Source organism: Cibotium barometz, chromosome 28, assembly GCF_041138505.1.
Source record: "Cibotium barometz isolate CiBa-2024 chromosome 28, ASM4113850v1, whole genome shotgun sequence".
Classification (NCBI taxonomy): Eukaryota; Viridiplantae; Streptophyta; class Polypodiopsida; order Cyatheales; family Cibotiaceae; genus Cibotium; species Cibotium barometz.
This window is the reverse complement of record NC_141073.1, coordinates 4,913,872-5,058,050: the sequence shown is the minus strand read 5'-3', so window position 1 is coordinate 5,058,050 and position 144,179 is coordinate 4,913,872. Positions and strand designations below refer to the sequence as shown.

General features: G+C 42.8%; 3 protein-coding genes and 1 pseudogene across 6 annotated transcripts; 2 read left to right on the top strand and 2 right to left on the bottom strand.

Moving 5' to 3' along the window:
* Nucleotides 1-32,200: 32,200 nt before the first annotated feature.
* LOC147622410 (ubiquinol oxidase 2, mitochondrial-like) lies at nucleotides 32,201-35,164 on the top strand. 2 transcript variants are annotated; one of them, XM_086821966.1, is made up of 4 exons: nucleotides 32,201-32,865; nucleotides 33,404-33,532; nucleotides 33,943-34,496; nucleotides 34,920-35,164. In XM_086821966.1, the coding sequence occupies exons 1-3, from the start codon at nucleotides 32,419-32,421 to the stop codon at nucleotides 34,456-34,458; spliced, it is 1,092 nt and encodes a 363-aa protein (XP_086678092.1). In that variant the 5' UTR covers nucleotides 32,201-32,418; the 3' UTR covers nucleotides 34,459-34,496; nucleotides 34,920-35,164. The 2 variants fall into 2 exon arrangements, with proteins under 2 accessions (XP_086678092.1, XP_086678091.1); XM_086821965.1 differs by having other exon boundaries at nucleotides 32,204-32,865; nucleotides 33,943-34,431.
* A 20,647-nt stretch (nucleotides 35,165-55,811) lies between these two features.
* On the bottom strand, nucleotides 55,812-57,114 carry LOC147622409 (polyubiquitin 11-like; annotated as a pseudogene).
* Nucleotides 57,115-58,841: 1,727 nt separating this feature from the next.
* Nucleotides 58,842-128,957, bottom strand: LOC147622407 (uncharacterized). 3 transcript variants are annotated; one of them, XR_015269439.1, is made up of 4 exons: nucleotides 128,202-128,955; nucleotides 108,057-108,147; nucleotides 63,157-63,339; nucleotides 61,749-62,125 (listed from the first exon to the last, which is right to left on the bottom strand). XR_015269439.1 is itself a non-coding variant. In XM_086821963.1 (3 exons), exons 1-3 carry the CDS (start codon nucleotides 128,710-128,712, stop codon nucleotides 59,675-59,677), a joined length of 822 nt encoding a protein of 273 aa, XP_086678089.1. In that variant the 5' UTR covers nucleotides 128,713-128,957; the 3' UTR covers nucleotides 58,842-59,674. The 3 variants fall into 3 exon arrangements, 2 of the variants coding, with proteins under 2 accessions (XP_086678089.1, XP_086678090.1); XM_086821963.1 differs by lacking the exons at nucleotides 61,749-62,125; nucleotides 63,157-63,339 and adding an exon at nucleotides 58,842-59,894 and having other exon boundaries at nucleotides 128,202-128,957; XM_086821964.1 differs by lacking the exon at nucleotides 63,157-63,339 and having other exon boundaries at nucleotides 128,202-128,952.
* LOC147622408 (uncharacterized) lies at nucleotides 82,334-84,967 on the top strand. The gene is made up of 3 exons (XM_086821895.1): nucleotides 82,334-83,748; nucleotides 83,844-84,159; nucleotides 84,290-84,967. Exons 1-3 carry the CDS (start codon nucleotides 82,334-82,336, stop codon nucleotides 84,713-84,715), a joined length of 2,157 nt encoding a protein of 718 aa, XP_086678021.1. The 3' UTR covers nucleotides 84,716-84,967.
* Nucleotides 128,958-144,179: the final 15,222 nt, after the last annotated feature.

The following is a 144,179-nucleotide window of genomic DNA, read 5'->3' as shown; positions in this document are numbered from 1 at the left end:
ATCCAGTTCCACTTCTCGTACTGTTTGATGTTCCAGTGCCCATCCTCATCTTGACCACTGCTACAAGAGAGAGATTGAATACTGATCGGAGGCCTTCGAGCTCTAGAAGAAGACATCAGATGTATATATTAGAGAGATTATAAACCTTGATGGCAAAGAAAAATAGAATGGTGAGAAAAAAACTTAGACTAGGGAGATGTAAAAAAGAGAAGGAGTTGTAGAGCAAGTTCCAAGGGCTTGGCTGTGCTATTACTGCACTTTGAAAGAGGATATTGGAGGGGATGAGAGGAGACAATGAGTAAGATTATGAGAGCCAAAGCATTTGCAACTCAAGCTTCCATAGCTTGGCTCCACTGTTACACTCTGTAAAAGGAGGTTGGACAAGGTAGAAGGATGTAAGTGAGGATCAAACTTCCCTAGCTTCTGAGAGGAGGTTGCAGATCAAGCTTCCATAGCTAAGCTCTGCTGTTACACTCTGTAAAAGGAGGTTGGACAAGGAAGATGGATGAAGTAAGGAAATGTAAGTGAGGATCAAACTTCTATAGCCTCTGAGAGGAGGTTGCAGATCAAGCTTCCATAGCTAAGCTCTGCTGTTACACTGTGTAAAAGGAGGTTGGACAAGGAAGAAGGATGAAGGAAGGAAATGTAAGTGAGGATCAAGCTTCCATAGCTTCTAAGAGGAGGTTGCAAATCAGAGGATCAAGCTTCCATAGCTTCTAAGAGGAGGTTGCAGATCAAGCTTCCATAGCTATAGATCTGGGTTTCTGAGTGAAGAGAGAGGTAGATCAAGAGGTAGATAGCTAAAAGAAGTAGTCTAGAGAGTGAAAAACGCCTTGCTATGAGAAAGGGGGAAGAGAGAGAGTTTTGGAGGGAACGTGGGAGAGAGGGATAGTGGAAAGTGAAGGGGAATGTGCATTGAATGCATGGGAACTCGTTTTTGGGCCTCTATCACTTTGGAGGCCTTAGTTAATGATGGCTGCAGGCTGCTGGCAGGCTGCAGCTATCCTTTTCTATATAAAATAGGGGAAAAATGCATATACGTTTTGAATTTTTGAGTTTTAGTTGATTTTGAAAATTTAAAAAGAGCCTATTTAGCCTATTATTCTAAGTTTGACCACTACCTTCTAGGCTCTTACAAACCATTGGTGTCAGTCCACATGTAATCTCCCTATTTGTCTATTTCTTAATCACCTCCATTAGGCAATGGCAAATTAAAGGGCCCAAAAAGACTCCATTGAGTTCCTAATGTTGCGGCACATGCTATGTAATGGATGGGAATTGATAAGAGGATTATGGATTTTTGCATTGTTACTTGAGAAAAATTGAGATTTAGCTCCTAAAACAAGGGAGACTGTCAAAATTTTCTCAAAATTTATGGTCATACATGGATAATTGAAGCTTCTGGAGTTAAATTTGCAGACCTTGGGGATGCCATTGAGGTGTGGAAGGTGTTGACATTGGAATGGGAGCAAACAAGGATCAATTGGGCACAAAAAGGGTCACTTTGGCAAGAATCTGCAGATTCACAAAAACCCTAATTCAGTCCCAACCCTTTTGGACTGAATTAAAAGGGACCATATGAGCTCTTAGTGCTTCCTTAGAGCTACCCAACGAGCCCTTAACCTCCGCATTTTGATATCTCTTTAGGGTAGAATTTAGGATTTTTGCAGAAACAGTAAACCCTAATTCAGTCACACAGGGGTTTGAAGGTCTTCTAGATCCAATTACATAGCTTGTAGTACTCATCGACGAGGGCTTCAATTTGAGCTAAAAATTTTTGCATTTGGATATTTCTAGCTCAAGTTATACCCAAAATACCGTTTCAGCCTCCTATAACCCTGTAAACCCTAAAACAGAGAATAGTAGCACACCTCATCTCTTATGGGTCTTTGCATAGTGGTCTAGTACACTTCATTAGCTCTCCAACAAGCTTTAGATCACTTCAATCAGACATCCCTACCTCAATTTAGAGCCAAATTTCTGAAACCAAAGGTTTCCATGGGGCCGAAGCCAAAAGGGCGAAAGAGGCGCAACACTTTGGCTTCCGACGAGGTAGAGGCAATGATGGAACAAGGAAGAGGCAATGATGGAACAAGGAATTTTGGATGCTCCGGAGGATACTCTTGGGCACACTTCAAGAGAAGGAGATACTCTTGGGCACACTTCAAGAGAAGGAGATACTTTTGGGCATACTTCAAGAGAAGGGAACGAGGAGTTGAATGTCGGAAGTGCCCATAAGCACACCCCACAATCTTCGCATACCATCCCCATCGATTCGATCATGCAAATGCTGATGAAAATGAATGCTAAGATGGACACGATGGCTACAAGGGTGGAAGTCAATGGTAGGCTTGACACTATGGCTACAAGGATGGAAGTTTTGAAAGAGAGGGTTGCTCGGCCAATGAGCCAACCTTCCTATGATAGTGGTCATGGTGCTTTACATGAAGGCAAGCAATTTGGGACAGCTTTTGAAGGCCGTAGGGAAGGCAAGCTACCCATGGTACAAGAGGTTTCTCCCAAGGTAACACATGAGCATTCCACCAAGAATGTCACTTTTGGATTCATGGCGGATGCTAGGAGATGAAGCCTACTACATTCCAAGCGGGTTCTTCTCAATTGGATGGAAAGCAACATGCACCTACATTCAGACATGAGGAGTCAAATTTTGGGGATCCGAGGAGAGTACCTTTGAAACCCAAAGCAAATCAGTTCTCCATGCTTGAAGAGGAGGTGTATGATATGGATGATGTGGTTGAGCTTGATTGGGAACATATGTCATTCATTGAGAGACAAAGAGAAGCTCATGATAGGTGGATGGAAATGCCAAATTTCCTCAAGAGGGAGTACAAGGATTTTGCACAATTCCTTGGATCTTTTGTGCAAATGCAAAAGCACAAGCCCTCGCACCATCATGAGAATGCATCGTCAACCGTGTCAAAGGATGTAAAGGACAAGATTTCACTCTCTAAGTTCAAGGGTGATGGTTCAGCCCCACATGAGTTGGAAGAATGAATGAATAAGTTGGATACATACTTTCAGCTCTATCCGATGAAGCTCAATGTCAGTCTAGGTGTTAGTCCCAATGGTTAACATTCCCCCATCTCTAGTGCACATCCGCCGGTCCCATTGGATATGGGAAAGGATGTCTAAGGTGGAAGTACAAAAAAGAGATAAAATGATGAAGCAAAATAGGCCGAAGAAGATCAAAAGATGTGTCTATAAAGCCCATGTTGAAGAAGGAGGTATAGGAAGTTTATCACCTCTAATGTGAAGCACATGTTGATGAAGAGAGGCGAGAGGTGCTCCCTCACCTCTGATGTCACCAAGAAGGAGGTATAGGAAGTTTATCACCTCTAATGTGAAGCACATGTTGATGAAGAGAGGCGAGAGGTGCTCCCTCACCTCTGATGTCACCAAGATCCCAAATGAAGATAGGGAACTCAATGAGTGTATGCCTAGATCACAAACATATGATGCTAAGGTGGCTGCCCTAGAAAATTGTAATTTAAAAGGGGTAGTTTTGATGAAGCATATGTCGTTTGGCGAGGGTGCGACCAATAAAGTGGAGGTGGGACGACCTTATCCTAGATCCCATATGCTCAAAGCTGGTTCTCGACCAAAGACCAATGAAGAATGATATCCCAATGGAACCAGGATTATGGTAGAAGAGGCACAATATGGAGCTAACATCTCTAGAGGTGCCAAAAAATCACACATAAATAAATGAGGAGACTCACTCTCAATAGATTGATCTCAATAGTGGGGCCAATGCTCTCTCCATCAAGAGAAGGAGATGGTAAAGATATAATGCTTGATGGTAAGGATAAGGAGTGGCCACAGGAGGCTTCATTAAATGTGACTTGCCTTGAATAAAATAATCAAGTGGAGGGTTATGTGATGTAAAAGAGGCCTACATGCAAAAAATCTAATGATGAGGCTATATATGGCTCAAGAGGCTTGGTCGTCTACGTCACTCAATGTTGGCCACCACTTTGTCTTCCTTTACTATTCAGAGTAGTGGAACTGATGGCAGATGATGTCGAGCAGTGGGTAGCAACTATGTATGGCCAACAAATAACACAGCAAAGCAACCTTGCTACTCTTTGTTCTGCTCCTTGTTTTGCAACCAACACCCGAAGAGTTAGCCACCTTAGCATCCATACTACAACACGTTTGCCATGGCATGCTTGTGGACATGATCTTGTTGATGCAAATTGTGCTCTACATGTAGAGCATTTCTGCCACATAGCACCCATTTATTGCACATAGAGCGCTCAAGTCTTTTATCATGTGCGATTGCACTTGAGTGCCATCCCACCCCCTCCTCATATATCACATAATGTTGCTGAGTGGTGCTTAACATTGTGCTGAGTGTAGTTTAGTGCCTGATTGTTGCCCAAACTTGCTTACTCTTTGCTCATTGCCACTCTGCATTACACCTGCAATCTTATAAGAGAAAAACCTTCTTCGGTCTCTTGTCTATGCTTATAGCCCTGTAAGAAAAACCCGCTTCTATCTCTTTCCCATGCCCCAGGACAAATGGTTGTTATTCTTATTTTAATGATTGATTTAAGATTATTGCAAGCTAAGAATGATGCCAAATCTGTGAGCAATTAGACACTGCCATTGAGACTTAAAAAAAACCTCAATTGGTAAGACCTTTGCAAAATGGCAAACATACACATGGAGAAACTACATGGGGAAAATACACACTCAGTAAAGAACCTCACAAAGCAGAGCATGGATACGCAAAGCACTATTCAAAGCATGCCTAAAGCACTATTCAAAGCACTATTCAAAGCATGCCTAAAGCACAAGTGCCTGAGAAGACCATAGTCCAAAGCATGGCATCCACACAGAATGCATCAAAGACACATAAGGAGCATCAACAAAGGAGCTATCAAAGAGTCAAGAGTCAAGCCAAAGACCAAGTGCTCAGAAGTAACTAACAAGAGAAATGACGAGATACAAAGCTAGGATGACATCAATAAAGCAGGAAGAGCATAAAGTCAGCATTGAGGTGCCTTCATCAAGCAAAGAGAAGACCCATGACGAGCATCTCTTCTAAAACCAAAGCTACATCGACAAGCCTCACCACCTTAGTCCATGATTGTAAAAGGTCACCTAATGTGAGTAGACTTAGTCTTCTGCTACCTACTAACCACCTAAGAATAGCAACTTATGCAGCCAAGGGAGGTGATGATACATTGTAATACCACACTTGACCACCTTCAGTAGCATGTTTCACTAAAGGGAAGTGATGGATATTTTATGACTCATATCCAGCCACCTTGTAGTAGCCTATACATCATGGCACCAAGGGGGGGTGTTGAGATTTACGGTGCCTTGAGCAAAAGATAGAGGCAAGGTATGAGTAGAGGAAGAAATCATGAGGCATTATCTAGGCCGCTTGATCCCACATAACCTAGAAAAGCATATTGTACCTCCCTCATATAAAAGGGGGACATTTCAAGCAATGCAACATGGAGAACATTCCTCAAGTTTCTTTATGGCCTTATATTAGAACATGAAGTACATCTGCCAAGTACTTCATTTTTCCATCCTGCATAGACAATGGGACTTTACCAACATGCGTAATGGGATGCGTAATATCATCACCTATTTCCACATAGCTTGGTTATCCTCTTGCTCTTTTGGTAGTGAGTGATTGTGTGCTAGTGAGAGTGAGTGAGTGACTGAGTGAGTGAGTGAGTGAGAGAGAGAGATATATTGTCTTGTGCAATGGAGCATGGTCTTGTAACACTTGCCAATGGGAGTTCCAAGCTCTTCGTGGCAGATAAGTCTTGGGTGGTGACAATCCTCCGCAAGTCTTCTCAAGTACTAGCTCTAGCTGTCTACCCCATCCTCTTGCTCTTTTGGTAGTGAGTGATTGTGTGCTAGTGAGAGTGAGTGAGTGAGTGAGTGAGAGAGAGAGAGATATTGTCTTGTGCAATGGAGCATGGTCTTGCAACACTTGCCAATGGGAGTTCCAAGCTCTTCGTTGACGGATAAGTCTTGGGTGGTGACAATCCTCTGCAAGTCTTCTCAAGTACTAGCTAGCATCTTTGTTGATGCCTCTTCTATGAGATGGCAGGTAAGCAATTGGGGTCCCAATGGCATGTGAAAGGTAAGCTCTTTTCACTCACTTGGTTAGCCTTGAGCTAGTGAGTGTGGTGGTATGGGCTTGCCAAGAAATCTTCATACTAAATGAGAGTGTGTGGGGCTAACTAAATTTCACTCAAGTTAATTAGATTCCAAGATAGATTATCTTGGACACATAGAGAAACTTGAGATAAGTTCGTTGCTTTATTGCTTGAAATGAGATCCTTATATAGGAGTTAGGTATATCCTTGGGGCTTGACTTTCACATGGTTTATGGGACGATGTAGAAGATGCCATATGGCTTGATGCTAAGCTATCTCATCTCATACTCACTCCCTACTATCTAGTGTGTGCACAAGGCACCACATTCTTAACATTCGTGTGGGGATTATTCTTTGTGGGTGGGACTAGACTCTTGGGGCCCTATTTAGCTTAGCTAAGAAAGCTTGAAGAGTTTGGATTCCATGTAAATTTAGAGGGTGGATGAGAGTTATTTTTTAAGAGGAAATGGTTTTTTTTAAAAGCTTTTTTATATAAGCCTAGTGGCTTCTTTGTACATAGAGAAGAGAAGATAATAATGGAAAAGACGAAGAGATTATCAAGGAGAAAAAGCATGGACTGAGTGGAATTTTTTAAAAATCTATTAAATATTTTTGAATTCTTGCCTTATTTGCCTATAAGAGAGGATCTTGAGTGTTCTTGCATTACCCAAAACCTTAACAAGGTCGTGGTGACGTTTCTTCATCATCACCTAGTATAGGCAACACATGACTGTGAACATAGGAGAATAGGCAAGAATCATTGTCTTTTAGTCTTGGCAAAAGACTTAAGTCCCTTAAAGATGTCACACATTGGCATGAGTTCGATTCTCCAATGTTACACCCTTTGGTCTTTGGTGTGTGTGTCCCATTTTGGTTTGGTTTTTCCTGGCTAATTGGTGAGCTACTTGGCTAGGGGTCTCTTCGATAGAATGTTGTAGAACTTCATCATTGGTGCTTGTAGCTTACATACATCCAATATAAAGTTATTATCTACATGTAATTTGAAGGACACTTCCTTTGATCTAGACTTAAGCATATGTGTTTGTTCCAAATGTATTGGCTCACCAATTGTGTCTAAGACTTCTGCATTAAGATCTTTCCATGCCTGCTTCACATGGAATGGTTTAGGGATGGACACCACCCATCTCTTATTAAGAACAATCTTAAACCCTATATCTAATTGCTTATAAATAATAGCATAGGATTTGGAGCTAATCCTTACCTTGTCACATATGCCTTGAGCATCTATAGCTATGAAGGTATTTCTTACTTCCTTCAAGCATACTCTTGCAGCAGCATCATCACCAATGGTTTTGAATTTGGGGTTTTCCAATGTAAACTTCACCATACCTTTGCAATTGCATCATTAATCTCTTCACTTGGGTTGGAAAACATATTCTTCATGTTTGCACATTGTGCATAGACCCGCCAATTATATTGCCCACTCCCTTTGGTTAACTCATGAAATGGTTTGACCAACCTCACATGCTCACGTGGTTCTTTGGTTTTCGTTTAGGGTCGAGAAACAACAGTCTTTGCAAGCATTGCTACCATCGTTTTGATCTCCTTCTCTAAACCCTCCATTTTGCAATGCAGTTCTTCATTGTTTACCTCGACACCATGCACCATATTTTCCATAACATGTCGTATCTTGTAGACTTTGATACTCTCTCTTCTTTTCATTTAGTGATTTTGTGAGCTCCTTGATTCTTGCATCCATGCCCATTATGATGCGCTGAACAGATGTGTAAACACTATGAGTTTGTATTGCTAGCCTCCTAGTGTATCCCAATAACGTTACATTACCTTCACAGACATACTTAATGAAAGATGTAAGTCCACTAAATTGTGGAGGTCTTTGGGTAATTGGATCGGGTGGATAAATACACCCCTCAACCCAAAGATCGACATATTTTTCCCTGCATTTCTCTCTTGTTATATTATCTCTAGTTGCTTTTCACTTGTTATCATTGTCTTGTATAGCGGGGTGCATATTGGCCCTCCAATTGGAAGTGAATGTCTCTCTTCCTGTTCTTGCCTACATCCTAAAATTAGCATTTGGATAAAACACAGTTATTAACCAAAAATTAGCTTTGGAAAAAACATAGCTATTAACAAAAAATTAGCTTTTATACATTTATACAACTCAAAATTTTAACAAAATAACTCATAGAAAGGAAATTCTGACAAACTCTCACCCTCACACTCTTAACACTTCACCAAATAAACTTGTAGACTCCACACTGGCATCCACTAATGAAGCAATTCCCACCTCAGGTACCTATGATATCTTCAGCATACTAGGGATCATCTGCCCCTCCATAGTAGACTCACCAATCTCTGAGCAAACCTTCATCCCTTCACCGGCATCTACTACCTCCAATTCTGGATCTGCACCTATACAACCTATATTTTTTGTAACTTCACAAATGCACTGATCCAATGCCTTTGCATCCACACTGACATATCACTCATAGTGATCCATATCATGCATTAGGAGAAATATGGACTCTCCATTTTTGCCCTTAAGGGCTTTATCTCTCTTCCATGAATCAAGGAAAAGTGGTGAAAATTTGTTATAATATTGCCATTCTCTCTCCTCTTTTAGAATCAAAGAGACCTCTTTATATTGTTTTTATAAGAGATTCACCTATTATTTTATTGTATTAATGCCCCATGTCCAAAGTTAGGACCACCTGTCCTCAAAATTCTCAAATCTGAAATAATAATATTCTATTTGATCTAAAAACGTGAAGCATCTAAGATGTAACACTCTTAAATACCCATATGACTTTTCAACTTCTAAATCCCTCAAAATAAAATGCATTTACGTATTTCAAAATGGGAGAAGTTAAAAAGCAAAATAACTTGATGTAGACATCGCATTTTTGAATTTCTTTTTACCCACGCCTTCCTTTGTGCTCTAAGAGTGTGGCTATTATTTTTTGTCATTTTTCATTAGGGGTTTATACATTTTTTCTTCATTTAGAGACTTCTCTAGTTTTCTGGAATAAGAAAAATAGGGTTTTCAGTGTAGGAAAATTTAGTATACTTTGATAAAATATTGCTTTAGGTTTTTCACTTTCCCTCCTTTGTACATAGAAAATTTAAATATGTGTTTGTTTTCTTTAGTAGCTATGCTCAAAATCTTTCTCTCCTAAACCACATTAATGACTTTAGATCTTCTCAATCACGAGGTTTCTTCTCTTCTATAAATAGAGAAATTGAAGGATATGTTGATTATTTGGTGCCATTTAGTTGGAATCGCATATTCATATTCCCCTTCAATCATCTTTATGTTCATTAATCTCTACAAAAGAATCAAATAATAGGAGAGCAATGGAGGTATGTCCATCTTGTTATCTATTATGTTGTTTTGTTATGGTTTAATTTTGTCTGAGTTATTATGTTTTCTTTTCTATTTTGACCATCTTATTGTTCTGAATGTGATTTAGTCATATGTGAAATTGAAGATAATACTTAAGTTTAATAATGTTATTTCTGTGTTATTTGGATTGTTCATTAGTGATTTTTTGAGTGAAACAAGTGGGTGAAATATAATTGTTGATTAATCATTATAAGTTAGTTCTGGGATATATTAAAGTCTATATGTTATCTTCAATAATATTATTTCTCATTTAAGCTATGTTATTTGTTAATTTTTAAGTTATGCAAATGTATAAAAGCTAATTTGGGGTTAATAATTGTGTTTAATGATGTTTGCTTTCCTATTCTAACCATCTTATTATTCTAAATGTCATTTAGTCATGCGTGAAATTGAAGTCAATAGTTGAGTTTCATGTAATTATTTCTATGTTATTTGGATGAAACAAGTGTGCTATTTTGATTGAACACTATTATGTTCACTCTTCACAGCATTCAATTCATCATCCAAGTCTTGGGTCTTTTCCAAACTCTCCGCGCATCATACAAGTCACAGCTTTTTATTACATCATCATAGTCATTTGATTGGATCTCTTCATCTCCCATCTCCAAAGGCTTAGCATCCACTGTTGCATTATTCTCACCATCACAAAAAAAACATCCTAGCAACATCTTGAAAACTATCTTCCAAACAACCCAAATCAGCAACATGATGCATCTCCTGGTCAGCATCCTCAGCTTCTTCACTCTACAGTAGTATACTCACAACATCCAAAAGTTCATCATCACTGACACACTCTCGAGTACCCACATAGGCATCAACCTGATCTCCATCACCTAGATTCATAGATCCCTCAAACAAAGTAAAGACACCCTCCAAGGTGTCATCCAATAGAGCGCCCATATCATTATCCACACCATTATCCATATTCTCATGCACATGTAACTGTTGATTCATGCTAGCAACATTATCACCTGTGTCATGCAGATTCTGTTTTACAAAAATGGTTTGAGAGGGCTTATATACTGCAAGAGAATCATCATGCTTACGTAGATGTTTTTAGTACTATGTCTATGTGCCCAAGGTTCCTAGAGGAGGTCTGGATGAACATATCTCAAACGATAGCAAGATTGTGCTTGATAAAGGAGATGTATTTGATGATGGTACAAGTGTTTTATAGGGACAAATGATAGGTGAGTATGTTAAACATGTGCTTGAGGCTTGTGATACTACAGGAGGTTTATGGGCTTATGAAAGGGAGTGCATAGAGTTGAGAAGAGTTCTGAGTTGGATGAGGAACTTAGAGCTAATAGGGATGGAGAGGTGAGGAGGGGCTGGACAATTAGTGTGCTTGGATTGAGAAGCCATTTGATAGGGGCAAGACTCTAAGGGTGTTTGCAGATTATCTATAGGATTTTGATCCAAGTGGGTGGATCAGTTCAATCAGATGGCTTTGGAGAAGGGTACTGTACCCTTTTGATCCAGGAGGATGTTGAAATGCTGGATGATGCCTTTTGTTATTTGCTAATTCAAGAAGTTTTTGGGGATTCTCAATGAGCAGTAGCTAGGGTGACCACACAAGAGGGTCGAGGAGGAGAAGAAAAATGTGGCTAGAGAGACCACCATAGGGGAGAGAGGTTGCGGTGGAGTGAACTCCTATAGGTCTTTTCTTGATTAAGGTTGCAAGCTGGAGATCCTATAGATTTTGAAGATGGCAAAAGAGAAGAGCAGGGAATTGTGAGAAGATTCGATGAGTCAAAGCAGCAGAGGGTGTGCTGAGTTCAGATAGTTGGCTAGGAGGTGTGTCCCCTAAATTCTCTATGCAGCATCTTTGTTAGAGACTTGGCTCAACTCAATACCTCCCCAACTGTAGCTATTGAAGATGAATCTTTGAAGTGCTATCGTGTCACGGAATACCTGTGGGGGATCCTTGAGCTTTTTGGTATTTTTTTCTTATGTTTGTGCCCATATCTCAAGGATGTTGAGACGATGACGTTTTTGTCTATATGATGAAGTCTGAGAGTTTTGATTGTGTTAGTTGTGAATGGATATATAGTCTTTTGATTTGATGTTATAGTTGTGGTAAATGATTTTATTTGATAGATTTCATGGGAGTGGAACCCCTATGTGTGTCTGTTTAGTGTTTGGTGAGCTGATTCTAAGTCAGTGCTAACTTAGTCAGCATCAAATGAGCACATACAGAGTTAGATAAGGTCACCTAAGCATCAAGTATAATCAGTTGAAGTGGTAGAGGGATTGGTTTGACTTGTTTGGGTTTGAGGGAAGATATTGTGAGTTTGATGATCTGACAGTCAAAGGATAATTAGTAGTCACTATCAGCACAGTCAGCAAACTGAATAGTGGTGTGATGAGTGATCCAGAGTTAGCTATAAGTCAACTAAGTGCTTATAGGGTTGGATCCTTGTGAGGTTTCAATGTTTTGAGCATATAAAGGTGTCAGAGGACATAAAGGTCAGCAAACTGAATAGTGGTCTGATGAGTGATCCAGAGTTAGCTATAAGTCAACTAAGTGCTTATAGGGTTGGATCCTTGTGAGGTTTCAATGTTTTGAGCATATAAAGGTGTCAGAGGACATAAAGGAGAGGGAATCTGTTTTAACTGAGTCAGTTTGTTCAAGAACAATAAGAATGGATTCAACAGGGTGTCAACAAAAGGTTAGAGGGTCAGCAAGGTGTTCGAGAAGATAGTGGGGTCTTGGATTTCAGGTTAGTTGATGCTGGAGGATAATAGAGGATCCGGGATGATTCATATTGGACTGGGGTAGGTGTCAACATTTTGATTCAGCTTACAGTTAGCTGGGGAGGATTCAAGTCAGCAGACTATCAGAGGAGGTCAGCTAGGGTATCTTATCACATGCATCCTCATAGAATATGGGTTCATCATGCTGCATCAGTGATGTTAAGAGAGCATAATTTGTTTGTTCAAAGTTTGAATTGTTACCTTTATGATATGTTAACCTTTGGGGCTGCCTTCTATCTCCTGTAGACCTCCTAAGAGGCTACTTGGTGGGCATCATCTTCTTCCTCCAGTTCTTTAATAGAGTCCTCCAAAGGTGCTATCTCCCCTTTGAGGGTAGCTGAAGAAGAAGGGGTGTTTGCATCTGATGGATGAGTTGATGTCCAACTAGTAGTCTTATAAAATCACATCCCTTGACATAAATGTTTCCTTTTTTATTGGATCATAGAGTTTGTAAGCCTTATGGTCACTACTATATCCAACAAACACACACTTTATTGACTTGTCATCAAGCTTCTTCCTTATTTTCATCTGGAATATGAGAAAAAGATAAACAGCCAAATATTCAGAGATGATGTACCGAAGGCTTGGCCCATGAAAAGCTTCATATGGGGTAATGCCCTAGAGTGCTTGAGGTGGGGATCTATTCATCAAGTGTAGCATGCTATGATAATAGATTCAGCCCAATAGGTGTTGGATAGGCTCTTGTCCCTTAGCATACACGTGTTAACTTAAATACGACTCTGTTCTTCCTCTCAACAACTCCATGTTGCTAAGGTGTATAGCTGCAAGTCAGTTGCCTTCTTATCCCATGATCAAGAAGGTATTTGCTGAAGTCTTTTGAGAGGTATTCTCCTCCATTGTGTGACCTGAGGACCTTGATTCTTCTACGTGTCATGTTCTGAACCATAACATGAAACTCTTTGAAAATGCCAAATACTTTAGCTTCAGATTTCATGAAGAAAACCCAAGTGTATATGGAGTAATCATCTATGAAGGAAAAATAGTCTATATTTCCGCCAAGTGAAGGAGTGTGGGCTGATTCATAGAAATCTATGTGAATGAGGTCTCAAGGACTCCTCTTGCTCTACTTGTGCTTCTAGAAAATGGTGCTCTGGACTCCTTCAATGCAAGAGGCTTCACATACTTTATCAATTTTTTGCAGAGATGGTATGCCCAAAACCATGCCTTTTGATTTCAACGGACACATACTATTGAAATTCAAGTGACCATACCTTTTTATGCTATAATTCTAATGAAGGTAAGGAGACTGACCTATCAGCTTGTATTGCTGACAATTTTGCTATTGATCCACTCAACTTGAAGAGTTTGTCATGCTTCTGATCTCTTCTACTGACCTTGTAGCTATGTTGAGGATCTGTGATCAGGCATTTTTGGCCTTCAAATTCCACTTTGAAGACTTTATCAACCATGGCTCCAACTAAGAGTAAGTTCTTGGTGAGTAAAGAAACCAAGAGGACATTTCCAAGCTGCTTCTTTTCCTCTATGTTCAACTCAAGGGAAACTTCTTCTTTACCAGTGAGATAGAATTTGGAGTGTGGTTTGCAATGTAAAAATTAAACCATCATGAGTAGAATCTAATTTACGACGAGGAGATATTTGTGGTGTGAGGAGGTCGACCGTACGCAATTGTGATAAGGAAAAGTGGTGGTGTCAGTTACTGTTAACCCTCATAGTATGAAGATAGTGAGAGTGAAGTTGCCTTGCATGCTACCATGGTAAGTAGCGGGATGGGAATTGAGAAATTCCTAACCTTAAATATCCTTATAAACCCTTGCTTTGACCTTGATAATTTATCATTAGCAAAAGTGATGATTCAATAGAACCACCAATGGCTAACGAATCGGCCCATCAATGAATTCTGCTTAACTAGTAGTGGTCTAGACCTACCCCCCATTTTAAAAGCAACAACTTCACTCTTAAGTGGGAAAACATTGACCTTTAACATTGATATTCTCCCTCCTACTGGATCAAAGGAATCCTGTAGAGGCTCAATGTGCATTGATGGGTGGGGTATTGGACTCCTTAAACAGATGATCAATCCAATCACAAATGAAGTGGAATATGTTGATGGCCACCATCAGATCTACAAGATCATGTAACCCAAAGGGAAAAACCCAAAGAATGTAGTTGAGCCTTTGAACCCCAAGGTTCAAAGATTCACGATAGAGAAGAGTGTAGAGTGTACATGGACACTTACAGAAACATCTAGTTCCCTAAGATTCTCATAGGGGAAACCCCTTTTGACCACTTAAACACACTTAGAAAGAGGGCCCCCAACTGGTGGGTTGCCAGTTATAAACCCTTTTGAAAAAACTCAATTAGAAAAGCTAGTGCATCTTGCCTTAAGCCACCCACCTTTGGTCGAATATTATTCCTATGTGGAAGTGCCAACTATTTACACCACATTCCGAAATCATACGACCATTCCATGAAGCTTGGGAGTGCCTCATATATCTCAACTTTGCAATGAGCCTTTGGAATTTTTGAGAAACCTAGCAAAGGCTCCAACACATCAAGATCCCATTCAGAGGGACCAAAACTTTGCGAGTATTGGTGGGTACTCACCCCTAGGTTGGAGAGACCTCAAATACCGCAATTTATGCCAAGAAGTAATATGGATGTCCCTTCACAAAGGACAATTGTCATGCCTCAACCAAGACCACCACTTGCCATGCCATTCATACTGCCCATAGTATCAACCCCTCTAGTTCCACAAGGACCTTTAATGGCTCCTCTTGGACCAGTGGAGATATCTCCAAAAAGCTGGCCTTTGCCAAGGCTATGGAAAGATGTTTAAGGATGGGAATGACACTTGTTGTTCTTAGAGAACCTCATGAACAATTTCAATCCAATGCCCAATAAGTTTAAAGATTGATGAACAAGTATAATGGCAAGTACGATGATACACATGAGGCTTTGGATCATTTAGAGGTCTTTGAGCGAATGTGCAAAGGAGTAGGTGTCAATGACGAACCCAATCAAATATTAGCTTTTGGACTAACTTTGGATGCAACAGCTAGAAGATTGTTCTTAATCCTAGAGCCTCCTTATAAGACCACTACACTGCCTTAAATAATGATTTTAGGATAGAGTTCTCAAAGACTCGACCCAAATGGAGTCATGTACACACCATCAGCGAAATGAGCTGTTCACCTACCTAAACCATTATAAAATCATGTCTTGTATGCAACTGCTATTGATAGTGAACAAGAGTGAATAAGATAGTGAACAAGAAGCCACTTGTATGAATTTTTCAGATTTGAGTTGATTGAGCTCCTTAGCATTAGGATAGGGTTTTAGAGATTAGCCCATCCACATTAGAGTTAGAATTTATCATTCTTGTACTTCATCTGATTCAGTTAATACAGTGCTAATTCATTTTAACTTGTTCATTTTTATCTTATTGCTAGTCTCATTGTGTTGCATTTCCTTGTCCCCACCATTTTAACACATCCTCCTCTAAAATATTAGCAACAAGAAACTCATATATAATTTTAATGTTTACCAATAATTCCCAAATAATTTCCTCATCCCTAGCAATTGTGGAACACATTACAAAACATGCCTTGAACTACCAAAGTGTACCTCATCTGCTAATATACCAATCATAGATGCAAACCTCTCACAAATATAGGTCAAAACAGCTCGATGATTCTTCAATTGAACACTTCTATAGAATCATAACTTTGTACATCCGCAAGAACCACCATAAATCATCATCAGGTGGGGAATAAGATTCTGGCCAAATAGTGTTACACTCACACTTCTATAGAATCATAACTTTGTACATCTGCAAGAAGCACCATAAATCATCATCACATGTGGGGAACAAGATTCCAACCATATTCATACACCAAAGCGTGTTATTCTCACACACAATCCACGTATGTGAGAGGCTTCATGTGTTGGGTTCACAAAAAAATGTGAGGAAACAAAGATCATCGCTAATTCCACCCTCTTATGTACATAAAAGCATCATTTGGATAGTGTTCTATGAGTGCAAACATATGTAGACCTTTGAGTAAGCTCAATTTGATGAAGTCCAAGATATGCCTTTAAGAAACCTCATATTCTTGTACAAATAAGCTGATAACTTACACTGTATTTTTTGCTTTCCAATAAGCCAATGGACTACTTGTTTTTTTCATTTAAAAAGACATTTATTTGTGGAAAAAATATACACATATTGACGTAGAAAAAAAATGGTCGTGTGGATGCCCACTAGGGCTTGATCAAGCCCTCAGCACTAAGCGGCTTGCCAACCAACTAGGTGACTGAATGAGAATGGGCGTTGGCCACACCACAAGGTGTGGTTACCACACACACCAAATACCAAAGGGCATAGCATTGGTGGAGAGTCAAACTTGTTCCCACGTGTGGCAGGTCTAAGGCACTTCAACTAGCCAATACGGCCACGTGAACTCGCATGTTTGGTAAGTTTTTTGCCAAGGCTAAAAGGTAGTGCTTCTTGCATACTCTCCTTTGTTCATAGTCGTGTACGGCCTACTAGGTGAAAATGAAGACAATGTTGCCATGACCTTGTTAAGGTTGTATTGATTAATTATAGGAACTCAAGATCCTCTCTCTTATATAGGCACATAATACAAGCATTCAAAAATCTTCAAAAGCTTTTAAGAAAGCCATTTAGTCCATGCTTTTTCTCCTTGATAATCTCTTTGCATCTTTCATTATTTCCTTCTCTTCTCTATGTACAAAGAAGCCACTAAGGCTTATATAAAAAAGCTATTAAAAAGCCATTCAGTCCATGCTTTTTCTCCTCTCTTATATAGGCACATAATAATACAAGCATTCAAAAATCTTCAAAAGCTTTAAAAAGAGCCATTTAGTCCATGCTTTTTCTCCTTGATAATCTCTTTGCATCTTTCATTATTGCTTTCTCTTGTGTATGTACAAAGAAGCCACTAAGGCTTATATAAAAAAGCTATTAAAAAACACTATTCATGCTTTCTCCTTAAAAATAAGTCTCCTCTACACATTAAATTTACATGGAATCCAAAATCTTTAAGCTTTCCTAGTAGCTAAGCTTAATCCCCCAAGAGTCTAGACCCACAAAGAATAATTCCCACATGAACCCTACAAAAACAATGCTGATAATAAACCTACAAAACAATGCTTACAATGTGAAGACCTGAAAAAAGATCGCTACATGGAAGCCCATAGAGATCCAAAAAAACCTAGTATCCACATCAAGGTAAACATAAATAATGCATACAAATAAATGGAAACATGACCAACATCGATACCTCATGGCACACACATGTGTATTCGGCCAAACATGTGTGAAAAACCTTAGAAAAAATTCCTCATCACAACACGTGCGGTAAAGAGTGTGTAGGGGTGTTTTATGTGTGTGCATGCGCAGTTATTTTATTTGCATATGGACAGAGGGGGTCGTGGTTACGTGTGAGGGTTATGTGCACATGGAAGCATGTTTGCACATGGGAGCATGCATGCACAAAAGTGTGTATTTTGTAATGTGTGTGCACGTGCAATTGTTTCAATTTTTGTTTGTTTTGGTTTTTAGGTTTTTAATCATTCTCAGTAGTAGATGTGTGTATACAATTGGTGGTAGATGTAGGTGTATAATTGGTAGGGGTGTTGCATTACATATGTACAATTAGAATTTACGATTTGCAGCTTACTATGCAGGTACACTGAGCAAAGGCAAAAACTCCACCATGAAAGCTTATATGCCACGTTGGATTTGTTGGTGTGGATTGAACTTTGGCCTTCTAGCTAGTGAGTTGGTAGTACGGCATGGTGCATGGGGGTGTTGTGGGACCATGGTGATCCATGTGAGCCTTGACATGGCTTAACAAAGGTCTGTTGGGGTTTTGGTACCAAGGGGTGTCTCTTCTTTGATTCAAATTGATGGGGTACACAACCACTACACCCAATGGACTTGGTGATACATCCATGGAATCTTTCGAGTTACCTTTAAAGGTGGTGTCAACACATGAGTGCGACATGAGTCAGGGTAGAGGCCACCACTACTCTGCACTCATAGTTAATTTTTAGGATGTTGTCAAAGGCATGGTTATAGGTCTCCACTCCATCTTAGATTTGACATTTGATAGTGTGTTTGTAGAGGAATGGGTCTAGGTTTCCTTTACCTTGGAACCCAAATGTAAGGGTTTTCTTTGTAGATGCCATGAGCTTCTAGAAGCTTTGTTGGGAAAGCATCCAAGTGTTCCCTGTAGGGATAGCATTGGGTATTAGGGTTTCCACTTAACCTTGTTTTTCTTGGGGGTTTATGATGTGGATGGTGTAATTTTTGGGACTAGATAGAATGGTTTCCCTCATAGAAGCCTTGATCTTTTAACACCTTCTAGTGTGGCTCAAGTTGAGGTTACAAGACCTTTGCTAGAGGCTTTTGTTTAGCCAACTTGTGCTCATAGGCCAAATGATGGTTGCCACATCTTGTTTTGGCATCATGTAGTACCTACCGTGGCTAACCAAGGTACTTTTGGGTACCAACTCCTTCTTAGTGACCTCCGCAAGAGTTCATTGAGGTTGACATTTAGGGGTGGTATCTATCTGTATTTGCTCTACAAGGTTTTGGTTCTCCATAAAGGTTTGAGGGAGTGGCTACCAATGCATCAGGATGAGACTGGGATGACAGGCTGTGTGACAACCATTCTAGAGACTAGCATAGTTATAGCGCCAGCTCATTTAGTTGGGTTCACACTATAGAGAACCCTAGTACCTTTTCATAGTTATAGTGCCAGCTCATTTAGTTGGGTTCACACTATAGAGAACCCTAGTATGTAGTTGGTTGAGTACCTTTTCATATGTGAGTACTCTTATCTTTGTATATGGTGTGTTGAGTGTTAAGGAAGAAGAAGAAGATTTTTAGCCTCTCACCTTGTGTGTTCTCTATTAGGGTTTTGTGAGTGTGTGTGTGCCAAGAGCTCAAGCATCTTTTCATTCATCACCGCTTATTGACATATTGTGCTATATCAGCCCATTAAGGTGGACCACCATAACCCGATTGTGAGGACTTTGCAGTCAGTGATATCTGGCGCGAAGTGCCCCCTAGCACATGTAGAGTGAGCCTGTTCTAAAAGGTAGACATATTTGTCTTCATGGACACAACGTCGTTTGATAATCTTGTCTTTCCCATGTCTATAGAGTTGTCCTACAACTAGTTGGTAGGGGGTTGCATGTTTAATGAGGCATCATGCACGGTCCTTGTTGAGGAAGGGGTCAACCAGTAAGCCATTGGCTAGAAAGTATGCTACCTCCTCTCCCCATTCTGGAATTAAACATAATTAGGACAGGGCGACATCTGGTAAATCATCATCAACTCCCACGGGCGGCTTGTCATTGGGGATTCTTGACATGTGGTCTACCAAGATATGTTGTGAGCCCTTTCACACAGTGAAGTCGAACTCAAGCAAGATTAGCAGTCATCTGGTGATTCTTCCTCTTGTATAGGGCTTGTTAACTAGATATAGAAGATCTTGATGGTCTACGAAGAAGACAAATTGTGTCGCCCCACAAGATAATGGCAAAACTTCTTAACAGTGTAAACAATATCCAACCCTTCCCTCTCAGTTGTGGTATAATTTCTTTCTGCCTTGTTTAGTTGGCGACGGCGGGGATGGCAAAGCTGATGGGGGCTAGCACACATCCAACAGCAAAGGTGGAGGCATCGATGTGGACATGAAAGATAATGTCCCAGTTGGGGGAACTTAGAATAGGAGAACTTGACAAAGCGCTCTTGAGGGTGATATAAGCATGTTGGCATTCCTTCGTCTACTCAAAGAGGATCAAGAGTCCGTAAAGGGGTCAAGCTATATTGACATACATGAAAATGAAATGCCAATAATAGCCAACATGTCCCATGAAACACTGGACTCCCTTAAAATTAGTGGGTGGGGGTAGCTCAAGGATGAGCTGCACCTTGCTATCGTTTGTGGAGATTCCCTGTTGAGAGACAATGTGTCCCAGGATAACTCCATGCCTAACCCAAAACTGGAATTTGAGTGGGTTCAATGAAATGCGGTATAGCCTGCACTTTTCTATCACCTTACGTAAACAGTCAAGGTGTGCCTTCCATGTGGAGTTGACACAAAGGTCATCCATAAAGACCTCAAGGAATTTTTGAAGATATTCCTTGTAGGCCGTGTCCATTAGACGCTGGAAGGTACTGGGGGAATCGGTCAGCCCAAAGGGCATGATGTGGTACGCATAATAAAGGCTATTTTGTGTTGATCCTTGGGGTCGATCAACACCTTATTGTAGCCGGAGAATCCATCAAGGAAGCTGTAGGCTTCCTTTCTTGTGACTCGTTTGAGCACGTGCTTCGTGAAGGGTATAGGATAGAGATCCCGCGTATGGTGGCAGCATTGACCTTTTTGACGTCCACACACACTCTTACCTCTTCCCATTATTTTTGGGCACTATCACTATGGGTGTGATACCCATTCTGTGTGCTCTATTTTGTAGATGAATCCGGCGTCAATGAGTCTATTGCTTTCTTCCCGGACCATCTTTGAATACTTTGGATTCATAGGGTAAGCCCTTTGTTTGACCGGTGTTTCGCTCCATCGACCATCGAAATGGTGTGGTTGACTACTTCGGGAGGTATACCCTTCATATCCGTGTACTTCAAAAGGCAAAGAAGAAATCCTAGAATTCTGTGAGCACAGCGATGAGCTCAATCTCTCTTCCTTGATAGAGAGGTCATCCCTAATGTATACTGGCCTCAGGTCTTTACCTAGGCCTGCCAGATTAATTTCCTTCACCTTGGCTAGACCATCATATGAGGTCCCTGGTGTCCATTTGTGGGACCTTTGGGCTGAGCCATATTGCACAAATCTGTCGGCCATCTGGAAGGTTTTGAAGTGTTTGGGCACTTTTTTGGTCTCTTCTGCCCTAGTGCTTTCTTCTTCTATGAGGTTTTTGGCTTCTTTTTTTGCTAGCACTCCCTATTCCCATGGCTATTCTTAACATTTTCGATGTTAGCCCTATCATGGCTGGAGCGGGTGCTGGTTGGGGAACAATAGGTGAAGGAGCTGGGCCAAGCGAAGAGTAGACCATCGAAGGTCCTTGTCTCATGGGTGGATTGGGTTGTGCCTCATGTGGCCCCATGTGGTACCCTAGGTATGCTCCCCGAGGTAGGTATTGTTGATATACAGGTGGCCTAGGCTGATATGACCGGGCCAAGTAGGCCCTTTCTCTCTGATATGATGTTTTGGGCCCTTGGGGTGCTTGATCTAGCCCTGGGTCTAGTATTGGCCTTTGGGTTTGGTGTGAATTAGCTACCCCCGACAGGCATGGCCCTCCAGATTGGTGGATGAATCTAGGTTTGATGGCTCTCACTTTGCTCTATTTTCGCTCTAGAATCTAGAGGCGGTGTGGGATCTCTTTCCTATGGGTTTTCCATACCTCTTATCCTGGGATGTGGCTCTTCTGACTGTGCATTTCCCAAGATAAAGTTGCAAAGCCTCGAAGCAAGGCTTCTCTATGAATGTGTAAGAGAGGTAGGGTCTTGCTCCTGGACAGGTGGTCTGTCCATACATTGAGCCTCAAGTTCTCCTCTCTCGAGGTCAGGAGTAACTCTTCCCATGCTGGGATGATCTTCGCTCTCACTGGTACTGTCAAAGACTAGCACCATTTGGCTCCAAGCTGTATTGACCGATGCGTCTGACCTTATGAGCAAGGGAGCTTCAGGAGAGTTTATATCATTAAAGAGAGGGTTGTTTTGCACCAATTTTCCCAATCTATGGAATTACTGTGTTGGACCCCCTATGAACAGTCTCTTTTTTTTAAATGGTACGGCCATACGCTTCAAGATGGTATGGGCTTATGCTTTGTTGGAGGACATGGGCATACGCTTCTCAGAAATAAGATGCCATGCATACGCTTCCTAAAAGACACGTAGGTGGCTTCAAGAAGGAACTTGTGAATGATGAAGGTGTACGGGCATGGCGAAAATGACACAGGCGTGGCAAGGTTTCCACAGGCGTACGCTTCATAAGGGAGATGGTACGGGCGTGGCAAATCTAGCATGGGCATACACTTGTTGTAGCCAAGGAAAAAGAGATGGAACGGACATGGCAAGGAAAAGGGTACATGCGTGGCAAGTAGCCACGAGCGTACGCTTCAGGAAAGGAATGGTCATGCGCTTCAAAGGGTATGGGCTTCCAATTTTCAAAGATTTTAATGGTGCATGTCTGACAACCACCTATAAATATTCTCTGACAGTGTAGATGTACCCCTTGTTTTATGCTTAATCAATGCAATTTATTCCCTTTTTAATACCCACTAGCAAATTAATGGTAGAGATCTCAAAAGATATGCCCAAAAGAATGGAACGGGCATGGCAAACTTGCCAGAGCCATTCACTGTGAATTTAACGGGCGTTAACTACTCAGGGATTCATCCATAATGCAATTTTCGCCTACTTCCCTCCTCTGATTTTTGCAAATTCAGGTGTCTCCCAAATATTTTTTTGAATTTTGTTTTTAACAGGGGCTAGAGCTAATCTCTAGCTACCTATTGATACCTAGAATGCATAAAGAAACCTAATAAACGGAGATTAATTTGATGATTAAACTATTGTGCAAACTTAGCAAAAGTTGAACAAAAAATCAGAAATTGTATGAATGTCAAGAGCAAAAATTAAACACCTACTTGTTCCTCCTGCATTTGGTGAAGACTTTGATAATCCAATGCTCCGTTGACCTCCATAGCTCCATTGAACACAATCAATCAAACAAGCAACAAGCTCAAACAACATGCAATCAACCGTCGGTGGATTTGCACTCCAACTGGGAAAAATGAAAACTCTAGCACATGAAATGTGTGGAGGACCCTAAGCTAAGTGCTCTCCCTACTAGCACCTCCACCACCACTTGTGTCACCCAAGTGGAGATTCACAAGTTAGGTGAAGAGCAACGAAGGAGGGAGCTATGGAAAGCTTTACCTTCACTCCATGCCAACATGCATGCAAGAGGGATCTTGGTAGTGAGACAAGAGAGGGGAGAGGAGAAGAGAAGCTAGATTAACACCATCCATCACATGCACACACAACAATCAAGCATGCAAGCATCTACAACACAAGCAAGCAACCACAAGATCAAGATAGTGAGAGAGGGAGAGAGCAAAACTCAATTGAGACAAATGGGATTGTCCCTTTTCATATTCCACAAAATGTCTTATATACATGAGCTCACTTTTTACAATGTCCGATCACCCATTTTCAATTGGGGGCCCAAAACTAGCTTTCTAGATCTATGTACATCTCATTCCTACAACCGGTATTACACAAGCCGTAAGCTTGGTCATCCCATATCTCTTTTATCAATCAACACTTTGCGTGGTTATTACAAAAAGATGAGTTACAAGAAGCGTGACCACGCTTGAAAAATGATGCTAACCGGAGTAGTTAACATTTGCCATAGTAATAGCACTCTATGCTATTTGTATTTTGTGCCTTATACAAATAGCAATCTATGCTATTTTATTTTGATTTCTTTGCCAAACCACCTTGGCCTCTTTCTGGCTCCCCCTTGCCTCTAGAGTGGTCCCTTCCACTTGAATGAGACTGATTTTCTTGTTGCTATTATTTTTGCTTTCTATTTTCAAATCGACCACCATCGCATCCTCCTATAGATGATGATTTGCCTCTATCTTTATGTGTATCTGAGTAAAAGGCTTTGCTTATGTTTCTAAAAATCAAGAAAGCTCTTTTAAACTCTAATAGAGGTCCGAAACTCATCAATGTATTCCTTGCCAAGACCATACAAAGTCACCAAATACCATATCATCTTCATCTATTAGTGATCCAATAGAAGCAAGGGCATCTACAAGACCTTTAACCTCTTCACAAAGTAATCATTTATACTCAGCTTCCCTCAAAGCTTTTGCCCATTTCCATTAATTTCAGGGTCACATTATGTAGCTTTTGCCTTAGTTATATCTTCTTCTGAGCTTGAGTGTTTGTAATGTACATCTTCACCAAGGCTTCCTAAGACTCCTTAGGCATTTGTGCTTCTTCTATATGCACAATCAAAGAGTATTTCACATTAATAGACAACACTTTTCTAGCTCCTTCATGCCATGCTTTATATGTATGCACCTGCTACTATGAGGTGGGATTTTCTCCAGTAATCTTTGTCTCCTTTTTATCACCTACTGTGATGAACTCCCAATATCTTTTTCCCATATGGAAATTGGTCATCTTGAATTTCCAAGCTTTGAAATTATTCTTGTCTAGCTTCTCGCTTATAATTTCTAACAAGCTATTAGATATGTTTACCTGTGTGGCAACTTATCAAATAGTGCTTGCAAAGCTTACAATAGACCTTTAATCTCCAACACAACAATAATGTAAACCTATTACTCTTGTCCAACTTCTCACTCACAATTTGTGACAAGCTGTCATATATCTTTACTTGTGTCGCAACTTATCAAATAGTGCTTACAAAAGCTTCTGTAATTACAACAGACATGCAATGTCTAACACAATTGTAATGTAAACATGTTACTCTTGTCCATCTCTTTGCACACAATTTGTGACAAGCTGTCACAAATTGTGAGAAAAAATTATCCAAATTTTCTCTCACAATTTGTAACAAGCTGTCATACAGAAATCTTTACTTATAGCAACTTACAAAATAGTACTTGCAAAAGTTTCTACACTTACAACAAACTTGCAATCTCCAACGTAGCGATATTATAAACTCTGCAACTTGCAAATATATGTGAACCACTCACATAAATGTATAGCCACTAACAACTTGCAAACCTTAGATTCTCTGCATAGATGCATAGACTATCTTGCAATCAAATTTCTGTCACAACTTTACACCGAACCAGAAATTGGGCATACATAGTCAAAATTGACACTTTCATAGAGTATATGGGAAAACTTATGAAGCCAAAATGGGGCCCAAAATAGCTTCAAATCCAAATTCAAAAATCATAATGTAACACCCCTTTGCTTTATCACAAAGGGTGCCTATGACAGTGCACCTTACTACTACTACTCTTGCCTAGCAACTACCTAAGATGTGATAATGCACCTTAGTATTGTGCATGCCTGTGATGTCTTGCCTAGCAACTAAATGTAGTCTAGATTTTCTTCCAAATGAAGTTATCCTTACCCATGTACTATTTCCTTTGCTTGCCTCTTACTTTCCTCTTAAGCTCTTCACATGAACCGACACTCTAATGCCATGAGAAGAATGTGGTTTAAAATGCCAATAAAGTTATTATCAAAGTCTATATTATCCAAGCAACACTTCACTAATGCTCGATGCCTTTTGGAATATATAACGCATCATGCCTGCTCCTTAACCCTTCTAAGAACAAAAAAATTGGCCTAGTTTGACTTGGTTTTTCCTCAGTGGGCACATGTTGTTTAAGTACTTAAGATGATTAATATAGTCTCTCACTGTTTCGTGTTCAAGCTATTTGAATTGGTAAAGCTAAGTTACTAATCTATGCTTGACACTTATCTTATAGAATCCTGACATAAACCTCACCTCCAAATCTTCCATGGTTTCTCTTTTTGGGAATCTTCTTGCAAGTGAAACCAGAGCAAGGAATTATTCTCTACGGTTAAGTCAAAAGCACCTATCTTAGTTTGAGGATGCAATATAGAATTGTTTGAAAGTATCTACCTAGCTGTAGGGATATCCCATTCCATCGAACTTTGAAATTAGCTTGGCTACTACAGAGGGTCTTATCCTAGGATGACCATACTCTGTTTCCTCCCTCAATCCCCTGGTTGTTCTAATTAATTCTAAAATGACATCGATGTTTCTTCTTGTTTCTTGGGTTATGTGAGTTCTAAACTTGGTCTCTATAAAATAACTGGCTAGGTTCCATTTAGGGAGGTACTTAAGTATAGGATGGTCCCACATATCCATAGGCTTGCACCCCAAAAGACACTTCTCTTGGTTATTCAAGGGATACAAAGTCTAAATGCATCATCGGGTATCTGAAGTAAGGGAAGTTGTAGATGAAGTGGGAATCACAAGCTCGCCTTTATTGGAACTCTCTGGAAATGAACCTTCATTCCTTTATGGCAAGAAAAGGCAATCTCCAAGCCAACTAGATATGAAAGTTGTCCATTGCAACCTGGCCATAAGCACCTATTGAATGTCTTTATAGCCTCCTCTCGTGACTCTACTGAATGCTCCCTCTTCCATTGCTTATAAGCATGGTTGATTATGAATGTGATGATGCCTATCTCGAGCAAATTAGCAAGCTACCCACGGATTGGCGAGCCATGATCCTTTCACCACATTTAACCACCGTGTCTCGAGGTGAGACAACTACCCCAACTCTCGTGCTTCTAGCCTGTATCCTACTATAGGGTATGGTAAATTAGTTGGTTTAGCCCCTTTTCATAAGCCTATGCTTGTATGGAGTGGTGGGGTTGAAATGAGTAATATGCAATGACACATAAGATGAGGCTTAAGTAAAGGATTCCCGCTATAAGTTGCTCATACTCTTAAGCCGAGAGATCTAGGACTGGATTGAGGGGTGGAACCCTCCGCATCAAGACCTTGCTATATTGAGTAGGAGCATTGGCCTCTGGGCTCTGGCTGCCGAGGTTGAGAGTGTTAGTTAGGAAATCAAAGGAAGTAGATGGAAAGTCTCTCTTTATTAGTGGGTGCATTATTATCATCCTTAGTTTTATAATCATAGATATTAGATAAATAAGATGTTATTGGACTAAACACCAGGTAGGTGCTGTCCTCTTCTTCTTCTCTTCTATCCCTATCTGTATCATCAGAAGGTGGCATTGGTTTTTTAGTGATAAAGAAATAATGAAGAGCATGCAAGTCCTCTTCCTCGGGGAATGAGGGGTATTCAAGGTGCACTTGGTCAAAATCATAGACTAATGATGCTAATAAGTTTTGGAGACATGAACAAATACCATAAGGATGATATGTTTTGATATTATGGAGTAGTATGAGTATCCCAAGCCTCTATCCAACCATCATGTAGCATCAATTAAGGTTGTTTTGAATTTTAGGAAGGGGAGCTATAAATGAAGTTATGTTAGTGGGTTTCATTAGTTCTAAGAGCTCTTCCCCCTCATTAAAGTTAGTGGAATTAATTATCACTCTACACCAAGATTTGAAGTTAAGTACTATTGGGTGTAGTGGATAAATGAAGTTATGTTAGTGGGTTTCATTAGTTCTAAGAGCTCTTCCCCCTCATTAAAGTTAGTGGAATTAATTAGCACTCTACACCAAGATCTAAAGTTAAGTACTATTGGGTGTAGTGGATAAATATACATACAATGACCCTTGTTTAGTTCAAGGGCCACTATGAATAAACCATGATTATGGTAGGATTCACATAGCATGTAGTGTTTTGTTAGTGCCGGATTCCCTTGAGTTACTTCCTTAGTAACATTAATGTTATGTTAACAAAGAGAGAGGGTTAGTGAGGTAAAAAATAGGGAAAAGGGCCCGAGGAACCATTGGAAGGTCAACCAAAGGAACCATTAGAAGGTCAACCAGAGGGGCTGTCGTGTCCTCATTTTAGTATAGGGATCATCATCTTCTATTGGTGGGTTCCCTGTTTGGGCGGAGTTGTTAGAAGGGCTATGATTTTCTCCTCATCATGCTAACCAGAATGCATGTATGGAATGTGATCCCCGATCTAGAGATCGTTAGCAACTGTGTGATTCCTCAATCTTATCATACTTCTTATTTACATTTACTACAACTGTGAGGGGATGCCTTCTAAGACAGTGGCATCATGTACTATTATTATCAGCTATGCTATCTACCCTCATACATGCATACCGCATTTGAAGATATGATTGACACAAACTTCTGAAGGTCGAACTATTTTCTTTGTCAAACCCTTTGTGTCCTCCAAACAAGAAAGAGTTGCTACAAAGGGTATCTAGGGAAACAGGCCTTGCAATAATAGATTTCGAGGATGGAATCTCCATTAGGTAGGGGGGGATGTTAACCCAATTTTGAGGTTAACCTAGAAGCTATTAACCCCATTTTGAGGTTAACATAGCATCCCTCAAAATGGGGATGTTAACCCCATTTAAGGTTAACCTAGCATCTCACATAAGAGTACCTGTTAACCCTATTCTGAGGTTAATCTAGCATCTTCCTTTACATAAGAGAGATAGACCACTAAGTGTCGTGAAAGGGCACTATAAACATTGTAATTGTAAGAATGACTAGCAATGCCACAAATCTATGTATCTTGTAATCATTTAGTTCATCCTTCATTAAGTTTTGGGTGCCCAAGTGTGAACAAGGGCCAATTGTATAAATAACAACATTCTCATAATGCAAGACACAATCCCCCTTTGTGCCAATTGAGTCTAGTCATATCTCTTTGCTCTCTTGTGTCTAAGGTGAGAGAGAGAGAGTTGAGAGGAGAGAGAGCTTCATTCTTGGTGCATGTTCCTCTTATGCTTGTGTTTATGAATGTGAGAGTAGAAAGGAGTGAGTGTCCTTGTATAAAGAAAGGAGTGTATCCTTGTTTAATATGAGTGTGAGAGTAGAAAGGAGTGTGTGTCCTTATATGAGGAGGAGGTAAAGGAGTGGAGCTAGCTACCACTAGCATAGCTTGGAGTCTTTAGAGGTACGAGCTTGGACACCAGCAAGTTTCCACAATGTGTTAAGGTAAGCATTGTCCATTGCATTGGGAGAGGAATAGTGTAGCCTATATTCATGTCTTAAAAAATGATAATATTACTTATTCATAATTGAAATTTTGTGTCCTCAAGATAAGGAAGAGCTGCCACAAAGAGTATCTAGGGAAATAGGCCCTGTCGGCGGTAATACATTCCAAGGATGGAATCTCCATTAGGTGGGGGCACATTTTGAAGTTAACCTAACATCTCTTTGTTACATAAGAGCAGCTGTTAACCCCATTTTGAGCTTAACCCATAACAGAGATAGCCCAATAAGTGTCATGAAACGGCATTATAAACATTGTAATCATGAGAATGGTTGGCAATGCCACAAATCTATGTATCTTGTAATCATTTACTTCATCTTTCATTAAGTTTTACGTGCCCAAGTGTGAATAAGGGCCAGTTGTATAAATAACAACATTCTCATAATGTAAGACACAATCCCCCTTTGCTCTCTTGTGTCTATGGTGTGTGTGTGAGAAGAGTTGAGAGGAGAGAGAGCTTCGTTCTTGGTGCATGTTCCTCTTATGCTTATGTTTATGACCGTGAAAGTAGAAAGGAGTGAGTGTCCTTGTATGAAGAAAGGCAACCTCACAACAATGAGATCTTGAGGAGGAGGCAAAGGAGTGGAGCTAGCTACCACTAGCATAGCTTGGAGTCTTCAGAGATACGAGCTTGGATGCTGGCAAGTTCCTCACAACGTGTTAAGGTAAGCATTGTCCATTGCATTGGGAGAGGGATAGTCCCAGGGGATTCACTCACAATAAAGAGGGACATTATCTGTGTGCATGCACCTCAAGAAAACCCCCTATATATGATGCTCATAAGATGATAACACCCCCCTATTTAAGCTTATAATAAGGATACCTTAAAAAATGACTATGTCACCCCCCTTCCTTATATCTATGTTTTTTCTCTATCATTTACACACCCCCTCTCCTTATATCTATGTTTTTCTCTATCATTTACATACCCCCTCTCCTTATATCTATGTTTTTCTCTATCATTTACACACCCCCTCTCCTTAGATTAAAGTATGCTACTTTGAACCTTATTGAGCAAACATAAGTACTTTGTGCATGCTACCAATAAATAGATGTTAAGTATTGCTAGAATGCTACCAAAACATTATAAGAATTTTGTACAACTATGTTCATCAAAATCACTTATGACATATCCTTAATGTTGCTATACCCCTCCCCATCCCTCCCCTTGGGGCCCCCTCCCCCTAACTTAAATTACTTATGACATATTCTTAATGTTGCTATACCCCTCCCCATCTCCCCCTCCCTCTTGAGGCCCCCTCCCCCTAAGTTAAATTTAAGATTTAGTATTCACCTGAATACATGACCTCACCCCTACCTTATAGGCTTATGCCTCATTTCAAAACCCCCCTCTTGTACACTCACGTGATATCATTAGAGTGAATCCCCGAGGGAATAGTGTAGCATGTATTCATGTCTTAACAAATGAAAATATTACTTATTTTAAAATTTCATAATTGAAATTTAAAATAAGTAATATTGTTATATATTGAGAATGAATATTGATCAAGAGATTCTATATCAGTTTTTGTAAGTCCACCCCCCCCCCCTCTCTCTCTCTCTCTCTCTCTCTCTCTCTCTCTCTCTCTCTCTCTCTCTCTCTCTCTCTCGTGGTCTTGAGCTATAGCTGCACATGCTCATTAAAATAGAGAGAATGTGTGGTGTGTGTCTGTGTGCGTTGGTGCATGTGCATACATGTAGATGTTAGCATGGTGCTTTACACATTCGACTTTTAATCGAGACATCATGAGTTGCATCGTGAGTTCAACTCTGATTCCTTACATTTTGGTCTCATCATATGAATCATATATTGTTTGATAGCTTGGCTATGATGTTACACACACACACACACAACACATACAAAACAATAAATTTCACCAAAGGGCTTGGCTATGATGTTACGTAAACACATACACACACACACACACACACACACAAAATAATAATAAAATTCACCAAAGAGACTTTATAAAAATTTGAAAGTTCTCTCTCTCTCTCTCTCTCTCTCTCTCTCTCACACACACACACACACACACACACACACACACACACACACACAAATGCACCCTTACTAATGGAGAAGCAACATAATATAGTTATTCAAAACATTATTATTGATTGTTCAATCCTAGAAAATATGGCACCAAAATTATTTTTTTGCATTAATTAATTAAAGCATTTTCTTTTTTAGAAAATACTTGGCCACCATGAGAACTCAACTTTAGTAGAAGCAATAGAACATAGTCATTCAAAACATTATTATTGATCATTCAACCCTAGAAAATACTTGGCCATGAGAACTTCAACTTTAGTCGTCGCTAACAACGTACACATATCCGCAATTCCAAATAAAGCCTTTTCTTGTTAAAGTGTAACCCAAGAAAATACTTGGCCCATGAGATTTAGTTGCAAACTGAGTACACATATCCCATAGTTCCAAATGATGCCTTTTCTTCTTCTTAAATCATTTGTGGCATTCAAGTGTGCACAAGCAGCACAACAAGCACCTGAGAGTGGAAGCCGGCATTTAGGAAACAATGTTGTGGGAATCTGGAAACATATATACATTGTTCTCACCTACTACGGATCGAATTACACTAATACATTGTTCTCACCTGCTACTACGAGCCATACTATTCTCACTCGACAGACCAAATTACACTAGTACACACACTTCTTACTTGAGAAGATATCAACTTTCAAACCTCTTTTTTTGAGATTTGTTTTTTATGGCTAGGAACTTACTCCTACTCACACACACACATTGGACAAGCCTCCCCCTGGCCATACTTATGATGTTGTGTCATCCTTGCTCGTACCCAATAGTACTCAAACCTAGCCCCTCTGGCTAGGGTTAGAATCTCCCCTACTAATAGTAGCTGGACTACATAGCTAAGGACTTCAAATCTCAAATTTGAATTGTCCCAAAGATGAGCTAAGGCATTGCTTTCTAGAAATGTAAGGGTTTAGCAGCTGGACACGATGAGCTTTCCAGAAATGTGAGGGTTATGAGAGCATGTGCGCTGAGTGGTGGGGAGGGTCTACCATCGAAAAAAGAAAGAAAGAAAAACTAGCTTACGCTTTTCCCAAACCCGAGCACTGTAGCATTTTGAGAGCGTTGTGTGGTGTCCGTCCCTTTGGAAAAGGGCAAAATCATGCCCTGAATGGAGCTCACGAGTCACTTCAGCGCAAATAAAATGAGGGGCGGTTTGTGACATTTTGTCAACCGTCTCACTTCACGCCGTCAGCTTTAGTGACAGGTCGAAAACCCTAACAAGGGCTCCTGTAACGAAGAAAAACCCTAGTTGGGGTTCCGAAGACCTAATTTGAATTCTTCGTGCAGAACAGAAACTCTAATTCGGACTCTTTACGTTCCATTCGCCCTGATTTTGAAGTTCTGGAATGCCTGTGCTCAGGGTAGCTCGCGATCTTTTGCGCAGATATGCGCTCTTGTATGGCGATGCTTCTGTGTTAGGCGCAATGAGGCCTAGCCATGGTGCATCGCCCTCCTGCCGGCGCTGCTTTTCAAGTTTAAGTCACCCTGCAGGGATGCCTTTTGCTGCATCAAAGGAGATCAATACGGTTTACACGAAAAATATTAACCCTAACCCTAAACTTTCCTGCGGAGGGACCTATTGGCTGGCCAGGCTGCAGAGCTCTGCTGTTGACCCATTGTCTGAGAAGGCGCAGAAAGCATCATCTGAGGGGGGATCTCCTGGAGACAGGTTCAAGCAGGCCTTCCAAGATGCAGAGAAGTCTGACAAAATGAGTGTTTCCAATTACTGGGGTGTTGCTCCTAAAGAGGCCCGCCGGGAGGATGGCACGAGTTGGCCTTGGCATTGTTTCAAGGTAAAATCTCTCCTCAGAGCTCTGATACCCCAACAATTAGATGATTATTGCGTAATCAATTCAATTGTGATAGTGTTTATGTGCCTTAATCTTATGAGATGTGACTTCAATGCTGGAACATTCAGTTTTGATCAGCGTTGAACAAATTAGATGCTTATGAGGCTTTGGTCCCCAGGGGTGTCATCGAGAAATATGTATTTTATCACAAGTGATAAAGGATGAGATGGTTTTCCCCCTTTTGAAGGAGATTTTATTGTGTATTTAGTGAATTTGACATCAATCAGATCTGGTGGGTGCTGCTAGCAAGGCTTGAATCCGGGTCTGTGTAGATGAACGTCTTCATCAGTAGGCTACACACCAGAAGACACATGAGTTTGTATTAGGTCTACTTACAGTATTTACATTTACTGTGTATTCAGGGTGTTAAATGCATATCCACGCAGAGTAGCTAACATACATACATACATATCTAGTTGCATATGGGGGTTTTCTTATAAATCAGTATGACCTTAAGAAATGTGTTCTGTGTTGTTTGCAGCCTGGTGATACTTATTTTTCTGATACCAAGATTGATCTTAAGAAGCATCATATTCCGGATACATTCATCGACAAGTTTGCTCTTTGGACTGTGAAAGCACTTCGCTGGCCGACTGATTTGTTCTTCCAGGTACGCTATCATCTCGCATTTTGTGCCAATTTCTTGGTATAGAGTATTGTCTTGTATCCTGCAATGTCTGCCCTATTTTTAATTGAATGTTTGGCTGGGTACTGGGTTAAAAATGGGGGCAGCTGCTCATGGATGGGCAATCAAGCTCGTCCATAGCCTTCCCCTCCAGGTTTCATGGGCTGTTGTGAAAGGGCGTCAAGACTAATCCACCCATTTGTTTTAAATTTGTTTAGGGCTGCTTGTGGGGGCGGGCAATCTAGCTTGTGCATTGCCCGCCGCTCGTCCGGGTTTCATGGGTGTTGTGTCAAAGGGCCTTAGACTAATGCACCCTCTACTTGTCTTACATTGTTTAGGGCTTGAGATATATGGCTTAGGGAGGTTGGTTTCATTGTGGCTTTGAATGGATGCAGAAACGCTATGGTTGCAGAGCAATGATGTTGGAGACGGTGGCTGCCGTCCCTGGCATGGTTGGGGGTATGCTTCTTCACCTGAGGTCACTGAGGAGGTTTGAACACAGTGGAGGATGGATTAAAGCTCTCTTAGAGGAAGCTGAAAATGAGAGAATGCATCTAATGACCTTTATGGAAGTAGCAAAGCCACACTGGTATGAGCGCGCACTGGTGGTTATGGTACAGGGAATTTTCTTCAATGCCTACTTTGTGCTCTATCTTCTCTCGCCACGCCTTGCGCATAGGATCACAGGATATCTAGAGGAGGAGGCCATCTATTCCTATACAGAATTTCTTAAAGAGATTGACAATGGACACTTGCCTAATGGGCCTGCACCTGCCATAGCCATAGATTATTGGCGGCTACCCAAAACCGCAACAATCAGAGATGTTGTAGTAGTGGTGAGAGCAGATGAAGCGCATCATCGAGACGTGAATCACTTTGCAGCGGTAAGAGTGCCACCATCTTTCTCTTGATTTGAATGTCCAGCAGGATGAGGGCTTATGGCCAATTGGTAAGCTCTTTTCCACTTACATTAAAACAACCCTTACTATGTTTAACTATCTATCTATCTATCCATCCATCCGCTTTCTATCCATTTAACTATCTATCTATCTATTATTCGCATCAATCAATCCATCTATGTATGTATGTATGTATGTCTTTTCCTAGAGTGTGTGAGAGAGGGGGGTGTTTTTTTGCACACAAAAAAATGTGTGTGTGTGTGTGTGTGGTGGGGGGGGGGGAGGTTGGGGTTACACATAGGGCTCCTAGAGAGTGAGCGTGTTTGTGTGTGCAGTGCTAGTACTGTTGTTTACGCATTGGGCTCCTAGTCGAAACATCACAGGTTCAAATTCCAATCCCTGCACTGCAATTCTGACACATGGATCTTGTGTGATATTCTCACATTTTTCTTCTAATTTTGGTTTATATGCAGGATATACACGAGGAAGGGAAAAAGCTGAAGGATTCCCCCGCCCCTGTTGGATATCATTGAAAGAGGTGGACTTCGCACAAGGACCTGTTTTGTTGAATTATGGTTTGCTTGCTTTCCTAGAAGGTTTTTCAGTGTTGCCAATTTTTTCATTTTTAATGGGAAATTTGTATCAACGTTTTAGCTTTTTTTTAAACAAAAAACTTCTGAATGTAAAACATTTGGAATTAATGGGACCTTTCAGACCTGAAGAAGTGATCATGTTATGGTTTGCCATAGGGTCCTTCCTATTACACTTCAATTCAAGGTAAAATAAATCCCACTATCAATAGGAATTTCTGTAATATCGCTGGAAATTCCTAAGCACTCATATGAATGGGACCCTTAAGAAGAAGCTATGTGTGGAGCAACCAACAAGTTGCATGTTTCTTGGTTCCAACAAGAGTAAGGTATATTAGTTATGAAAGGCAAGGGTGTATTTTTTTAGCGAGCATTTTTTGGCGAGTGTTTTGGTGAGCGGTTTATCTCTTTATTCTCTCTCTCTCTCTCTCTCTCTCTCTCTCTTCCTCTTTACTTAATTCACTCTAATTTCATAGGCCTTTGATGCCTTAGAGACTTCTTTGCTCATGCATGATCCTCTTTAATAACAACGATTGTGGATCGGCAAGCCCCACACGTCGCATCATCATGAATATGTCATGTGCCATTATGTTTAGTACATGAATACTAATCACCCTAGCAATTTGCATGCATAATAAATCAGTACAATGATCACATATAAAATGTTTATTCAATTTTCATTGATCATAAAAAAACAAGATACAAGTCCACTTGTTTGTCATGTGTAACACCATCAGGAAATCAGCCTCCTCCTGTTACATGAATCGAACCACCCTACAATTTACCTTTGGAACCTTCTCTCTATCAGCTCGAGTGGCTCTTTCCCATTCCTATTAAGCTTTGAGATGATGGTTGCCATCCTAGGCAACAAACATCATCTGGACTATGAGTTTCCATCCTTCCATCTTCTCTAGTATCATGTCAAACTCTTTGGACAATGATAGTTCAGGGCCAACCTCACTTTGGCGATCAAATAGAATGGGCTCTTTGCTAGGTAATCTCTCCAAGACAATGAGTGACTCCATTGTCGTTTGGTACGTGCTCTCTTCCATGTGTTTAATTAACCCTTCGATGCAATCCTCATTCATGCGGATTGTAGGGTTTGCAAGGAGGTGACATAGAGGCACTCTAGGAAGGTGGTGTTGATCATCAACCAAGTAATCCTCCACCCAATTTGTGGAGATGTGCCAATCAACCACTTGGTCGTTCGACACGCTCCTTTATGGACTCCTTTTCTTTGGCAATTGTGGCACCGTTGCTAGTGACATGATTATTGTCAAGCATTGTAAGAGCAGGCCTCACTAGAAATTGTAATCCATATGTATTGGTCATGTTGTTAATGTGGCACCTTGCAACATGCCCACATCCTAAGATAGTGCAATCTCATCTAGATTTTCGGTGAAGCCCTTGGATTGTAAACAATTTTGGGGAGGCATTATGCTACTTTCCTTCTATGCCGAGAGAGGTTAGAGTGAAATGGAACCTGTACGGGAGAGGGATTGAGAGTATGTGCTAGAAGGGGGGAGGTGAGGGTCTGAGATGATGAGATTGAGGGGGTGAGAGGGTGAGGGTCTGAGAGTGAAAAGAGTTTGAGGATTTGTTGTTGCTTGCTTACTTTCTATATGACCACATCCTCATCATATGCACCCTCAACACCCTGTTTTCCTCCTTCAGGTTTTGACTCCACAACCACCACCTTTTAAGGATTTCTTTCTGGATGCGATGATGTTTGCTCATTTACACTATCCATTGATTGTTTTTTCCCTAGCGTAGCCTTTGCTTTTTGCGAGGTAGAGTGTGGAGTCCCTACACTTGTAGAGTATAAACAAAAAACATGAAGCTAAAATAATCAACTTTGAACATAGAGAGAAAACAAAAGCAAGCATGTTCTCAGTGTAGTACTTTCAAAGTACTAATTAGTGTTGATGTAATCTAGTTGATACAATGTTAGCTATATAGTACACTTTAAGTATTTTGATAGTTTTATATAATACTATAAAAGTACTAAATAGTATTCATGTAATCTAGTACATACAATGCTGGCTATATCATACACTTTAAGTTCTTTTATAAGACTAAAAAATACTATCAAAGTACTAAATAGTATTCAAATAATCTACTGCATACAATGTTGATTACACTTTAAGTACTTTGATAGTAATATACAATACTATAAAAGTACTAAATAGTATTCATGTAATCTAGTACATATAATGCTGGCTATATCATACACTTTAAGTACTTTGATAAGACTAAGAAATACTATCAAAGTTCTAAATAGTATTCAAGTAATCTACTTCATACAATGCTAGCTATATATTACACTTTAAGTACTTTGATAGTATTAAAAAGTACTATGATAGTGCTAAAAGAACTATCACTAATTCTGCAGAGGTGGTTTTAGAACATATAAGAACTTTGGCATTACTAGTTAAAAACCTTTTAAATCTTAATTATGCAATGATGTCTTTTTTGGTACTCAACAATACTTTAAGAATACTATGCAAACTTGTTGAAACAAATACATTTAATGTGCTGTTTAGTACATATCAATACTTTGAAAGTATTGAATGTGTCACTATGTAAAATTCACTATGCTATTTAGTTCATGTCAGTACTTTGAAAAAGTACTGAATGTGTCAATGAAGTTCAGGGACAAGTCTAGCACAATACAAGACTTTGGTCATACTAAATGATGTTTGTCTAGTGCATTTGACGACTTTAAGAGCATGAAGAGCACTATTTTAATGCAATTCTAGCTTTGGGAGTACTAAACATCACAATTTAATCTAGCAGATGATATACTCCCTATTTAGTACCAGCAGGAAGTACATCAAAGTGATAGAAATGAAATCAAACACATACAAGGCAGCCTATCCAAGTACTATGTACCACTAATAGGTAACACTTATACTAACACTTCAAGGCATTGAACTACAATCAAAAACTAAACATGGTCAATACCTTACTACACTAGAAGTTTGAAAAAGTAGTTTGTGAACACATATGTGCACTTGAAAATCTACAGCCTGAACAATCGCCAAGGTTTCCTTTGCAACTTGCAATGTAGCGTCGAGTTCAATTAATGACTGATGATAGTCTTCTTTCAAGACTTCATTGCTAACACAGTAGAATTTTTGCAATATAAAATCACGGGTGTTGTCATAGCCATCTACTTCTCTTTGTGCCCTTCTCCTATCTAGTTTGATCTTACCCCCCCCAGACATTTTTCATCCACTCTTGCAGCTTCACATGGTTTGTGGGCTTGGCATGTCGAAAGCACTGGAAGTCAAATGCACCTGTGCCCTTGTATTGTAATAGAAATTCTTCAACGGCTTGTATTTGAGATTTCTTGCCACGACAATTCTTTGGAGATGCCATATAAAGAGAGTGCAACACCTACATTGGAAAATACAACATTTGTAGTTAGCTTCTGTGAACAAAATGTGGCCTTTCTCTTTCTAAAATCACATGTGATTGCATCGAAATGGCATGTGCCATCACAGAAGATGCTGACAGGGGAAAAAAACATTCTAATGAGATTTCTAGTTCATGTTTTAGTTCACATCAAATGTTGAGTGTGAGCTCTTGGAAAAAAAATGTGGCCTCTTTCTCTTTCTCTAAAATCACCTATGTAGGTGCTAACATGGGAAAACAGATTTTCTTCTTCTTCTTCTTCTTCTTCTTCTTCTTCTTCTTCTCTCTCTCTCTCTCTCTCTCTCTCTCTCTCTCTCTCTCTCTCTCCAATTAGTGTTTCAATTCAATGGACTATTTTCCATGCTTGAGTGTAGAGACATTTAACCATCTACTACATTTTCTCTCTACCCTCATGCATGGAATGTAGATTTTGTTGATGGGCCAAACATGTAGTTGAGAGAGCTCAAAGTTACCTCTAGGTGGGAGAAAGTTGACTATAGGGGAGGCTGTGAGAATTTTGAATGGGGGAAACACTTTGAGAAGGAGTGGCCATGGCAGATCACACACACACAAAACACTCATGCAAATCTCGAAGTACAGCTCATTCACCTACTTTGCAGTACCGTGCCATCTCCTAAAGTCATTAAAATTAATTAGAATCCTGGAATTAGTAATTTGGTTTACCCACCTTAAGTGGTGAAACTTTCACTCTACTTATCCATTACCCTACATCATCAAAAGTATAGTGTAATGCATGCCAATAGTATGTACACCCTTTCATGCATCTATGAAATTATTATCTTAATTTTTGTAGATAGTACAAGATGATGAATACATACCCATTTGTTTTTTTGGTGGTGATTTATTTCCAAAGGCACCCTCAATGAGATATTTCATGTAATCCATGATGTAAGCCACAATCTAACCCATTGGGATGTTGAGGCATCTGCACCACCTTTACCTCCATTTGGGTGGTGGGGTTCACCAACTCTTCTATCAAGTTAACATCACTTGTGTGCTTAGCAACGTAGTCCATCACACTATCCATTTAAATTGGGAGTTACTTTTAAAGCAAATCACCCCATAGTTCCTAATGAAGATGAGGAGTTCAATACCTTTGAACATGAGGGGGGCATTCTTTACAATCTTAGATGGACAGGGAGTCAAAATACAATATGGAGAATTTATTGGGCGATGCAAGTAATTTATTAAATTGTTTCATTGAGTACAAAGAGGGTCCAATGGCCACTACATATAGTAGGAAATCCTTTATTAAAATACCATATGCAAAATGACAAAGATTATCTTAACAGACATAGATGCTAGGATGTACTTATGCATGCACAATGGGTGTAAAAATATGAACATAAGGGTAGAAAGATCCATGCCTTTAAAGATACCCTCCTCAATACATCAACATGTGAAGTATTGACCATCCACCTAGAAGCAATGACAGCTAGATACCCAAAACATTAATTTACATGTAAACAAATGCAAGCAAATAAGGAGAGAAGCCTATAATAGAAACAAGTTCATAGTTTGAGTCTTTGCAATGCCATCCCCAGGACCCTATGGATAAGCTTTGTGTCACACATCTAATATACCATGCTCACTTGACTTGAAATGGACCAAGGCACCCTCTTTAACTCTCTACAAGTTAATAATGTGCATTCTACATTAAGCCATTTACCAGTGAACTAAAATTATGGGTGACACTATTTAAGGCTAGTAAACACAACCACAACATAAGTTACAAGCCTGGACTTCACAAGTAGGCCTAAACTACACAAGTATACCTGCACTTTAGAAGTAAACCTTGATCTTACTAGTAAACCTGGACTGGAGAGCAAACCTGGACTATTGAGGCTACAAATTTGAAGCCACATTCAGAAGTGAACGTGGACTATACTACTAAATCTGGACTATAAGGCTACTAAATTAAAGCCAAGTTCAAAAGTAAACCAACATTTTACTAGAAGTAAGCCTAGAAACATGGACTATGAGGCTACAAATTCAAAGCTAAAGGGCCCTCCCATTAGAGTAAACATAGACTCTAAAAATGCACAATGCAAATTTCCAAAAGATGATTTGACATGTTATAAAGCATCATCTGCGTTTGTGGGTTCTGGTGCCTTGTCTTGAGAGGGCTACCTCCCATTTGTGATGCATCTATTTGTGCATATTTGATTTCAAAGACATAGAGAGGGGTCTCCTTAGGACTCGAGATGTCTGAAAGGGAGATCGGTGACACTAAAAAATTGGCTCTCAATGATATACAATATGCATTGTTAATCACACGATCAAGGTGAGTTTGTGATCCATGAGATGATCCGCCTCATCACTTCAAGCATCCTACTCATCATGTCTCTCATCCTCATTGTGGCCACCTTGATCCTCATTCTAAACATCATCCATCGTCGTCATTATTCCCCTCATCTTGGTCAACATCCCCATTGCATTTACCTAACAAGGACTTTGTCCTTCTCTAGTAAAAAACAAACCATAGAAAAGAAAGAAATTGAGAATCAAAGGGCCAAAAAGATTTTTTCAATGATAATGTTATGCTTTATATACTTATATTATTTGTATAGCCCTTAGTAATTTTGTCTTCAATCATCTTGAATTTTAGGGGCTTATCTGACGTGTATTTGATCCTTGGTTTCTTCACAAACTGCTCTACAAATTCGATCCCTGCCTCCTACTGCTCACATGAATGTGGAATAAAGTCCCAACAAGATTCTGGCTTTGCATACTACCCTCTTTCAAACTTCTTATAGTTATTGGAAAATTTCCTCTCAACATCCAAGAAACACTCCTTTGAGCATTTCAAGGATCGCTCGGGATTGAGATCAAATCTCTCCTCCTTACATAGCCGCCCCGTCTTTTGTCATGGAACATCTATGGTAATGCCATGCTTGGCTTTCAAATATTTCTCCATGAAAGCTCTTTTTAAAAAGTGCACGTCACACAACGAGCAATGCTCATCTACTCGGCAAAGGAGGGCAATCCTCCCATCCTCGAATCAAACTTTAATTTGCGCCTAAACATTCAAAATTTTCATTCACTATGACAAACAAAACTAATGGGATTTATGTAAAGTACCGTAGATTAAAGCATACCTCTTGCACTCCATGATTCAATAGGTCCTTCATTTTTTGTCTTACCTCCACTTCTTGTTTGACTAGCACCTCTATCTATTGCTACAGCATGTCGATCTCCCTTGTGCACCAGGCTTTCTCTTCCAACTCTTTAGTCTTCTTAGACTCTTTTGCTTTCTCCTATGACTCTTTGTCCATATCCTCTTGCTTCCTATCCACATTGTGCCTCTTTTGCTGTTTGATGTGCAATTTCCTCTTATGTAATGCTTTTGGTGATGTAGGGAAAAAAGGGGTTTTGTCACCTCGCTTTTAAGGCCACTTTGTAGAGGACTTACATGCTTGAGTTCTTTTTGATGTTTCCCCTTTTGTATATGAATCTCGTACTTTGACCTCCTCTGGATTCTTTATAGGCTCCATATGTCCCTCGTCTTCTTTTCCCTCCTCTTTCTCCTCTGACTCTGTGTCCACAATGCGCCTCTTTTGTTGTCCATTTCCTCTTGCTCTGTGTCCACAATGCGCCTCTTTTGTTGTTTGATCAAAAATTACCTCTGTAATGTTAATTTTGGTGCTATAGGGGAAATCCACAACATTTTCTCACCCCGCTTTTCGAGGCTAGTTTATAGGGGACTGACATGCTTGAGTTATTTTTTATGTTTCCCATTTTGTAGAAGAATCCCTTACTTTGAGGGCTTTGACCTCCCTTGGATTCTTTGATCCCTCGTCTACTTTTCCCTCCTCTTTTGCACATAAAGGTTTTCTTAGTCATGCCATATCTAACAATAAAGCAAGCATTTATTTTGGCAAGCACCAATTTATGTGCTGCATATTCAATATAGGATTGAGATTTGGGGCTTACATCACTTGAATAATGTTGGGCAGAAGGTGTAAAGAAGTTAATGCAAATCAATACAAATGCTAGGTGAAAAGCCTAGAAGGTGCAGAGAGGCCCAACGCACATCCCACAACCCATCCAAACCATGGTTTATGCACGAACCATGGTATGCCTTGTATGATTTGCATGTGCAATGATGCGATAGATCACATGCCCAACACGTGTAGAAAAGAGACCTCCATTAAACTTGGCCCCATTTTTAACCATCCATTTAAATTTCAATAACCTGAATACATTCCAAGACTATGGTGATTCTCTTGCTCTACAATAGCCTGGATATATTCCATAACCATGGTGATTCCCTGTCTAAGCCTCTCTTGCAACACAATAACCTGAATACATTCCAAGACTATGGTGATTCTCTTGCTCTACAATAGCCTGAATATGTTCCATAACCATCCGAAGTTTCTCTTCCTTGTTTGTGGAAGTAGAGACAGCTTACAGCTTTCTTAATTTCCTCCCAACACCATAAATAAGGCAGGTTTGTAGCCAGCTAACACTATAAATAGGGCCCATAGCTAGGTCCATCAAGGTTTCTTGGCTGCATCAAATTCTCTAGCTCTTGGTTTACACTAATGTGTATGAGAATCTTACACCCATATCCACCTTGGATATGAATTTATGTGGTCTGGCACTCTCTAGGCTGTCAATCACATGGGCAATTGGTGCAATTTGGGTGGCTTGCACAGTTGGTGTATTTTGGGATGCTAAACAATTGTTGGGCTCTCTCTTTCTCTTTTGCCCTAGTAGCTTGGATTAGGGCTTATACTTCTGACACTTCCTCTTCGGTCTTGCCACGTGGTAGTAAGGTTTGGCTAAGGTTTGTGTCTATAGGCATTGGGTTGCTCGTCAAGATTGGTCCCATGTGGACATGGATTTCCACATGCATAATAGGACTCATGTGTAAGGCCCTAGAGCTAACCTCAACTCCCTCATCCCTAAATTGATATGCTATTTAGTTAGGTGTAGAGGGTGCCAAGGCCGAACCCCTGAAGTAATTGGTTATGCAGCCTATCAAGTTATTGGCGGGTCTAGCATTTATTGCTTGAGTGGGGTTTTCTCTCCCTTGGTTGAGTATCCCTTCCATTGATTCAAGATCGGAGAAAGTGTTGCTACACTTGTTGAGAGTCTCAGCCCTATACCACATTGCATCTCGTCCCCAAAGAAGGTCGCGAGACAAAGGGTTGATAAGAGCCTAATTGGGTCAACACAGTTTCCTCTAAACTTGTCTCTAAAAACATGCCCAAATCGACTACATATCATTAAAGGCTATTAGAGGGTTAGGGGAATGTTTCAGAATATTTTATTTTTTTGGATTTTTAATGAATTTATTTATTTATTTATTATCATTATTTTTTTGGTAATGCGCTTTTTTCTGGCCAGTGGGTCCCTTTACTATAGAAATTTGTAAATTTTTTTGCATATAGGTTATGCCAAAATGGTTGCGAATGGCCTAAAAACTATAATAGGCAAGTTTGTGCGTGCATTATTTCAAAAAATACACTCTTTTTTTCCCCACCAGGAGCAACTTTCTTTTCTTTTTTTTTTAATTTTTTGATTTTTTTATGATTTTGATTTCACAGATTACCTGAAAAGGGGTGATGTCAAGAATTTCGAATTTTTCCTAGAATCCCTCTTTGACTTGGGACCTAAATGCAGCTAGCCAAAAAGGCTAACAAAATGTGGCCCAAATTATAGGAGGATTAAGCCAAGAAAATCTGTGTTATAAGCACTAATATAAATACATAAAAAACTTGCAAAACATAAAAATTAATTTGGTTTGTAAATTCTACCTTAATCATTGTTTTTATCCTAAATTCTCCATGTAAGGAGTCAAACTTGGGATAAGCCCCATGCCCAAAACCCAATTTTCAGGTCTATTTAACCAAATTCATTAACTTTCATGCCCAAATTCTATGCAAAAATAAAAAATGAATAGAAAACAGAAAATCCAGAAGACTGAAACATGAATTGCAAAAATTAAAAGACAGTTTTAGGACAAGAAAAATGAAACATAGATTTCTTAAAATAACAAGAATATGCAACATAAAATAAGAATAATGTAGCAAAGTATATAGTCCTTAATTCTTTTCTACTCCATTCTTGAAAAAACTAGAAATATGATACATTCAAACCATTCACAAGCTTTCAAAGTACAATGTGGCTATTCCTCGGTAGCAGTGCCACTTATGGAAGACCCTGGTGCCATCGAAGGACGTACTCAACACTATATGGCATGGAGACTTTATAGAACTACAGGCATAGGATTGATGGGTTGGAAGTCCTAGCATGAAGCCTGATCAAACGAGGGCCGTAGGGTGTGCGGGTGTGAGGGTTTTAAAAATGAGGCCAAGTTTACTGTTTTGGTAAACCAGGCCTAATGGAGGCTTCTTTTTTACATGTGATCTATCGCATCCTTTATCATGGTATTAGAGCCTGGTGCTCTCTATTAGGGTTTTGTGAGTGAGTAAAGAAGAGGGAAATTTTCTGTTTTGGAGCTATCCATTGGACCTTGGAGCAAAGAGAAGCTGGGAGTACACCCCTACTCAACAGATCTGAAAGCTAAGGACCACGGGTAAGCAAAGCTAAACAACCTTGAGTGGATTGCAAGTGATTCGACACAAGCAAAGCAAGATTTGAGTTGCCCAAAGCAAGTGAAAATTTTATTTTTTGCAAGCTTTAATGGAAAGCTTGAGAGCTTGATTGGAAGAGACAAATGCATGTATTAGTTGAAGGGAACATGTATCTAGCATATTGATGAATGGAATAACAATGCATATGAAATCCCTTGCTTGATTTTGGAGCAAATCTTTGTGATATTAAAGAGGTCAAATTTTGGTTTTTGAGCTACACAAGAACAGAGGATGTATGCAAGAAATTGGAGCCATTGGAGGGGGTCAACCTATGCACATTGGTGTGATTAGGGTATAGCCAAGGTCCCATATCTCATACCACATGCTTTCCACACTCAACCATGCCATTGTAGAGTAATTAAACCATCAACAAAGGGGCCAAAAGTCAGCGTAGAAATCCGCTCTGGAGGAGAAAAATTGAAGCAAGCCCAAATGAATGCACATCATGCATAATGAGCTTAGCAATTGGACCACTCTACATATGTATGTATCTTGTGATAGAACCCACAAGCACTATGGGTGCAATGATGCAAAAAAAGCTGGATTAAATAGGTTTAGCAGAGCTGTTAACTGAGATTAGTGAACAGAGCTTCACTAAATTAGCAATCACTCTCTCCTCTTTCAAAATTGGGCTAATTCCTTGCATACGGAGATAGAGCACAGTGATACAAAGCTAATGAATGCTTGGGCCTAAGATTTGGATGCATATCAAGTGAATGGAAAGTGGATTAGTGCCGATAATTAATAGTTTACAGGTTCCCAACCAAAACAGAGAGATATTTTTGGCATGTACTTGGCACTTTGTGAGCTCGGATGATGTTTATATGCTACATGGAGGATGTGTGGATGTTAATGTATATCGTCCACACTTGATTTGATCATTTCCCAATGTTTTGGAAGATTGGAAAGCTCGAAAAAACCCGTCACAACAAGGCAAAGTGGATTGTTTGTACATAGTTAAAAGCTCAAATGCTATGTGGATGATCTTATATGCATAATAGGAGAAAATTAAATGTTTTTGCAAAGTATTTTGGACGCATTTCTTAGAATTTTTGAGCGGCGCTAGGTTGTTTTCAGCATTTGCAAATAGTTTTTTTTGAGCGGCGCTAGGTTGTTTTCAGCATTTTGGGCTGTGTGGACAGCATTGGTGTCGAGGTTTATGTGTGCATGTACATGTCTAAGTTGATTATTGAAAATTCTCAATGAACATTGTGGTAAACAAAATGAGTGAGAGTCTTAATAAAATTGTTGGTGAGAAGCTTGATAGGCACAACTTCCGCATTTGGAAGTATCATATGATAAATTTTCTCAAAGGCAAAGGCCTATGGAACTTGGTGAGAGGCGATGAGGCAGAGCCAAGGGTTCCCCAAATGAATGCAACACTTCCCAGCTTACAGCACATCGAAATTGGATAGAGAGAGCTTTCAAAGTGTTGCATTACTTCTGGATATGTGTTACAAACACCATGTTATGCCATATATAGGACACACAAAATCCCAAGGATGCATGGGATACTTTGGTGAAGTTGTATGATACGACTATAGCACCAAAGAAGATGTAAATTGAAGTAGAAGATTCATGGTGTGACTCGAAGCAATAGATGTGTAAATGATTATGTGCAAGAGATCAAAGAATATGCTGATGCACTTGATGAGATGATTTCATTGCATATTGTGGAAGAGATGAAACTTGGAATAGGTGCCTCATCTAGCACAAATGAAAATTCAAGGAATCAAGCATTTTTCACTCATCATGGTGCTAGAGGCAGGAGGAGATTCAGTTCCACGAGGACGTGCAGGTGGCCGTTGTGTGGCTAGCAGGATCGATCACCACAATCTCAAAAGAATTTTCAGCCATCATTCGTGTGCTAGAGGTGGTGGTGGTTTTCACCCTCATGCTAGAGGAAGATCTGTATCTAGAGGCAGGGGGAGATGGAAAACATCGCACAACAGAATGCTAGTAGCATTGAGTGTCACTATTGTGGTAAAATGGGACATATGGCTAAAGACTGTTATAAAAAGCAGAATGACTTCCGTGCAGCATGGCAATTATGCATCATCTAGTAATGCAGAACATAAGGAGCACTTGTTTGCCCCCATGAAACATGTAATAGGTACTATGACATCACAAAGGAGAGTGATGATATTTGGTATATGGATTCTGGAGCGTCAAACCACATGACATGCCATGGTGAGTGGTTTGGCAGGATGACGCCTACACATCAGGGCTATGTTGCCTGGGGATGATACTCAACATCCTATTACACATGCTGGTAGTGTGCCATTGCGTATGCATGATGGCAGAGTAAAACCCATGTTAGATGTGTTGTATGTGCCGACAATTACAAAGAGTCTTGCATTAGTTGGTCAAATGGTGGATCAAGGAATGCAAGTCAGATTCAATGAACATGGTTGTTTTGTTGAGGACTTCAAAAATGGTTGCAAGTTAATTGCAAAGGGGGAGAAAGAAGGTAGATCGTTCAAATTGAGTGCAGGCATTCCAGAGTTGAAGTCTGCCATGCTTTCAAAAAGTCAAGGGGTTGTACCAGACATTGATATTTGGCATAAGAGAGTTGGGCATGTGAATATTCAAAAGCTGACATCTATGCAAGCAAAAGGTATATTTGGTGGTTGATGGTAGTAATCATAAATGTGAAGCATGTAGATTGGGAAGCAAGCAAGGTTGCCATTTCCAAAAGATGGTCAAATCAGAAAAAGATCATTGGAAATCATTCACAGTGACATATGGGGTTCAGCACACAGACTCCAACTATCAATGGTTTGCAGGTATTATGTCACATTTATTGAGATGAAATTACAGCAAGATGACTTGGATTTACTTCTTGAAAGAGAAGAGTGAAGCACTTGGGAAGTTCATTGACTTCAAAGCATTAGTGGAAAAACAGTATGGTCAATGGATCGTGTTTGAGGAAAGATGGTGGTAATGAGTACACATCACATGCATGTGATGCCTTGAGAGAAAAGCATACAAATGCTATAATCCAGTGACAAAACAGATTGTAGAAGACATCTCGAGGTCTTTGATCAAGTTTGTGAGGACTTAGGTGAGACAAATGAGCTTACAAAGACTAAGGACTTTAGCCTTACACTAGATGGCAAGGCTGATGAGAATGGTATCGGACCTTGAGAGTTGAAGAACTTCTAAATTTACCAGTCTTTGACGGTTATTCCTAAACCAGTTTGTGTGTGAGAGGGAGATCTTTATGGAGCACGGCTTCACAGTTGCACAAAGCTAAAACAAAAGAAGATAAATGAGTGAGAGATTTTATTAATCATCTCAAGCATTTGGACTCTTGTTGTAATCTACATGAGTGCTTCTCCAATCAACTGCTTGATCAATTCATCCACCACAGGCTTAAACATGAAGATATTTATAATTGTTTGGGTCATTAGAGGTATCACCACTTGGGAGGAATATCATAGCTATAATACCATCATCCAACTTGAGGATAACTTGATGTGATAAGGAGAGCCAAAGCTTTAGATTCTAAGTCTATTTGCAGTAGTAGCAGCAAAAGTAGTCGTATAGTTGTAGCACCACCACTATGAAACCTATAGCTAATGGGAACACCTTAGTGGAAATTACTTGGAATGACTTCTCTTTAGTGGAAATTACTTGGAATGACTTCTCAAAATCTCTTTAAGAGGAAATGAACAACAAAGCTCCAAATAATTAACACATATACCTAAGGAGAGAACATTCGTGTTTCATTTGTTGTCAAGAACATAGCACTAACAAATGTCCAATATTAAGGGTTCATTACAATGGTAGCTGTGGCTTTTATGGGTGCTATGGTCATGAAGCCTGAGATTACCAAACACGCTTTATAGCTAGCCTTGTTGGCATCACCACAAACACTAGCCCTCTATCTTGTGAGACAAATCAAGCAATGGTTGAGCATCCCACATAATAGTTCCTATCAAAGGGAAATGTGCATAATGCACCCAATGTACCATTACCTTCACTAGTCTTAGGACCGCAACCACCTCCACCATTGGTGATACTTCTAATCAAGTAAGCTTCAAGAAGCGTGTTGATTACTTTGATAATATAAGGTGGATTTTGAACCCATTCCACTCTTCTTTGAGGACCCCATGGATCTTCATCCCCTTAATCAAGTAAGCTTCAAGGAGCCTACTGATTACCAAGAATATAAGGTGGATGTCGAGTCCATCCACTCTTCTTTGAGGACCCCACAAAGCTTCATTTGGAATATTATGTAGTGGATGGGAGAGGGGGATTCAAGCTAGTTTACCAACTTGCCACTATGGGAAGGGGCCAGGACATCAATGCAATGGGGAGGAAAATGCCTCTTCAATGTTACCACTATCAAGGTCCCCATCGAGTTTTGGAATACCTTGTAATTTTTCCTCAACTCAACCAAGCTATGCCCTCAAACATGCCACCAGCTACTTGTAACTATTGTGGCATAGATCATTGCATTAAAGACTACCCTAATAAGTTTGTGGGGTGACAAGTACATTGACAAGACCCATAATCACACTAGTAAACATGATTGTGTAAGATTAAAAACAAAGGCAAATCTCAAAAAATCTAGATATCCCACACCTTTGAATGCTATCACTTGGCTACAACCTCAGAACCAACATGTTCTCAAGAAAAAATCTACGGCCTTGATAGAAGATTCTAAAAAAAAGAAGGGCCATAGGAGAAAAAATTCAATTAAAAATGGGAAAACAAAAGAGACCAAAAAGATAAATCCGAGAACACCTCAAGAGAGCCAGTCTTCACTAGGGACCTGGATGAGGACTCATACTCCTTGGACACAAGGGCCGATTCTGAACTTGGCAATGAGATATCACCCAAAACCTCAAATACAAGAAAGGAGACCCCAAGGGAACTTGTAATTCTTAAAATTAAATCACACATAATGAAACTTGGCTCTTATCCTGACCCTTAGAAGGAAATTGAGCAAGTCCAAGAACTCCATGATTTAGTTTACTAAAAAACAAGAGGAGCTAGAATCAAAGTCCAAGAAAGTGAGTCTTAGTTATTGTACACCATAGTACCTTAATGAAAGTCCAAGAAAGTGAGTCTTAGTTATTGTACACCATAGTACCTTAATGACTACTATTGTAAACCCAATCAAGTGAGAGTCTCAGTTAGTGTACACCCTAGTACCTTAATGACTACTATTGGGACTCACAAACCCTTGGATGTGCCCAATGTCATCATGGAAGAGACTGAGTCCTCCACCACTCACATAGTTTGACCCTGACTGGTTCAAAGGACAATTACCATATGGAAACCCTAAGATCATCTTGAGAGATGGATTTTCCTATCCTAATAACACCTTTCTATGAAAGGAGGTGACGAGTTCCCAACTAAACATCCCCAAATTGTTGGATTTTATGGCCTCATAGACAAGTACAATGATAACCACCCAATTGAGTGGAGATCTTGAATTGTTTAAAGTAATGAGAGCTCTCCTTAATGGAGAACTTAATGTAAGATTACCACAATTTCAAAGGTACGTGCCCACTATCTAATGGAGGCACCTCGAGTCATGCCTGAATCAACAATCCTAATGGAAGAACAAAATGCCAAATCTAAGGTTATTATTCCACTTAATAAACTGAGACAATACTTTGAAGGTGATGATTTCAATGCATTACTACCAGTCTGACTGCCAAGGGCATCACAAAAATGAGAGTCCTAGATGGTGGTGTGGGAGTGAGCATAATGCTAGGAGAAATGCTAGGAGAAGATGGTCAAGCCGCATTTGGAAGTCCTAGATATCATTCTGAAAAAGATGGTTGATGGGACTGTTGTCGGATGTTACGAGATTTAAAGATCAAGGTTCTTAAACATTAGGTTAAACATATTCTCATTGTTATGGAATTTTCCAAACAACTTGAATCATATATGAGATGATCTTAGGATGCCCCTTCATGACAGAGTGCATGAATGGTCTAAGAACCATGTCTACCTCCAATTAAATAATTCCATCATAAAGGTTGATCTTGTGGCTAGCCATATTCATCCTATAGGTAATGGAGGACTTTTGGAAAATCATTTGGACACCACCACTCTTTAGCCTTGTTGTTGCAATATTGCTATACTTGCAGAGAAGAGACTGATGTAGGGAGGAACCATCCTATAGGGGTGCTAAAAAATAATCTATTGACCCTAAAGATGATCTAAATTGGATACATATGATGGCTACAATCGATAGTTGGGGAACCAGAGAATCTACATGGGTTACACCTAATGGTGAAGAGCTTCCAAAGGTTGTGCCATTATTACAAATGATTTGTGCTCTATGTTTTGATGTTGAAGGGATTGGTTATAGCGAACTTGAGTCCACTGGTGGGGGATTTCTCTGACACAAGCACCAATGATGGTGATGAGGAGTCTGAAATAGAGGCAAGAATTGATACCAACTCCTCAGATAATATGTGTAAAAAAGAGCCGACAATATCAAGAGAAACCAAGGGAAGTAAAACTGAAACTAGGAGTAAGTATGAATCTGATATTGAATCCCAATTTGAAGAAAGGGATGAGGTTCCTCATCTCCAAAAATAGTGGAGACATAAATGCTATGCCACCAATCATTAATAAAAGGCTACAAGAGAGGATAACTATTGCCCAATGGCTATAGTATGTTGGTGCATTCAATGCACGTTACAAGTTTATTAACAACTGGGGAGAGAAATTACAAAAAGTTATGTATTGCATGCAACCGTCCTCCTAAGTTAATAGCCAAAATCAATGTCATTGATAAACCAAAGCTTAATCATTCGGCTAGGCAGAAAAGGAACAAAGAGTTGGCCCCAAAAGAGAACGAAGTGGAAGTTGTAGAAGAAAATTAAGAGCCAACACCTAACTTGCACCTTGTCCCAAAATGAGAAGGAAGCAAAAGCTGCAACTAAGGCATTTGAAGAAAATTAGGAACCAACACTTAACTTGCACCCTGTCCTAGAGCACTATAAATCTTTTAAAATTAGGGACCGTAAGTTAGTGTTTCATAATGTCACATGAAAGTTGACAAGTGAGGCAGTAATCTGACGCTTGCTCATATCTGCTACTATGAACTCATGTAGGTGCTTGAGCATGCTGTCTTTGGTGCACGGGTTCTCTGGTGTTGGAGGAGCAAACCCCGGGAAAGACTTATGGCATTGACTATGAGAAGACATTCAATCCGTTTGCAAGAATGGTAACCATGAGAGCTATCATTACTATAGCTACAACAAAGGGTTGGTATTTACATCAAATGCATGTAAAGAATGCCTTCTTGTATGGTGATTTGCAACAAGAAGAAGTAACCATGTTATAACTTATGAGTGATACACACCCAAATTTTGTGTGTGTAGGTTATGCAAAGCCTTGTATGGCTTAAAGCAGGCACCTAAAGCATGGTCAAACAAGATCAGGGAGTATCTTGTTACCATTGGATCTTCTGTGCCGTTCTTGTAGTAAAACCCAAATTCCTTTGCAAATTATCAAAGGGATCCATTGGTACTACATATGCAATACGTTAGCAACAGAAATGGCTTGTACCTAAGTTTTTGGTTAGAAAGCATCAAGAATAAAGGAAAAAATAAACTTGATAATGAGAAAAGGAGAAGCTTATCAAATTTTTACTAGGAAAAGTTGAATACAATAAAGGGTGGGAAAGTGTCAAATTTCAGCTTTTAGAGTTTTCTTTGCACAAATGTTAGCAAGCAGCCACATCAAGCACCTCTAACATGAGGAGAGAGAAAGATTGATTTTATATTTGTCTTTTGAATAAAAAATACCATGAACTTTATCTATTTTGTTCAATTTCCCTCATTTTTGGAGTAAAATTACTGTAATGGTAGCCCCTCTCCCCTTTGTTAAGAGCTTTATTTTCCAACATGATAGAAGGCCCAAAAATGACCTCTAAATTCCCCTAATGCCCTACATCAGGGTTCTAAGGTCAAGAAACTCATGCCCCCCTATGCCTCTACAAACATACTGTCAAACATCAAAATTAAGATTGAGTGGAGACCAATAAAACATCCCTAAAGATTAAGTACAAGTGGAAAGTAGTGGTGGCCTCCACCTCGACTCATGTGCTGACACCACCTTCAAAGATAGTCAGAAGAGTCCATGGATGTATCACCAAGTCCATGTGTATGGTGGCCGTAGAAGAGTCACCCATGGTGCCAAAACCCCAAGTGGTGATGTCAAGGCTCATCACCATGGTCCCACAACATTCCTGTGTGCGCACCACACCCGTGACACCAACTTGCCATCTAGAAGGCCAAAGTTCAATCAAGTGCACCAGTAAGCCAATGGTGGTGGCATTTTTGCATTTTCTCAGTGTAACCACACAGTAGTAAGCCAAAAACCTTAAACCCTAATTATATGTCAGTAGTAAGCCAAAAACCTTAAACCCTAATTATATGTATGTAATGTAGCACCCCTACTAATTGTGCAGACATATCTAGTACCAATCGTATATGCACATCTACAACCAAGAATGATTAATAACCTAAAAACCAAAACAAAATATAAAAAATTAAAAAATTAAAACAATCGCACATGCACACACACACACACACACACACACACTTGCGTGCATACATGCTTCCATGTGCACACAACCCTCACACATAAGCACCAACATGTGCACACACGTGTTGGTGCTTGTATGTGTGTGCACACAACGCTCACACATTTGAAAATACACATAAAATCCATTGTGCACAACCCCCTCTATCCATGCACATATAAAACAATTCCATATGCACACACATAAAACACATGTGCACTCTCTACCACACATGCATACATACAAAGACTTGCGCACGCTCTCTAAATACACTCACACACTTATACACACATGTATGTGCACACAATGCTTTGCATGGTGTGGAGAGAGAGAGAGAGAGAGAGAGAGAGAGAGAGAGAGAGGTATGTGCATGAGTTGAGGTGATGGTATGCAACTTGGTTGATGTTATTGAAGGTTGTATAGTTAGAGAGGAGATTTTTAAGCTTAATTATTGAAGGTTGTATAGTTAGAGATGATACCTTCAAGCTTAATTATAAAAAAAAAGCATATAGAAAATACCCTTGTTGATCATTAACAATCTTGGAGGGGACTTCGAGAGGATTGTAATTGGGGAGAAAATAAAACATTTTAATTTGTGGGATCGTTTTACGTCCCATATGTGAAAGTGATTAGAAAATCACTTTCACATATGGGGTGGAGGGAAACTAGGGTGGAAATGCTAGTAATGCTTGTTTAGGGGTAGGGCGGGCGTAGAGGGAAACTACGAGGGAGTAGTCAATGGGATAGTGGTGTTGAATGGAGGTTGAACATTAGGGAGACTAGGAGTGAATAAGGGTGGAAAAGTTGGGACTAGGGGGTTCCATATCCCCCTTTTGAGGACTCTGATCATTGCTTTAAGATCTCTAATGATTTCCTTATGAGGCCCTTTTTGAGTCCATATCCCCCTTCATATTTGTGGGGTGGCTAGACAAGTAGGTGTTGTGGATATCATGCATCCAAGCCACATCACTCACTCTGCATGCCCACTCAACTTTGTTAACAGGATTGTAAATGTGACATCTTGCATAACTTTGACCTTTAACTTATTTAATTTATTGGTGATCATAAACCACATCTCATTCAACTTCATCACATAAATAAACTAGAGGATGTATTCTATCATGGTAGTTGTGAATGTCTTTCTCTTTGCCTTGAAGAGACTCTAAGAAACGATAACAATTTCTTTTCTTTTTAAAGAAGGTAAGCATCAAATAGCATAGGAAATACTTTTTTGTTAAAACATAACAACAATCTTTGATGAAAACTAGAATGCTTGGGTACCCTTATCTTCTTGATGGCTTGCATTTGTACGAGCATGATTTTATTCGATGTGAGGAATCGATGGACACATCGATAGAGATCTCAGAGAACATCGCAAGGTAGATAATTCCAAATTTATTACCACATTTGAATCTGAGTTACATGTCATTCATCAAGTCATAGGATTTTCGTGCTCGTTTGTGTGAGTGAAGTTTTAAAAGAAAACCATACATAAAGTATGGTGGGGAGTTGGCATAGTTCTCCCCAAAATTTAATAAACATAGGAGAATGTGCCCTTCCCTCGTTTCCCAAATAGCACTTTTGATATCGAAAGTGGACCAAAAAACCTTCAGTGTTGAAGCTCATTTTCAAATGTGGTAATGAATTTTACATTTTCTAATTTGCAAGGTACTTTTTAATGCCCATCGAACAAAAGAACAGGCTTCAAGCTCATCGATTATGGATATCAGTCTAGCATTGCTCCCAAGTATGCTCTCAAATTCATAGTCATTCGAGCATTTCAAATATGCTCTACACTACACGAAGTATACTATACAAGAACTCACACAAAACATGGTAAAAGAATTAAAAAGAAAACAATCTTGTTTTGCAAGCTTCAGAGCATGGAGTGCACTTGGTTTTGATGATGATGATGTGTATGTGTGTGTGTGTGTGTGTGTGTGTGTGTGTGTGTGTACTAGGAGAAATTCGTGTGTTTGATGGAGGAGACATTTACAATACATCTCCATAATATCGTGGTGATCAAGCACAACTCATACATGTTCCAAATGCATGACAGAAGTAGTAGTATGACAGATCATATACATAGGCCAGATACACAAAACAGGAAACCTATAAAGCGTTAACAGAAAGAAACCTTGGGTCTCTAGAAAGGCAGCAGTAGCAACCTTGTCACTAGCCTCCACGCGTACGGAGGACCAGGTGGAGGGTGGAATCCTCCTGAATGTTATAATCAACGAGGGTGTGACCATCTATGTTCTCCGTCGAAAATCAGCCGGGCGGGATCCTGGATCTTTTGTTTCACATTGCCAATGGTGTTTGAGCTCTCAATCTCCAAGGTTATAGTCTTCCAGTCATGGTTTTCATAAAGATCTACATACTTGCACGCAGGCGGAGCACCAGGCTTCTTCTGGATGTTGTAATCAGCGAGGTTGCGGTCATCCTCCAATTGCTTTCCGACAAAGATAAGCTTTTGCTAGTCGGGCGCGATACCTTCCTTGTCTTGGATCTTAACTGCATCATAGATCTTATCCTAGCTAGGATATACGATGGTATAGTTTCTCTCAAAACAAGCTTTGGACAAAGGTTTGATTTACCATTTTTCTTAACTGCACGGCCGAACTCGTACGGTGAAAGTATGCACCTCTACATAATAACATAATAAGAGGGCGCACTACTGTTATTATATTACAACATCATCATGTCCCGATGATGTTTCAAACAACGCTCAGGTATGAGTCAAGAGATTTGTAGATTCTCTGAAGTTCCTCCTTGATGAAGTCGTGGAAGGTGATAGCGTGCGCTACAGACCGGGTTGCACACGTAGATTCTTCATCGTCTCGCTCACAAGTGACTGCTTATTGCTTGGCCGTGGTATGTTCTTGCCAGTTAAGGTTTTGACGAAGATCTGCATACCTCCACGAAGACACAAGACAAGGTGGAGGATAGACTCCTTCTGGATGTAGTCGCTAGGGTTCAACCATCTTTGAGGTGCTTTCCCTTGTGAAGATTAGCCGACACTGGTTGGGCAGGATGCCCTCCTTGTGCATGAGCCATGGATGCTCATGTGCAATGCAACTGGCTGTAGGAAACCGCCATCACCACCATCACGTAGATGGGCTACAATCGGGCTACACCTTACTCACAGTCGGCTGGCTATTGTGCTGCAAAGCGTGGCCGAGCTCATCTTCTACATGGACTGATGGCATGCGCTGCAGGTTGGGCTGCACACATAGCTTCGTCATTGCCTCGCTCATAAGTGACTGCTTATAGCTTGGCCGTGACATTGTCAATGGTGTTGGAGCTCTCTACCTCCAGGGTATGGCTTCCGCCATCTTCGAGCTGCTTTCCCGACGAAGGTTAGCCGCTGTTGGTCGGACAGGATGCCCTCCATGTATTGGATTTTAGTCTTAACGTTGTCGATGGTGTCCTCCAAGGTGATGGTCTTGCTGGTGAGGGACTTGACGAAGGTCTGCATGGCGGAAAGGGGAAATTGAAGCGGATGTAAATCTATTTTTAATTTTTATAAAAATTACTTTTAGCTATATTTGGGTAGCCACACGTGGTTAAAGCAAGCATTTTAGGGTACCCAAGGTAAACATGGTGTTTATTTTCTAAAAAGATCTTAAAAAATATATACACTAATTTACTCTGTAAATTTCATTTAAAAAAAAACTTTAATCACAAATTCCATACATTTTATAAAAATATCATTATTCTTTAAAAATCCATTGACTTACTAGCTTTAAAGAATAGTTATAATGCATTCTAATAAAATTTAAAACGTAAGATTAATTGTAAAGAAGATTACTTTTATTTCACAAAATAATAACCAAACAACATATGCATTGAAAAAAATAACGTGTTCCTCACCTAACAAAGAAAAAGAGAGACATTTTAAGCAAATGGTAATTTCTATTATATATAAACAATAATAACTAAACAACACATAGTGCATGAATTTAGGAAAAGGCACCATCCCATCCCTCTCTAGTCTAGGTCACATTAATAGTGTGAAGATAGGAGACTAGCCAATAGATCTCAAAACCGTAGGGCTACCCTGCACACCCAAGAAGAGAACGCCAAGATACTGTATCACCTTGGGTAATAGTGAAAAATAAATGCAACTTCTTTCCTCTTCATATTATTGTGTTGATGGTACCATCAACATCCCTCTTTTGTTTTCCTATGAGTTTTACTTCTAAGAATCATCACGCATGTTCAATTACTTTTATAGCTACAGTATATAAATGACGTGATTACGTTATAACGTATTTTGATGCTTACTAATACGATAGGATCATTACTAATAGTATTGTATAATCGACACAATTTCAAAACATTACTGGAGTAAACCCATGCAATTAAGCCAACGCTAAGCTATAACTTTATCATGTCCAAGGCAATATGTTAATATAAATCCACACACGTGTGCACACACAAAGCATGATCATGTGATAATTAGAGTGTTGGAGTCTTTTTTCATATACAAGAAGCCATATTTAAGTAAGATCAAACTTTTTACACCAAAGAATGCTAGAACTTTGAAGTTTTGAGATCCTTGTTAATGAAAATAAGGAGGTTAAAGAGGTAAAAACTTGTATTCAAAATTTCTTCCAAGATTAGCTTATTCATGCATAATACCAAAATTGTAAGCCATGTAGAAGGTAAGATAGTATAAGTTTTTAAAGCTCAAATGTAGGGTGCCTTTAAAAATGGTGAGTGGTTTAGTGTCTCGAGCCTATCGTATACAAATAGCGGACGCAAAATTGTAGTGGAACTTAGAATGCATTATGCATGAAAATACAATACACAAACAATTATGGAGTGAGTTTGTTATTCAAAACATGAATCATTTACATGGGGATTTGGAAAATAAGAAATGAAGATTTAAAAGAACTATTGAATGATCACTTCTAGATCCACACAACATTGTTGTTTTGGGCCTCCAACATTTGGCATACTTGTCATTAAATTCACAAACCACTATTTTTACTTGGAAGCATGCTTTGCATCATGGGCAATGAGGGAGACGTGGAAGAATTCAAAATTAAGAAGACAAACAATGCATTAGTGTTTTTTATCTCTGTGAGAATGAGCACACATCATGATGTGCAAATGCTAGTGACATACATGGTGTGTAAATCACCTTAATTATAATCATTCTGAACAAGATTTTCACCACATATGCATAGGTTTTCGCATCCTTCTACCATCACATTACATAAATGTCTCACATAGGTAGCACATCCTCATTTGATCCCATGATAAGAAAACTTGATTAGAAGAACTTAATTCTTCTACAATTACCATGAAGTATTGGAGTTTTATTTAGATGAAAAACTCTCTAATCCACATAGCTTACAAGATACCATCAAGCCTCCTCCATCCCCATAAACGCAAGGATAGTACCCTCTTGTGATCTGACGTAATTTTTTTGGTGGCATGAGTGTGATTTTCCTTGAGAGTTAAAAATGCTGAAAGGTTGGATCTTTGTCACAGATGCTTGCACTGGTCCTTCTAGGTGGAATGACACACTCAGGGGCCTTGACATACGATAGCTTCAACAGACATCTTAGTCGTGTTCATCTTTGATGCAAGAGCGTACACACTTCCAAGGGTGGATACCTTTTGAAAGTTTCTAAGCTCCTTCCTAATTACTCCATGCCCATAATTCTCCCTACATGCCCAACAAATATAAAATTTGGGCTTGTCAGATGGAATGACAAAGGAAGATTCCATGGATCTAATTGGAGACTCGTAGCAGCAATCAATAATGAGTTTTTCTACTCTGAAAATAGCACCTACATTTTTTAAGGACATAGCACGGGTTTGAAAAGTAAGGTGAGCAAGAAGCTGGAAGATCTAGTCATATAAAATTGTGTGCACTATTTCCAGGGTGGATGATTTTCAATAGAGAAACAAAGCACTTCTTTTAAAAGTTTCCAAGTTGCTTCTTCCTCCGTCCCTCTTGTTATAGGACGGTCATGGGTGGCCCTTGTGTGATACATTCATGCACGGTCGTGGGTGCGGTTTGCTTATGAGCATCCGAGAAATGGCGAGGTCGAAGACGAGGGTAAGATGCTTGATGAAGGACGGGAAACCAACAAAAACCAAGGTTCTGGTGAGAACCAGTACCACCAGAGAATAAAAGCACGAAAGGTGTGGAGGGGGATTGGCTGTGAAGGTTGTCCATTTAGGAATGGACGAGTCTGGATGTGGCCGACTTGGTGAAGCTCATAGCTGGGGCAGGAGATTCTGCAGTGCAGTAAACAAAGAAACCCCAATAAGGCAATAAACCCAAATAAGGAAACAAAATAAGAGATCTCACCAATTTCTCCCTCTTTTCTGAAAGGCAGAGATCGGATGGAGTTGATTGTAGAAGCCTGGGTGTGCATAGAACATATTCGGCTGGCCGCATGTGGGTTGAAGGGCCCCGAGATACTCAAGTGGCTGGATTGGGATGTGACATGTCTGCAGCAACAGATGTTGGATGGGTTAGAACAGCCATAAAAACAAACCATGTGCATGGTGAGTCAGAGGCTTTTGTGGGCATGATCTCCTTCACATGGAGACAAGGGGGCTGCTGGAGGAATGGGACCTACTGCATGGGGTCCAGCATCTCCATGAGATGCAGATATCCCCCAAAGATATGGAGGGGAGACTGCGAATGATGAGACTGGAGCAGCTGGTCCATGGACCTCAACCACCCGTCGTTGGAGAGGGCGAGGGCCAGACGTTGCAGAGGAAGCCACATGATTGACGCCATCAGAGGCGCGCTTGTGGCAGCAGGTACGTGGAGCCCCCCATCGATTAAGGGGGCTGGTTGCTGCAGAGAGGGCCGCAGAGGGGGTATCAGTTTTGGGCATGATATAGGCCCCAGGGCAGTGGCCTGAAGCGGAAGCACAGGGTGCAGCCCCCCATCGTCTGGGAGGGCTGGAACAGCCAAGAAGGGTGGAAGCCCCCCATCGTTTGGGGAGGCTGGAACAGCTAAGAAGGGTGGAGGCGCCCATCGTTAAAGGGAGCAGGTCCACCATGTACGATCAGGGTCCCCCCCCCCCCCCCCCCCCAAATCGTTCGGGAGGGCTGGTGCAGCATGGTGATGCAGACACCCCAGGTCGGTGGCTGGGACGGAGAGAGCCCGAGGGCAGCAGCTTCAAGAATAAGCAAAAGACCCCCCATTGCACCTGGGGGTCGAGTCATTTGCTTGGCCACAGGCAATGCGCAAGGAGTCTTTCATGACACCATCAACGCCATGATAAAGGGAGCTCAGGATGGACTGCAGACAAGTCCATCGAAGTGTGGAGCTGGCGGCCAGAAGCAGCAAGAGAAGAGCAGGCACGCCATGGTGGTCGCTTTGGAAGGGCAAGATTCGGCGGTGAACGCATTGACGTTGAGTCGTGATTGTATGCACCTCTATTCTGGAGGGTCCGATAGGCGGATCCTGGCGTGGAGGAGAAGCTCGCAATGCGGCAGCTCACTTCATGGAAGTGCAGGAGACGCTGCAGTGCGACCATTCCCTGGCGGTCCTTTGCTTGGACATGCACCCCGATGAGTTCCTCCTCATAAGAGGCTCTGCTGATAACACCCTCCGCGTATCACCGCGGCTTTTAGTGGCCTGCCACACGAACCACACATGCTTGGCTGTGCTGGCATGCGGATATCGATTGTGCAGGAGCTGCAAAAGTGTACTCGACAAAATAGTTCATAGGTTTTCAAAAATTATATTATACACCCAAGTTTAAATTGCAAGAAAAAAAAATGTTTTTTTTCCTTGCTCTTAATCTAACCATAATCTAATACCCGCTTATGATTGCTATGTAGCATCTTGATTTTTGAACGAACATGGACACCTATTCAAAGAATAAAAAGCTCTACACAGAAACTGATTTAATGGAGTCATTAAAATCACCAAAAAACTGATTTAAGTTTTATCTTGCAAGTAAGGGAACAGTTGGAATAAGGTGTACCCTTAACAATCTTACTCTTTTGTAGAAACTGCATATATTTAAACTTCAAAGGTATGCATCTGACAACATACATCAATATTATATAGTTAGAAATGGGTAAACAATAATATAGAAAGCAATGGGGCTACTCAAAACAGTAATATAAGCAAAAAGACTCTTAAAACTGATTTTCGCAAAACGCAATGACTACTTTTTTGGTACAATTTGTCGATTTCTTTAAGGTTCAAGGTAATTAAAACATGAATTGCCATACAATTTCTAACCCTTCCTATGACACATTGGTCAAATTAAACCAAAATAAACTAACACTAGGTGACTACATTATATATGTCGCCTCCTTTGTTGAAAGCTTGTTTTCCCGATTTTGAATGGACTCGGCTTCAATTGAGGATCACAGAAATGCAGCATCTTTTTGAGAGACTATAATCAAAAAATGCAGACCCGTTCACTAGCTTCGGGCAGCAACATTTGACAGCTCTGACCAGGATCTTTGGAGTTAAAATAGCTTTGTTTAGTTACCTGCCAAGGCACCAGTTTCAAGAACTTTAGTTCATAGGACAAGAAAAACCCCTTACAAATAAATCATAAAGGTCTGGGACACTGGTAGTTCATCATGAACATTGGCGTGTAAGAAAAACCCGTTAAGCAACTAGAGGGTGAAAACATGGTTATAGACGCCACACGGTGTCACTAGAGACCAAGAGTGTGCACATAGTGAGGGTTACCTACTACGTATAATGACCATATGTCCTCTGGTCAAAAGCTCTAATAATAAGCTTCTTCCAATCATGGATATCCCTTGGGACAGTAGCAGGTCAATCTAAACCAGCCATCAGTCTCTGCCTCATGGTAGGCAGACGCCGACTCGACCCTAGGGACATTAAGTGACCATCATTCAAACTGCATCTCTGCATTGGATGACTTGTTTTGTAACTAAGATGATTGTGACCATCACCAAAACTGCATAATCTATCCCTAAACTGTGAATTTTACCCCTACTCACAAGTGGTAGCCTGTGCAAAAAGTGTAATGAGCACATGTGGAAGACATACCGGGAAGTCTTGGCTCTGGTGTATCACCCAAACATGAAGCCTTGTCTATCCTGATTCCTGTTTTCCATAATCTTAAAGCGGGTGATGGGTATGTGTAGCTGATGAGTGGTCTCTCCAGGTCTCAAGAGCCATCGATCTCTCTGGGAGAGGGTATCCAATGTAGTGTGAGTGTGTAAAAAGGTTTAAATCTAATTGCTTGCTTTATCGCCTTGACAAATGAACGCAATCAAGCACTCAAATTTTGCCCAGCTCAACCTGTACTCAAGGATGGGCCCAAAGACTGTTCCTAAAATATAGTGCTGGTGTCCAAACACCACTTGTCATCTATGACCCTAATCAGTCATTCCCCATTTGAGTATTGGCTTTAGGATATGCGCCACCCTCTTCCTAGCTAGACCTGTGGCTGACCAGATAGCATGACCTTCTAATACAGCCGCAATGAAGGTAGGGATGGCTCTCATCAAACAGCATGCTTCTTGAGTTTGAGGATACTCTTACCACCACATTCCCTGCCCCCCTCTCGAATTGATGGATTGCCAAATGCATGCACCAATGACTCTGGGAACTCCAGTTGAAAGAACACACTGCTCTGCTTCTTACTGATCTTCAACCGCCCCTTTCTTTTGAATGCCAAATTAAAGGTAACCTCCTGGACAGCCATGATCACCATTTGAGGATTTTCTGGAATTGAAGGAGCATGCAAATCATGCAACAGGCGCTATTGGGAAGTAATTACTGGCATTCTTATCATATCTATTAGGTACATAAACAACATTTGGAAGATCTGGTTCAAGCAAGATGGTGAGCAAACCAGAATCATTGTGGAGGTAATGGATTGTATTGCAAAAGCCATGGAGAAACTGTAGTTTTTGCAACCCTATGGGAGCTAGTTGACAGCATACGCGGCAGCTAGTATGGGCAGGTTTGGTGCCCATGGTTTGTACGACATAAGGGCCTTACATACGCTATTTTTGGGTCAAGATTTGAGGCATTAAGAGATGACAACAGATCGGTCAAATAGGGATATTCCACCACCGTATTTCACAGTTCATCCCACTTCTCCATTCTGCATTGTGGCACAGACAAACTCCTTTACTCTTCAGCATCATAGCCTGTGTCACACCAGCTCAGGAGACATTTAAGCTTCACCCACAAAGTGCATGCATGAAACTTGCTAACCATCATGGCACACTTATCCTATCACCCATATGAGGGTGTTCACACCTTAAGAGGTGGTTCACACACATTAGGCTCCGAATCCTAACAAACCCCCCTTGGGAGCGGAGGTGGAGATGCCTGAAAACCTTCAATAGTCATCGTGGTTTGGACTCTAGACTGCACCATGTGCTCATTGGAGACACAATGGCACCAAGACCTGAACTCTCATGGCATGCCTGATATAAGATCTTGACCACAAATGATAGCCTTCTTGGACCAGGAAGAGCGTTTGCGCATTTTCATTGGCGACAACTCCACCATACTGATACACAGTGAGGGCCGGATGGAGATCATTCCCGATGGCAAAGGGGGAAAGCATTCCTCTCGTGTTCTTTATGTCCCCGCACTTGGTTTTCATCTGTTGTTAGTGCATGAGGTGTGCAAGACTGGCTTCCAGGTGCAGTTTGAGGAGCATTCTGTTGCTCTACGGGACCGCGAGACTGGCGAGGTTGTCGGGGAAGGCGACGTGGAGAATGGTATATACAAACTCTCCGCACTCTCCTCTTTGACAGATTCTCAGATTGGTGATTTGTGGCACTTTCGGTTTGGCCACTTGAATGTGGATGCACTGCGGCGAGCTTTCCGGGACCAGATGGTGGTTGGCTTGCCAAATGTTGGCAGCAAGCAAGGACGCTGTAGTTCTTGCATTCGTGGTAAGCAGCACAGGGAATCTTTTCCGAAGCAGGCTTCCAGGCGGGCTTCAAAACCTTTGGAGTTGGTACACATTGACTTGTGTGGACCTATGCAGACAGCATCCTTGGGAGGTTCTTTGTACTTTATGCTACTTGTTGATGATTGTTCCAGATTCACATGGGTTTATTTCCTTTCACAGATGGACCAGGCTTTTGCTCGGTTCAAGGAGTGGCATGTGATGGTGGAGAAAGAATCTAGCTTGCAGGTGAAGACTCTTCGGGCTGAGAAAGAAGGAGAATCTTCTTCCAATGCTTTCGTGAGATTTTTTGCGGAACATGGCATCAAGCGAGAGCTGGCCAATACAGGTTCACCGTCAGAGAAAGGAGTAGTTGAATGTAAGAACAGGACTGTGGTGGAGATGGCGAGGACGATGCTGGGGCATCGTGATCTTCCTTGTCCACTATGGGTTGAGGCTGTGGCTACAGCTGTCCATATCCTCAACCGTTCTCCGACGACTTCAGTACCGAACACGACTCCCTTTGAGGCATATTTTGGCAAGAAACCTGATGTCTCCCATTTCCATGTGTTTGGGAGCGATGCATATGTTCACATTCCAAAGAAGCAGAGGGGAAAGCTCGACTCAAAGTCCCAAAAGCTTGTCTTTGTGGGATATAACTCTCTTTCCAAGGGATACAGGTTATATGATCCAGAGAGGAACAAGGTTGTTGTCAGCAGGGATGTGGTCTTTGATGAGCATGTTCTGGTTTCCACTGTTGATGAGCCACCACTTCTTGGAGACCCAGAAGATTCTGATGATGATTCCCAGTCGATTGTTCCAACTGGACAGCCTCAGTCCGTCGAGGAGGTTGAGCCCGCAGCTAGAGATGAGCCCCCGTAGCAACAGGAGGCTCCGCGTTCTGTTCGACTACCCAAGTGGTTGGACACCCTTCGAGAGTCAGGTGTCACGAAGCTTCCCTCCGAATGGACCACAGAGGACCGAAGATCGCATAGAGTTCGTGATAAAAGTCCTTTAGCGGAGCTTTTACAGGTAAACTATGCTTTGATGTCTCGTATCATGCGGGACAAAGAGTCCACTTCGTTTCAAGGAAGCCCTTGCACACGATACTTGGAGGAAAGCTATGCAGGTGGAACTGGATGCCATTGAGAAGAATAACACTTGGGAGTTGGTACCGAGGCCGTCGAAACGGTCTGTCATTGGTGTCAAGTGGGTCTTTAAGACCAAGTATACGTCGGATGGGTCGATGGACAAACACAAAGCCAGACTTGTGGCTAAGGGTTATGCTCAACGGCCTAGCATCGACTATGAGGATACCTTTGTACCGACAGCGAGGATGACCACGATTCGGACCGTTCTTGCCCTTGCTTCTTCTCAGCGGTGGCCCGAATATCAAATGGATGTTAAATCTGTGTTCCTTAATGGTGACCTGCAGGAGGAGGTGTATGTTGAGCAGCCTCCAGGCTTTGAGGTTCCAAGATCAAAGGGGATGGTTTACAGGTTGTGGAAGGCCTTGTATGGTCTTAAGCAAGCTCCCAGGGCTTGGAATCCGAAGATTGATTCCTTCTTTCTACGGACTAGATTTCAGAGATCGGTTGCAGATCCCAACCTATATCTCTTTTGGGAACGCGGCATGGTCACGTTGATCATCCTTTATGTGGATGACCTCATTCTCACCAGCAGTCATATGGAGCACATTGTAGTGACGAAGGTTGCCTTGTCAAAGGAGTTTGAGATGACCAATTTAGGCTTACTCCACTTCTTCTTGGGATTGGAGATCTGGCAGACCCAGAGGGGGTTTTTTGTCTCTCAGCAGCGGTATGTTCATGAGTTGCTTGAGGCCTTTGGGATGGAGAACTGCAAGCCTATCACGTCGCCGATGGACCCGAACACGAAGCTTACAGTGAATGATCCTTGTGAGCCAGTTGATGCCTCTTTGTACCGGAAGCTAGTTGGTTCATTGATGTGGTTGCTGAACACCAGATCGGACTTGAGCTTTCTAGTGGAGCTGTTGAGCTCATTCATGCAAACGCCGTTGAAGTCTCATTGGGACGCAAGATTGCGGATCTTGTGGTATCTACAGGGTACAAAGGATCTTGGACTCTTCTACACCGCTGGAGGTGACACAAAGGAACAAGTTCAACTCCAAGGCTGGAGTGACTCAGATTGGGGAGGAGATCCAGACACGAGGAGATCCACATCAGGCTACAGTTTTTCCCTCGGCTCAGGAGCAGTTTCATGGAGCAGCAAGAGGCAGCCAACTATTGCCTTGTCGTCAACAAAGGCAGAGTATCGGGCTGCTTGTGGTGCTACTTGCGGTGCTGCTTGCGAGGTTGTGTGGCTACGGAGGTTGCTTGGCGAGATTGGGTTTCCACAGAAGGAGCCCACAGTCATCCAGTGTGATAACCAGAGCTGTATCGCTATTGCTCGGAACCCGGTCTTCCATGCCCGGACCAAGCACATAGAGATACAATATCACTTTGTTCGTGAGAAGATCTTGGCTGGTGATATCTTGCTTCTTTATTGTTCAACAAGGGACAATGCAGCGGACCTCTTCACGAAGTCTCTACCTCAGGCTATGCTCTGGCGGCACTCCAGCTCACTGGGGTTGGTTCCACATCCAGGAGCTGAGAGGGGGTGTTAGCAGTCATCTCCTGTCTGTACACTATGTCAGGGCCTCTGTTGTGGGTGTGCCCGCCCAGTTTTGGTGTTTCCCCATTTTTCCTCACTTCCCTGTATTTTTCCCATTTTTTGCTACGTGTGGGAGGTTGTCTGCTACCTGTTGGCTGTTCCATTTGTTGGCCGACTGAATTTGCATCCCCGACCTGTTGCTCTGCCCTGGCCGACTGTTGATTTGATGGCCGGCTGCCATATGATGGCCGAGTGGGCTGGATCAGGTCGTGGGGCTGCTGTCGGCTGTTTTAGTGCTAGCCGACCAGCAGCCTAGGGCCATATAAAATGGCCCCTTGCCCCCCACACTTGTTATTTGAGCACTCTGGGATTTCTTGGTGTATATATAGCAAAGTTACACTATCTTCTCTCTCTTGCATCTGTGTATTGCTCTCTACAGCAGCTGTCTTCATTTCCGCTGTGCATTTTGACATCTTCCTCCTTTAGAGAAAGATTATCCATGATAGTAGTTGTATGTTCTACTGCCGAGGATGGGGCCATCTTCTGAAGCATTGTTCCTTTGTGTGTCCGAGCTTTTTGCAGAAGTCACATCTGATAGTTCTTTTCCTTTTCCCCTTTGTGAACATGGCCCTGTTTGACTCAAAGGAAATCTCAGATTTCTCTTTGGGTCTGTCTTCGTCTATAAGAACTGCAATCATCTCATCATATGCAAGCAAACACTTGAATGTAAGCCTACAGGACATGTTCGATGGACTATTACCCTTGGCTATTGATGAGAGATCAAATCAGCCACCTGTTGAACAGCATTTGCCTGCTTCATTTGAGGGAGCAAAAGAGCATGAGCAGTGGATGACAACCATGCAGAAAGAGTATTACTCTCTTTTGAAAAATCACACATGGGATCTGGTGGTCTTGCATGATGGTAAGAACATGATTGGCACAAATTGGCACAAAGTGGGTTTAAAAGTGAAGAGAAACTCAGCTGGATGTATTGATAGATATAAGGCTCAACTTGTTGCAAAGGGTTACCCCCATCAAAAAGGGATTGACTAGGATGGAACTGTCACGTAGGCTGTAACGCCTGTGATTGACGGCAGACCGGATGGCCAGACGGGGCTTTAGCGTCAATGCCTCGGCCAGAGCGCCGAGGACGTGGCCATCCGGGGTTCAGTGGGAGAGGACGCCCATGCGGAGTCATGGGCGGCCAGGCTAGTGTGGACGGCAGGCCACACACTATATAGCCTGGGGGATGAGGGGCAATCCTCATTCTTCCTCTATGGCTGGGTGGTGAGCCAGAGGCCGTCCCCTCTTGTGGTAACGCCCGTAGTGGTGTTACAATAATCTAACACTGGTATCAGAGCGTGAGTTTCGATTGGGTCAGGGTCCGTGCGTGGCCGGGGGACCGGAGCCCACTCAATGGTTTTCAACCATTCAAAAAACTCTTATCCTTATCTCCACAATCGACTGTGTGGAGGAAGGCGGCCATAGCTGGAAGGAAGAATTCTCTCTCTCTCTCTCTCTCTCTCTCTCTCTCTCTCTCTCTCTCTCTCTCCGTCGCACACACCAAAGCGATAATCTGCAGGTAAGCATTTTTGTTTTTTTTGCTTTGAAGCTTGTCTGCGAAAAAAAGGTTTTCGTCTGGTGTAGAGAGAGAGGTCGTCTGGTGTAGAGAGAGAATGGCTGTGAAGAGAGAGAGGCGACTGGAACTACGCGTCTGGTGAGGTCGGCTGTGAAGAAAAGAAGCGGTTGCCTAATGCTATCGGTGGCCAGCCTACAGGCGGCCAGCCAGCCACAACCAGACGGCCAGCCACGAAGAGAGAGACATCGACTACGAAGAGACAGAACTGCTGTCTTTGCTGTCCACTGTGTGGGGGGTGCAAAGACCAGCCCCGAACCGTCTGGTGTAAAAGCTGAAGTCGACTGTGAAGACCACTATGTGTGGGGGCGAAGACCAGCCCAGACGGCCAGCCACAACCAGGCGCAGCCACAGCCGGCGGCCAGCCACGACCAGGCGGCGGCCACAGCCGGCGGCCACAGCCCTGACGGGCGACCGGCCTGGCCACAGCGGGCGGCCAGCCCACATGCGGCGGCCAGCCGGTCGTTAATTTGTGATTTAATCCAACGAACGCCACCAGTGACAAAAATAAATTTTTGTTTTTTTTTGTTTTTTTTATAAATCAAACGAACACCTCTCTCCCGGCAGTGGAGGGATAATCCCAGCAAGGGATAATCCAAGGTGTTTCAGGCACGGATTCCGCGCAGAGATTAATTTTTTTTAAAAGTTACAGGCACCTCTCTCTCGGATCGGAGCATCGCGGAGTAGCGACGCTTGTAGAGGCTCGCAGCGCAACACAAATCGGCAGTCGATGACAATCGCAGGCGACCGTAAGGGGGGTGCCTATTCTCTCTCCACCACTGCTCATTTTATTAGCGTTTTTTTTTGTAATTTCCGAGTTCTCGCATTGTCTTTTGTGCAAGAATTAAAGATGTCTGCTAGGCGTAGAGTGTCTCCACCGCCTTCTACTTCTCTAGGGTTTTCAGGTCTCTTGTCCTCGGTCGAGGATTTGACCCCGACCGAATTGTCAGGCCGTATACGCCCGACCGTTGTCCGGTCCGGAGTGCGCTCGTCGATCACGCATGATCCGCCAGCGCCCTCCTCGTCTGTTGACCCCGCCTTAGGACCCAGCGAGCCCGCAGCGGCCACAATAGCAGATGACCCCTTTCTGGCCGATGAACCAGATGACATGAACACCGACGTCGCCGAGGGGACCGAGGAGGACCTCTTGGAATATGACGACGACGATTATGACCTATTGGACCTTGCTGACGTCCTGACAGAGACAGAGCTCTCTAGTGGACTTTTTAAATATCTTAATGCAAAACTGAACAATATGGGTAAAGTCCAGGCTGACTTAGTCACGATGCTACAGAGCATCTCCACACGGTTAGATGCACTGACAGCCGCCTCGGCTAGTACTCGGACTCCTCGTGGTAGCCGAGCTCCTGCGGCACTGGTGAGCGTAGCCTCGCCAGTGGTTGCAGGAGTACAGGCCGATGCGCCTGCAGGGCCGTCCGTAGAAACAGCTTCGTCATTATTAAAAGACTTAAAGCCGCCTAGTTTTGGTGGCGAGGAGAAGGAGAGAAACAAGGACTCGGTCAACATGTTTCTAGCGAAGTGGTCAGATTTGCACGCGCTGCGACAGCAGCCTAGCCGGATACAGCCCGTAGAGGCTAGCCTCTCATTAACCGGCAAAGCGTACAAGTGGTGGATGAGTTTGACAACTCGTCCTGCCACTTGGACAGAGTTTGAAACGATGTTTCGAAAAAAGTTTTTGCCTGTTAATGAGACGGAGAGAAGCTGGGAGTTATGGGACATGTGCTCGATGGAGAACAAATCCTTGACTCAATACATCTCAGACTATAGGGAGATAGTACTCAAGCTAAAGGGGATCGATGCATTCCAGACATTGCGAGGCTTTTAAAGAGGCCTCAAAGATGATTACCTTGAGTACGTAGAGCCCTTACAGCCTAAAGACTTAGCAGAGGCAATTAAGTATGCGCAGATATTTGATGACATCAAGCGCCGTAGTGCGCGTGGTGGTTCTAGCAGGGCCGAGGGTAGTGAGAAGAGGAGGTCAGGTCTTAAAAGAAAAGGATTCCGCAGTGATAAGCAAGGGGATAGGATGGACCAGGAAGGACATGGTGGTCATTGGTCTAAAAAACCGCGACCATCCAAGAAGAAAAGAGACAGCGAAATCCAAAAGAAAGAGCAGTATATTAAAGCGCGAAAGGAAAATCGTTGCTTTAATTGCAATGATGTAGGGCACACAAAGGCTGAGTGTCCAAAGCCTAAAGCCAGCACGAGTGGCAACGAGCCCAAAAGAGATGATAAATCCTCTAGGCAATTGCATACAGTGCAGAGACTCCCTCTCAGTTCCGCAGAGTTCAGAGAGGTGACAGTGTGTCATTGTGATGAGCATCACGCTTGTTCAGTGACACCAGCGATGTGGCAGCCTCCTGTAGGTCCGCATGACATGGTGCGCATGTATGACACCATAGGTGGCCGTAGAGTCACAGTTTTTATCGATGATGGAGCTAGCCACAACTTCTTGAACTACTCGTTAGTCAAGAAGTTGCGGTTGACTGAGACCCAGAGCGATCATGAGTATACTGTTGGCCTAGCCAACGGGTATGACAAAACGGTATGGAATACCGTAGTCTTGAGGGTCCCATTATCTATGCAGGATTACGAGGCTCCGCTTGACTTTCAGGTCATGCACTTAGCCAGAGCAGACGTATATCTAGGCAGGGAGTGGCTGTATGGCTTGGGCCCTAGTCTAGCTCGGAATTACCTACATAATACGTTACGTTTTGACCATGGAGGTAGAGTCATTATCCTGCAGGGCGACCGTACTGTCCCCGCCACACCACTTATTTCCTCCATGGAGCTGTGCACAGCGGTCTGCACAGCGGTCCGCAGAGACCAGATAGCAGAGGTATATGCTTGTTACCCTCTTTTAAATTCTATTTCCGTAGATGAAACTAACAAGGAAAACAAAATAGCCTTGGACGAGACCCACTGTTTGAAAATCCTGTTTGGCATGCATGCGATTCAAACAAGAAAAAATCCAAGGTGAAAGAGACATTAAAGAAGAAGTACGTAGATACTTTAACGAATTTATTAGAGAAATTTCAGGATGTTTTTTCCTGATGATTTGCCGTATGGTTTACCACCATCTAGAGAAGTAGACCATGGCATCGAAGTTATGCCAGGATCAAAACCTATAAGCAAACCCGCTTATAGATTAAGCCACTCCGAGACACAAGAGGTAAAAAAACAATTGACGGAATATTTGAACAAAGGCTTCATTCGGCCTAGTTCAAGTCCGTGGGCATCGCCTATTCTTCTCGTAAAGAAGAAAGACGGATCTATGCGGATGTGCATAGACTATAGGGCTCTTAATCAGATAACGGTTAAGAACAAGTATTCAATGCCACGCATGGATGAGTTGTTTGATCAACTCTATGGATCGAGATACTTTACAAAAGTAGACCTGAGATCAGGGTATCATCAGGTTAGAATTAAAGCAGAAGATGTTGCGAAGACAGCATTTAGGACCCGTTTTGGGCATTTTGAGTTTTTGGTTATGCCATTTGGGCTAACCAATGCTCCAGCGACATTTATGACGCTGATAGACAGTATTTTACGTCCATATCTGGGAAAATTCGTGGTAGTTTTCCTAGATGATATTCTTGTGTACAGTAAGACACAGAAAGAACACATAGAGCATTTGCGTCTAGTGTTCGAGTTGTTGCGAGAGCACAAACTATTTGCGAAGAAGAGAAAATGTGAATTTTTTGAGACAGAAATTCACTACCTTGGCCATATTATATCCGCCGATGGTACGCGGATGGAGCCAGAAAAAGTAGAGGCTATTCTTAAATGGCCAGCGCCGAAGAATCTCGAGGAACTGCAGATTTTTCTTGGCATGTCGGGGTTCTACCGACAGTATGTGAAGGACTACGCGAAGATCGGAGGGAGAAATATACTAATTACTCCATTGACGACGGGTACTTACTCTACAAGGGTAGAGTATGTGTACCAATTATTGGTGACTTTCGGGCCCAAATTCTTAAAGAAAGTCATGATAGTCCAAGTGCGGTTCATCCCGGGATTCAAAAGACCTATGCACTAGTAAAAAGACAGTTTTATTGGCCTAGTTTGTTTAAGGACGTCCAGACTTATGTGCTAAAATGCAATAAGTGCCAGGTCAATAAACACGAACGTCTTAAGGTTGGAGGACTACTCCATCCGCTAGAGATTCCTCAAGGGAAATGGGAAAGCATTTCCATGGATTTCATTACCGGTTTACCCAAGACGAGTCGAGGGAATGACTCAGTGTGGGTAGTAGTGGACAGGTTAACTAAAATGGCAAAGTTTATCGCCACGAAGAAAACTGTTAAAACGCCAGAGTGGGCAAAACTCTTTATTGAACATCTCTACAAACTATATGGCCTGCCCACAGATATAGTGTCGGATAGAGATAGAAAGTTCAACAGTCATTTTTGGAGAGAAGTCTTCAAAAAGTTGGATACTACTCTGAGTATGAGTACGGCAGATCATCCAGAGTCTGATGGTCAAACTGAAAGAGTTAACCAAATTCTAGAGGATATGTTGCGTTCTTATGTTAGTAAGAAGCAATCTAATTGGGAAGAGTACTTGCCCTTATTGGAGTTTGCCTATAACAGCTCCAAACACTCAGCGACTGGATTTACACCATTCATGTTAATGTATGGATTCCAGCCGAGATCTCCGATGGCTGTAGGCCTAGAAAAGGAGAAGATTCAATCTGTCAAGGATTTCCTTGAAGATATGAATGATATGCTCAGAGCCGCACGTGAGAGCATTCGTAGCGCTCAGGATCGCGCAAAAACTTATGCGGATAAAGGACGTAGAAAGGTGACCTTTGAAGAAGGTGACTTTGTATTCCTTAAGGTTCCTGCACAGTCAGAAACCATGAAAACGGGAAAGTGTGATAAACTTTCTCCAAGATATTGTGGTCCTTTTAAAATCCTTAAGAAGATTGGGGACGTAGCATATAAACTTGAGTTACCGGAGAGTTCTCAAGTCCATCCGGTCTTCCATGTCAGTAAACTAAAGAAATCAGTTCACGGGTTAGAGAACGCAATTTCTCCAGAGATTTTGGTGGACTTGATAGAGCCACCAAAGATACCACATGAACCTGAAAAGATTCTAGAGTATCGTGACAGACAAACCCGACATAAAGTGTACCAGGAGGTACTTGTTAAATGGACAGACATGTTGGGGTAAAGGCGTTATGCCCACCCTTATAGTGTGTACAAGCCCATAAGTTATAGTACATAGTACACTTAGTACTTTTAATGTACTAAGTGCACTATGTGTACTAGTGCAATATACATGTGTGATAGGGGAGTCACACACTCATACTTGATGAGTTGACTTATCCCCACAACTCTCTCTCTCTCTCTCTCTCCCTTGCTTCTCTGTGTATGTCTCCCATGAATGAACTCTAACCCTAATTCTGTTTTCTCCCCATCAACTGGTATCAGAGCCCTTAGTGATCCCTCCCTTCCTCTTCTCCTTGATGGTAGCAAGCAGTCAGGCGCAGCAAGGCAGCGCAACAGGCAGCAATCAGGCACGTAGTTCTTCTCTTCACAACTTTGTGGGCGTGAACGAAGGCACACGAGCGAAGTAGCGCTAGATTCGTAGCGTAAGGCGCTAAGCGAAGACGTCCATCGAATACAAGCGCGTAGCAAGTGGAGGGGGCGAAGGCGAATCAACTGGTGTTGTACGCACCAATCCTCAGCCCGTTAGTAGCCCGACTAATGTTGCCGCTTTCTACCGACTGTAGCCTGTGAGACCATCGTCAGCGTGCTTCTGTGCCCGTTAGTAGCCCGACTAATGTTGCCGCTTTCTACCGACTGTAGCCTGTGAGACCATCGTCAGCGTGCTTCTGTGCCCGTACCCAAGAGCTTTATTGCGCTTGCGCTTCACGCCCAGCGCTACACGATTTTAGTCGACTTCAGGCGTGTAGAAGGCGCACGGCGAAGCAAAGCCCGTACCTTTTGCATTCTTCGCCTTATGAAGCCTTAGTCGGTGCCCTTCGAATCTCTGTGCAGCCGTAGGGAACAGGGAAGCTTCCACATGAGCCCAGCCATCCGTACATCGTACAACTGCAGCAGCAACTGCATCTGCATTAACATCAAGATTTCTGCAGAGCAGCACCAATTTTAGCACACCCCCCTTTCCTGCAACAAAATTCAGAAATTACAAGGTATTTGCCTCAATTTTTTTTTGGGATTTGCAATTGAGCAGGTGCAATCATTAATTGAGCAGATACAGGCGCCGAATTGCTCAATTTTTGAGCAAAATTGGCAAAATTGGGTGACATTGGTCACAATCAGGATCAATTTGCAGGAAATTGGTCAAATCAGGATCAATTTGCAGGAAATTGAATGTCGAAATTTGGGGCTTTTGATGTAATTGTGCAATTAAGCACTCATACATGCTGTATGATGTGAAAAATCGCACATTTGGGCAAAATTGCAGCAAATTGTAGCAAATTGCAGTGCAAATCAAGGGGCTTTTGTGCCGATTTGGTTGATTTGCATGCAGGCAATCGCATTTGATGCTGTGGATAATGTGTTGATGCCTTACAAGCACTCAATGTGACTGTAAATCAAGAGGCTTTCATGTATTTGATGTATATGTGGCCAGGGGGAAGCATCGTGAACACTCTGGATGCCTTCATGTGCGCCAATGTACCATGTATGATCAGAAATTGATCTTAAATCAAGGGGCTTTTCAAGTTTGTATGCTTGTTGAGCTTGGCAAAGCAGCAGGCGAGACCTTTATGCCTTGAATCCTCGGAAATCAGCTTGCAGTCAAGGGGCTTTTGCCCAATTTCTGTTCGGGACTGTTGTATGCAGTGTACGGGACTGTAAAAGTCTGATTTTCACTCATTTGGACAGCCAGGAGAGCATTTATTGCTATTGTACTTGCTGGTACAGATTTGGCACAGCTTTGTGCATGTTTTTGCATGGTTGTACACTGTTTTGAGTGACCAAAAGGTTCAATTTCAGCTGCTGAACTTGTCGGTACAGGTTTGGTACATCATTGGTGAGCACTTGGTACTGTTGTACAGTACTTTGGAAGGGCAAAAGAGCACATTTAAGGTGCTGTCCAAAATTTGCAGCAACCAGATTTTGGTGATTTCATCACAAAAAGTGGGAGAAAAGTTGCATTTGTGCTTCCGCAGTGGGAGATAAACTTTGGGAGAAAAACTGTGAGCACTTTGTGTGCTTTTGGTGCAGTGTTTGCACATTTTGCAGGGAGTCAGGCATTGACAGGTTGCATTTTGCTATGGCAACCACAGGTGAGAGCTCTTCATTGCTTCACATCAAGAAGCTTGAAGGCTCGCATAACTATGATATTTGGCAAACCCAGTGCTACAATGTGTTGCTCCAGAAAAAGCAGCACAAGCCTATCAAAGAAAGGGGTGTGATGCCCGCTTCTCTTACTGCTGAAGAGTGGGAAGATATGGATGAGCTGGCAAGATCTACTATCATGTTGTCTGTGTCAGACTCATTACTTTTCAGCATTCGTGAAGAGAAGACAGCTTGGGGAATGTGGCAGAGATTGCAGGACTTGTATGCCCAACAAAGTGCCTCAAGCAAAGTGTATTGGTTGAAGAAACTCATAGGCCTTCAAATGACGGAAGGGGCGTCTATGACAGCCCATCTAAATGAGTTTAATGGTATTGTCAGCCAGGTCATTAATCAAAAGTTGGCGATGGACGATGAGTTCAAAGCCACTTTTCTCTTATGCACTTTGCCAGAGAGTTGGGACACATTCAGGACAGCCACTAGCAATTCGCATGCTATGCTGTCATATGCAGATGTTGAGGGTGCTCTTCTTCAAGAAGAGATGAACAGGAAAAACAACTCTGTTGGAAAGTCCAATGCAATGAATGCACGTGGGAGATCCCAGCAAAGGGGGAAAAGCCAAGAAAGGGGAAGGAGCAAGTCTCGCTCCAAAAAGGATTTGGAATGCCATTATTGTGGCAAGAAGGGACACATTAAAAAGCAATGCTACAAATGGAAAAATGATCAAAAAGAAAAGGGAAAAGGCAAAGACAAAGACAAGGATGAAGCCAAAGATGTAAAGCCGAAGGGCAAAAGTGGAGTCAAGATTGAAGAAATCAATGTGTCACATGCAAGTGGCAGTGAGGATGAGGTCCTCTTTATGTCTTCACTTGATGCCCATTCACTTCTTACAGGTGGTCATGGTATGCACTCATGGATCATTGATTCAGGTGCCTCCTTTCATGTCACAGGTTGCAGAGACTTGTTTGTCAGGTATACTGCTGGCAATGAAGGAGTGGTTTATTTGGGTGATAACCATGCATGCAAGATTCTTGGCAGAGGTGATGTGAGGCTTGTATTTTCAGATGGCTCACAGCTTATGCTCCATGATGTCAGGCATGTGCCTGAGATCAAGAAGAATCTGCTTTCTACTGGACAGCTTGATGATGCTGATTATGTTACCACATTTGGTAGTGGAAAGTGGAAAATTAGTAAGGGCTCACTGGTTGTTGCCAGAGGCTCTAAGGTGGACACTCTTTACTTTATGCATGCAGGTGTTTGTCACCATGCTAATGTAAATGCAACCGAGCTGCCGGAAATCTCTATGTGGCATAGCCGGTTGGGACACATGAGTGTCAAGGGAATGGAGCAATTGTCTCGTTTGGGTTACTTGCCTTCTCTAAAGTTTTCAAGTTTTCAATTTTGTGAGCATTGTATATATGGTAGGCAACTACAGTGCCCCCACAAGAAAGCTCTTGGACAGAAAGATGCTCAGTTAGAGCTTGTGCATACAGATGTATGTGAGATGCCTCAGCTTTCTTTGGGAGGGGCAAAATATTTTGTGTCTTTTATTGATGATGCCACACACAAGGTGTGGGTTTATCCTCTTCGTTTGAAGAGTGATACATTCTCAGTGTTTGAGAAGTTTGTTGCTCTTGTTGAGAATCAAACTGGCAAAACACTGAAGGCTTTGCGTTCCGACAATGGTGGAGAATATATGTCCAAACAGTTTCAGGACTTTTGTGATGCTAAAGGCATCAAGAGGGAGCTCTCTACTCCTTATGATCCTCCACAAAACGGGACAGCAGAGAGGATGAACAGGACCATACAGGAGAAGGTCCGTTCTATGTTGTCACATGCTGCATTACCTCATGGTTTTTGGGCTGAAGCTGTTATGACAGCCGTTCACCTTATAAGCAGGTCACCTAACACGAGGCTTGGTGGGAAAGTGCCAGAAGAAGTATGGACAGGGAAGCCTCCGTCATACAAGCACTTGAGAGTGTTTGGTTGCGTTGCGTACGTGCACATACGCAGGGAAATGCGCACCAAACTTGATCCTAAGTCTCACAAATGCATATTCCTAGGATATGGTGACAGAGGTGAAATGGGGTATAGACTTTGGGATCCCATGAATAGAAAGATCATACGCAGCAATGATGTCATTTTTGATGAAACATGCATGTATAAGGAGCCTGCAAGACAGCAGGAGCCTGGCAGAGTCATCTTTGATGATGATGAACATCATGGACAACAACAAAGGGCTGTAAATCAGCCATTACAGCAGGAAAACCAGCCCTTAAATGGTGTTGAAAATGGTCCAAATGGACAGCCAGAGATGGCAGAAGATATCCCTATGGATATACCACAGTTGGAGGAGATACCGGGCATGATATTTCAGCCTTATGGCATGGAACAGGAGCCACCAATGGGTGATATGCAGGCTGGACAGCAACCTGCAAATGATGGTCATTGGGTACGGAGGTCCACAAGACCCTCCAGAGCCCCTGACAGGTTTGTTCCAGGGGTTGACTATTTGATGCTTACTGACTGTGGGGAGCCCTCATGTTATAAGGAGGCTTTACAGAGGGCAGACAAAGCTCTATGGGAGCGTGCCATGAAGTCAGAGATGGATTCTCTGCATAAAAATGGAACTTGGAAGTTGGTGCATTTGCCTGCAAGCAAGAAGGTTTTGCCATGCAAGTGGGTATACAGGCTCAAAGTTGCATCTGATGCAAAGCCAAGATATAAAGCCAGGTTAGTGGCTAAGGGCTTCAAGCAAGAATATGGTGTGGACTTTGATGAGATCTTCTCTCCAGTGGTCAAAATGACCACACTTAGAGCTGTGTTGGCTTTGGTTGCGCATGATGATCTGGACTTGATTCAGATGGATGTGAAGACTGCTTTTCTTCACGGTGATCTCCATGAGGAGATATATATGCAGCAGCCAGAGGGTTATGCAGTGAGTGGAAAGGAGAAGCTTGTATGCAAGCTGAAAAAGAGTCTTTATGGGCTCAAACAGGCACCAAGGGAATGGTATCACAAATTTGATACATTCATGAAATCTCAGAAATTCAGGAGAAGTGACATAGATCACTGCTTGTACACCAAGAAAGCTTTGGATGGCAGTCTATTGATCCTCATCTTGTATGTTGATGATATGTTGATTGCCGGGAAATCTCGTAAAGAGATGGATGCCTTGAAGCAGAGGCTGCATCAAACCTTTGATATGAAGGATTTGGGTGATGCTAATCACATCTTGGATATGCGGATACTTCGGGACAGAAATCAGCATGTGTTGTATTTGTCTCAAAAAGGAATACATTGGCAAAGTCTTGCAGAGGTTCAATATGGACGGGGGGAAGAAGACTAGTACTCCTTTGCCTCCATATGTGAAACTCAGTGCTATGGACAGCCCACAGTCAGATAGAGACAGGGCTGATATGGCCAAGATTCCGTATGCTTCAGCTTGTGGCAGTCTCATGTATGCCATGGTTGCTACTAGGCCGGACATTGCATTTGCAGTGGGAGTGGTTTCTAGATACATGGCCAACCCTGGCAAGAAGCATTGGGAAGCAGTGAAAGGTGTCATGAGATACCTGAAGGGCACACAGGATATGTGCATTTGCTTTGGCAAACAGGATGCATTAGTGCATGGTTACACGGATTCGGATTATGCCGGTCATCCAGATAACCGGAAGTCTACTACCGGTTATGTATTTACATTCACAGGAGGTGCTGTGTCATGGATATCCAGGATGCAGAAGTGCACTGCCTTATCTACTACAGAGGCCGAGTATATTGCAGCCACAGAGGCTTGCAAGGAGGCATTATGGCTATCTCGGTTAGTGGTTGATTTGGGCTATACAGGGGATATTCCATTGTTGCATTGTGACAGTCAGAGTGCCATCCAGTTGGCAAAGAACCCTGTCTTTCATGCAAAGACGAAGCATGTGGATGTGAAGTATCACTTCATCAGAGAGGTGATAGAGAACAAGCAAATTCAGCTTGTTAAGATTCATACGGATGACAACCCGGCTGATCTGTTGACAAAGAGTTTGCCTCCGGAGCGGTTTGCTCATTGCAGACACTTGATGGGCATTGGATGAGGCCATTTTCAGCCTTGATATGGCCTTGTATATTATCATGTACATGCTGATTTTTTCTTTTCCTTTACTTAAGGGCACTTTGCCTTTAAGTGGGAGGTTGTTGGGGTAAAGGCGTTATGCCCACCCTTATAGTGTGTACAAGCCCATAAGTTATAGTACATAGTACACTTAGTACTTTTAATGTACTAAGTGCACTATGTGTACTAGTGCAATATACATGTGTGATAGGGGAGTCACACACTCATACTTGATGAGTTGACTTATCCCCACAACTCTCTCTCTCTCTCTCTCTCCCTTGCTTCTCTGTGTATGTCTCCCATGAATGAACTCTAACCCTAATTCAGTTTCTCCCCATTCAAGAAAGCCGACTTAACGTCCATCTGGAAAACATGCCATCTATGATGTCCTGCAAGAGTAAGAACGGTGCGAATGGTAGTCATCCGGGCCGTAGGAGCGAAGGTCTCATCGAAGTCGACTCCAGGGCACTAAGCATAACCCTTGGCAACCAACCTCGCCTTGTGCTTGTCCAAGTTGCCATTAGCTGGGAACTTCGATTTGAAGATCCAGCGCACACCAATCACCTTACGCTTCTTCTATTAGCAGATACTCATCTGCTATGCTTGAGCATTTTTCATTACCTCGACGTTTCTCGGCTGAGGCGACTTCCACTGCTGTCTACATTCAGAACAGGTCTCCTACCACTGCTCTTCCAAATAAAACTCCATATGAGGCTTTCCATGGTGAGAAGCCCTCCGTTGTTCATTTCCGGATATTTGGTTGTTCGGCGTATGTTATCATGTGCCTAAGGAGCATCGCTCCAAGTTGGACTCGAAGTCTCAGCGCATGGCTTTTCTCGGATACAACAGTGTCAAAGGCATATCGTCTATATGATCCTTAGGCCGGCAAAGTTGTTGTGAGCCGTGAAGTGGTGTTTGACAAGTCTCCTACATCTTCAGAGGGGGGTGGTGAGCTTCTTCTTCCTGCACCTCCGCCGCCTCCTCCTCCCTCTGCTTCTGTTACACCTCCAGCCGTGGATTCACAGTCAGATGATGATGACTCTGCTCCTCCTCCAGCGAGTTCGAGCAAATCAGTGCCTGGATGGTACTATCAGACAGTTCATGATTCTAGGTTACGTAAGCTTTCTTATGCTCCTCCGCCTGGTTCCCTCCGGCGTTCTTCCAAAGTTACAGGGAAACAAATTCATGAGGGCAACATGTTTGTTAACTATGCTCTTATGTCCTCTATCATTAATGGTCCTTCTGAACCCACTTCTGTGGACGAGGCTCTTTCACATGAGCCTTCGCGTCATGCTATGCAGGCAAAGCTAGATGCTATTGAACGGAATGGCACTTGGATTTTGGTGCCTAGTGGTCTGAGACACTGCTGTAGAGGAAGAGTTCTTTGCTGCTTCATCCCGCTTCTTCTTGTGACATTGGGGCGATTTATGACCCTTCTTGCCACAATAATGACATTCAGAACCCCCTTTCCCTTTCTTTTGTTGATTCTTCCCTTTATCTCGCGCTGCCAAAGCTCCATCAGGGCCACCAGAGGTGCTAGCCCGCTCCTCAAAGCGCTGTTAGATTATCGTAACACCACTACGGGCGTTACCACAAGAGGGGACGGCCTCTGGCTCACCACCATAGTTGCAAAAAAACGCGTTTCAAACTTTAGGCTACTCGTTTGAAACGTGCAAACGTTTCAAACGTTTGAAACGCGTTTTTTTGCTGGGCCAGTTTTTTTTTATCATAGAAAACGTACGATGCAGTATCTCCTGGCATTTCAGTTTTGAAAGTGACGCTTGAAAGAGACGTTTCCAGCCTTTGAAGTCTTCCAGGTTTGCTTGCACCCCTACCTACGCACCAGTCCTTCTCCCCCGGCCCCTACGCACCGTAGGTAACAGGTTTGTACTAACCCTAAATCCTGATTTTTTCTGATTTTGGACCAAATTTCAGATTTGAAATTTGGGCATTTTTTGCCAGGTTGCCTACATTGGTGCATGCACACCTTGCCTACGCACCAAGCCTACTCCTCCGGCCCCTACGCACCCTGCTTCTCAGGTTTTTAATAACCCTAAATGCTGATTTTTTCTGATTTTGGACCAAATTTCAGATTTGAAATTTGGGCATTTCTTGCCAGGTTGCCCAAATTTCTTCATTCATTCATCATGCCTCGGGCTAAGGATGCCATGTGGAACCACGTAACTCCTGTGAGCAGATATGGGGGTTCAGGCACAGAAAGGTGGAAATGCAATTTTTGTGCCAAAGTGTCAGGTGGGTCTATTATTAGGGTAAAGGCCCATTTTACAGGAGTAAGAGGGGAAGGCATTGGCCCTTGCAGTCAAGTACCAAGAGAGGTTGTAGCGTCTCTTCAGCAATGGAAGAGAGAACATGAAGCAGCAAAGGGAATTCAGCCTATTGATGATGATGTACAGGATACAGATTCTGTAGGTGATGTGTCCAAAAGAGCTAGGACAGAGGATGATTTGCAGAGTCAAGCAGGTGGGTCTAGCTCCATTCCTGTAGCCCACAGATCTTCATTGCCCACCGTGCCTTCTCTAAAGAGGGCAGGCATTAAAGCAGGCATACAAAAGCAAGCTGTCAAGGAGGCCACACGTGAATTGACAAAGTTGTTTATACAATGCGCTTTGTCATTTCACGTCGTGCGTACTCCTCGTTGGAAGAAGGCCATTAAAGCTATCAGCCGCATTGGGTATGAGTGGGAGGGTCCATCTTATGAGTCCCTTCGCAAAACCCACTTAAGGAAGGAGAAGAAGGCAGTGGAGCTTGAGATGGAGCCTTTGAAGGCAACCTGGCAGAAATATGGATGCACATTGCTTTGTGATGGCTGGACAGACATGAGAAAGAGAAATGTATATAACATTTTGGTGTCCTGTTGTAAGGGCACAATGTTTTTGCGTGCCATTGATGCCTCGGTTCCAGGTACAGTTGTTACTGGAGCATTCATATGGAGACATTTGCGTGAGGCAGTGCTAGAGATTGGCCCAGAGAACATAGTGCAGGTAGTTACAGATAATGGGTCAAATTGTGTATCTATGGGCAGGATGTTAGAGGATGAGTTTCCAAAGATAGTGTGGACTCCATGTGCATCACACAGCTTGGACCTCTTGATAGAGGATGTGGCCAAAATTGGGTGGATTGCCGACCTCTTTAGTACTTCTCGGAGCATGGTGAAGTTTGTCACCAAGAGGCCAAAGGTTTTAGCTATGTTTCGTGCACACAGTGATTTGGAGTTGTTGAAGCCCTCAAACACCAGGTTTGCTTACATGCTCATTGTGGTTGAGAGGCTTGTGCGGGTCCGTACAGGTTTACTCCGCACTGTTGTCTCTCAGGAGTGGATGGCATGGGATGATAGAGAGCATCCCAAGGCAGTAGCATTTGTGCGCGCGGTAATGCGAGACACTTGGTGGGCTGAGGCCCTTGCACTTGTCACGGCCACTCAGCCTATATATAGTGTGCTTCGCATTACGGACATGGAGGGCAGCACCCTTGGACTCTTATATGAGTTCATGGACCGCATTGGAGAGGCCCTAGATCGATGCACTATACTATCAGCTGAGAGGTATGTATCATTGTATGTCATTGTTGTTCTTTTAGTTGCCAGTGGCCACATTATACATTGATATTAATTCCATGCTTCCAAGTGTCGTTGAACAGGATCCAGGACATCAGGGAGGTGTGGAACCGTAGATGGGATTGGTTTCATAGGCCAATCCATGCGGTTGCCCATATACTACACCCACTATGGCGGAATGAGGAGCAGTTCAACAATGAGGAGCTAGAAGAGGGATGGCAGTCTTACATCCAGACCTGGACTGGAGGTGATGTTCAGCTCCTCAGGAAGTTAGAGGATGAGCTCCTAGTATTTCGGAATGGGAGTCATGCCTTTGGGAGAGCCACTGCAGTTTTGAGAGAGACTCAGCTTCAGCCAGTCTCTTGGTGGGAGAAATATGGCATCGGTACTCCAGTTCTGGTAAGTGCCCACTGACAAGTTACAACTTACATGTAATAAGTTTGCACTTTGAAGTAACAACTTAGTACTTACAACTTATATAAGTTGTTTCTTCTTATTATTTATAAAGTTTTCTGTTATCTTTTGACAGAAACGCCTTGCATTACGAGTCCTCTCACAGGATTGCAGCTCTGGTCCATGTGAGAGAAACTGGAGCACATGGGCCCTCTTCCATACAAAGAAGAGGAACAAATTGTCCACTGCTCAATTAGAACGGTTGGTGTATTGTCATTGCAACCTCCGTTTAATTGAGCAGCAAGGCAATCCCATTGAGCCGCGCCAAGTGAATGTCGACAAGATCGACATAGAGAAAGTGAAGGACGTACCAGAGATCCCTGCTGAGGAGCGCGACATCTATGCCATGCTATACGAGGAGATGATGGCACCAGCTACTATGACACGATCACGGGCACCGACATCAGCAGATCATGCATCTACGAGTGCTGAGGCTGAGGCTGAGGCTTCATCTTCTTACGACACAGACTCACATTCCTCAGAGGAGGATGATGCTGAGTAGTTACTAGTTACTACTAGTGACTCTTGACTCTTGACACTTGAGTCTAGAGTTGAGAGTCCAGACTCCAGACATTGGAGACCATTTGTTTTTTCAGAGTTTTTGTATTTGGTCTTTCGGTACAGACATCTGTATTTCAGATTTCAGATTTATCATTTGACACTATTCACTAGTGCTTAGTATGTTGCTTAGTATGTTGTAAGTTGTAACTTGTAACTTCAAACTGGTTATGCTATTAATAATTATATGGGTTTTTGCCATCTATGATCTAATTCCTGATTCCTGAAGACTGCCATGTATCATGTATGATGTATCATGATTCATGTTACATGTATGATCATTGTATGATGTAAATTGTAATCATGTATGATGTATTAAGAATCAGGATTCAGTATGAAATTTGAATCATGGATTCATCATTCATGATGTATCATGATTCATGTATATGAAAGTTGAATGTAGATTTTAGCATTAAACTGTACCAAACATAAATTTATGGACACCCCCCTAAAAAAAACCTGGAAAAAACACCTGAAAAAAAATTTGAAAAAAACTTTTAAAAAACTTTTGGAAATTTGTTTGAAACGTTTTTGAAACGTTTCAAACACGTTTCAAAAACGCGTTTCAAAAAACGTGTGGCAACTATGCTCACCACCCAGCCATAGAGGAAGAATGAGGATTGCCCCTCATCCCCCAGGCTATATAGTGTGTGGCCTGCCGTCCACACTAGCCTGGCCGCCCATGACTCCGCATGGGCGTTCTCTCCCACCGAACCCTGGATGGCCACGTCCTCGGCGCTCCGGCCGAGGCGTTGATGCTAATGCCCCGTCTGGCCATCCGGTCTGCCGTCGGTCACATGCGTTACAGCCTACGTGACATTACCTCCCCCTTAAGAAGAGTTTTTATCCTCGAAAACAAACTGGGGAAACCTCTTGGAAATTGCACTACAGCATTCCCAAGTAGCTGCCTCCTCATCTTACAGAGGAGGTTTATGTTGATCAGCCACCGGGATTTGTTGTTCCAGGCAAATAGGATCAGGTGTACTGGCTGAAGAAGGCTTTACATGGTCTGAAGCAGGCTTCGCGGGCTTGGTACCAACGGATTGATGAGTTCTTTCAGAAGCTCCGCCTGCGCCTTTCTCATGCAGATTCGAACCTTTATCCTCCTTGAGAGGGGGTTGATTATTATCATTGTGGTCTATGTTGATGACCTCATCTTTACAAGTTCTTATTCTATGAGGATCCGTTCAGTCATGGATGCTTTGGAGACAGAGTTTGAGATGACGGATCTTGGCCTTCTGCATTATTTTCTTGGCTTTGAGATTTGGCAGACCTCGAAGGGCATTTTCTTCTCTCAGCAGAAGTACACACGGGAGATTCTTGACAGATTTCAGATGACTAGATGCAGACCAGTATCTTCTCCTATGGATACTAGTGAGAAGCTCTCTCTACTTGATGCTTCTCCAGGGATTGATCAGGGCCAATATCGGGTTCTCGTCATTTGTTTAGTTTGGTTGACCAACTCCCAATTGGACATATGTTTCGCAGTCAGTTTATTGAGTTCTTTCTCATCCAAACCCCGTCATCAGCATTGGCAGTGTACTCTCAGAGTTCTTCGGTACTTGCGTAGCACTCTGGACTTTGGCATCTTCTATGGCCAAGGATGCACTCTTGTTGGATGGTCTGATTCAGATTGAGCCGGAGATCCAGATACTTGGCATTCGACCACTCGTTGTGTTTTTACACTCCGGTCTAGAGCCATTTCATGGAGCAGTAAAAAGCAACCTACTGTGGCGCTTTCCTCTACAGAGGCAGAGTATCGTGCGGTTTGTTATGCTGCATGTGAGGCGATTTGGTTGCGGAGATTATTAGAGGAGCTTGGCTGTCCTCCTGCCGGATCTACTCTTCTTTGGTGTGACAATCACAGTTGCATCGCCATCGCCAAGAACCCTGTGTTTCATGCTCGTACGAAACACATTGAGATACAGTATCACTATGTTCGTGAACGGGTTCTTGCTAGAGATTTATGTTTGGAGTATTGTCCTTCAGCGGAGAATGCTGCAGATTTGTTCGCCAAGCCGGTTTCTCAGGCTTCCTTGGCTCCTCATCTTCGACTTCTCGAAGTTTGTTCAACATTTGGTGCTGAGAGGGGGTGTTAGCACATTCATCCCCAGTTTCTGCCCATTTCTCGTGTCCTTTTGGTCCCTTTTGCATGGCCCTTGATTGTGGGCTGGCCACCCCTATTTTACATATTTATTTGGAATTTTCCCCAGCCTCTATGGTTTTTTCCCAGTCGGCCAGCTCTCCCCACCTATAAATAGGTGGGCTGGCCTCTCAATTTTTCATCTTGTCTTGTATATCTTTTGCTCCCTCACTTATGAGACTACTTGTGTCTCTTGCTTGGGACTGTATTGCTTCAGTATATTCAGCATAGTTGCTCCATATCTCTCTCTCTCTTGCACTCTCTATTCAGCACACTCTAGTGCTCTTTTGCTTCAGCTCTATGCACTCTTTCAACTTTGATACTAGACGATCAACTATTGGTAATTACTTTTTGTTGGGCAATTCTTCCATTTCATGGCTTAGCAAAAAGCAGCCTACTCTAGAAACATCATCTTATGAAGCTAAGTACAGAGTAGTCTTCGCAGCCACAATTGAGTGTGTCGTAGAAAAGGTTGCTGGCAGACTTGTATGCCAAGCAACAAGGCACTACACCTATACTCACAGACAAAGCATATTGAGGTTTACTATCTTTATGTGGGAGAGTGGCTACATGCAGGGGACGTCAGCCTTATTTGTTGTCCATCGTAGGACGTGTCACAAAGATGCTTCCCGAGGAAAGTTTGAAGCTTTCCGCAAAGCTTTAGGCTTACTTCCTTTTGGAGATTGATATACTCTCTGTACATCCACATTAGCACTACAAGCGGTATTTGTGAGAGAGATACGCATTTAGTAGTGGTAAATGTGTTAGGGAGTTAGAAATAACTGCTTGGTACACACTCTTATAGTGTTTTGTTTTTCCGAGAAAAAGATCCTTCTATTAGTTAGAACTTAGTCAAAATGGCTAAAAGTACAAATCCATCCCCAAAAGGACATGCAAGCCAAGATGAACAAAGGGGAGATTGCACTTCTCCTCTGGCAAGCCGCTCTAGGAGAAGAGAATGCTATTCTTAGGGTTAGGGTTCAACATAGGCAAAAGCACACAGACAATCAATAGCAGCAAGCACAAGTAGATGGCGATTGATGCTCACACAAAAATGGGTTGCTTGGAATGTGTGGAGCTTGGGAGTCAACTCCATGATATCAAAATACAATAAAAGTGATGTTGTCCTTTCACACCAAATATCCAAGGGGAAAAACCCAAAGGGAGAAAAGTGCACTTGGTTAGCCCATGTTCACATGTGGCACTACTCATAGCATATATGCCAATAAATCCCCCCTATAGTGACAATATGAACCTATACAAGATCAACAGCAAATCACTCTCTGAAGGAGGGTTAAGCCTAAAGCTTTGCGGAAAGCTTCAAACTTCTCTCGAGGCAACATCTTTGTGAATAGAACTGCAACATTGTCCTGTGTAGAGCAGTAAGATAATGAGATCTCCCTTGCATGAATCCTCTCTTACATGTGCTTGGTACGTGCATGAAACACTGGGTTTCGTACCACGGCTATAGCACTCTTAACTATCAGTGAGTATGGTGGTGGGTGTCTGCTAACACTCACGAAAATCAGCCATCAATCTCCTCAGCCATACACAATTTAATGTGGCTGTAAAGGCTGCCCTGTACTCAGTCTCACAAGTAGATGTGGCAATAGTGGGCTTCTTTTTGCGCAACCATGATATGCATGAATGCCCCAAAAAGAAACAATTCCCACTGGTGGATTGTTGTGTATCATAGTCACAAGCCCAGTCGGAATCACTATAAGCATGTAACTGCAAGTTATCCCCCCTAGGATATACCAAAGCCAGATCTAGGGAGCCCTGAAGATAGCGGAAGATCCGCTTCACTGCTTGCAAATGCTTTGTACCTGGTTTGTGCATAAATTTACTACACTACGAAACCCCAAACTGAATATCCGAGCGTGTCATAAGTATATGAGGCAGCCCACTGCTTGGCTGTAAACACTCATATCAAAAGGCTCTCCAACATCATACATGCTCAATTTTAGCCCTGGCTCCATAGGAGTAGAGATTGGCTTACAATCTTGAAACCCAAATTTGTGCAACAACTTTTGAATATACTTTGATTGCTGTACATAAATCCCATCATCTATCTGCACAAATTGTATGCCCAAATAATAATGCAACAATCCCAAATCTGTCATCTCAAATGACGTTTGCAATTCAGCTTTGAATGCTGAAATTTTCTCCATATCATTCCTAGTTAGCAACATGTCATTCACATAAAGAATGAGCATAATCAAAGTGCCATGATCCTCTTTCACATAGAGGGTGCTCTCTGTTGGGCTATTGCGAAAACCTTGCGTGGTCAAATAAGTATGTATCTTCTCATACCAAGCTGAGACCATAAAGTGCTTTTCGAAGCTTGCATAGTGTGTTTTCATAACCATGCATCACAAAACCAATGGGCTGATTTACATAAACTTCTTCATGCAAATCTCCATTCAGAAAAGCTCAGTTTATGTCCAAGTTCCATAGTCACAAGAAATGTTTTGAGGTTTTTGGGGTTTTGTTTCGAAAGGTTTCGTCCCTTAACTAAGAAAGGGCGAGGTTTTGAAAAATCAATAATTTCATTGTCTTCTCATACATCTCAGAGAACCATCCTTATTTTGGTGAGGCATTATGGCAATTTTGCTTGATTAGATACCACAAATGGTTTAATCAAGGACTCTTAAGCAATTTGAAGACGGAAAGGTAGAAATTGAGAAAGATTTAAGACATTGAAGGATGGTGTATGAAGAAAAAGAGGAAAGAAGAGAGGAGAAGAAGAGGAGAGAAGCAGAGAAAGGAAGATGAAGAGGATAGAAGAAGAGAATGAAGGAAGGAGTAGAGGTGAAAGAATTAGCAGAAGATGAAAAAGGGAAGGAGGGAGGCAAGAGAAGAAGAGGAAAGGAAGGTGATGAGGAGGATATAGAAGAAAAACAAAAGTAAAAAAATCCCATAAAAATCGGGGAGGGAAAAAAAACTAAACCTAAAATTTGGGCAAAACTATTGTACTGGAGAGGTTTCAAGGTTTTTAAAAACCATTTCGAGGTTTCGAAAGCTAGAAACAAGTTTTTTTGTTGATATGTTTCCAACTGATGCACTTTCCATCCATGATGTGGAGCCACTGCAACAACACATCTATCTGTGACCATACAAGAAGTATGTGCGAAAGTCTCATCATAATCAATACCCTTTTTCTAGGCATATCCTTTGGCCACTAGCCTGGCCTTGTACCTGTCAATGGTACCATCAGACTTTCTTTTCAACTTGTATACCCACTTTGTGCCAATGGGTTTCTTGCCAACAGGCAAGTCTACCAAATCCCATGTGCTGGTTTTATGGATAGAAACCATCTCATTTTGCATGGCTTTTACCCAATACTCATCTTCATGAGTCTCTTCAAATGAATCTAGCTCATTTGCATCGCAAAGTGTACTCATGCAAGCAACATCTCCATGTTCTCTTGCATTACGTGAACTAGCATGTGTCCTGCTACCAAGTGGAGCTGAAAGTTTGCTCTCCTGTAAAGTACAGAGCAGCCAACGAGGCACAACTCTAGCCTCTTCCGTTGCTGTCCGCTCTTGCTCCACTACTTCCTCAACATTTTGAGGTGTAATGAGCTCATTTATGGGCTGATTTTGAGCACCCAAATGCTGACCATTAGGCAAAGTTGATGGCTGATCTGTTGTGCCATCAATTCCCAATGAGAAAAATCCTTCAAACATGTTAAGTGGGCCTAAAGGTGGCTGTCCAAAAAATTCAGCCAAAAGCTAGTCTAAATTTTCAGCAAACACAACATCTCTGCTATCCAAAATCTTTTGTGTAGAAGGATTAAAGAGACAATAGCCTTTATTGCCACTGTTGTAACCCACAAATATGCACTTAGTTGCTTTGGCATCAAGCTTACCTCGCAATTGCTGAGGTACATGTGCATAAGCTATACATCCAAAAACTTTAAAGTGTTCAACTTTAGGTTACCTTTCATGCCAAGCTTCATATGGCATTATGGTTTTCAATGCTTTGGTAGGGCATCTATTCAACACATGTGTAGCACACATTATTGCCTCCATCCAGAATTTGTGAGGAAAGCATTTGCCTTTAACCATGCATCTAGCCATTTCCATCAAAGATCTGTTCATGCTTTATGCCTTTTTCTGCCATAAAAGCTTTGAAAGCAATGGACATGTATTTCCCCCCTCAAACTGTACGGAGGGTCTCCACTTTGCAACCTCTTTGATTTTCAGCTTGTGCCACAAAATGCTGAAAACATGCAAATACATCAAATTTTTCTTTCAATGGATACACCCAAGCAAATCTGGAGTAGTCATCAATAAAGGTTACAAAGTATAGATGCTTTCCAATAGATGGTGTCTCCATAGGACCACACACATCACTGTGCACAAGCCGTAATTTCCACACAGCCCTTGTTGATCATCATTTGGGAATGCAGTTCTGTGCACCTTACCCAATATGCACCCTTCACATACATGTTTTGGTGGCAGTTCTACAAGAGGCATGTCCTGTACCATTTTATGCCTTTGCAATAGCATCAAACTGCTATAATTTACATGCCCAAACCTGGCATGCCACAATTCTGCCTTTTGCATTGCACGTGTACGAGTGGTAACCACATGAGCATCATGCTCTTTCCTGTCAAACCTGTTCAAGTTGATATAACCCATGGTATAATGTGCCGGAAGTGACCAATGCATAGCATAGTCACAGAAAACAACAGTTTCAGTCTCTATAAACGTGTTTCTCCGTTTTAGGACCCCATCCGTTTCCATGGCCGTTTCTCATTTCCCAAGTGATATTGTCACAAGAAACGGCCGTTTCCACCCCTAAAACCTCACTTTCCTGTTTCCATTCCCGTTTCTCATTTCTAGTGACTATGATGCATAGCCACCTTCACAGTCTTTCACTGTGCATCTGTCCTCCTCAAAGTTCACTGAATATCCTCTTTTAGCAAAAAAGGAGACGGACAGCAAGTTCTTAATCCCTGGAACATACAATACATCTGGAAGACATAAGTCTACACCATCTGCTGTTGTGAGGATCATCTCACCAACACCCTGCACTGGATAAGAAGAATTGTTTACACATGTTACCCATTTGCCTTCAGGGGTAGCCATAAGCTTCTTAAACAAATTCTTGTGTGTGGTAATGTATTTAGAAGCACCATTGTCAAAGTACCATGTGTCGTGTCTTTAATTGACACTAAGAGACATATGTCCTAATGATGCATCATAACTGCAAGTAAGAAATGTCCACTCCATCCTACACAAGATTTACTAATGCATCATCTTTCACTGCAGGTGATGAAGAAGAATCTACAGCCATGCCGCTTTCCTTTTTCTTCTCTTTTGCAAGCCTTTTTTTGCACTCATTCAAATAGTGACCCGGCTTTTTGCAGTAGTGACATTTTTCCTTTTTTTGGGAAGCGCCTGCATCATTTTTAACCTTTTCTCAAGGCTGTCACGAATCAGCCTTTGGCTGAAAATTGCTTTTGGCTTTTCTCTTGCCCTTGTCTTGGGTAACAAAAGCCCCATCACTGCCACGCATGACGGAAGGTTTGTTCTTCCAATTCTGCTCCTCCTGTAGTAACAACCCAACCAACTCTTCAAACAAGATTGGTTCCAGGTTGCCCCGCATAAGATAGAGTGAGCAATGTGTGGAAGTTCAAGTTTCTAGCAGAGATGATAGTGTCCTAGAAACCAGCTCTTAAGCGCTAATTTCTGAAAAATCCCCAAATTTTCAAAAAACCCTGCCACAAAATGTTGCCTTGTACTATTGCCTGCACCTGATTTTTGCAATGAAGCAATTTATTCCTAAAAGCCCCATGAAATTAACCCAAAATCAAATACCTGATCCGATTTTGCGCAGGTGATGAGAGGGAGTGAAGGCAGGCCGCCTGAGGAGGGCACGTGCTAATAAAGGAAAATGGGGTAGTCGTCGGGGGAGAAGAGTGCAGCCGGACGGAACAGAACGTGACGACGAATATGCAGGCAGGGAGACGAACAGCCAGCCCCAATGGAACTTGACGGCGATTATGAAGGCACAGGCGAGAAGCAGTGCCGGCGACTATCTGGAAAGCTAGAAGGATATCTCCTCCACGTGGATCAAGGAGGCATCTTCTCGGGATTTGTACAAGGGCTACGCCGACCTCGAGTTATGAATAAATACGGGGGGGGGGGGGGAGGGTGGCGCCACACTTTGGGGCCAATTGGTCTTTTGTGCAAGAGCTCTCTAGCTCCACTTATTTATTTTCTTCTTCTTCCAAATTTATTATTCCAGTTCGTAAAGCGATTAAAGTGTGATTAAGTGTGTTCACCGCCCGTCAAGTTTCTGAAGGCCGGTTTCAGAGGACGGTCTTCCAGTCTCTTTATTTATGCGACATTGGGACCTTATGGAAGGTGGCCTCAAGGTTGCCTTCAATGAGATCATGGTTACAGGAGCCATGCCGGAGAGGCTGTCAGAGGGCTTGATTCACTTGATTCCCAAGGAGGGTGGTGACAGATTGGAGATCCGGCAGTGGAGAGCCATCACTCTCCTAAGGACTGCCTACAATTTTTTTTTTTGGCCAAGGCCATTAGTCGGAGATTGCAGCCCTTTCTCCCTGACTTGATTCATGGTACACAAACGGGCTTCGTTCAAGATCACAGTATTTTGGACAACATCTTCACCTTCTGGGAGGCAATTGTGTCAGCTAAGATGCGGCAACAGGATTTGATCATGGTTCTTCTCGATTTCAAGAGAGCCTATGACAGAGTAGATTGGGGGTTTCTAGAGGGGACGATGTGCAAAATGGGTTTCCTGAAGGAGTGGGTTCAAGGTGTATCAGGACTTTACTCGGCTTCTCATAGCCAGGTTCTTATTCAGGGTGCTAGAGGTGTATCGGGACTTTACTCGGCTTCTCATAGCCAGGTTCTTATTTAGGGTGCTAGAGGTGAGCATTCGTAAGAAGTCGTTATACTAGAGTTAGGCCAGGCACTCCCTAGTTGGCCGGGTAGTGGTGGCAAACGAAGTACATTACCTTCTGCTAGTCTTTCTCCCGGGCATGTATTGGTCAGGTTTAGTGTTTGATGCAGAACTTCTTTTGGGTGCCCAATGATGGGAGACCGACGAGCGCCAAGGTGGCATGGAGAGATTGATCATTCAGCCGCAACACTAAGGGGGCTTGGGCATCATTGACCCCTCCATCTTTCGACGGTGAGCCTTGGAAAGACTTCTTGCTTGCTAGGATCTCCGCCCGCACTTAAGACATTGGGAGGCCCTTGGCCCCAAAGCACAAGATTTTTCTTCGCAGAGATGCGGGCACGTAGCTTTAGCCCAGCATTTGCGGACAGATTTGCAGCCAGTCTCTTGCGTGCTTGGGATCATCTGAGATTGGCCCTATAGCACTCAGCTCCAATAGCCTCCAAGGAGCAGGTTTGTTAGCCTCTGATCTGGAACCCTTTGGTCCAGCTGCCTTGTGGTCACATGCTCGGGGCTTGCCCACATGTATCATGGGGAGCCTTGAGTATGGGCCCCGCTAGGTCACTTGGAGATTGGCTTGCATTCAGATAGTTACCCCTAGAGGCTAAGGAGAGATGCCTTCTTGGGATCCAGGGTAGAGACCGACTTAGCTTGATATCGACTCTTCCATCCCTCCAAAGTGGCTGGCCTTGATACTGGATCCTTCTCCTCCGTAGTGGCTAGGAGTTCTCACACCAGGCATGGTACACCCTTGGGAGTTCATGGCTCGCACGAGTACTCCGCTCTACTCACCTTCTCGATTGGGCTTCATGACAGACTTGAGAGATGAGAGACCCCCTCAGAGGACTTTAGAGAATGCACCTTGTAGAGGGAGGGTGAGCGTGATTGGTTTTCATGCACATGAGTGGCACATCGACCCTCCAATGGTCAGGGTGACCAAAGAGAGACTATGGTGGCTAGAAACTATCGAATAGTTCTTTTTTTTCTCTATTTTTTTAAATAAAAGGAAAAAAAAACACGACGAATAGCTTTTCGAAAAGAAAACCCTCGCTTTTTTTTCTTTTTCGCGTTTGGGCTGCCCGGCGCTTTTCTCTTGTGTTTGCTTTTGCTTGTGTGCCTATCCGTCTGCGTGGCAGCCAGCCGCCATTGCTTCAGCCAACCGCTATCACTTCTGCTGCCCGCCTTGCGCTTGCTGCACAGCTTCGCTTCTCTTCGCCTCTGCTGCCCTGCTACTGATACCTCTGACACATGGCAACGCTTGCAGCTAGCCATGTCAGCCCAGCCACATCAGCGCCTACCTGCATCAACCACGTGTCAGCACCTGACCTCAGCTATGTGTTAGTGCCTGCAGTTCAGCCAGACTGTGCCACATCAGCCGCCTGTGCCTTGTCATCACCTGCAGCCAACCACGTCAGCTCTTGCAGCCAGGTGTGCCACGTAAGTTGCCTGTACCAATGCCACGTGGTAGTGCCACCTTGAGAGAGAAAGAAGGTACACCTGCAACAAGGTAAGAGAAACACATATACATGCACATGAACAAACACATGAGCATGCACACGTGTACACAAACACACACCAAACATGTATATGCATCCACACACGTGTACAAACTTACACGTGCATATACAGGATTAAACATGATTAGTGAATGCTTAAACATGCTTAAAACATAATTGCAATGCTTAGGAAAAGAGGTAAAATACTCAAGTCCTGTAACATACCCCCCTCTTAAAACAAAGCAATCGTCCTCGATTGTTCATTCAAAGGATCTGCCAAGTGAAACAGAACCTAAGAGAGCAACGAGAAAGCTATGACCTGCCAACTGAAACAGAACATCTAAATAACATAAATCAAGAGCATCCACCTCGTGAATAGTCATGTCCCGTGGAAGCTTTACCTGCTCTGCTCATGGCCATCCCACAGGACCCACGATCAACAATACATCATGAACATGAGTAAACACTGATGCATATCAAACAAAAGTCTAGAATAGGTGTCCCCATTCTCTCAAAATATTCGTATATCCATGAATCAAACCATGTGACTAGTACACATATATCATAGAAATCCCATAGGCAGATATACTGTCAGTTTAGTATCTCGGGTGTGCTGATAAGAACACCAAGCGACTTCTAGATCTCATCCAAGTGAACTCTGTGACAAGGGAGCGGAGTCACCTCCCTCTTGAGTAACAGGTAGTACTCCAAAATCCACAGCTGAACCTGTTGAAGCACTTTCTAAGATAGGCTTCAAACCAAAAGCCTCGAGGTAAAGTTGTAGTATCCTCAGTGAATCTGCCAAGCTACCCTCCTCCATCCACTTCGAATCCATAGGTGAATAGTTCACTAACTTCACCAGATATCGACGTGAAACTTTTCCTCTGACTTTTCTTTCTTTATGTGCCAAAATCTGTTCCGGTTGAAGAATCTCATCAAGTTCTTCCACCTCTGGTTGCGGCTCATCAACCTGATCTATAGACACCGCACCTCTAAAAGGTCTAAGAAGACTCACATGGAATGCATTATGAATCCTCCAATGATCCGATAACTGAAGACGATAGGAAACATCACTCATCTTCTCAATCACCTGAAAAGGCCCATAGTACCGCATACTCAATTTAGGATATAAGCTCTGTTTACCCTTCATTTTCCAGAGTCTAGCCTTCTCAAATCCCAAAAGCACCCAATCACCCAAATCAAAAACCAATGATCGACGGTGAAGGTTTGCTGCTTTCCTCTGTTTCTCTTGAGTCCTTTGAAGAGCCACCTTGACCTTCTTGTAAGCCTCATCCATATTCTCCACAAAACGATCTGCCTCGAAGATCTTATCTTTTGTATGCAAGATCGAAGGTACTTTCTTCCCGCCTTCCACAATCTTGAAAGGTGCCTTACCTGTCGAACTGTGAATGGTGTTGTTGTAAGCAAGCTCCACCAAAGGAAGATACTTTTCCCACTGTTCCTTATGATCCGAAACATAACACTTTAGAAGATCCAGTACAACAGAGTTGGCAATTTCCGATTGTCCGTCTGTTTGTGGATGAAAAGACGATGAGAACTGCAATGAGGTCTTCATGTTCTCGAACAATGCTCTCTAAAATAAACTCGTCATTCGAGGATCTCGGTCACTAACAATAGATGTGGGCATCCCATGGTACTTGAAGATATTTGTCAAAAATATCCTCACCATTTGCTCTGCATTAATCTTCTTCCTGACTGGAATGAAGTGGGCCTTCTTGCTGAAACGATCCACAATAGTCCAGATGCCATCATTCCCACTCTTTGTCCTAGGAAGATCAAAGATAAAATCCATAGCAATACTCTCCCACGGTCTATCTGGAATAGGCAAAGGTTGAAGTATCCCAGGTGTCTTTTGACGATCATACTTCACCTTCTAACAAATGATACAATCACGAACAAAAGCATCAGCATCCCTGCGCATAGTAGGCCAATAAAAGAATGCCTCCAAAGCCTTCATTGTAGCCTCAATACCACGATGGCCTGCATAAGGTGGAGCATAGAATTCTGTCAAAACCTTCTGCCTCAACTGAGATGTGACACACAATTTGTCATGCATCATAAAAAATCCTTCCTTGAGAATAATGATCGACTCGCTCTCCTTCAGTCAAACAATCAAAAATCCGCTCAAAATCTGAGTCATGAGCGTACTATTCTCGCATATCATCAAGTTCATGAGTGATGAAAGATAATAGAGACGACAGCCATATGTGGTTTCCTAGACAAGGCATCCGCAACCACACTTTTTTGCCATCTACATGAACAATCTGAAAGTGACACATGGACAAAAAGTTTGCCCATCTCATATGCTTCTCTGAGAGCTTCGTTTGAGTAAGGAAGTATCGTAGAGTCTAATGATCACTCTGAACAATGAAATCAGCCCCAAGAAGATAATGCTTCCAAGTAGAAAGAGCATGAATAATCGCAAGAAGCTCCTTCTCATATACTTGTAGATTCCTTTCTGCTGGTGACAAAGTTCTACTCTCATAAGCAATAACATGTCCATCTTGCATAAGAACAGTCCCAATGCTATTCCCGCATGCATCACACTATACCACAAAAGGTTTTTGTAGATCTGGTAAAACCAAAACTGGACCAGTGGTTAGCTTTTCCTTAAGCTTGCTGAAAGCTTCCACTTCCTTCTTTGTCCATCAGAATTTTACATCTTTCTTGGTCAGGTGATGTAAAGGTGAAGCAATCTCTGCAAAGAATCGGATAAACCTCCTGTAATATGAACAAAGTCCTAAGAAAATTCTCACATCATGAATAGTCTGCAAATCTGGCCAATTCTTTATTGCTTCAATTTTTGTTGGATCCATCCTGATGCCATCCTTAGACACTATGTGCCCAAGAAAGTGAATATCCTGCATGAAAAATTCACTCTTCTTTCCATTGACAACCAACCTATGCTTTCTGAGTTCCTCAAAGACTTTGGTCAAATGCTCCCGATGCTCCTTCTCTGAATGAGAAAACACAATCATATCATCAAAGAAGGTGCCCACAAAAGCACGGTGGGATCGAAAAATCCGATCCATCATCCTATTAAAGGTCGCTGGAGCATTCGTAAGACCAAAAGGCATGACCAAAAACTCATAAAGTCCAAAAGTTGTCCTCAAAGCTGTCTTGTGCACATCTTCTGGCCTGATGCGAATTTGATGATATCCACTCTTCAGATCAATGCGACTGAAGTAAGCTAGTCCCTGTAACCGATCCAAAAAATCATCGATTCGAGGTATAGGGAATCTGTTCTTGACGGTAATCGTATTCAGTGTCCTGTAATCAATGCACATCCGCCAAGAACCATCTTTCTTTTGTACCAAAAGTACTGGTGAACAATAGGGCAAAGAGCTCGGCTGAATCAACCCTTTGTCCAACAGATCACGCACTTGGCTCATAATCTCTTCTTGTTGGGCTGCACTCACCCTATAGGGTGGCTTATTTGGTGGTGAACTTCCAGGAATCAAATCAATCCCATAATCTTCAGGCCTAACAAGTAGCAACTCCCCTGGCAAAGCCTCTGAAAAACAATCTTGAAAACTTTTGAGAAAGTCCAATCTTTCCTTATCCAACTCAGACAGGTTAAAATCTGTTGTATCCTGATTCTCTTTAACAAACACTAAGTAAACAAAAAGATGTTTCTTTATTAAACGAGAAATGGCCGAGGCCGATACAACAGGAATAGATTCTCCTTTAAGCTTTACATCAAGAGTGTGTTCCTTATTCTTATGAGTGACAGAGATTTTCTTGTTGAAAGTATCTACTACCGCTTTAACCTTATGGCACCAAGGCATACCCAACAAAACATCACAACCGTCCAAAGACATAATGTAGAAATCATCCTCTCTATCCGTGTAAGTCAGCACAGTGAGACGCTGTTTCCCAACGATTAGTGTAACCTCAACCGAATGTCCAAGACAAGCCAAAGTAGCCTCATGTAACACACCCATCTCCTTTGGTTTGATGCCCAACTTTGCTGCAAGCTTCGGGATGATGAAGTTTGCACAAGCCCCAGGATCGAAAAAGATCAAAACCTGCTGATCTCGAAGTCTTCCCCATGCTCTGCACAACTCTGAAGATGCATCCCCTTGCTTCATCCCTATCAAGTCAGGTACTAGTCCAGCAGACGGTTTCTGTTTCTTTGCTTTAGGCTCTTCCTATGAATCATCTGCATTTTTAAGTGCTCTCTTCGGACACCTATAGTACCGATGTTCCTCTTCTCCACAAGAGAAACATTTGTTGCCAGCAATAAGCTCTTTCTTTTCTTCATCTGTTCTTTGAGGTAAGGACTGAAATTTTCTCTTCTTGGATTGCCACTTCTCTCGTGGTTCAGTGTTTTTGGTCTCCTTTGGCTCCTTTGCCTCTGTTGATGCTTTCTTGGAAAAGAGACGTTGATCCTTGAATCCTGACATCTGACCAGTAAGCATGGCATATCCAGTCTGAGCATTTTCTATCATCTGAGTCATATTAATGACCTTTGTTTTAATGCAATAATCTCGAAGCTCCTTGGGTAACCCACAACAATATGTCTCTACCTGCTCAACTAGTGACACGGGCCTAAAGGATATGACCGGTAGTAGAGCATCCCAAAATTTCTTGTTATATTCTTCCAGATTACTACAATCTCTGGAATCTAATCGATACCAAGCTGTCATAACATCCACCTCAAAAGTCGGTGTCAACCATAAAAAAGAGAAGATTTGCTTGAACTCCACCCAAGTGCTAGGTGCTATTCCCTGATAAAGAAGTGTTGACCACCATTGAAGAGCATTTCCCTTTAGGAAAGAAGCTGCCTTTTGTACCTTAGATGCCTCTATGAAGTTACCACCAGAAAATGCCGCATCAAACTGTTGAATGAAGATGAGAGCCTTCAAATGATCCTTTGCACCACTAAAAGTATCAAACTTTACTGCAGCACCACCCTCTTTATAATCTTTTGGCTTCTCGCCCTGAACAAAATTATCATATGGATGTGGTTTGAGAAAAGAATTGCCCACAGCATTAGATCCCATGCCCATCATACCACCTCCCATACCAGGCATACCAAAAGCACTTCCACCACCACCACCAAAAGTTCCATACATACCTCCTAGCATACCTCCACACATACCTCCATGCATACCTGGTTGCATACCATAGCTCCCAGCCATGCCCATCTTGGGTACACCTGTCATGGAATGAAAGACAGAGCCTCCGCCAAACTAACCAGGATGAGAAGTATTAAATGGGTTTCCATGGATAGGTGGGAGAAAAGAAGAAGAAGAATCGGGGTATGGCTAAAAATTTGGGTGGATGGGAGCCGAATGTTGAGGCTTAGCTTTCTTCTCAGACCCCTGCTTCCGTGGTTAATCAGCTTTGAAGTTTTGTGGAAAACGTGAGTCCTTTGTAAGTTCCATTAATCCCTCCATCAAACTCTGCATCTTTACTTCATAGGTGGCATCATCATCTTCAAGATCTGGCATATCGGAAGGTATTTCTTGCTCGCTTTCCTCATCTTCATAGAAGTAGTCGTCCTCTTCCGAAGATAAATCCTTCATCTCCGCACTAGTTCGAGCCATAGAATTAAATGTGTCGACCACATGCTCGCCCTCTTGAAAAAGTTGACGATGAATCCCGGCAATGGAACCTTGAAACCGGCCTTCAGAAACTTGACCGGCGGTGAACACACTTAATCACACTTTAATCGCTTTAAGAAGAAGAAAATAAATAAGTGGAGCTAGAGTGCTCCTGCACAAAAGACCAATTGGCCCCAGAGCGTGGCGCCCCCGCAAGTATTTATAACTCGAGGTCGGCGTAGCCCTTGTACAAATCCCGAGAAGATGCCTCCTTGATCCACGTGGAGAAGATCTCCTTCTAGCTTTCACCCAAATTGTGTTGTGGGATACAAGAGCCTTGGCCCCTTATTTATACAAGTTTGGGGAAAAAAGCTATGCTTTTCCCCCAAACTATGACAAAAGCTTTTCCAAAGAAACTATCAAATAGTTCTTTTTTTTCTGTCTCTTCTTTTTTAATAAAAGAAAAAAAAAACGGCGAATAGCTTTTCGAGAAGAAATCCCTCGCTTTTTTGTTCTTTTTCGCGTTTGGGCTGCCCGGCGCTTTTCTTTGCTTTTGCTTGTGCACCTGTCCGTCTGCGTGGCAGCCAGCTGCCATCGCTATCGCTTCTGCTGCTCGCCTTGCGCTTGCTGCACAGCTTCGCTTCTCTTCACCTCTGCTGCCCTGCTACTGATACCTCTGACACATGGCAGCGCTTGCAGCTAGCCATGTCAGCCCAGCCACATCAGCACCTGCCTGCATCAGCCACGTGTCAGCTCCTGACCTCAGCCATGTGTCAGCACCTGACCTCAGCTACGTGTTAGTGCCTGCAGTTCAGCCAGACTGTGCCACATCAGCCGCATGTGCCTTGTCATCACCTGCAACCAACCACGTCAGCTCTTGCAGCCAGGTGTGCCACGTAAGCTGCCTGTACTAGTGCCACGTGTCAATGCCACCTTGAGAGAGAAAGAAGGTACACCTGCAACAAGGTAAGAGAAACACACATATACATGCACATGAGCATGCACACGTGTACACAAACACACACCAAACATGTATCTGCATCCACACGCGTGTACAAACTTACACATGCATATACAGGATTAAACATGATTAGTGAATGCTTAAACATGCTTAAAACATAATTGCAATGCTTAGGAAAAGAGGTAAAATACTCAATCTTGTAACATCCTCTCCCAAGCATTTGCCCCTCAGTAGTGCCGTCATAGCCTCTGCCAACTCCTCAGCTATAAAGGGGGTCAGGAGGAAAGTCCTAAGAGAGTGAGGGACCACCTCTTATGTGTCACCACACACGCTCACACGCATCCACCACCTATGCGGAAATGGGGGCACCGGTGAGAAGAGTGCTGAAGAAATATGTGGCAATGGCTCTCACATGCGGGGGGGTCTGTAACAATAGACCCATCCAGGCCTCGCAACCTGCAGATACCCTCTCTTTGTTTGTGTGGGCATGCAATCTCAAAGAAATCTCCAATGACCCTATCTCCCGCCTGCTTTCAAAAAGAGGCTCTGGCGTGGCATCTATACTCCACCCACCGCTCATATAGAAACAATCAAGTCTAGAAAGGTTAGAACTTAGGGCCGGCGTTCCTCCTATCAAATCTGGAGAAACACAAACTCTTGGGGCTGCGTCTGAACTCTAGAAGATGTCAAGGGTCCTGTCCCCTAAGCGCCAAGATCAACTCTGCACCAGATAGTGGCCATGCCACCTCTGAGCTTGTCATTGTTCGACTCTAACATGTTAAAGTCCCTCCCCATACGCTAGAAATTTGCGTGCAGCGGCAGGGACCGACGAATTGTACTCCAGAATATGGATCTATCGGAGCTACTGTCGTGTTCGGTGCGTAGACATTTAGGAAGCCACCACAGTCCTCCCCAATCTTGATGGTGACCCACTGAGCCCGTCCAATGACAATGGTGCTTGAGTCTACCACTCCCGGCAAAAGCTGCTCACTGACCGAAATGCATACTCCACCTTGTGTCCCAGACGGGACAAAAGAGTGGGACCAGAAGGTATGACTCCTACACTGCAAGAGGGAGGCTAGGCCCCTGCGGAGACTCCTCTCTTGATCTCTAAACATGATGAGCATGTCTTAAGCTGGTGAAGGGTGTTGATCTCTTGTAGTCCAAAGTCCAACATTGCTCCCGGTCTAAAAGTGAGGGACTCCCAAATTTCCTTGACTCTTCTAGCGATCTCTGGACCTAGTCAGGGATGCTAGTCTGCGTGTGTCCTCTAGAAGGACAACTAGCGAACGACTTTATGCCTACGGGAATACCAACCAAACCACCACAGGCCATGTACTCACTCCCTGTGAAAGTATCTACGCCTCCTCCCATCCTGTCCTCTGGGTCCTCTAGCATGTTAAAACCTCCACTTGTGCACCAAAAATCTGCCTGGGAAGTGCCTGCCTTATTTGTCAAATGAGTTCACAGCTTACATGCAGTTACATGGTATTTCTAATCAGTGTACGACCCCCCATACCCAACATTGGTATCAGAGCTTGAGCTTCAGCCTATTGCACACATCCTGCATTAGGGTTTTGCTGCATTAGGGTTAGGGTTCCCACCTACTTCGCCCTGTTTAGGGTTAGGGTTTCGCCCTCAGCTTCCCTGTCGACGCCCTGCCGCTGCCTAGGATTAGGGTTTTGCCCTCAGCTTCCCTGTCGCCGCCCTGCCACCGCCCTTGCAGTAGCCCTCAGATCCGCCTTCAGGTCGCCATTCGCCATCAGAATCGCCACCTTCAAGTCGCTATTCGCCGCCGGAAACGCTGTCACCACAGGTCGCCGCCATCAGATCTGTGACCGTACGCGTCACCTTTGCATCGTACGTCTTCAGATCTACTCTGCGCCGACCGTACCTGCACGTACGCCGCCTGTCGCCCTGCATCATACGACGTCCCAAATCTGGCGACACCCTGACCTATACTTCCTGTGCTGTACGCCGCCCTTCTCCTCGAAATATGTGCCAATAGTAACCAATAACCAATTTGCTATCTTTTTTAATTTCTTTTAAAAATTTCAGAAATTGCTAAAAATATCAGCAAATTGGCTGCATTAATTTTGGGGCTTTTCATAATTGAGCTCAAAATTGCAAAATTGACATACATTGGCACTGATTTTGCCTGATTCGATTCGTAATTGCACTAGAAATTTGGGGATTTTGCAAAAATTGACACCATTTGTAGGTCCTTTATAGACATTTGCAAGCATTTTGGGTGTTACAGGCAGATTCAGTTGACATTGGGCCATTTTCCCCAAATTTTTGGGTGTTGCAGCATTACTTGTTTGTACACACTTGTGACCGCCATGTCTAGGAACACTGGTGATTTATTTTGAATGCTTTCCGTTAGGGATAAGTTGGATGGCACCAACTATCCTATGTGCGCATACATGATGAAACATGTACTTGTTGCAAAGAATTTGTGGGTTTATGATGTATCTTCAGGTGGTGCTACATCTTCTGCACCTTTGCCACCCACTCCAGAACAGCTCAAATGGGATGCCAAGGATGCTCAGGCACATGCTTTGATTGCCCTTTCATGCAAAAGGCAGGTTATACCGCACATTCGTTCATGCACTTCTTCTAAGGGTGCATGGGATGTACTTGCTTCTTTGTATCAGGTTCGCAATGAGGCTCGTGTTGCCTATCTTCGCAAGAAGATTGAGTCTGAGCATATGGATGAGGGTGATTCAATGGACAAGTTCCTTACCCGCATCAAGGATTTGCAAGAGCAGCTCATCAACATTGATGAGGTCATTCCAGATGGTTCACTTGTATCTACAGTGCTTCAGGGTTTGCCAGAATCCTATCAGGGTTTTGCTACTACTCTTCGTCTACTCATGAAGGGTAATCCAAATTTGTATACCTTTGATTAGTTGGTGACTCTCTTATTGCAGGAGGAGCAGTCTCGTTCTAATAGGACCACTATGCTTTCTGCCGATCAGGCATTTGGTGCCTTTGATCGAAACAAAGGTAAATCTGGGGCTGCATCTAGTGGTAAACCTAAGGGCAAACCACATGCCCATTCAGATTCTACCTCATTTAAAGAGGGTGACAACAAGAAAAAGAAGAGATGCAACTATTGCAGAAAACCTGGCCATCTTATTGAGGAATGTAGGAAGCGCATTGAGAGTGAAAAGAAAAAGAAGCAGCAAGGTTTGGCCGCTGCTGTGGACACTAAAGAAGAAGCTAACTTTGCTCATGAGGGATATGCATTAGTGGTTACATGCAGTTTGCCTGCTTCTTGTATGTCTATCTCAGCTAGAGATTGGTACTTTGACAGTGGTGCTTCTAAGCACATCACTTCTTGCAGAGATCTATTTGACGGGGATGACGGAGCGGCTGCCATGGAGTCCTCGTGGAAGGTGAAGACCACAAGCACCTTACCTTGCCGATGAAACCTGCTCGGAGAATGATGGGCGACGGAAGAGATAGGACTAGACAAGATCAGAGAGCACAGCAGAGAGGCGAGGAGGCACACACAAAAAAACATAACAACACAGAGGGTGCGGGGGGGAAGCAGGGCCGGATAACCAGCAAAGGAGAAGGCGGGACTGGCAAGGGTCAGTTGGGCTAATGGGCGGGACGGAATGGGCCGCAACCCCCCCATTGGTAAATCATACATTACCCATGAGTATTTAAGTACAAGCATGAAGGTTTCCCGATCAGAATTCCAACATAACATAAAACCAATAAGTGTCCAGGAAGAGTGCTGAGGGGATGAGGCCCCAAAGTGCTCTTCCTCTGTCACAAACCCTCATTCTCCCCATGGAGTAGATGAGATTTCCATGCCAAGGTATAGGGTGTCTCTCTTTAGAGATTGACCATCCAATGCTCCACACCCTGTTTCACCACTGGTCCTACAGGAATCTACACATGTACTTAACCAACCGTCCGAGACAAGGGAGTCATCGGGGAGGTCTGCATTCTGATCAATAGAATCCAATTGTGTGACCGCAGTATGCTGAAAATTAATTCAAAATTCTCCCAAGCTGGAGCTCCTGCTTCCCCCGCTGCGCACCTGCATTCCTCCTTTGCCTAGCCCCTTCCTTGCCTCCACCCCCCCCCCTCCCCCCTCTCTCGCCTAGCCCTCTGCACGTCGCGCCCTCCTTCAGCCCCTCGCTCGCGCTAGGTGGCACCCTCATTGACCTGCGCGCAGCTCTTTCAGCGCCGCCCCTGCCCTTCCGTCACTGCTGCAGCCCAGTGTGGTGTCCTTTATCTTATTATGCTTATTCTTTTGTTGTCATGTGAGTGATGGAAAGGTTTATCAATTTGTCATCTCATCTTAGTTCATGTTTAAATACTTAAACTAATTCCTTAAACACACCAGACGGGTTTCAGTCAGCACCACATTATGAAGGCTAGAAGCAAAGAGATGGGGCCTAAGGCTTGATTGCGGAGTTGATGCAGGTGTAAAGCCATGAAGGTGAAGGGACTCACACGACAGTCATTAGGAAAGGGAGGGGAATGGCATGAGTACACTAGGGATTCTTCCCCAAGTGGACCCTGCAAATAAGCCCACAACCCTTTACATAGACTATCCCAAGGTGTCCCTAACTTAAAGGCACATAAACATTTACTCTGTTATAAAACGACCCTGGAGTTGCTTGTAGCCTTGGATGCCTTTACAAAAGTTATCCTTAAACACAAGCCTAGCCTCATCATATGTCAATACATCTCAAAGGTCATCCTTACGCATGGGCCTAGCCTCATCATGTACTAGCTCAATTATAAAGGGGAGCATCTCTCATGGGCCTCCTCATTGCAATCCAACCACCCAGCATCTCATGGCCTGCCATCACAGAGCAAGGCTGCTGCACTACACACAAACCCCACAACAAGCATCATCTCACAGCTGCATGCACTAAACCCTCCATACACAGCCTTCACCACAACAGGCTAGCCTCTCACGGTAGAGGAAAAAAAAACGCAACATAATCTCTCAAAAAGCAAGGTTCTCACAGCATCTAAGCGGCTAATCACACCCCGTTTCAGGAAATACCTTGATCATTGGGGCAGGCTCAACAGAAGCACGATTCTGTCCAGCCTCTTCTGCGGGGTTGTATAAAGAGAATAAGGAAAAAAATATGTGGCAGATGGACTGACACAGGTATAATCATTAGAAAGAAGATGAGCTAAGCAAAATATCCCTTTTTTTTTAGTGTTTGCAACCCACACACACATGAGCGCCACCCCCTTGCTACATGTCATTTCCTGGCCGCAACAGATGAGACTTGAACTCGCGATGAGCTTCAAGCACTAACATGCGATGGGAAACCAGCTCAGCAAAAGATCTATGCCATATGGCTTGATAGAAGCTCTATAAACTTCACAAGGCTACAAGCAGGCTCAAATGAGCTACATGCAAACAAATCAACAGGTTATGTGCCCAGATCATGATTTGCTGGTGTAAACAGACTCCTGCAATTTCTCTGCTGCCCAGGCATTATAAGACAGTAGAGACAAAAGGATGATCCTAAGGATTGATGTTCATAGCTAGGCTAGGGGTAAAGCAGGGACTGACAAGCGTTGTAAAACAGGACATATAAAGCTTGAGAAGGATGAACCGTTCAGCATTACTGAGTTCAAGTGAGAGGTACGTGAAGGGAGGACTGGCTCTAAAGGAAGCCTTTTAATCCTATTGGTGGACAAGCTACCTCACTTCGATGATTGCATGCTTGGGCACCATATCCCCAGCATTTTTCCCCTCTGGACTTCCCCCCCCCCCACACACACACATTGCAAGGACCGCCGTCAGTGCAGAATATATAGCAAGCCCTATACCGTGTCAGGAAAATTTACTGAATGCACAACTAAAGTAGGCAATGCTGTCAACCTAGTGCAACTGATGTCATTCATCTCCTCGATCACAATTTCCTCAACTGTGACATCATTTCCCGAGGTCAACCAGTGGAAGTCCACAGTGATACATGGTGTTAACCAATGTTAGGCTAAACTGACATACCAGCATGGCAAACATGATAGAGCAATCTAGGGAAACAAGATCTATAGCAGATTTGCATTCACTTCTCTACACAAAACCTCTGCTTTTGAAGTCATAAGCCACAGCTTTGTTACCTTTGATTTTTTTTTTAACACAAAAAGTCTGCTTTTAAGGTCATAAGCCACAGCTTGGTTACCTTTGGTTTTTTTTCTTTGCAATAGCGTCAAGCTCTTCCTCACAATCATCATCTTTATCATCATTCTCCAGCACCATTTCAGTTATCGTGCCTGCAAACACTCAAATGGTGCAAAGTGAGACAAAAACCTTCTAAAAACAGCAAGCACTACATTACTATTTAGAAATGAAAATTGTTCTTCTTCAGTAAAGCAGAAGAAATTTTTTTTTAAAATCATGATTCAATGCTGGACACAGCACACACGCCTACCTCCTCGGCCCACTCCATCTCATTTGGTTGAGTGGGGTTTGTCCCTAGTGTGGTGCTTAATGTGGTAGCGTCTATGAAAATACCTAGGACTCAGTTATCATTATTTATAAAGGAAACCACAGACAAAGAAGTCAGCCAGGAGTGCGGGACCTCAAGGCTCAGGGCCAGGAGTAGCTCACAGCAGGATACCCATATATTTCTTGGCAGTATGGGATGCCATAGCCTATCACCATAGCCAGGCTCAGAGAGTGGTTCTGAGAGGGGATCTATGGTCTAGAGATGAGCCTATGGCCAAAAACTATGGTGTCCTTTGGTTGATATTGGTTATCATGACCCTAGGATGATTCGAGGTATGTGATCCTTACATTGGTATCCGAGCTGGGTCTATTCGGCTGAGTGCTCTCAAGGCACAGTTGATACCATGTCCTTTCCATGTCATGTGCTACGATCACCTCCAGGAGCTTCTGCAGGAACTGAACCTGTGTGTGGACAGATTTAGGGGGATTGTGATGCAAGGAATAGCTGGACTGTTCTTTCCCCCCAAAAAAATTGTTTTCTTTTCAGAAAAACAGGCTTTTTCATGCTTTTCATGGGGCCCCCTAGCTGGACACAAGTTGCACAGGGACATTCAAATTGTCCATACAGGTGGTACAAACGTATGGACATCCATACGATGCCCACATGCCCATACAGATACCTCACAGAGACATTCATTGTTTACGAAATCCCACAGAGGCATCCAAGCCCTTGTTTTTTGTAAATTAAAGGGAATTCCATTTACGTCTTATGGGCTGCAAACCATAGAAATAAACTTCCCAATTAAGTGGAAACAAGGTGGTTGCATACTGTGTAGGTAAAGTCTGTTCAGTACATGTGGTAAGCATCCTGTACGAATATGCAAAGTTACCTCTTACTGGGATTGATAACCTCTTACTGGGATTGATAAGGACATGAAGCTAATGATGGCAGCAAAGATGCGAGCTGGAGCTCCCCCCATCTGCCCACCTGCCTTCCCACGCCATCGCCCCCCTCTGCCTCCTTTCTCCCTCGCGCTGTGACTGCCACCTCCCTCTTCCTGTGCGCAACCCCCCTGCTGCATCCCTCCTCGCCCTCCACCTCCCTTTCCGTGTGCACCCCCTGCCTTCACACTCCACTCCGTCTTCTTCCTTTGTGCCCCCTTGTCCCCTTTGCACTTCTTTCCGCCTCCTTGCTTCCCAGCCGTCCTCCTTTCCACCCGCCTTGTTTCTTCCCCCTTTGTAGTCTGCCATTCACCCACCTGCTCCCATCATCCTGATCCCCTTCATCTCATTCTCTTCAGCCCCCTTCGTCAGGTGTTTTCAGCTTTTGGGCAGATTTTTCTTCAGCCAATGTCGGCGTCTTCTGGTCTTCTCACCTCCGAGACTCCATGGCAGCCGCTCTGTTGTCCCCAACCGAGGCCGCCGTCCCTTGCCTTTCTTTTTCTGAAGCGGACCTTCAGCTCCTTGCTTCAACAATCGCCTCCTTGGAGACCTCCACCCTAGTTTGCAAGATTGTGGGTAGCCGCCCAGCGCGTGGACAGCTGAGGGATCTTTTGTAGGCTAGCCTCATCAGCGAGCCTAGCAAGATTACTGATATTCATCCTTTGGGGCGTGGATACTACCACGTTGAGTTTGATTTGCCTCCAGCATCGGATATACGTATCTAGTAATAACCAGTACGAAGGTCAATCTTCGTAAAATATGCAACACCTTGCAACCTATCTATCAAATCATCTGCATTCTTAATCATGACTTTATTTAACTTTTTATAATTTACACACATCCACCAAGTATCATCTTTGTGCTGAAACACTAGAGCTCCCCAAGAAGATTTACTCTTGCATGTGTCCCATCTTCAGATATTCCAGTTGAATGTATTAGAATGATAAGGTTGTGTGTACACAACCACAAGTACATGGCATAATAATAAAATTAGTCTAGGTGTCCTTTCACACCATAGTAGCAATGAAACACGTTTCTGACTTCATTGAAAGAACGACGTTTCGGTTTTTTTGAAACGAGTTTTTAATCTGTTTTTTTTTTTTAAGTTTTTGGGGATTTTGAACGTTTAGAAAACATACAGCTGAAAATTTGGGCCCTTTTTATGCTTTTGTTGGTCACGAATCCTAAACGCGCGCACACGTTTCCACATACACGTTTCCTGCACACACGCACCCTTCGGGAGGGGGATTTCTACCGCGCAGGGCATTCCCACCACATATTATGCTAAGCAAGAATGTTTTTGGGGCAGTTTTATGAAGCATCCTGAGATTGGGGGTTTTCAACAAGGAGCTTTTTTTCTGTTTCTTTGCCAGAGATGGGTCGAACTCGTGATAATGTGTGGGCACACGTCACTTCTCTTGGAATATATGGTGGGTCCGGGGCTGAAAAATGGAGATGCAATTTTTGTTTGTAAGTGACTGATAGGAGTGTAATCCGCATCAAAGCCCATTTGTCTAGCTTGAAGGGGGAAGGGATTTCTGCTTGTCCCAAGGTGCCAAAGGCTGTGCATGACGGTCTACAAGCTTGGAAGAAAATGCAAGAAGGGGTTATTGACTCTAACACAGGTACAGGTGTCGAGAAAGAAGAGAATTCTGAGGCGGTGACAAAGAAGGGAAAAACACACGTGGTCGAGAGCCAAGACTCATATGCAAGTGGTGTACATGGAGGTTCAAGCTCTATGCCAGTAGCGGCTCGTTCTAAATTGCCGATTGTGGGGTCTCTCAAGAGAGGCACTATCAAAGTTGGTATTCAAAAACAGGCTGTGAAAGAGCCAACTCAAGAGCTGACTAAGCTTTTCATACAGTGTGCCTTGTCTTTCAACATACTACACACTCATCGTTGGAAATGTGCCATGCGTGCAATCAGCCGAATTGGATACAAGCGGGAGGGGCCCAACTATAAGACTTTGCGCACAAAAGAGCTCCGTAGAGAGCGTGCAGAGGTGCATCATGAAATTCAGCCATTGAGGAAGACATGGGAGAAGTATGGTTGTTCATTGCTTTGTGATGATGTACGCAAGAGGAGTGTGTACATCTTGGTGTCCTCTTGCAAGGGCACAATGTTCTTGCGTGCCATTTACGCAACCCACGCAGGTACATTGGTGCAAGAGAGTTTATCTGGTGCCATTTGTGAAAGGCTGTGTTGGAAGGCCGGAAAACATTGTGCAGGTGGTGACTGACAATGGTTCAACTGTGTTAGTATGGGCCGCATGCTTGAGGACGAGTTACCACGCATTGTTTAGACACCATGTGCCAGTCATAGTCTCGATCTTATGATGGAGGATATGGGCAAGCTTGGTTGGGTGCAGAACATATTGAATACAGCTCGCTTCATTGTCAAATTTGTCACAAAAAGACCCAAGATACTTCTATTTATAGGGCACAGGGTGAGTTGAAGTTGTGTAAACCTCCGACCACTAGGTTTACATACATGTTCATAGTGCTTGACAGAGTAGTAAGAGTCTAAAAGGGACTCTTACGGTTAGTGGTGGCCAAGGAGTGTTATGATTGGGAGACTGACAATAAGTGTCCAAAGTCACATAAGTTTGCCAGCACTATCATGGGTGGTGAGTGGTGGGCAACAGCAACAAAGGGGTTGGTGACAATTTTGCAAACTTTCTACAGTGTATTGCGTATCACCGACGTGGAGGGCAGCACCATGGGACTCTTGCACGAGTACATGGACAAACTTGGCGAGGCCCTGAATAAGGCAACTCGTATTTCTGACATTGAGTAAGTATTGTCTTCACTCTTAACTCTTAAATTTCAGCTCTAAACTTCTAGCATCTGAAATCTAAATTTGAATGTTTAACAAACTAGAAAGGCCAGCCTTCGTGCTATTTGGAACGAACGTTGGGATTGGTTTCATAGACCAAATCCATGCGGTGGCCCACATTCTCCATCCTTTGTGGAGACACAAAGACCAAGCAATCTGCGAGGAGTTGGAGGATGGTTGGACCAAGTATGTGATAGCATGGGTGGGTGGAGATGTGGCTGAGCTGGCTATCTTGGAGCAGCAGCGACTTGCCTTCCGCAACAAGACAGGAAAACATTTTGGGTCACCTACTGCGGAATTGCATTCAGGGATGTTGCAGCCCGTATCTTGGTGGGAAAAATATGGTATAAGCGCCCCGCAGCTAGTGAGTATTCATTAAAGTTTTGTGCTCATGTCACATGTGCTGTCACTTGTGTCATGAATGATGAATCATGATTCATGACTCACCCATGAATTTTGGTATTTGAATTTTGGCAGAGGAGGCTTGCTATGAGAGTGCTCTCACAGGACTGCAGCTCAGGTCCTTGTGAGAGAAATTGGAGTACATGGGCCCTTTTCCATACAAAGAAAAGGAACAAATTTATCACTACACGATTAGAGCAATTAGTTTACTATCATTTGCAACCTCCGTCTACTTGAGCACAGAGGCAATTCCATAGAGCCCATACAGGTGAATGTCAACAAAATCGACATCGAGAAAGTGAAAGACATCCCGGAGATCCCACCTGATGAGCAAGACATTTACACCATGTTATATGAGGTGGCGATGTAGGAACTAGGGGAACTCGTAGCCGCTCTCGAGCCAAGGTCGGAGTTCAAATGGGTACACATGGTACTAGTACGAGTGTTGAAGGCATGGCATGCCAAGTTTGGGCATGTATATTTCAGAAGTTTGATGCTTTTGCAAAAGCATAATATGGTGGAATGCATGCCTCATATAGAGATTCGAGATAATCATGTTTGTGAACGTTAAATTCTTGGCAAAATGCATGGAAAGCCATTCCCAAGAGATGGTTCAATGAGAGCTAATGGCAAATTAGAGCTCATTTATAGTGATGTTTGTCGTCCTATGAGGACACCATCTTTGGGGAGACATCTATATATTTTGTCACATTCATCAATGACTACACCAGGTTCACATGGGTGTTTCCCATGAAGGAAAAATCTAAGGTTCATGCATTTTCAGTGTTATATAGCTTTGGTTGAGAATGAGACACGTTGCAAAATTCATACTCTTCGCATAGACAAAGGCGGTGAATTCATGTCAAATGTATTCAAGGACTTCTTGCATAAAAAGGGGATTAAGCATCATTGTACGGTGCCATACACACCTCAACAAGATGGTGTGGCTGAATGCAAGAATAGACCTTTGAAGGAAACAGCTAAATTGTCATGTGCACACACATGTACATGCTTATCTCAAAGGCTAACCCTAAGGAGGTAACAAGATAAAGAAGAAAAGATCAAAACAGAACCAGATTTTTGGAGCATATACTCTGGAGCATCTTGTGGAAGGACACAGGGAATATTCCTACCAGCTACAGCATTTATGAGATTTATTTGTCCAGGAGCTGGCCGACCAGCAATCGGCCAGTCCATGAGGTGTTCTCAAGCCTATAAAAGGCTTATGTGCCCATTGTTTCATTGATTCAACTCCTTTTGAGTTCGGTCTAGACATAGGACTAGGGATAGGGTTTGTCTACCTTTTCCAAAAGGCAGCCCATGGCTGCAAGGGATTATGTACCTTTTTGTACCATATGAAATACTGAATTTCCAGCTATCTCTCTCTCTCTACTCTCCCTTCTGTCTACGTTTTTGCATCAGCATGTTCTAGATGGTGTTTAGGCTGAAAGAAGACTCTCAGAGCTTCCGCATCTAACATTGGTATCAGAGCATCAGGCTCAGCAAGGCTAAACACTGATTCAATCCCATATGAAGGTGTGCGGGTCCAAGGTACAGGAAAGTGCACAGGTACGAGGCCCAAGGCAAGGAACACAAGATCGGGAAGAGCTCCCGGGAGGTTGGTTGGTGGTGTTCCACAAAGCCCAAAGGGGATGGCATCCTGTGAGCCAGGAAAGGCTTTCAGGCAACAGTTCCAAGGGAGGATGATCCTCCAAGGGGTGGAGTGAGAGTTCCAGACTCATTTCTCAGGAATGAAGACCAAGACAGTGTTCAGAGACAAGGCAAAAATGGATTAGGGACTGGATGGAATAGATGCATAGATCTTATTCAGAGTTAGAGTGGATTTGGAGACCGGGCCGGGCATTCAGTGAAAAGGTTGCCAAAGTAGGAAGGATGACAGAGGGACTCCGGGAATAGAATGGGATGATGACAGTCATCCAAGAAGCAGACTGGAATCCCGTCATCAAGTTTAGCAGAGGGGGATGTCATGTGCACACAGATGTACAGGCTTATCTCAGAGGCTAACCCTAAGGAGGTAACAAGATAAAGAAGAAAAGATCAAAACAGAACCAAACTTTTGGAGCATATACTGTGGAGCATCTTGTGGAAGGACACAGGGAATATTCCTGTCGGCTACAACATTTATGAGATTTATTTGTCCAGGAGCTGGCCAACCAGCAGTCGGCCAGTCCATGTGGTGTGCTCAAGCCTATATAAGGCTTATGTGCTCATTGTTTCATTGATTCAACTCCTTTTGAGTTGGGTCTAGACATAGGACTAGGGATAGGATTTGTCTACCTTTTCCAGAAGCTGCAAGGGATTATGTACCTTTTTGTATCATATGAAATACTGAATTTCCAGCTATCTCTCTCTCTCTACTCTCCCTTCTGTCTACGTTTTTGCATCAGCATGTTCTAGATGCCAGATGGTGTTTAGGGCTGAAAGAAGACTCTCAGAGCTTCTGCATGTAACATAAATGCATGGTCAAACGTCAAGGTTTGCCACAAATTTTGACTTGAGGCAATCTCAGGTGCAGCCATACTTGTTACGAGGCACACCTCTAACAGTTCGGGGCGTTCGAGGCGTACGATTGCCTGATCAAGGCGTCCACAAAAAAAAAATGCTGGTGTGAGTCTTTAGACGGGGGCTTTAAGGGCCCAAGGCAGCCCCTCTCACACACACTCTCTCTCCCTCATTCTCTTCCTCCCTCCCTTAAGCCTTTCTCAAGACCCAAAGTTCAAACTTCAAACTTCAAACACACTAGGATGATGATGTTTTTTATACCCACTTTTGGAGCTCTCTCTCTATACTCTACCGGTTCATTTCAATTCATTTCATTTTACTTTGTACCCTTGAATCTTGATGATGTATCCAGATGATGAGGATGGACTATTTTGGTCTCATAGGCCATTTTGGCCTTTTGCAGACGTTTAATACAGCTTTCGTTCTTTCACACACACACTCTCTCTCCCTCTCTCATACACACCCTCTCTCTCCCTCCCTCAAGGCTCATACATACACACTCTAGTCTCTCTCTCTCTCTCTCTCAACTTTCACTATATACATATATATATACATATATATATATATATATAAAAACAGACGCCTCTAACACGCCTCTAACGTCTCTTAAAAATACGAGTCTTTCGAGGCATGTACCATACCCGCCTCGTGCCAAACGCCTCTGACGCCTCTAACAACCTTGGGTGCAGTAGAAGTGCCCTACAAAAGCCTTGAACTCAATCACACCATATGAAAAGCTTGATGATAAAGCTATGAAGTGTATCTTTTTGGGCTATAGTAGTAAGAGTAAGGGATCAGGTTATATGGCCTTGCTACTCACAAGGTGCTTACTAGTAGAGATGTTATCTTTGTTGAAAATTCAGGTCAACCACTCTCTACTACACATAAACAAAGTGTCGGAAACCCAAAGGATATATATCATCATCATGTCACTTATCCACATGCTGAAAATTCTGGACAGCAGAATATAGGACAGCATATGCCTCAGAATGAGGAGCAAAATCAACCCATTGAGCAGCCGGAGATACGTCCAGGTGTTGAAGAAGCTACATCAATAGGCCTTGAGTCTTGTCTTTGTAGCTTTTAATTTTTTGACAAGTCATACACTCGGCTACAAATCTAGCTACATCCTTTTTCATAGGCCAATAGAATTCTCTAGCCACATCATGCAATATAAAGGATACCCCTCTATGATGACCCATATAAGGAGGCTAATGTATCTCCTATGTGAGACCCATACCCCTCTATCTATATAATAATCTAGCAACGAAAACCACACTAAAGGTAGAGTGACTCACTCAAGGCCTCATATCACAATGTCCTGACACTTGACTATCCCGTCAACTCTCCTCAGTCTGATTGGAACAATCCTTATGAAAGGAAAGGTGAATGATTCCTCCAAGTGTTTTCCCCTCATAAGTCTCATATGCAAGTCATAGCATCAAGCCGCTCCCCGAGGCTTAGCAAGATGTCATACCTCCTCCATTATGAAGGCAATTCCTCTATCCTTTTTCATGACTCCTAGTCTATGTTAGATATTTGGTAGTACCGGAAGGAATGCACGGCGCAAGATGGGAAAGTGGAAACACACGATACAGAGTGAGAGAGAGAGAGAGAGAGAGAGAGAGAGAGAGAGAGAGAAATGCACGTATATACCACCTCTCAATATCACCAAACAAGGAACACATGCTGGTACAAGTCCCAAGCAAGAGGGGAAGATGACCTCGTATGTTAGGGACTGGAGCAAGCCAATATGCAAAGGCACTAAGGCATGCAAGAGGCACAAAGCAATGAATGTGAGGGAGGGAAGGCCCGACTATATATATGCCCAAATAGGGACAGCCGACCAGCTCCTCACGAATAGGAAAAAAACCTACTAACTCCATGAAATAAAAAAAAAAGTGGAAATATGATGTGAGGGGTGACCAGTCCCTTTAGCTAACATGGTCAGCCCTAAAGGCTAAAAAAAAATACCACGAAGGAAGCCAACAGCAAGGGGATGATGATGTCAACACCCCCTCTCAACACCGGATACTAAGTGAACTCCAAGAAGCCAGAGACGCCGTCCTCGATCAAAGATGAAAGATTGCAGCAACAGGAACTAGGAAAGCTCCACAAGCAATCTCCTCAACAACTCAGCTACAAAAGCAACAGAACAAGCTGCCAGGTATACCGCTCCTCTGGAAGAAAACAACCATGTAGGCTACTTCGTGCTGCTCCAAATAATGGTTTCACTCCCAAGTGTAAAAACACTCCCCAAAGTCGAATGTCGTGTTTCAAGGTCTGAAAAAACTCAAAACCAACCAAGATCAAATCCTGTAGATAATCAATCCTGGGAGAAGTAGGCTGCTCCTCACTGGAACCCTATGAGTCCATTTGGTCAAACTCTGTAACAAGAGTTGCCAAATGCTGAAAAGAAGCATCCTCTAGAAAGGTCAACATCGCAAGATGTAAAGACACTGTAGAAAAGATGGGGTCTGTTTGCTCAAACTCCGTACCATGAGTTCCCAATGCTGTACACAAGCACGCTCCACTAAGGTGGGCATCGCCAAATGAAAGGACTCCACATCCCCCTCTGAAAAATGATATCGTCAAGCTGGTACAAGCCCAACCTGATTCTGATCCAAATCCAAAAAACTCCGAAAGTACCACTATGCCCCAAGCACGGCTAGCAACCCACAGATCCAAAGTATCCCACCGGGTCCAAAAGTCCATCCTCCAAAACAACCCTGCACGCCACATCATCATGATATTACTAATATCATCAAGGGGCTTGCGATGCAGTACTGGCAGGTGGAGGGGCATCCTCAAAAGCATTACAACAAGAGGCAGAGGTAGACTCCTCATAATGAGGAAGGGAAGCAAGAATATAAACTATACTGGTAACAAAGTCCTCAAAAGCATCACTGAGCGCAGAAGACTCTTCCATAGAATCAAATCCCAAGAATCAGCAACAAACAAATGATCTCTGTAGTAAAAGGATCACACCTCATAGGCAAAACACCCTCCTTTCTCTGCAAACACTGCAAAGAACATAGGCTCGGACAAAATAAACTCTACTCAGGATCTCTGAAAAGATCACTACTCTCATCAAGAACGAACTACTCTCCTCCAAAATTTGCAAACTTCATTCGCAAAAGAAAGTCTCTACACATACAAAACAGCTCCCGAAACTGATCCTCAAGTGAAGTTGCTCGAGATGGGCCCCCCTCTAAGTGTAGAAAACTCTTTTGGGAAGCTTAACGCAGTCAAAACACTGCTGTCCAACAAAAAACAGCACTCCACCGCCAACAGAAGGCAAGGAACATGAAGAAACTGGGGAACTGTGTAGGCCAGGAACAAAACGCATGTATAGATGCTCCAAAATGAGCAAAACGCTGACTGAAATTAAAAAATTTAGTGTCCTCCTCATGTACCAAACTGTCACCAAAGCCACAATCCACACAAAACCCCCTCGCAGTAGATAAGACAGAATCTAAAAACACAGATCTTGGAAGGTACCACCAAGCCTCAGATCAACCAACCAACATCAGCAAACGAGCCTGTAGCAGAAAAAATGCAGCAAATACATTGATGCTGCCCTGTACATTGCAGACCAACAGCACTACAGGAGTCCTAGTGTAAACCGGCCTTCAGAAACCAAAGGGCGGTGAAACAAACACTTGCACATAAAACACTTCAACACCATTGAGGACCTAGAAAAGGAAAACAAACAGGGGGAGCTAGAGTGCTCCTGCAAAAAGTACACGGACACCGATTGGCCCCAAATCGCAGTGGCGCCCCTTGCGGTATTTCTTTAATTGATTATAAGAGCTTTGATTACAATATAAAGCTGGTAATTCAGCCGTCCCAGTAGAACTCCTGAAGCCTGCAAAGAACCTGCATCTGGCTTCTTGTCCACACGGCATCCACAAATAAATCCAGCCATTGTTCACATCGAAAGACTCTCTCACATTGAGCCTGCATACAGAAGCTTTCTCCCATGATCAAGGCTGCCACAACCATCCATAGCCTCTCACACTATGAACAGCATCACACCCTGACACATCCAGTGCTTCTGCATCACAACACAGACTCCCAAACTGTCTCTCAAAAGAGAACTCGTATCACAGCACGGCATACCATACAGACGACACACCTGTACAAACCCTCTCTACCTTCCAAGGGTACTATCCATCTCTGTCATGGATTTCCTGTCCCCTGTCCTATCAGTAGCAAGGTTGTACCAAACATGTGTCCACTCCTGTACTTTCTGCCTGCTTGTGACCAATCTCCTGGAGAAACCCAAAAACATGTTTCTTCGAGAAACCTACGACCTGTTTCCACATGAAACCCTTAGGCCTGTTTCCCTTTGAAACTTCTGTCCTGTCTCCATACATCTAGTTACCTGTTCCCTCATGAAACATCTGGCAACATAGAGATGCCCATAATTGTAGGTCCCACTGTTCCTTTCTAGCAGGAAGAAAACAATCTGCTCCATGTGCACGCAGCCATGCGAGCTTGCATCACTCCCATGCCAATAAACATATTCAAGTGACCTGTACTTGCAGCCATAAACCCAAGCACATAGCTGAATTTGCATGTAACACGCGGAAGCTCTGGGAGTCTTCTTTCAGCCCTAAACACTCCTGAAAACCATCTGATGCAAAAACGCACCATCTGATGCAAAAACGCAGGTAGAGAGAGAGTAGAGAGAGAGAGAGAGAGAAGTGCTGGAAATTCAGTATATACTATGGTACAAAAAGGTACATATCTTTGCAGCCATGGGCTGCCTTCATAAAAAGGTTGTTAACCCCTAAATCTGTCCCCTATGGGACCCCTAGTGATCCAATCCCCTAGAGGGAGAGAATGCCTAAAACAAAGAGCAATGGTACCTTTATATAGGCCTTGGAGCATGTGGGAAACTGGCCGACTGCTGGTCGGCCAGTTATTGACTCATAAAATCAATAAAAATACAGCCGACTGGTCCTCTTGGATGCGCCTGCTGCCAGCACCCTCTGTCCTGCAGCCGACAGCCCTTTGGTCATGCTGATGTCAGCCTACATGCAGCCGACAGCCTTTTGATCCATGTTTTGCTCCAAGTCCTGCTCCATGTCCATCTTCTACTGGTTCATAGTCTTTATCTGCTTGCCGCTTCTGGATTTAGTCTTGAGAAGGTCCATGGCATTGCTGATGCACATGACATCCCCCTCTGCTAAACTTGATGACGGGAATCCAACCTGCTCTTGGATGACTGTCATCATCCCAATCCTGTTCCGAAGTCCCTCTGTCATCATCCATCCCTGGCAAACCTTTTTCTCTGAAATCCCGGTCTGTTCTCCAAACCACTCTGTCTCTGATGAAGATCTATGCATCTGGTCTTCCTCTAGTCCACAATCCATTCCTGCCCTGGCTCTGAACACCGTCTTGGTCTTCGTTCCTGGAACTGAGTCCAGCACTCTCACATCACCCTTGGAGGATCAACCTCCCTTGGGACCGTTCCCTTAGAACCCATCTGGCTCACGGAACTGCCATCCCCATCTGGCACTGTGGAACACCACCAACAAACCTCCTGGGAGTTCTTCCCGTTCTGTGTTCTTGCCGTGGGCTTCGAATCCGTGTACTTTCCTGTACCTTGGACCTGTACAACATCATCTGGGACTGATTCAGTATTTAGCTTGGCTGAGCCTGATGCTCTGATACCAATGTAACACGCGGAAGCTCTAGGAGTCTTCTTTCAGCCCTTAACACTCCTGAAAACCATCTGATGCAAAAACGCACCATCTAATGCAAAAACGCAGGTAGAGAGAGAGTAGAGAGAGAGAGAGAGAAGTGCTGGAAATTCAATATATACTATGGTACAAAAAGGTACATATCTTTGCAGCCATGGGCTGCCTTCATAAAAAGGTTGTTAACCCCTAAATCTGTCCCCTATGGGACCCCTAGTGATCCAATCCCCTAGAGGGAGAGAATGCCTAAAACAAAGAGCAATGGTACCTTTATATAGGCCTTGGAGCATGTGGGAAACTGGCCGACTGCTGGTCGGCCAGTTATTGACTCATAAAATCAATAAAAATACAGCCGACTGGTCCTCTTGGATGCGCCTGCTGCCAGCACCCTCTGTCCTGCAGCCGACAGCCCTTTGGTCATGCTGATGTCAGCCTACATGCAGCCGACAGCCTTTTGATCCATGTTTTGCTCCAAGTCCTGCTCCATGTCCATCTTCTACTGGTTCATAGTCTTTATCTGCTTGCCCCTTCTGGATTTAGTCTTGAGAAGGTCCATGGCATTGCTGATGCACATGACATTGCAGCCAAACAAAAACAGCCCATAAATTGTCCTGTTTCCACCCTCTGAACTGTCAAACCCTTCCTCTCACAAAGGGCTAGAGAGAACCACTCTATAACAGTCTTGAGCCAGTGAAAAGAGAGACTCCGAAAGACATCACCTGCAGTCCCACTTGCTCACAAAGAAAGAGAAACTTATAGTCTTGATGTCACTTTCCACAAGAGAAAAAGACACGAGGAAAAGCCCCGTAGTGTCCTGTCTTCTTGTCCTGCAGCCGCCTGCAGTGCAGCACCTGATTCGACGTGATAGAGAGAGAGAGAGAGAGAGAGAGAGAGAACACTTGTAGGTGGACCTGCTGTCCAGCCTTGCACTCCCTCCTACAGTCCACGTTTCGATGTCAGCTCTGCCTGTATGGACAGCAGTGTAGCCAGCCAGTCTCTTGCTAAAAACACAGGAAAAGGAGAGAGATCTAGAAGGCGCCTGTGTGTACTATTGCGCAGCAGGCCAGACAGCCCTCCAAAAGCCAAGAAGAAAGGGAAGGGTTCAGTCTGCGCCTGTGTTCTCTGCAGCACAGCAACCAGCCCATGTACTTTCCCCAAAAAGCAAGGCTGTCTGTGAAGTTCAGGCTGTGTGGAATTCAGCGCAGCCCAACAGCCAGTTCTGTGCATATGTTTCTCTCCCACGCCTGCAATCAGTCCAGCCTGTATGCGCCTTCTTTTCAGAAAATTCCTCACGCCTTGGAGTCCATGCTGCCGGCCAGCCTTCCTTAAATCAAAAGAGAGAGAAACTGAGTGCTGCCCGATCAGTACACAAGCCTGTGGCAAAGAGGGAAAAGCTTCAGCGTGCAGCCCAACCAGTTGCCAGCTTTCCCATGAACTAAATCTCCTGCGTGTAGCTGCAGTCCAGCCGCCCACCCTTTCCAAGAGAAAAACACATGTGCATGCTGCAGTCGACTCTTAGCAAGAGAGAGAGAGAAAAGCCAACGTGCTGTTCATCCCCATGCTTCCTTGCAGCCCACTTCTTCCAAAAAGCACACGCTTCCTCATCAGATAGGCGCCTCCTACCTGCCAGCCCCTCCTCTTTCCCCAAAAAGCACACGTGGCCCCAAAATAGCTTATGGGCCACGTTTTCTTCATAAATGGCATTAAAAATTACTTTAAAGGTTTTTAAAACCTTTTAAGTTAAAATTCCTTTGCCCCCTTTCACACATGGGGTTATCCACACATGGGCTCCCTTTTTGACTCCAACCCGATGCCATTCACACTGTCCACCATGTCCCCGTGCACACCTGCATCTTGTCCAGAGAAAAACACAGGGTCGTGACATACCCCCCTCTTGAAAAGTGGCAAGCGTCCTCGATTGCACTCAATGGCACAGTAAAGCATCTCATGAGCAAAGACACCCCATATGGCAAAAACAATGGCCTTCCAATGCATCTGGGTGATAAAATAATCATCCTGCACAATAAGCCACACTGTCCTCTTGCTTGTTCCTTCAGAACCTACAGCAAAAGTCTAAAACCAAATGGAAACACGTTAACGGTGTTAGCCAAAAACAAAACTATGCATCATTCGACATATGACACATATATGCATTCGCAAACAATATGCTCCTCAAAATGCTCTACCTACTCCAAAGTAACAGTCTAAGGGCTGCTCGCAAGCCTTACGCCCATGGGCATCCCGCAGGATCCACGACTGAAGGTAAAACAAGAGCGTATGAAAGCACTCAATGCATCCAAACACTACATCCAGTAAGTACTTTCCCACATATGTTTCATGGTCATCCCGCAGGAGTGACACCCAATGGTGCATCCATGAACATAATAAAGCACTTGATGTATCATACCAACATACATGCAGCACTCAACACAATGCAGAGTATTTCCCAATGTATTCTCAATGGTACCAAGATCCAATGGCACCAGAATACAAAAATACCTCTACCTCAAAAAGTGAATGCATACATGCACAAATAGAGTTCGATCCATATTTCCATGAACCAAACCAACTCTAGGACTGCTCGCAAGACTTACGTCCTCCATAGAGTTATCCATAGTTGCAGTTATAGTTCAAGGTGCGCGCGACTGTGAACCATACTCAACCTTACCATCTCATGTGTCTAGAACACAATATCATAGAAGTCCCATAAGCAGATGTACTGTCAGCCTCAGTACCTTCGGGTGAATACAAAGATGTCACCGAGCGACTCCTAGATAACAAATGAGCCTGTCTGTAACAAGGGAGCGGAGGTGCTACCCCCCTCTTGAGCATCAGGCAATGCTCCAGACCTATGCTCTGCTGAACCTCAATGAGCCGTAACAAGAGTCGACTCCAACTCAAAGGCATCAAGATAAAGCTGCAACTCCTGAGGTGAATCTGCTAAGTCACCCTCCTCCATCCACTTCGCATCCATCAGTGAACCTCCTCCATCCACTTCGTATCCATCAGTGAACAGCTCTTGAACTTCACAGGATAGCGACGGGAAACTTTACCCTGTACCTAATGTGCCAGTATCTGCTCGGGAATAAGAACCTCGTCGAGTTCCTCCACTTCCATCTGAGCCTCATCTGATACATCCTCAGGCACCCAAAACCTGCTTGCACTCCACCCAAGTGATAAGCACAAGTCCTCGATGAAGCATAGTAGATCACCACTGCTAGACATAGAAAGAAACTGTCTTCCGAACCCCTGAAGCCTCCGTGAAGATACCACCGGTGACAAACTGTCGAAAGCCATAGCCTTCAACGCATCTCCTGCACCATAACACTTCAACTGCTTCTTGTTCCTGGCCGACTACTTCTTGTCCTTGGTGTCTTTTCTCCTGAACTTCATCTTCAGCTTTTGCTCTTCACCTCATATAGGCAAAGACACAAAATCCTGTACTATGTCCTGCACTTCCTTTTCACTTTCCTCATGTTGAAGCTTTTGATGTGACTCTCATGAGACAACCACGAGCTCGCCCCCTTAGGAAAGTTGGCGATTGTCCCGACCAAAGCAACCACGGACTCGCCTCCTTGAGAAAGTCGACGATGTGTCCCGGCAAACGGAACCTTGAAAACCGGCCTTCAGAAACCAAAGGGCGGTGAAACAAACACTCGCACATAAAACACTTCAACACCATTGAGGACCTAGAAAAGGAAAACAAACAGGGGGAGCTAGAGTGCTCCTGCAAAAAGTACACGGACACCGATTGGCCCCAAATCGCAGTGGCGCCCCTTGCGGTATTTCTTTAATTGATTATAAGAGCTTTGATTACAATATAAAGCTGGTAATTCAGCCGTCCCAGTAGAACTCCTGAAGCCTGCAAAGAACCTGCATCTGGCTTCTTGTCCACACGGCATCCACAAATAAATCCAGCCATTGTTCACATCGAAAGACTCTCTCACATTGAGCCTGCATACAGAAGCTTTCTCCCATGATCAAGGCTGCCACAACCATCCATAGCCTCTCACACTATGAACAGCATCACACCCTGACACATCCAGTGCTTCTGCATCACAACACAGACTCCCAAACTGTCTCTCAAAAGAGAACTCGTATCACAGCACAGCATACCATACAGACGACACACCTGTACAAACCCTCTCTACCTTCCAAGGGTACTATCCATCTCTGTCATGGATTTCCTGTCCCCTGTCCTATCAGTAGCAAGGCTGTACCAAACATGTGTCCACTCCTGTACTTTCTGCCTGCTTGTGACCAATCTCCTGGAGAAACCCAAAAACATGTTTCTTCGAGAAACCTACGACCTGTTTCCCTTTGAAACTTCTGTCCTGTCTCCATACATCTAGTTACCTGTTCCCTCATGAAACATCTGGCAACATAGAGATGCCCATAATTGTAGGTCCCACTGTTCCTTTCTAGCAGGAAGAAAACAATCTGCTCCATGTGCACGCAGCCATGCGAGCTCGCATCACTCCCATGCCAAGAAACATATTCAAGTGACCTATACTTGCAGCCATAAACCCAAGCACATAGCTGAATTTGCAGCCAAACAAAAACAGCCCATAAATTGTCCTGTTTCCACCCTCTGAACTGTCAAACCCTTCCTCTCACAAAGGGCTAGAGAGAACCACTCTATAACAGTCTTGAGCCAGTGAAAAGAGAGACTCCGAAAGACATCACCTGCAGTCCCACTTGCTCACAAAGAAAGAGAAACTTACAGTCTTGATGTCACTTTCCACAAGAGAAAAAGACACGAGGAAAAGCCCCGTAGTGTCCTGTCTTCTTGTCCTGCAGCCGCCTGCAGTGCAGCACCTGATTCGACGTGATAGAGAGAGAGAGAGAGAGAGAGAGAGAGAGAGAGAGAGAGAACACTTGTAGGTGGACCTGCTGTCCAGCCTTGCACTCCCTCCTACAGTCCACGTTTCGATGTCAGCTCTGCCTGTATGGACAGCAGTGTAGCCAGCCAGTCTCTTGCTAAAAACACAGGAAAAGGAGAGAGATCTAGAAGGCGCCTGTGTGTACTGTTGCGCAGCAGGCCAGAAAGCCCTCCAAAAGCCAAGAAGAAAGGGAAGGGTTCAGTCTGCGCCTATGTTCTCTGCAGCACAGCAACCAGCCCATGTACTTTCCCCAAAAAGCAAGGCTGTCAGTGAAGTTCAGGCTGTGTGGAATTCAGCGCAGCCCAACAGCCAGTTCTGTGCATATGTTTCTCTCCCACGCCTGCAATCAGTCCAGCCTGTATGCGCCTTCTTTTCAGAAAATTCCTCACGCCTTGGAGTCCATGCTGCCGGCCAGCCTTCCTTAAATCAAAAGAGAGAGAAACTGAGTGCTGCCCGATCAGTACACAAGCCTGTGGCAAAGAGGGAAAAGCTTCAGCGTGCAGCCCAACCAGTTGCCAGCTTTCCCATGAACTAAATCTCCTGCGTGTAGCTGCAGTCCAGCCGCCCACCCTTTCCAAGAGAAAAACACATGTGCATGCTGCAGTCGACTCTTAGCGAGAGAGAGAGAGAGAAAAGCCAACGTGCTGTTCATCCCCATGCTTCCTTGCAGCCCACTTCTTCCAAAAAGCACACGCTTCCTCATCAGATAGGCGCCTCCTACCTGCCAGCCCCTCCTCTTTCCCCAAAAAGCACACGTGGCCCCAAAATAGCTTATGGGCCACGTTTTCTTCATGAATGGCATTAAAAATTACTTTAAAGGTTTTTAAAACCTTTTAAGTTAAAATTCCTTTGCCCCCTTTCACACATGGGGTTATCCACACATGGGCTCCCTTTTTGACTCCAACCCGATGCCATTCACACTGTCCACCATGTCCCCGTGCACACCTGCATCTTGTCCAGAGAAAAACACAGGGTCGTGACACCTAGGGACATGCGGATGAAGATCGACCACAAAACTGCAACAATGAAGCGCCTCGAAGAGGGCAACTTACCAACAGTAGATCTCAAAAAAAAAATGCAAGAAAGAGGAGGGAGCAGAGTGAGAGAGAGAGAGAGAGAGAGAGATGGAGAGAAACGCAGGTGTATACCTGCTCTCGAGTCTCAATATCACCAAACAAGAAATACATGCTGGTACTAAGTCCCGAGCAAAAGGGGAAGACGACCTCGTAAGTGAGGGACTGCAGCTAGCCAATATGCAGAGGCACTAAGGCATGCAAGAGGCACAAAGCAATGAATGTGAGGGACGGAAGGCCTAGCTATATATATGCCCAAATAGGGGCAGCCGACCAACTCCTCACGACTAGCAATAAAACCTAATGACTCCATAAAATAGGAAAAAGTGGGAATATGATGTGAGGGGTGACCAACCCCTCTAGCTAACATGGTCAGCCCTAAAGGCTAAAATAGGACACCACAAAGAAAGCCAGCAACAAGGGGATGATGATGTCTAACAGTACTACACTGTGAGGTCATGCACTTATGCCATGGATACTTTTATCCCACCGGGTTTTTCCTCATGGCCATCCAGGTGTAGACGGGCACCTTAGGGTTTGCTAATATATAAGCAACCTCATTCACAATTTAGGAAAGCTTGCTCACTTGTAATTTTTTTTTGAGGTTGTAAACTTTATTCTATTCAGCAATAAACTATAGTGGGTTGAGAAAATCAAGCCTTCTTTTCCTCTCCTATTCTCTGTTTTGTGCTTCAAGGTAGGTTGAATAACCACACTACCGCATTGTGCACCCTGAGATCGAAACTGTCGCAGTGCTATACAAAATAAACATGGTAGATTTGAGCAGCTGAAACAAGCAAAAATTTACAAAGAGCAATACTTGATGCCAAATCTGTATGCCACCGGCCTCTCTCTGTTCTGAATGCTCACATGTAAAGGAGGTCTTTTCAACATCTGCTGCTGACAGATGAGACCTACTCTCTCAGCAAAAATGATAACTATTCACAAAAAGAAAAAATCGTGAGCTGTGTGTTTGCTGCATAGGCTCAAGAGAGCCTATCAAGCCATGTCCTCTCTAGGTCCTTGCATTTGCTAATAAAAGCTAGAGATATGTGTAATCCCTTGAAGCTCTAGTAGGGTTCAGCTTAAACTCCAACGACAAATGTAAGCTCGCATTCCTTAGCGTTCAGTTTATCATGATGATATTCATCATAGCTATGCAAAGTAAACAAAATAACTTTGGCGAAAAATAGATGTGACCCAAAACCTCCTCAGACGATACAGTACAACAAGCAAAGTCTAATATGGAGCGATTGATAAAGATACATACCACAAAAATTTGTAAGCTAAAAAATGGCCTCACAGAAATGAAGTCATATGATGTGCATGCGCATGCGTGTGTGCACACAAATAGGTGCAGCCACAACTGCACGTGTGTGGGGTCCACATACATACATTCATAGAAATCCATAAAGTTTACAGCACATGATATGATATCAAAAAGATGCATGTAACTAAATTGAACCATGGAGTTGGCTGTTACCCACACTCTTGAAAAGTTAGCACTCGTTACCTGTTTCGGCTGACTGTTGATGAACAGTCTCTGCAGGCGTGGCTTCGATGCGGCTCAAGCCAGACAAGAGTTTATCTGTATGGTGAATGATGGACCATGCTGTGACTGTGGAAACAGCACCATTTTTATCATGATCCGACCAATGTGAGTGGTTTTTTTGGGCTTTTAGCCGCTCTTTTCGTGCGGGACGGGAGTCTTTGATGCGTTGCGCCAGAACTTGGAGGTTTTTGATGGTCTCTTCATTGGAGGGGATCCAGAAGGAGCAGTTGGGGAAGAATGGGAGCCAGGAAGGGACAGATTTCCTCACCTTGTATTCCAAGAATGCCTCCTCGAGCTTTTTTGCAGCAGAGGCTTCAATTTTGCGACCCAGAAGCTCTTCCCAGAGGCTCTGTGAGTGGATATGCCTGCGGCCACCACCTTGCTGCTGTAAACCTCCTCTATTCGTTAGGTTTAGGGTTAATGTTAGGGTTGCATCTGCCCTCCTTGCAAAATGCATGCCGTGTGCTGCCATTACTCTTTTCAAAATATAAAGTCTTTCGTTCTCTGGCTGTGCTTCTTCTTCTTGCTTAGACCAACATCAAGCAGCTACGTTTAGATTCGTCGATGGCAAGCACGCCCCATTGCGTACTATCTGCGTACAGATTATCATTGAGATTCGCTAATCACGACCTTTGACGAAAGGCCTTAAAATTTGCACGTATCAAACTAAATACCATCTTAATAACATAATCCTGTATTCTCATACCCCGGTTTTCATATCCCTCAACCATGTATGGCAACAAAGGGTTAAGAGCATACGTTGGATGAGATTAATTAACATCATATGATTAATTTTGGATTAACATGAGGACATGTGACAATTAGAAAATATGCCGCCTCATGCTTTGTAAATTATACCAAGCCCAAAGGAATTGACGAGAATGGAGATTGAGGAGAATCATTCATTAGTGTATATTCACCCTTTTGTTGTAGGTGTATATATATTCACCCTTTTGTTGTAGGCGTATTAATTAATGCCCACTATGCGCGGGCATTAATTAATACGCTATCAACCTTACCCCTCACCATCCTCTCGCCCACCTCCCTGAGTTGACGCCAACCTCCTCACCGTCCTCTCGCCTACCTCCCTGAACGCATCAAACATACGAGAGATGCCTAAGGTTCTACCTTTCGCCACCCACCCCCCCAGCTTGCGCCTCGCTTTGCAGCCTCTTCCTTGTGAGAGCCCCCCATCTGACCTGCACTGTCCTCTCCCTCCCCTCTGCTCTCAGCAACCTTCTTTCACCATCCTCATCATCACTGTCTCAACACCCCCTCACCCTCACACTCTGAATCATAGGGATGACAACCAAGAAGTGTTGCTATGCGATCTGATGCAAATGCAAAGAAAGGCAAAAGGGTCGGATTTGTCTATGCTGGCGAGAGAGAGGGAAATTTGCAGGTGCCTTTAGAAGTTGACAGAGAGCATGGTTCTCATGATTCTTCAGGCATGGAAATAATTAGATGACTCATGATTTCCATATCTTTCACATCATTGGTTTGATCTAGCCCTTAGGACTAGATATTTATGAGAAGTGCAGTTGCTTCAACAAAAAATACACCACGTCATTTCGCATCTAAAAGCCAACTAAGGATTTCCAGTATCTCTTGGAGAGGCTTTGAATACCCCTTCGAGTCCTTTGATCTCATTGCATCGGCTATGTCTTCATAACACTTTTTGACTCTTCGGCCTTCTTTAAATCATGGCTTTTAACACTAGGCTTAGTTTTGGTAATATGGCCTTAGGCTTTCAGTGGTAGATAGGATGCCTATAAAGTTATTGTTAAATTTTATGCCATCTAAGAAACACTCCACTAGTGTTTGATGCCTCTTAGCATATAATGCATCATGCTTGCTTCTCAACCCTTCCAAAGGAAGAAAGAGATCGGCTTGTTTTGGCTTGGTTCTATAATAATATAGCATAGCAGAAAGATAGATAGCAAAACAAAGTGCAATAGACAATGCAATAGATAGATAAAAGAGATAATTTAAAATTCTAAGATAGGTACAATGTGATGATGTCATCCACCCATGCGCTCTCAACAAGTAAAGCTTCGATAACGATTTAGATAGACTTTGGATGGAGGATATACTAAGTATAGTAGTGTGTGTATTCTATACTAAGTATAGAGTGTGTGTATTCTTGCAAGTAGTGGATACCTTAGCTTATGATAATTATGTCCATATATAGTGTTGTAGGTGGTGTGGGAACATATAAAACATGGGTGGTTACACAGTGAAAACACGGTCACCCTCCTCAACGTGGCCAATTGATCTACCCACTAATAATGAACCCATACCATTGGGTCAGGGGCTCCTGCCCTTGGACTAGGGGGCTATTGGCCCCCCTAGGCCTTAGCTAGCGTTTGAACCCTTGACCATCTTCTAAGCATCAATGATTACAATAAAACGACCCCATCAGCATTTTCTAACCATTAAGGATCACAACAAAATGACCCCATCAACATCTTCTAACCATCAATGATCACAATAAAACGATCCCATCAGCATCTAAGCCGGCGTTCCCACCACAAACACGTGCACCAATGGCTTCTTCTCATAATGGGGGCCTTTACAAATGTGCACCAAACATCCATGTGAGACACTTGTTGAGAGCCAGGCATCGAGTGTATACTAACACCCCCCCTTAGGGTATGCCCAAAGACAAATTATGTTCTTGGCCTAATGCCAAGTCAATGAAGATGCCAAGTGAGTTGGTCCTTCCCAAGAGCCTTGGTGAAGATTTCGGTGCAATTTTGGTCCATAGAATAGTACTCTAGCTCTACTATCTCATCCTCAATCATGCTAATTCAAGGTTTTGGAGTATCCTGGTCTAGGGGCATCTACCCTTGGAGTGTCAACTCAAGACACCGAAATGCTCGGGAATCAGGAAGTGGCAGCTATGCTCAAGAGCATGAAGCCTCCTTTGTTCCGCTAGGAAGAGAAGGAGCGTGACAAAGATATAGTGAACACTTTTTTACAAAAGTAGATGGACTTGCACCTTTTAAAGCATTATCCTGATGCTATTTGTGCTCTCGAGGCAAGTCTTATGCTTGAGGGCAAGGCCTACAAGTGGTGGATGAGCCTCGGTGAGAGCGATCAACCTACGTTATACGCTACTTTTGAGGCACTTTTTTGGAAAGAATTCTTACTTAAGAACGAGAAGGATTACAAAAATAGAATTCTTAGATGGAAGGTCTTACGTTGAACCAATATATTTCTAAGTATTGCGAGATAATTCTCAAGCTTGAGGTTTTGAAAGTATGAGTTTTTCTGCATGGTTTAGATAATGAATATAAGACTAAGGTTAAAACCCAATACCCTAAAACTTTAGAAGAGGCCATAAAGAGTGCATAGATCTTCGATGATAATATTGAGAAGAAACGCATCTAAACGCATGGCCAAGACACCTTGGGTTGGAGCATTCAACTTCTTAGCTCTAAGGGGAACAAACAGAAAGGGGCCAAATAGGGTAGTGATGCAGTTAAGAAGGCTAAGGAGCCAAGGGGTCCCTTGTCTCTGCAAGATTATGAGCTAGCTAAAAAGGAAAATTTATGTTTTATGGCTATTGATCACGATAAGCAGAATTGTCCAAAGAACTGTGGTAAGGATGTCAATAAGGGCAGTAGTAAGATAGTGTACATGGTGCAAGTCTTGCCACTTGAGGCTTCTTAAAAGTATTCTAAGGTTCAAGTATGCCATACTAATGCCACACATGAGTGTTGTGTAACCTCTACGATGTGGTACCCTCTTTCGTGTCTTATGATTTGGTTCGGATGCATGGACACAGTAACGGACGATGATGTTATTTTGGGTCATGAATGATTGTTTCATTTGACTATCTCTTTCTTGTAGTTATCTAGATAATACTTTTGATTTTGAGGTCAATGGTAAACAAGTTCGTTTGCAAGGTGAGCGCGATGTCCCCCCATCTTCACTCATTTGTTCTGCTGAAGTGGACCGCCTTGTACATGCTCATGAAATAGAAAATCTCTTTTTGTGTTACATGTCTCCTTTAGTTTTGTCTCATGATGATGCTAGTGGTGGTAATTTTAATTCCAGTTTACCAAGGGTATGGAAAGTGATACTTCTCTTCATGATTTTCAATATATTAAATCTCTCACTTCTGTCGTCGTGCGAACAACATGTTAGTGCTATGCATAATAATGAAAAAACTCAAATTTTGTCCTAAGCTCACTCAACAAGTTTCTAATTCTTTGTAAAGTCTTTTGCTTGAATTTCATGATGTGTTTCCAAGCGACTTGTCGTCTGGTTTGCCCCACCTGAGCGCAATGTCCAGTATGCCATTGAAGTGCTCAAGGATGCTAAACCAGTCTACAAGCCGCCTCGTATATCGGCTTAGCGCTAGTGAAGCCAGTGAGGTAGAGCGTCAGCTTGCTGACTACCTCGCCAGGGGCTTCATTAGGCCTAGCAATTCGCCATGGGCATTACCAATTTTATTGGTGAAGAAAAATGATGGGTCTATGCATTTACGCATGGACTATCGTGGTTTGAATGCAATCACGATAAAGAATAAGTATACTTATTGCGAGTTAATGAGCTTTTTGATCAACTGCAAGGTGCACGATACTTAAGCAAGATTGACTTAAGATCGGGCTATCATCAAGTTCCCATTCGCATGGAGGATGTGCCTAAGACAGTTTTTTGTACAAGATTTGGACATTATGAGTTTTTAGTTATTCCATTTGGTCTAACTAATGCTCTAGCTACGTTTATGACGCTTATGCATAGCGTGTTATGCCTGTATCTTGTCAATTCATTACAGTATTTCTTGATGATAATTTGATCTTTAACCGCACCGAGGAAGAGCATTTGCAACACTTACAATTAGTGTTCGATTTGCTAAGGCAAAACACACTTTACGCTAAAGAGAGTAAGTGTGAGCTATTTGCCTTGGATATCCATTATTTGGGTCACATAAACTTGGCATAGGGCATTCAGATGGATCCTGCGAAAGTAGAGGCAATCCTTAAGTGGCCTCATCCAACCAATCTGGAGGAATTACAAATATTCCTTGGGTTGGCAGAGTTATATTGTGAATTCATCCAAGATTATTGTAAGTTAGTGGTTCCAATGATGGACCAATTAAAATCTAAGGGTCACAATTTTGCTTGGGGTGATGACCAACAACAAAGTTTCGATCATCTTAAGGTTACCATAGCTATCGCACCTGTGTTGGCAATAGTAGATCCTAATCAACCGTTTGTGGTTGAAACCAATGCTAGTGACCAACCATGAAGTTGGTGTTGTGCTTCTTCAAGGAGGAAGACTGGTAGCTTTTGGGAGTAAGAAGTTGGATAGAGCCCAATGGAATTATTTTGCATATGAGCATGAGCTGTATGCCATCATTTATGCTCTCGGGAAGTGGAGACATTATCTTTACAGTGCTAAGTTTGAGATTTTCTTTGATCATGAGATCATCAAACGGTTGACAACTCAAACTAATTTGAAAGGTCGTAAATCTTGGTGGACAGAAATCCTCCAAAATTTTAACTTGCATGCTTTCAAGATGGTGTGAAGAGGTGCTTTCGTAACTTGCATGCTTTTTAAGATCACACTTATGAGGGGCATAGTCCTTTTTTTGGGTTAAGGGCTTCTTTGATCAACTCATGTGCCACATAAGGAGCCCCAATCTATGTAGAATAGATCGTGTTTTAAAACGTGGTCTATTTTATGATTGTAAGAGCTTCATGCTCCAGAATGCCATGTGCAAAATGCATGCAGGCACATTATGGTTATAGCTTTATCTTTACTCAATGATGATCATGTACCTCCTCACATCACGTAAGGAGTCCCTCACCTTGCATTTGTGTCTCTCAATAAAGAGTTATTAATTGAAATTGTATCATTTTGGATTTTCATCTTCCACGTTTTAGTAAAACATATCTATTGTTTTGTTTGTGCAGGTCATGATAGATGAGTCCCAAAGCAAGGAAAAAGGCCCCAAAGTCTACTCCTGTAAAGAGGGTGGAGACCTCATGTGTGACCCCACAGAGAGAAAGAAGATCTCTTCTTTGCTCACTAGAGAATATTGTAGAGGGTGAGACTCTCCAAAATGAGGATGTGGGTCTCCAAGGGTGGGGAGATACATCAAGACCTAATTGGTGATGTAAAAATTAATGTGGTTCATTTGGTGATGTAAAAATTAATGTCGTTCATTTGGTGCCCTCCTCTTCCACTTTAAGGGTGTCGAGATTGAGGAACCCTCCTTTTCTACTTTGAAGGGTCGTCATCTTCAAGATAAATACATTGACATGGAATCGGTTGGATGCGATGATGTGATTTGTCAATGTCGGCTATTGTCACATGAGGTTTGCCCTAGGATCCCATTATGTTACATGATGCCCCATGCTATTGTGCAAGGTCTCCAAAGTGACTTGTCTTCTTTGAAAAGTACATTCTAGTATGAGGTGTACTCACCAGAGAAGGGGTCGTTTGTTGTTTCATTGTGCAAGTATGATGGGGTGGAAGTGTAGGTTAAAATAGAATTAAGAGCATCTTGGTCACCGTTGTGGTGGGATGCAGAGAGAGAAATTTGAGAGGGAGATTGCTAGTAAGAGGGATTTCAAATTCCTATCTGGCAAGATGTTCTATGTGTGGGAGGGAAATCATAGACTTGCATCTTGGATGTAGTTGATCTCACATAGAGTGTTATCATGGGACTAGAGTATGCCATATCTGCATGGTTTGCTCCATCATAGATCCAAGAAAGATGTCGGAGATAGCTTTACTAGCTAGACTCCAAAGTGTTAATGTGTAAGTCCTTTCTTTTCAATCAATGTGCACAATACTCATGTGCTATTGTACTCATATTTTTACATTTAAATGTGTTTTTTGTAGCATGAATGAATATGCTACAGTGAAACCTACTTTGAGGGACGTGCTGTGGAATTACAACAATATTTGCAAGTGTGACACAAAAATCTTCCTCAACACTTTATGTGAGATCAAGTCAAGGTCTTTGAGTCAACCAGTGAAAGGAACACAAGTAATGAGGGAAAGATTCAATGGTATCCGTTGACTAGAGGGTATCTTTTACCGCTAGTTTTTCAATTAAGTTTGTTTTATAGCAACAATACCCATGGATGATGTGTAGTTTGGCATGTTGATTTTTTCTTTTCTTTTGCTAGGTGGAGTACAACTCAGAGCTCAACATGGCTAAGGAGTTGGTCGCTTCTAGTATAAATATAGAAGAGAAGAAGGAGGATGCTATCTACAAGGACAAAACCCAGATTCATGAGAGGCTTTCAGATAGGAACTTAGACAAAGTTGTTTGGTGAACAAATTGATGCACAACCTCATTCACATCCAAGACCTTTATGAATATGTAGTAAATATGCTTACATGGAATGTGAGACAGTCTTTTAGCATCCCTGTTGGGTGAAATCTTCACATGGAATGTAAGACAGTCTTTTAGCATCCCTGTTGGGTGAAATCTTCACATGAGCATCATGAAAACTCTGATATTGTAACCAAATAGGTCAACCCTTTTGCTTTGAGCCTTCTGTCTCCAAGATAAAATATGAGTTCCATTACAGACAATAACATTTTGCTTTGAGCCTTCTGTCTCCAAGATAAAATATGAGTTCCATTACAGACAATAACATTTTCTTTGATGACCTTTGTAACAACCATTGACTTTGCTCTTTTTATTCTCTCAAACGAACTCTTTTGTTCAATTTGTTCCTCCACTTCATGAGCTTGACATCCCTTCGTGCTGGTCTTGGTGTGGCCCTGGTCATACATCCATGCATAACGACCTCGCCAACCTCCTCAAACACAAATCTCGTATACCGGACTCTATCTCTTTTTCTTCTAAAGTAAGCAATGTGCCCTCAACAATCTTCCATATTCTAGGTGCATATCCTAGAAAACTCACTTTTGATCTATCCATTGACCATGCAATGTGTAGCAGTGTTCCTGGAAAACCATATGTACTGCTCAGTTGTACCATTTGGATGTTGCCTCTCCTACCTTTGAAACTGGTGCAGGTATGTCCCTTGTTTCTATCTTCCCCAATGTTTCTACATTTTCTAAAATAAAAATCCTATTTTTCCCAAGTTTACTATTTTTTTAAAATAAATTTTGGGTTTCCTTTGAAGAGCACTCGTTTATTTGGGTCCATCATGCCTTCCGCTTTCTAGTGGTGTATCTAATTTCTACTTTGACCAAATCCATAAGCACAACCTAGACCCTATCCAATCCCATAGGTTTAACCTGCCACCCTACCACAACCTATGGAGCCGAAGTGAACTCATATACCCATAATTGATATTCCTAATTCATTACTCCCATACCCATAATTAAAATGCGTTGGGAAGATAGTTCACACACACACTCCATAGCATATAATTCTTTGAAAATTGGTTGTATTCTTTAAAAATTGGCTTTCTATACTTTGAAAATTTTCAAAGTATAGAACATATATATACTGAGAAGCATACTAAAAACACTGAAATATTATTTAACAAATAGTAAGAATGTCATAAGTATCAAAATATCTCCTCGCACCACCATGCTTTTCTCCCTTGAGCTAGGAAGATATGCATGTATCCAAGCCCAAACACTTCAACTTATGCTACCATTCTATGAGGAGGCGAGCGACCATGCATAGGTCCATCCCACACCTACCTAGGACACTTCAAAGCTGTCTCTGCCCTTACACCAGGCATGTCAGATCACACCCACGTTTTGTGAGATGGTTCAAGGTCTCAAATAATCATCTTCATGAATAGGAATCACCACCCACATATCACCACCAGATGCCATCCACCCGACATCATATCAACTTAAGAGGTACCTTCACAAGTTTCACTAAGTATTTTAATAATTTCCACTAAGTATTATAAAAAAAATATCATACATGATTAAGAAACCATGCATCACGTATGCATCATGAAAAGGGGAAAGGCATTGCAAGTTTCAAGAAGACAATCTTGATTCTTTATTAAATCTTCAAATGTGTTCCTCGATCCAACCATATTTTGTCTAAGCTTCAAATTCTTTATTAAATCTTCAAATGTGTTTCCCTGATCCAACCATATTTTGTCTAAGCTCTATTGCCATATATATAGGCAGTGATGTGTGTGAACACACTTAGGACCGCCGGGGCACTTTTTCCCTCCTTAGGAGGTTTTTTCCCCTCCTTAGGAGGTTCCTGATGCAGCATGTTTTGGTTGTAAACGGAGTGTGGAACATTGTGCAGGGTATGGATGTACGTCCAGGTTCTGTGGATGTAGGATCTATTGAGGATGTTACAGGCTCTAGCAGCTCTACTATTGCAGCTGTTTTACCCACTGCTGAACAAGCTCGTTGGGATGGTAAAGATGTGCAGGCTCATGCCTTGGTTGCACTTTCTGTCAAACGTAACGTCACTCCATATATTCGTTCAGCTAAAATAGCAAAACAGGCTTGGGATATTCTAGCTGGTTTGTATGCAAGTCATAACGAGGCAAAAATCTCTTACCTGCGTAAAGAGATAGAATCAAAGATTATACAGGAAGATGATGACATGAATGTTTTTCTTGCTAAGATTAAAGATCTCAAGGAACAGTTGATTTCTGCAGGTGAGATTATTCCTGATCATTCTCTTGTGCAGAGTGTTCTTGATGCTTTACCTGAGTCATATCAGACTTTTGCTTCCACGTGGAGACGTCGATGACATGCTGCTCACAGGACCAAATGAGAGTCATATTGCTGATTTTAAGGTTGATTTGAATGCCTCTTTTGAGAGTCATATTGCTGATTTTAAGGCTGATTTGAATGCCTCTTTTGAGATGTCAGATTTGGGGCATTTGCATCATTATTTGGGGATACCATTTAAGCAGTGTGATAGAGGTATTGCTTTGTGTCAGATTTGGGGCATTTGCATCATTATTTGGGGATACCATTTAAGCAGTGTGATAGAGGTATTGCTTTATGTCAGACAAAGTATATTGAGACGTTGTTGCGGAGATTTGGCCTTGAAGACTGCAAGCCTATTGCTACTCCAATGGTGACAGGTTTGAAGTTGAGTCTTCATGATGTTGGAGATCACTTTGATGTCACACTCTATCAGACAGCTGTTGGTTGCCTCATTTATGTATGCATTACGAGGCCGGACATTCAGTTTGCAGTCTCATAGGTGAGCATGTTTATGCATAGCCTAGGGTCTCAGCATTGGAAGGCAGTTAAATGCATCTTTCGCTACTTGAGTGGCACCATATATCTTGGATTGTTTTATCCCAAGGGGGATCGTTGCCGCCAGATTTACATGCTTTTTAAGACTCAGATTGGGCTGGTTGCTATGACACAAGAGTGTCCACAAGTGGTTTTTGTTTCATGCTCGATAGCTCATGCATATCTTGGTTGAGCAAGAAGCAACCTACTGTGGCCACTTCTAGTTGTGAAGCTGAGTACAGGGCAGCTTTCACAGCTACGGTTGTGTGTGTGTGGCTCAGACGGCTTATGGCTGACTTGGATGTTGGACAGGAGTCTGCCACCTCTATCTACACTGACAGTCAGAGCGCATTGGCAGTTGCGAGAAACCCAGTTTTTCATGCTCACACAAAGCACATTGAGGTACATTATCACTATGTTAGGGAGAGACTCTCAGCAGAGCAGCAGAGCAATAGAGATCAGCTTGGCATATGTGCCAACACAGGACAACCTCGTCGATCTTTTCACAAAGGCGTTTCCTCGTGAGAAGTTTGAAGCTTTTCGCAAAGCTTTGGGCTTGCTCCCCTTTGTGAACAATACCCAATAGCTTTGTTAGTAAAACACAACTATTTACTCACCCACCAATGGTGGAAAGAACTGCAAAGTTCATTAGCACCATAGCCTCACCTTTGACATCCATTAAGGTACACTCTAGATTTGGGGGGCGGGGGATGGGATGGTGGGTAGAAGCTTGGTCCATGGTATGTTCCATCCGTAGATTTCCATTGAGGTACACTCTAGATTTGGGGGGGGGGATGGGATGGTGGGCAAAAGCCTGGTCCATGGTACGATCCATCACCTAGATTTCAATACAAGCCCAACAAGTTGTTCTTTAACATAATTAAGCCATACTTGTTTGACAACCTAAACACCATCAATAACAAAAAAAATAGCTTCACCATAGAACCTTGCAAGTCGATTGAATTCTTTCATTAGTCTCTCCAATGGTTTCAACTTCAAGAATCAGCTACATAAAGAGTCTGAAATGACTCACCTTCATGCATCTCATTGTGTCTTTTCTTGTAAGAGCGCCTAAATGTACTTAAAATGTAAAAAAGCACATTGTGTTTTTGCTTGTAAGAGAGCCTAAATGTACTTAAAATATAAAAAAGCACGTGGGACAAAGAATGTAGAGACATATCTTCAAGTTCATTTAACAATAGGGAAAGCATTAAATTAAAGAACCTATTCTCTTACAATGCCTCAATGTATCAAATGAGGAACTAAGATTCACACTCTTGTTCCAATATAATAACAAGCTTCTCAGTTCTCCCCATAGCAAAGTCTTCTACTCGATCATGAGGATGCTATTGGCATTAGGTAGTACATCTCTTAGTGAAGACACCTTTGTTCCTAGGTAGTACATCTCCATAACTTCACAAGGAAGTTCACCTCTCCTTTCTATCCATATCTTGTAGTATAAGTGCGCACATTGTCCTTTGTATAGTTTTTACCTTGAATTTTTAAAAAACTTTTTAATATGCCCAAATAATAAGATAATGAGCCCAAATCTATCATCTTAAATGACACACATAATTTAGTCTTGAAGGCTGAAATCTTTTGCTCATTAGGGCATGTGAGAAGCATGTCGTCAATGTATAAAATGATGACCAAAAAATAATCTGTACTCCTCTTTGCATAGAGGATACTCTCCTCTTTATATAACGGGTACTCTCATTTAGACTATTGTAAAAGTTATTTTGTAACCAAGTATATGTTTATCTTCTCATAGCATGCTCTGCGAGTTTGCGTAAGGCCATATAAAGATTTTCTTAACCTACATACTTTATAATCATGTCCCTTGTCAACAAGACCACAGGCTAAGATACATATACCTCCTCATGTAGATCACCATTCAAGAAGGCACTCTTGGTATCTAACTGATATGCATTCCAACCATGACACACTATCCCAATGTAGTAATACGCCTGATTGTAGTCATATGAGATGTGGATGCAAAGGTCTCATCATAATCTATACCCTTCTCTTGAGCATAACCCTTTGTGACAATCCTTGTAGAAGTGATCAACGCTGCCATCACCTTTATGCTTAAGCTTATATACCCAACTCGTATCAATGGTGTTTTTACCATAAGGAAAATCTGATATTTTTAAGGATAAAGTCGTACTCATCTCGTTGATGGGATCATTTCCATGTGCTTTCTTAAAGGAAACATGTTCCTCTTCATTGCATATACTGGTAATGAGAGCATGATCCACAAAAGAATAAGATGCATGATGAGAACATGCACGTGTCTTGCTAGGTAAAGGAGTAGCTGATTTTCTACAGGAGTTTGACCTTCAGATACGTTACCAGAAAGGTAAGTATAACGTGGTGGCAGATGCACTTAGTCGCATGCCACAGATTAATGAACTTAGTTTCACAGTCGTCAAGAATGATTTCTTGGAGTCACTACGTGGTTTATGTGAGCGCGATCCATCTTTTACAAAGATCTGGCGCGCTGTACGCGTACGCACTTCTTCACAGACGTGACCACCTCCCTCGTTTGGCACGGATTGCTAGTTCGGAGAGACTGGCCGAAGGTGCAACGGGAAGGGAAGTGAGAGTTAGTCCGGAGAGACTAGCTGTGTCTTCTAGGTAAAGTTTGGAGCCAGAGAGCTCTGACGTAGGCCCTTTATCACCTTTGACTGCCACAGCTTCAAAAAGGGGGGTGATAAACTTCGTCGGGGGGAGAAATATGCTAATTACTCCATTTTTTACGACGGGTACTTAGGGCAGAGTATGTGTACTAACAATTGGGTGACTTTCGGGCCCAAATTCTTAAAGAAAGTCATGATAGTCCAAGTGCGGGTCATCTCGGGATTCAGAAGACCTATGCACTAGTAAAAAGACAGTTTTATTGGCCTAGTTTGTTTAAGGATGTCTAGACTTATGTGCTGAAATGCAGTAAGTGTCAGGTCAATAAACACGAACGTCTTAAGGTTGGAGGACTACTCCATCCACTAGAGATTCCTCAAGGGAAATGGGAAAGCGTTTCCATGGATTTCATTACTGGTGTGGGTGGTAGTGGACAGGCAAAGTTTATCGCCACGAAGAAAACTGTTAAAACGCCAGAGTTGGCAAAACTCTTTATTGAACATCTCTACAAGCTATATGGCCCGCAGATATAGTGTCGGATAGAGATAGAAAGTTCAACAATCATTTTTGGAGGGAAGTCTTCAAAAAGTTGGATACTACTCTGAGTATGAGTATGGCAGATCATCCGGATCTGGTCAAACTGAAAGAGTTAACCAAATTCTCCAGGATATGTTGCGTTCTTATGTTAGTAAGAAGCAATCTAATTGGGAAGAGTACTTGCCCTTATTGGAGTTTGCCTATAACAGCTCCAAATACTCAGCGACGACTGGATTTACACCATTCATGTTAATTAGTGGATTCCACCCGAGATCTCCTATGGTTGTAGGCCTAGAAAAGGAGAAGATTCAATCTGTCAAGGATTTCCTTCAAGATATGAATGATATGCTTAGAGCCGCACGTGAGAGCATTCCTAGCGCTCAGGATCGCGCTAAAACTTATGCGGATAAAGGACGTAGAAAGGTGACCTTTGCAGAAGGTGACTTTGTATTCCTCAAGGTTTCTACGCAGTCAGAAACCATGAAAACGGGAAGGTGTGATAAACTTTCTCCGAGATATTGTGGTCCTTTTAAAATCCTTAAGAAGATTGGGGACATAGCATATAAACTTGAGTTACCGGAGAGTTCTCAAGTCCATCCTGTCTTCCATGTCAGTAAACTGAAGAAATCAGTTCACGGGTTAGAGAACGCAATTTCTCCAGAGATTTTGGTGGACTTGATAGAGCCACCAAAGATACCACATGAACCTGAAAAGATTCTAGAGTATCGTGACAGACAAACCCGACATAAAGTGTACCAGGAGGTACTTGTTAAATGGACAGACAGGGATGAGGAGGCAGCTACTTGGGAACGCCGTAGTGCAATTTCCAAGAGGTTTCCCCAGTTTGTTTTCGAGGACGAAAACTCTTCTTAAGGGGGGTAATGTCACGTAGGCTGTAACGCCTGTGTGATCGACGACAGACCGGCGGATGGCCAGACGGGGCTTTAGCGTCAACGCCTAGGCCGGAGCGTCGAGGATGTGGCCATCCGGGGTTCAGTGGGAGAGGACGCCCATGCGGAGTCATGGGCGGCTAGGCTAGTGTGGACGGCAGGCCACACATTATATAGCATGGGGGATGAGGGGCAATCCTCATTCTTCCTCTATGGCTGGGTGGTGACCGTCCCCTCCTGTGGTAAGGCCCGTAGTGGTGTTACGGTGATCTAACAAGAAGCTTGAGATAGAGTGGCCAATTCCCCCTCTCGAAACTTGAATTCCGACATAAATTTTCTTTATCTTGGAAATAATTAACAAGTTTTAATTCAAATTCTTTCTTGGAAGGTCATAAATGAATATTTATGCTGTGAAAAGGATTTAGAGAATGTGTGCTAAAGTCTACAAGACTTGTCAAATGAAAAGTAAGTAACATGTCAGTGAAATAATTTTTATAATTAGGTTATTCCTCAATGAATGATACATTTATAGTTATTGATTTTGTCAATGTTTGTAAGTCTTCTCAAAAACAAACGAGGACAATACCGATACCATAAATGCAGAAACAACAAGCGCACAGGGGGAGTCGTGGGGACAATAATGTTTTTACAATTTTGTATTAGAGCACACAACCCAGAGCACAACAGGCAAGGCAAAGCGAAAGAGGTGGCTCCGCGAAGAGAGAATACCAACTCAAAAATCATTTAAAAAAAACTCACCACCTTGTCGGTGTGTCCGGGACTTGAGTCTCCGTTGTCCACTGTAGATTGTCATAGACTCACAGTCCAGCGTTGCACACACAAGTGCTTGAGGCTCGAGCAAAGCAAGCGAAGTGCTGTGGGAGTGGGGGTGGAGTTGTGGGCCGTATTTAAAGAACAGTAGAGGGAGGGCTCAAGGGTGGGATAATAAACATGAGCAGGGGCCAGGCGAGCTACTCGAATCGTGAAAAAATCTTGGATATTTCTAACATTTGGAATCTGATTATGGAAATTAAATTTACATGACCTATATTATATGTATATATACCCATGCAACCTTGGAGTTAAAAGATAGGCTTCATTTTGAAGCTTTGGTGAATTAACAGGTTTCCCATGTTGCAACCTTTGGTAAATTAATAGGCTACTGAACCCCATTTTGGGCTTCAAATTTAAGGCCTGCGAGTCCACAGGTCTTGTGGTCCCTTATCTTCAATGAACCTGAATCACTAGGACCTGTTGTACCGTGAGCACACGCGTGTTTGTGTAGCATGGAGGCCTTGTATCGCAGCCATGGAGCTCTGTCCTTCTTCACCCGACCCTCTGTCTGCTCTCCTATTCTCTCTTTTCAATCACCCAAGTTAGGCTTCCTGCTTCGAAAACCCACTTCAGTTTTCTCACTCAAAGCTCGGAGCACTGTTGCTGGCTATGGTGTCGTCGGCCCACAGACCCCGGACCAAGTGCAACAGACAGAAAAGCTCAAAGAGGGGCTCTTCAAAGCGATTGAGGCAGCAGAGGGCAGCCTGGACGACAAGTGCCTGGCTATAGTTGCCTCTCTTGAGCAGCTCAATTTGGTCCCGGACATCACAGCCCGCCCAGATCTCATCAAAGGCTGTCTCCTCGGGGTCAAGGCCAACTACAAAGAGAAGAGAAGCGATGGCAAAAAGAGGTATTTGGGCTA

What these genes read in the sequence shown, in the direction of transcription:
- LOC147622410 (XM_086821965.1), top strand. Translation starts at nt 32,419, where the DNA reads ATGCCTGTGCTCAGGGTAGCTCGCGATCTTTTGCGCAGATATGCGCTC. An exon ending in GGCCTTGGCATTGTTTCAAG is followed by an intron (nt 32,866 to 33,403) that starts GTAAAATCTCTC and finishes TGTTGTTTGCAG; the next exon opens with CCTGGTGATACTTATTTTTC. An exon ending in CGACTGATTTGTTCTTCCAG is followed by an intron (nt 33,533 to 33,942) that starts GTACGCTATCAT and finishes GAATGGATGCAG; the next exon opens with AAACGCTATGGTTGCAGAGC.
- LOC147622408 (XM_086821895.1), top strand. Translation starts at nt 82,334, where the DNA reads ATGCCTCGGGCTAAGGATGCCATGTGGAACCACGTAACTCCTGTGAGC. An exon ending in ACTATACTATCAGCTGAGAG is followed by an intron (nt 83,749 to 83,843) that starts GTATGTATCATT and finishes GTCGTTGAACAG; the next exon opens with GATCCAGGACATCAGGGAGG. An exon ending in GCATCGGTACTCCAGTTCTG is followed by an intron (nt 84,160 to 84,289) that starts GTAAGTGCCCAC and finishes ATCTTTTGACAG; the next exon opens with AAACGCCTTGCATTACGAGT.
- LOC147622407 (XM_086821963.1), bottom strand. Translation starts at nt 128,712, where the DNA reads ATGGCAGCACACGGCATGCATTTTGCAAGGAGGGCAGATGCAACCCTA. An exon ending in TCAACAGTCAGCCGAAACAG is followed by an intron (nt 108,148 to 128,201) that starts GTAACGAGTGCT and finishes GAGTGTTTGCAG; the next exon opens with GCACGATAACTGAAATGGTG. An exon ending in GCAAAGAAAAAAAACCAAAG is followed by an intron (nt 59,895 to 108,056) that starts GTAACCAAGCTG and finishes ACTGCACTGCAG; the next exon opens with AATCTCCTGCCCCAGCTATG.